At 34.0% G+C, this 119,895-nt stretch overlaps 7 protein-coding genes and 1 pseudogene across 9 annotated transcripts; 6 read left to right on the top strand and 2 right to left on the bottom strand.

Moving 5' to 3' along the window:
• Positions 1-1,878: 1,878 nt before the first annotated feature.
• Positions 1,879-9,011, top strand: LOC128161374 (chitobiase-like). Of its 3 annotated transcripts, XM_052824654.1 has the most exons (9): positions 1,879-2,006; positions 2,158-2,306; positions 2,489-3,200; positions 3,446-3,873; positions 4,217-4,954; positions 5,312-5,552; positions 6,566-6,818; positions 7,245-7,385; positions 8,189-9,010. In XM_052824654.1, exons 3-9 carry the CDS (start codon positions 2,492-2,494, stop codon positions 8,250-8,252), a joined length of 2,574 nt encoding a protein of 857 aa, XP_052680614.1. In that variant the 5' UTR covers positions 1,879-2,006; positions 2,158-2,306; positions 2,489-2,491; the 3' UTR covers positions 8,253-9,010. The 3 variants fall into 3 exon arrangements, with proteins under 3 accessions (XP_052680614.1, XP_052680613.1, XP_052680615.1); XM_052824653.1 differs by lacking the exon at positions 2,158-2,306; XM_052824655.1 differs by lacking the exons at positions 1,879-2,006; positions 2,158-2,306 and adding an exon at positions 2,113-2,157 and having other exon boundaries at positions 8,189-9,011.
• A 3,542-nt stretch (positions 9,012-12,553) lies between these two features.
• LOC128159975 (galactoside alpha-(1,2)-fucosyltransferase 2-like) lies at positions 12,554-15,606 on the top strand. Its single transcript, XM_052823210.1, has 2 exons — positions 12,554-12,711; positions 13,442-15,606. Exons 1-2 carry the CDS (start codon positions 12,690-12,692, stop codon positions 14,605-14,607), a joined length of 1,188 nt encoding a protein of 395 aa, XP_052679170.1. The 5' UTR covers positions 12,554-12,689; the 3' UTR covers positions 14,608-15,606.
• Positions 15,607-19,199: 3,593 nt separating this feature from the next.
• On the top strand, positions 19,200-21,188 carry LOC128160154 (galactoside alpha-(1,2)-fucosyltransferase 2-like). The gene is made up of 2 exons (XM_052823428.1): positions 19,200-19,513; positions 20,023-21,188. The coding sequence occupies exons 1-2, from the start codon at positions 19,480-19,482 to the stop codon at positions 21,039-21,041; spliced, it is 1,053 nt and encodes a 350-aa protein (XP_052679388.1). The 5' UTR covers positions 19,200-19,479; the 3' UTR covers positions 21,042-21,188.
• A 205-nt stretch (positions 21,189-21,393) lies between these two features.
• LOC128160153 (galactoside alpha-(1,2)-fucosyltransferase 2-like) lies at positions 21,394-23,063 on the top strand. Its single transcript, XM_052823427.1, has 2 exons — positions 21,394-21,785; positions 21,916-23,063. Exons 1-2 carry the CDS (start codon positions 21,746-21,748, stop codon positions 22,929-22,931), a joined length of 1,056 nt encoding a protein of 351 aa, XP_052679387.1. The 5' UTR covers positions 21,394-21,745; the 3' UTR covers positions 22,932-23,063.
• Positions 23,064-24,100: 1,037 nt separating this feature from the next.
• Positions 24,101-31,601, bottom strand: LOC128160155 (uncharacterized). Its single transcript, XM_052823429.1, has 5 exons — positions 31,400-31,601; positions 30,113-30,179; positions 26,786-26,934; positions 25,757-25,833; positions 24,101-24,850 (listed from the first exon to the last, which is right to left on the bottom strand). The coding sequence occupies exons 1-5, from the start codon at positions 31,452-31,454 to the stop codon at positions 24,647-24,649; spliced, it is 552 nt and encodes a 183-aa protein (XP_052679389.1). The 5' UTR covers positions 31,455-31,601; the 3' UTR covers positions 24,101-24,646.
• Positions 31,602-42,498: 10,897 nt separating this feature from the next.
• LOC128159910 (DDB1- and CUL4-associated factor 1-like) lies at positions 42,499-62,379 on the bottom strand. The gene is made up of 37 exons (XM_052823132.1): positions 62,184-62,379; positions 60,724-60,832; positions 60,212-60,362; positions 59,934-60,050; positions 58,896-59,033; positions 58,243-58,594; positions 57,688-57,821; positions 57,432-57,533; positions 56,888-57,046; positions 56,501-56,541; positions 56,236-56,374; positions 55,667-55,876; positions 55,113-55,282; positions 54,755-54,874; positions 54,234-54,333; positions 53,026-53,142; positions 52,590-52,661; positions 51,951-52,032; positions 51,564-51,703; positions 51,197-51,278; positions 50,806-50,930; positions 49,785-49,988; positions 49,107-49,303; positions 48,512-48,587; positions 48,181-48,242; positions 47,955-48,018; positions 47,645-47,716; positions 47,459-47,515; positions 47,216-47,292; positions 46,901-46,982; positions 46,253-46,486; positions 45,680-45,770; positions 44,756-44,854; positions 44,501-44,577; positions 44,033-44,116; positions 43,664-43,751; positions 42,499-43,195 (listed from the first exon to the last, which is right to left on the bottom strand). Exons 2-37 carry the CDS (start codon positions 60,822-60,824, stop codon positions 43,041-43,043), a joined length of 4,371 nt encoding a protein of 1,456 aa, XP_052679092.1. The 5' UTR covers positions 60,825-60,832; positions 62,184-62,379; the 3' UTR covers positions 42,499-43,040.
• A 3,995-nt stretch (positions 62,380-66,374) lies between these two features.
• LOC128160231 (uncharacterized) lies at positions 66,375-119,468 on the top strand. The gene is made up of 13 exons (XM_052823528.1): positions 66,375-66,577; positions 70,402-70,500; positions 83,295-83,340; positions 83,661-83,752; positions 102,715-102,894; positions 103,047-103,175; positions 103,625-103,747; positions 111,879-112,007; positions 113,904-114,036; positions 114,999-115,045; positions 115,250-115,367; positions 115,479-115,563; positions 116,943-119,468. The coding sequence occupies exons 2-13, from the start codon at positions 70,470-70,472 to the stop codon at positions 117,204-117,206; spliced, it is 1,377 nt and encodes a 458-aa protein (XP_052679488.1). The 5' UTR covers positions 66,375-66,577; positions 70,402-70,469; the 3' UTR covers positions 117,207-119,468.
• Positions 100,135-100,962, top strand: LOC128160232 (putative nuclease HARBI1; annotated as a pseudogene).
• Positions 119,469-119,895: the final 427 nt, after the last annotated feature.

Raw genomic sequence — 119,895 nt, 5'->3', positions numbered from 1 at the left:
AAGGATTGGAGATTTTTTAAGAGTTTGTTTCATTTTTTTGATTTTTTGCAAAGATACATGTAGAACCATTTTAACAAGACCTTGGCCTTTCAGTAGGACGTAACCATCTATTTCTTGCGTCAAACCAAGTTAAAAATGACGTGAAATATGCATCTATTGCATTGTCTTAGCTCAAAAGTTAGACAAATCTTGTTGATTTTAAAGAGCCATGGCTGAGTGGCTACCAATGAAATAGACATACTTACGTCACATAGCTGTTTTACACAACTAACTAAAGTCCAAGCTCTTCTTAAAATGGTTCTACGTTATACAAGAACTATATAAAATAACAAATTAAACCATAAGCTACAAAGTCATACAAGAACTATAGGAATAAACGAATGAAAGCATAGCTTGAAAGTTAAAGTTATGCAAGAAACATGGGAAATAATAAATTTAACCATGAAGGATCAAGGCGAAATAAGAAATAAAATCCCTGTTATAAATAACTTTGGGGTCTCTAGATCGAGAATTGATCGATGAGCAATCTTATCTGTAGAAATCTAAACCTGCCATATATATTATAATATATATTAATGTGTTTTCGTTTCATTTTATTTTGGTAAATTTATCACAGGATACCATGATTATACACAAATAAAATATAACAAATAGAAAAACAGACATTATCACAGCACTCTACAACATCATGAGAGTCAATTTGTTCAATATTGTTATTATATAAATCACATGACATACAAATGATAATTAATTAATACCTAAGGATAGCCCATAAAAACCTTGATAAAAAGCTTATTTCCAATGGGGTCCTTATACATGTATAACAGTTAAGTTGATAACAACAAAAGTACACTACAAATTTACACAATGGAATTTAGGCTGGATGCTGAAGAGGAATATAGCATAATGCTTTGAAAAATGACATGTTTCCTTATTATTCATTTATAACTTAAAAGCATTAACAAATAATAAGATAAGAATGGATTTGGACAAGCAGTCATATAGTATCTCTTGCATTAGTAGACAGGGAAAAAATTGTTTAGAATTAATTTCCTTGACCTACAAAGGCAATGCATTCCAGTCTTTGATAGCATTGTAGAAAAAACATGAAGTCTCTTTACAGTACCTTTTATCTTAGGTATAATAAAATTGTTTTAAGTTGTACTTCTTGTAATATTGTTATCCAATAAAAAAAACGGTCATAAGGATATGCTGGAGCATTGCTATGGAATATAATAAAAACATGGTTAAGTCTTTATTGAACAACTCTATCTTCAACTCGTCAGATATTCAAATAATTTAGAACGATTAGTTTAGAGATACTGTCTCTGGGACCCAGGTTTAAAAGGTATCTTACTACTTTGTTCTGGGTAACTTGCAATCTCTCTCTCTCTCTCTCTCTCTCTCTCTCTCTCTCTCTCTCTCTCTCTCTCTCTCTCTCTCATTTCACAATACCAAAAAGAACAAGCATAATCAAAATAACATTGTAACAAGGCAGAACATGGGATCTTTCTGGACTGTGTACTAAGACAAGATGCATATATATATATATATATATATATATATATATATATATATATATATAACATATCTTGAGTATTGAACATATTTAAGGGTTACAAATCGATGATATGTTAAATATAATGTTTTGAATTATCTTTTAAAATTTATCAGATTATAGTTGATATTTTTATTTTCCAGTATCTTGTCCGTTCTTGTGTGGGCATTTTACTCGCCTTATCCATCTATCTTCTTTAGTTTTCTGTCCGGAAACTTTCATTTACAACCGTTTAATCTAGTTTCTATGATAAGCTTATTTTTGTGAATTTGGCGTGCCATATGTATCGGTACATTGGTACAACTTACTGCAGACCGACGCCCCTTATCTCCGTCAATTCTCATCGGTTTTCACCGGTTGAATCGGCTTGGAAACAAAATACGCAAGGGAAATGTAAAATTTGTACATTTCGGGCACATTTGTATTAAAAATTATAACTTATCAACAGGTAACTTTGATTTTTCTTATGAACTGAGTGTAAGATCTCGAATTATCTCTGTCAAGATTTCAGTCAATATCATGAAAACTTGTTGTCATATATTGTTTTTAGACGACGGCAAAGAAATTCCTCTAATCAAGACCCAGTTTATTTTTTGCAGGTAAATATAAAAACAATATTTTATCAAAAGCTGTAGCGTAATATTACCACAGTTGTCACAGTTGACATCCCCCGTGCCAAAGGGCCAACCGGCGTACACTCTTTGACAATAACGACAGTACTGTCCTTTGGCTGGGCAAATTAAGATAGGTGAGGTTTTAGATGGGGAATATTTAAATGACACAGTAGATTAACCAATTTCTGCCTCATCATATTTCGCCACAAGCCCCAAAAAAGTCTGATCCTACTATTTCACTTCATTAGATGTAACTCTTTGTCAAATGAGTTAATTTTCATTAAGTAATTAAACTTCATTACATGTGTACTTTCAGACAATGGATCAGTCACAGCTGGATCAGATTGCAGATAAATTGGACATAAGATACTCGGTTCTTGACAATCTTAAAGATGGGAAATCCACATACAGATCTCAAATTGTCATTACTAACAAATCGGATATTCTACTGGATTACAAATCCAACTGGAAAATCTACTTTTGTCACATCCGAATGGTGGAGCCAGGCTCGCTTCCAAAGCACAACCACGCAGAGCTCAAAAAAGAGGGCATTCGATTCTCACATGTCAATGGGTGCTTGTTTACACTGGAACCTTTGAAGAATTTCACCACACTGAAGAAAGATGAGAGCATTACAATTAAGTTCAAGTGTCAGTATTATTGTGTAGCAAGGACAGATTTATTACCTAATTGGTACATTGTGGCCGGAAAACTAGAACCACGTATTATTAAATGCACGAGCGACTCGGGCCTGAGTTTCGTGCAGCCCTTTGATAAGCCGGAGAAATGGAAGAGATTTCACTATAAACAAGAGAATGGGGTAATGAGAGTAGACAAATATAACCCATATACGCCAGAAGAAAGGTTTAAGAGGAATGCAGTGGAGGATTATGGGAAACCTGGTTCGCTAGTTTTACCAACGCCTGCCAAGGCTACCTATCTTTGGGAGAAAGCTGCTGCCCTATCAATAGATCAGTTTACAATTTTTAGTGATAAAGAGTTAGAAAATGAAGCTCTCTATTTAAAAGGTGGGTATTTTAGACTTCCGAAATAATCACTATAACATTTCCATGCATAGACTTCTCTCTGAATATATTGGCAGAATTTTTCCTTTGTGTTGAGAAAACTGAAGTGTCATATTACACCCCATTAAAAGTATAACCTGAAAAGTGAAATTGTTTTTATCAAATTTTTTTTTGGCTTTACAGGAATCATTGGAATGTAGTTGTTAAAAATGAATACATTTCATGTGTTTTTATATTTTTTGCTTCAGACAAGCTAGGATTAGAGACCAAAATTTCCAATGACATTTCCTCAGTACCAACATCAAATGCTATTACTCTGAGACTGAAGGACACTAAAGATGAACACAGTCTCCCCTCTTCCTACAAACTCTCTGTTAGCCCTGAAATCCCCAGCATCAGTGTTGAGGCCAGCGACCCCTCAGGAGCATTTTACGGCATCCAGTCATTGCTCGCTTTACTGGAAAATGAAAAAGTACCCACAACGGAAATAGAGGACTATCCCAGGTTTCCTTACCGAGGCATGCATCTGGACGTGTCCCGGAATTTCCATGGAAAACACCAGATCATGAAGCTGCTGGACATCATGGCTAAATATAAAATGAACAAGTTCCATTTCCACTTAACTGACGACGAGGGATGGAGACTGGAAATTCCAGGTCTGGAGGAACTCACAGAGGTTAGAATCCAATAAAAATTCATAGGGATGATTTTGTTTTAAGATGTATATGCACTGACAATTTCAATTTTAAATGTGATATAATGTGTCATTTAATTTGTTATGAATTACTAGAAAGTAATTTTACTTGATTCAGAAGTTTTTAAAAAAATTAAACATTTTTCTGAGAAAAAATCATCTGCTTTACCATAAATTTCATATTCATTTTTTAAAATGTGAAATCTATTGTTAAGATAGGGGCAAGATATGTGCAGGGGTACATATGTGCAGTGTATTAATAGACTAAGGACTGTACTGTGGGTCTATACTGAGAAAGACTTTTACCGGGTATTTAATTTTTCAGGTTGGGAGCAAAAGAGGTCATGACCTCACAGAGAGAACTTGTATTTTACCTATGCTAGGTTCGGGGCCTCACTTAACTTCCTCAGGGACAGGGTTCTACACGGTGGAAGACTATCAGGAAATTCTCAGGTACGCCAAACAGAGGCACATAGAGGTGATCCCAGAGATTGATATGCCAGGTCATAGTCATGCAGCCATTATGGCCATGAAGGCCAGGTACTTCAAGTACAAAAAGACTGGTGACACCGAAAAAGCCAAAGAGTTTTTGCTGTGTAGTGTGGACGACTCCTTGCATGCCCAATCCGTGCAGATGTATTCGGAGAATTCCATGGATCCTGGATTGGACTCAACCTACAGGTTTGTGAATAAAGTGGTAGCCGAGGTGCAGAAGATACACAAGCCGGTGGCACCCTTGCGGACATTTCATTTCGGTGGTGACGAGGTTCCCTATGAGACCTGGGAAGATTCAGAGGCCTGTATTGCTCTGGTGAAGGATAAGAAAGTTAAAGGCTTCTCCAAGCTGATGGAATACTTTGTGAAACGCGTGGCTAAGATCGTCGCCAAGCACGACCTAGTGATGGGGGCGTGGCAGGACGGAGTGATCCATGATGAGGTGTTCCTGGAGCCAGTGGAGAGGAAGGAGTTCCCAAACAAAGAGGTGCATGTGTACACCTGGCAGAACGTCTGGGAGTCGGGCCTGTCTGGTTGTGCCTACCGACTGGCCAACAATGGCTATAAAGTGAGTGCAGTGCTGCTAACAATAATTATCTTACAGTGCTGTGAGAAATAATTAGATGCTTCATCTACATCTGCTAACACTGAAATCGCATTTAGCTTGTTCAGTCTGGCAAATATGATACAAAAAGTTATTAATTTTGAGATTAAGAACAAGTTCATATTTTGGGATTAAGAACAAGTTCATTTTTTTACTGTCTAATTGGCTCTTTTCTGAATTCAAAATGATGTAAAGCAATATAGTCAGTAACTGTACTTGTGAATTTATTCAAAGTATTACATGTATATTCATTAATATTATGCACAAATTACAGAAATTTTTGTACATGTATATCAAAATTTTTCAAATTTCACATAATAGGTTGTGATGGCCCAGGGCACCCACTTATATTTTGACCACCCTTACGAGCCTGACCCAGAAGAGAGGGGTCTTTACTGGGCATGTAGATTCTGTGACACAAGGAAGACTTTTGGCTTCATGCCAGATAACATTTACGCTAACGCAGATGTGAAACTATCAGGGGACCCAATCAGCATGGAAGATTTGTTATCTAAACATCCCGAGGACCACGATCCCCTGAAAAAGCATGAAAATATTTTAGGTAGTATAATTTCAGTTAGAAGAAAAATTCATTTCAATTTTTTGTCCAAAAAAAATGCATTTTTGTAGTTTTAGTTAAACATTATGACATATCAACGGCTTTTACTTGAACTACGATTTTTGATTGCAAAGAGAATGTATGATTCTCATATTGTGACAAAAGAGAGTAAGAGGAGTCTTAGAGAAACATTTTTTCATCTGTCACTTAAACCAGATATCATTATATATAACTGTTGGATGTTTAGATGGACACCTACGAAAAGAAAATTATTAGGGCCTGGCTGTGCAATCATCAATCTGTCTGTCTGTCCTTCCGTCTGTCTGTCCGAGGTCACTAGTCCAGGGCATACTTTCTCTCCCCTTTGCCCATTCTGACTCATACTTCACCTGCAGAGTGCCTTTGGATGACGTGTGTGAAGTGACCTTGAACCAAGTTGAAGGTCTAATATTAAGGTCATAGCAGAATTACCTGAAAAATCCTTGTCTAGATCATATATTCTCTCTCCTTGGTCCAAAATGGCACATACTTCACCCACAGAGTGCCCTTGGTCAAAGGGTGTGCAGTGACCTTGATAATGAATAAGTTTCTTTGACAAGGGTCAAGGTCATTTCAGACCACAGGAAATTTTCAGAGCATATTTATTCTGAGTCTCCCCTTAGCCCTATCTGACTCGAATTCCAAATAAACAGAGCTTTTGGGTAAAGGGTATGCAGCAACCTTAAACCAACTTTCAAGGTCAAATGTGAAGGTCTCTTTGAAATCCAGTTTTATACCACAAATTATTTCCCATTACCTAAATCTTGCTCATATTAAGCCTTGTAAGCCTGTTGGTAAGGGGTAATGAGCTTGACGTAAAGTTTTATGCCTACCTGAAATTTTTTTTATCTCATAGGTCAAGGTCAAAGCAAAATTCTTTGAAATGCATCCATTTTCCATTTTATAAGCGGGGCCCTTTGAGATGGTCATCATCTTAATGATGTTGAGTTTCAATTATTTCCCTTCACATAATCCAGGAATGCAAGGACACCTGTGGACTGAACTAGTGAGGACCTCAGATGAAATGGATGCCATGATTTTCCCTCGTCTGCTTGCAGTCGCCGAAAGGTCCTGGCACAAAGCGTCATGGGAAGACGTTGAAGATAGCTCCTCCAGAAAGGCCAGGATGAACAAGGACTGGACCATATTTGCCAATACACTAGGCTACAGAGAACTCAAGGTGCTTGACAGAATGGGAGTGGCCTATCACCTGACACCTCCAGGGGCTAGGTAATTTGAATACTTGAAATCAAGTTATTTTGGTCATTTATTTTTTTTGTGAATCTTGTCTGTAATACCTCTTTATTGCATTTGTTGAAAGTTAAAATATTTGATCTGTAGAAAAATGTTATATTTTATCTATAGAACTGTGTTTATTGGATCTATAGATCTGGGCTGCATTTTACAAAACAACTTATAGCAAAGTCATAAATAATTCTAGTCTCATGGAATGCTCTCTTATGAACAAAATTGATATGAAACCATTTATTAATGATTATATTTTACAGCCATGAAAAAGTGATAACTGATTACTTATTTGTGATTGATAAGCGTTCATTAATTTGGTTGTTAAAGTTGTAGGTTCTTTAAATTTGTAGTATAACACAGTCCTGTGTCTTATTTGATCTTTAGAGTTGTATTTTATGTAATCCGTAGAATTGTAAAAGGAGAGCTAGAAATGAATGCAGTGTATCCAGGTCTTCCACTCTTCTACAGTCTGGATGATGGCGAGTCATGGCTGCAGTACAAAACAAAAGTGAAAGTAGATGTAAAGTCAGGAATCAAATTGATGTCAAAGTGAGATATTTTATGTATTCTTATTAAATGAACTTATCTGTCTTTATTACATATGTTTGTCTAATGTGTACTAATTTTACTAAAATAAAGGTGCTTTCCTTTTATATTTGATTCACTTAAATTTTGTATAGATTAAGGTAAACTAGTTTAATTTTTTTTTAATTTCTATCAAAAAGATTTTTATATATAAACCAAAAAACTGTTTGCTCTTATTGGGCGCACTTGATTTTCCAAAAAGACCGATGTACACCATTACACTTTTGTGAATCAAGAGAAGTGGTGTAGCTTTTAAGTATATATTGGGTAAACACTTTTCTACACCGAGTCAGGGGCGTGTTCATGTATTGTTAGGTGAAGCACTAAAACCAATATGCCCGACGAATGTTATGATTGGAAACTTGAAAAATGATTTTAAGTAATGTAGGATTAGAAGTGGCGTATAAGTTGCCTTTTGTAAGATAGCCATTAAATTTGAAATGTGTTTATTTAATTGCATTTTCATCAGAAAAAAGGCCTCGTGGAACATCAGATACCCTGTTAAAACGGCATCCTTTCCCACCATATTTATTTTTAATTAATTCCCTACACTACACCATTTAAGTGCACTTGCATACAATACAAAATGTTTACACTGGTGAACACCAATTTAAGCTAAACCAAGCATGCCCTTTGAAAGTGCCTTTTTTAAACAGAAAATATACGACTTCTTACAATGATTTTATTATCTCAACGATCATATTCTTTCAAATAGATTTTAATTATGAAAGAATTTTTTTTGAGATGTATTTTATTTTCCATCGTAGGTCGGCAGATGGTAAGAGAGAAAGCAGAGTCGTAGTTCTGGACCCGAACTCAAGGGAAGACTGAAACCTGGTACAAACTCATGAACTCTACAAGAGTTAGCAAATATCCTGTGATATCAAAACATTTATGTGAAATATCAAGAACTTCCCATTGGTTACAAGGGATATTGAATTTGCTATTCACACTATTGTTGTTACAGTATAACATTAAATGGTACTTTATTCTGATCAAATATGTTTACTTAATATTCATGAAGATGTTAGTGAATATGCTTTGTTTTATTGGTAGCATTATTAAAGTTTTTTTTCTTCTAAGATATGATATGCAAAAATTGAATGCACGTGGCATACATTAAAAGCATGTATAATGCACTTTAATTTATCATGTACCTTACATGTATGTGTTCAGTGTATGTTGATCACAAGGCAGGTGAATATTTGATTAAATATGCTTTTCTCACATATTTTAGAACATTTATTATCCATTTGCATACTTTTTAGGATCAATCTGAGATATTTGTAATATAAAGAACAAAAAAAAAAACTTGAACAAAATTCTTATGTTACATATTCATACACGTGTAACAATGATTCTGTAATGAAACATTAGAACTATACAATAATTTTTAAAAATTGACCATTTTATTCATCTAGATTGTGAGTATTTATGATTAAGTGAATAAATTACATGTACTTATAAGGAAAATGTAATTTTATTATTTTATAGATAGTGTTAGTTTAACATAAAATGGTCCCTGTCTTATCAACATTATAATACATAGTAACCTTTGATGTTATGTACACGTTTGTGCAATTGAATTTATTTTAAAAGTTTATGAGACAAAAAATAAAACAAATTGAAAAACCTGACTTGATGGCTCTTTTCTTTCAGGTGTACACAAATGAAGTACTCTGACTGTTAAGCTTAATTTAACTTGTGTGAATTTGTTAAATTTTCTACCAATAATTATTTTCTTGAAAATAATAAATAGTTCAAACAAATTCACATAATAAAACATGAAGTTTATGCAAAGTACATGGGCATTCGCCAATTATTTTTCGCTCTTCCGTTTGTAAACATTTTAATTTGTTGTTTTGATTATCTCAAATAGTCTTCAAAATAAGGTATAAAAATTTTGTACAGAATTTAACAGTTTATTATTGGAGGAAGCTACCTATGAATTTTGGCTTTATATCACTGTCAGTTTTTCTGTATTTTTTTTTAATATAATTGGAGCAAGGTTTTAATTGAAATCAGGTTTAGTGTACTTCATCAGGATTGGTTTTACAAATAGCTAGCTTTCATGTTATGCCCATCAAGGGTTGATTCAATATTTTTTTCTTAGATTTAGTATCTAGTATCATCTCTTCCCCCTTTAGAGTTCCCTATAAAAAAAAATCTAAATAGATACAAAATCTTAACTTGAATTTATTGCTCAGGTGAGCGATATGGCTCACGGGTCTATTTTTTTTTTTTTTACCTTTCCCTTAGAACTAAAGAAGGATTTTACAAGTTAGATAAAGTTTAATTTTTGTTTTTCGGATAAAATCTTTTATCAACACTAGATTAAGAATATGCAGTTAAGGGGATACAATGTCACTTTCTATATGATATTCTTTAGTGGGCCCCTCTTTCTATGTCAGGTTTTTGATTATATATCTGCGCATCAAATAATCGTTGAGGAAGTGAAAATTGATATTCGCACACTTATTAAGTGTACATCAGCGAAAACTTTTCATCTCCGGAAAATCGATCATTTAGAAAATACTGAGAACACGTCAAAAATTCAGTAAAATAAGTCAGCGATCATTTAGAAAATACTGAGAACACGTCAAAAATTCAGTAAATTTATAAGTCAGCATCTTCATGCGCAGACCTAAAGGGGGCCGGGGAAATCTTAAAGTTACCAAAATAACTAATAGGCGTGTAACCCCTTGCAAACATAAATATCTCCATACCCCACCCACCCTCCGGGCAATCACTTGGAACCCCCCCCCCCCCCCATCCCCATATGAAACCGCGCATTGTGGCAACGCATTTGAGAAACTTGCGCAATCAATTATTTTCAAAAGTAATTAGAACAAACAGAGAAAATAACAAAAATCCTGTCAAATGTGGCAGCATGGACATGTACAGGTCTGAAGGGCGCCGGGATCGAGGAATCTACATGTAACTGTTACACTTCTCTCGAAGTGCCTTGTAACAGCGCATGCACCTTCGCTAGCCAAGTACCTCACTTTGTCTTTTCTTTATTTTGAAATCCATCTTCTCAAGTCAAAGGCCGGTTTCTGATCAGCACCGCTTGATCAGAAACCCCTTGACTTGGAAAGATGTTTGAAACCGAAGTAGGGGCAGATATATGACAAAAGAAACTCTTATTATAATAAACAAATATTTTTTGTTTTGTTTTTCGACCAGTCAATCAAACTGATTTAATCAGCCAATCAGATTGGTCCGTATAATTACATTAGGTACAGACACGCTTCGATCGGCCACCAGATACAGATCTTACGTTTATACTGTTTAATATTATAAGCCTACAGACAGCTGTGCGATGTGCGCTTACGTGTGATCTGTAGTTTTATCAAGATATGTCTGCTCAAAGATTTTGAACAACAATTGTACTTGAAAGTCAATCGATGATAATTTAAGTCGCTCCAATAACATGAGGATAGGCTCTGGTGTCCACTTCATTTTCATTGTTAAAAATAACGGCACGTTTATCGGTTGTAAAATAATGTAAATGGATTTTGAACAGTTCCCATTGAAAAAAAAATCTTTACAAAAAGATATGATTTGAAAAAAAAATTCCACGTACGAATATGGGGGTAGTTGCCTCCTTTTGTTAGCCAGTTTTAAACTTAAGTCTTGATTCTACATTTAATTTTGATAACATGAATTTGCTTGATAATAGTGAAGGACAAATTTAAATACAAAACTCTCACCACACTTCTTCAACAAGCACTTCTATGTACGATGTATGGACCAGTTATGTTTTGAATCACTTTCTCTGAATTTTAATTAACTTGCTCAAAGTTACTGTTTAACAGCTTTTTTTTTTTTTTTTTTTTTTTTTTTTTTTTTTTTTGGCTTCTTTTGACTATTTCATCATTAGATCTCGCTATAAAAGTTCTCTTTAAAAAAAAAACCGAATGTATTATAGTAGAAAGGAAATCAAACCATATCTTTTCTGGGGATTTTATTTTGTATAGGATTAGTCATATATTTATTGAGGAAATGAAAGCAATGTAGCAACTTTTAATCATACACTGTCTACTAATGATATAATGTTGCATTTAGTGGTCAGGATGATGACCCCTAATAATATAATTTTATCATTAACAAACAACCTAGCCGTCCGCTTTATCTACAAGGAACAATAGACACTCTTTTACTTACTTACTCACTTACTTACTTACTCACTTATTTACTTTCTTACTTACGTACTTACTTACTCACTCACGTACTTAAGTACTTACTCACTTACTTACGTACTTACTTACTCACTCACTTACTTGCTTACTCACTTACTTACTTACTCACTTACTTGCTTACTCACTTACTTACTTACTCACTTACTCACTTACTTACTTACTCACTTATTTACTTTCTTACTCACTTACTTACGTACTTACTTACTTACTCACGTACTTACTCACTTACTTACGTACTTACTCACTCACTTACTCACTTACTTACTCACTTACTTACGTACTTACTCACTTACTTGCGTACTTACTTACTCACTCACTTGCTTACTTACTCACTTAATTACTTGCTTGCTTACTTACTTAGGTACTTACTCACTCACTCACTCACTTACTAATTTACTTATCCTCTCCGTACCCTGGATCACGTACGAGGCCGTGGAACCATAGACAGGAGTAGAGGAACCAAAACTTTAGACTGGACATCTTGTAAATAAGCCCTTTATTCAATTATGATCATTCTGTTATATTGTGTAAATTTTGAAAATACTATTAATATGAGAATATTTTCTTCTTCCAAAAATATTATTACGGGAATAACATTGCATGACAGTTTATGTATTGTCAAAAATTGGAAGTCATTATCAATGAATAAAAATATTCAAGACAAGGTCATTTTTATAATTAATAACGGAAAACAAGTACACGTGGACTTTATACCATCCCCTATATATCTTTGTAAATTATTATTATGATTTATGCGAAATACCTTGGCATGCAAATTATTTTTAAATATTCAATACTAACATCGACAGCAAGCTGCTATGGACATTCTCTCAATTGGAGATCCCCACGGTGTATCAAACGCATCTTCGCTGATCGCATTGATATATATCATTACAAAATAGGTAACGCATACGTATGAATATCAATTATATCTATTTTCCAGAAGCTTGTACAGATGGCCGATAGATGCAGTCAATATGGTCTGCTCGTTTATTTATGCGTGTGTGATTGCGCCTATAGACTCAAAAACAAAGGGTAGCTATATCTTGACACTAGTAGCGGAGATATGTATGGAGTATATATCAAGGGTAAGCTTTTTAAAAAAGAAGGCTCTGTGGTCAGCAAATTAACCATCAGATTTACATAAAATTTTAAGAAACGATTTGTGTAGCTGTATACTATTAGAACCATTTTAACAAGAGCTTGGACTTTGGGTAGTTGTCTATTTCATTGCTGGCCAGGCCACTCAGTCATGGCTCTTTGAAATCAACAAGATTTGTCTGGCTTTTGAGCAAAGATTACTCAATCGGTGTATATTTCGCTTCAATCCAGCGTCATTTTAACTTGTTTTGACACAAGAAATAGATAGTGACATCCTACTGAAAGTCCAAGGCCTTGTTAAAATGGTTCTATTTAGTAAAGAAAAAATACACTGATTTTACCTTTTAAATTTAAGGTACTTTCCTATATGTTTGTGTAGAGCTCTTCTTCTAAAAGAGATCAATACAGTCTAAAATGGTCACGACCATCGAGCCCTCTTAATTGATGTTTTTCACCCCATCTTTTCAGAATTATTTGATTTGAATTACGAGATACACCGTACCTACATTGTATATAAGTACGTGTCTTCTTTCAATATTTTGCTTATTTGACATTTTTGCTATTTATTCAGAATTTCAAAGGAATATGAGTTTTTTGATTTTTGTTTAAAAAGTGTGAGTTAAAAATATTTAAAGAAATGTTTCAAAAAAAAAAAAAAAAAAAAGAAGACAAGGGTTTTTATATTTAACTTTTTGATGAATGTTTTATATGTTTCAGGTGTCCTATTGTTTGTCTACATATTCGTCGTCTGTGGAATACTATACTGTAATCACGTTGCCCAGAGGTTCTCATTTTTGAACAAAATGTTTTCCCGAGGCTTTAGCCCGAGTGCTATCAACACTGACATGATTAGTAAAATCTTTGTAATCAATTCAACGTCAGCGAAAAAAATAGAGTCCATGTCTTACCACCGCTTCATTGTCGAAGAAAATAATAATCTAAATCAGACATCGATGGGAAGAAATTCAACTTACGAACAATCAACATCAAATGCATTGGAAAGCGTTACCATGAAAACCATGGAACTTCCAACTTCTTCGACGACAACGAAATCCAAATTTTTATTGTGCACTGGTACCATGGGTAGATTGGGCAATCATTTATTCGAGTTTGCCTCAGGATACGGCATCGCGGCTAAAAAGGATATGCTGTCCGTCATTCGACAGAAGGGTCTTGTTGATTCTATTTTTGAGCTGAAAAATGACAGCCGGCTTTTGTTACTGCCAGATTTGAAGGAATGTAAAACAGTCTCCAAGCGGTTTGAGAGATGGTGTAGTCGATATGATCCTCGATTGGAAAACTTCACGGTAAATTCCAACCTTTGGATTGGATGGGGTTTGCAATCTTGGAAATATTTCAACGACTCATATCGGGAATTGCGTGAACAATTAACGTTCAGAAAACACATTCGAGATAAAGTAGTTTCAATTCAAGAGGGCATTTTGAAAAAATTCAACTTTACGTCACGAAGTGACGTCACTTTTATAGGTGTGCACATACGTCGAGGGGATATGTTAACGGACCCTCTTGGCTATGACGTAGCTACGCCTGAATATCTTTCACGTGCAGTCACGTTTTTCCAAAACTACTCGAATACAGTTTTTACTGTTTGTACATTGGATTTAGAATGGTCAAAACAATACATGCCCAAAAACATCAAAGTAGAATTCATTGTCGGGAATTCACCGGAAGTAGACATGGCTCTTCTTGCGTTTTCTGATCACGTTATTCAAACAGTGGGCACGTTCAGTTGGTGGTCTAGCTGGCTAAACAATGGAACCGTCATATATTACAAATGGCCCGCCAAGGAAGGCGGGAAACTTCGAAAGACATTTAGTGCTGATTATTCTGACTATTTTTTGCCTCACTGGATTGGAATGTGATACTTAAAGATTCTAGTACCATAATGCATTCATCATTCAATGATATTTTTCATATTTACAAAATGTTACACTTTGTAAAAAATAATCGCATAAATTTCTTTTGAAGGGCGTATAACTCTTTTAAAAATAGCATTAACAGTTTATTTAATTGACTACATACTTTCGCCTAAACTTGGTTTAAGTCATTCTCATAATAAATTCAAAAGACGTATGAAATGTAGCTATGATTTGTAAGAATCGATTAATTCACCTCAGTTATGTCAGTTAACTGCCTTTATCTAATCAAGCCTCTTGGTGTTAGCCACACAATGTTCTCTACAGCTTTTTCTTGGTTGCTACACTCGTTTTTTTAAAAATAATTTTTCATTGAGAGTTCGTAATTTATGCTTGTCTTACAAACTTAAATTGTTTCTTTTTTACCTACTTGCGTAGGATAGTATGAATGGGTTGTCTTTTTTTTCAACGGCCATAACCTTAGTCCCTTTTGGTCTTTGGGCCTATGGAGAAAAAACTGTTTTGTACTCATTACGGGACTCATTCGACATGCGTTGATTTGGGAGGGGGGCGGGGGGTCTGCAATATTCTTTAAATTACATTATAGAATTACGAAACTGAAACTTATCTTAAAAGATCACCCTTCTATTATACTTATACTAGTATGTAATACAGTTAATTGTTTTCTTTTAAATTAGAGAAAGACCTTAACTTCACATAATTATATTTACCAAAGTCATAAAACTACATTACCTCTGCCCCTTCCATATTACTTTCATCTTTCAAAGAGGGATTATCATAGTAATTTTTATAATATGCCGTCTAAAATCAAAAAGTACTTATTTCTAAGCCTGTTAATAATTTACAAAGTGTGATGAATTCCTATAATCTCCCGGACCCTCTCTTAATCTTAAATCTTTGCATTTCTGGCTAATTTTGGCATTATTTATCCTAGAGTCCATTTTGATAGTTTTGGGTTGTGATTGTATTTTGTTTTTGTTTATGTATTTTTTTTTGGGGGGGGGGGGGGTGGGGGGGGGGGTTTGGGAGTTGATTTTAATCAACTCTCCTATGCAGTCACTCTGGAAAACCGAAAGTGAAACGATGTTTGGACCTGAGCACAAATCATCACCGCTGACAAGATTTAGTTCTTGAAAATAAACGATAAATTCGATGTTATGTATCTTGAAGCATTGGTTTTTAAGAAAATTATTTATGAATACCTTGAAAATAGTCAGATGTTAAATAGTACGAACAATTTAGATATTTTTTGCAGTCGTATGTATTCATTCGCCGGAGTTCAATAAAATCTCGTTCAACCATCGGCTGTCTCCGTAAATGTCCCGACAAGCAGAGAGTCATTCTATAATTAGAGGTCGCGTCATTAAGCTATCACGTGACCTGGTGTACACATTCTCTTGCTTGTTGGAGACTAGAGTTCATTATTGCTTGGATCCATACACTTTTCTGAATATTTCGATTACTTATACATAGTTTGATGGAATCAATTGTATCTTAATCATTACACAACACGATTCATACGGGGTTTTTCTCAAAAAGTCCGAGAATTCATATTATAAAAATGTGAATAATTCAAAGACAGATTATAAACTACTTGCCAAGCAAAGTAACATGTCGTTGATTTTAAAATGAATAATTATCATCAATAAAATCAACTCCCGTCAGTACTTCAGTACTTTGATTTTGTTTTGTTTTTTGTTTTTTTTGTGTTTTTTTTTTTTGGGGGGGGGGGGGGTCTGCAAGGGTTTCTTAGCATTTAAAGATAACATAAGCTTTATGATGAAAATGAGAAAGGTTATTGAAATGTTCGAATATGTTTTCAGATATATTTTCACATTAAAAGAACATCATTTGAAGCAATACCTTTAATCCAATGGTTTCTTTTAGTAGTTTTTTTTTTTGTTTAATCGTCCTTTTGTTTGTTAGTAATCGATTATATTTGCCTTTGAAATGTCAATAACTTTGATGATTTTTTTTGGGAAATATATTTATCAGAATTCTGTGTATATGATATATTTTGAGGGTTGAAATCCAGGATAAAACATTAAAGACCATGATTTGAAAAAACTTGAATCTACACTATCTGAGGATGGTTACCCGCCAGTTTGAGCTTTCTTGGTCAAATAGTTTTTGAGAAGAAGATTTTTAAAGATTTTCTCTATATATTCCTATGTAAAACTTGATCCCCCAATTGTGGCCCCATCCTACACCCAGGGACCATGATTTGAACGAACTTGAATCTACACTATCTGAGGATGCTTCCACTCAAATTTGAGCTTTTCTGGCCCAATAGTTTTTGAGAAGAAGATTTTTAAAGATTTTCTCTATATATTCCTATGTAAAACTTGATCCCCCAGTTGTGGCCCCACCCTACCCCTGGGGACCATGATTTGAAGAAATTTGAAACTACACTACCTGTGGATGCTCCTATTTTAATTTGAGCTTTTCTGGCCAAATAGTTTTTGAGAAGAAGATTTTTGAAAAATACCAACAAATTTTCAATAATTCTCAATTATCTCCTCTTTAAAGAGGGCGTGGCCCTTCATTTGAACAAACTTAAATCCCCTTCACCTAGTGGTGCTTTGTGCCAAATTTGGTTGAAATCTGACCAGTGGTTCTTAAGAAGAAGATGAAAATATGAAAAGTTTACAACGACGACGACAACGACAACGACAACGGACAAATTGTGATCAGAAAAGCTCATTTGAGCCTTTGGCTCAGGTTCCATGCTCACATTGAAAAATACTGTTGTTTTACTTGATCAATTGTTGCTTCAAAAATGATCTGTATCAAACGTCACTGACAAACATTTGCAAACAAGTACAAACAGATTTTGATAAGTAAACCTGCACAATTGTGTATTGGTAGCTTTATTATTGTGCACTAGAAATGAATACAGGTAACTGTACATTTTTAACATACGTGAATAGTCACGGTAGTAGAATGCACAAATATACAAACGCAGAAGTTCAAACTATGCAGCATATAGTATTTTGTCTGTTAAGCATTCTGATGAATGTCCCTGAAGAAAATTTCAACGCGCATTCTATTGATCTTGTCCCAAATATGGGGTATCACGTGAAAAAACGATACTCACTGCTTCTAATTCAATAGGACGTACCTCTCTTTTGAACATTGACAATGGGGTATTTATATAGGTTAATATAAGTCCTAATATGCAATATCTTTTAAATGTGAGCATAGAAATTTAGGTTCAGACATAATTGCCCATATTCATTTCATAAATTCTGAAAAATCATTCAAAATGAGTTTCCAAAGGACTATTCAATTTGATATATAGTTTCAATACGCTTTGTATACACTGAAACTTGTAGTAGCCCACAATGCCTTGCAACTCATTCACCTGATTGGTTTGTCGATAAAAGTAAACAGATGGTTAATTTAGTATGCAAATTTATGCCGACGTCACAAAATATAGTGGTCTCAACCTGTGTAAAGAAGAAATATTTTCTTCATTTTTTATTGAAAGAAATATTTCAATTTTTCCTATTCGCAACACACTGCGTTTCTTATTGTAACTCCTTTAAACCTTTCTCAGAAAGGAATAGAAAATCAGAAAGTTAGTATATACGCACGGCCAAGCAATAAGAGGTTTTATCCCCAACTGTGTGCAGAATAAAAGGTAAAACAATTTTGTTACATATAATGAATATCATGATACAAACTTTATGAATTAACGTCTGATTATAATAAAGAAAAACTAAATCTAATCTAAAATAAGTCGTAAGCTAATAAATAGCCAAGATGTATGTGAATGCGCAGATCTTGAAAGGGGGGGGGGGGGGTCAAGACCTCATTACTGAGAAAAATTTCTGGATCCGCGCATGAGCTGCGTCAATGAATGGAGGTGACCTAACAAAATCTCATTTAATGAAAAACAGAGGTTTGGTCCAATTTGTCTGAATCCATTACAGCTTAGATCGTTCAGAAGAAAAATATTGTGAAAGGTTACGATATATACAACTTTTTCCAATAGGTTAAAGTTGTATTGTTACAGTTCTGTGTATTGTACGATCGTTTAACTGGGTAAACACATGATCTTTTTAAATAGTAACTAATGAGGTAAATTTTTGTTACCGTTAATTTTACTCACACAAAATTCACAATGTGGCAATTGCTTTAAATCAAAATGAGTTGTATTTTTAAGAACCTTGATTGATCTTGATCATTATAATGAATTTTACAAAAAAAAAAAATAAAAAAAAAAAAAAAAAAAAAATGACGGATGTTGTTATTCGTTGTCGAACAATGTATCAACTCGAACAATTGATCTATAATTATCTTCTTTTATTTCATAAGTCAATGAAACATATTGGTGTTTTTTTATATGAAGTAACATTCGCTTTATTATTTTTTTTCTTAGAATACTCATTCAAGCCGTTGCATAATTATGTTCTTTGTTATTAAATCTTTATTTCAATCGACCTTCTTCTTCTCTTTTAATTCTTTTCTTGTTATTAACATACAAAGATGTATGTACGCTTCGTTTCTTATGTATAATTATATATCGAGCGCTCATTGTGCTGACTATGTCAACGTCAGACTCTCGCACGACTTAAATTTCCGTCTGACAGAAGGACCAGAATTTTTCTACTCGAGCTACTTAACATACCCTACTTTCAATGATGGAACAAACGTACTGAACCCGGATCATAAACACCTGATTTACCCTGACCTTTGCTGATACTGAGTTCTATTTGATTACCTGAAAAACCGCATTACGTTTTGCCTGTCAAGATAATACACGATCGCCAACAGAGTGCATGTGTGAATATACCTTGATCCGCCAATGAATTGAAGCCAAGAGGCTCCTTTTAGTTCTTCCATTTTTTACTCATGTCTGCCATTTTCCGGACCCGAAAACTTCAAGGTATTTCAACTTTATACGTTTACTTAAGTTTTTAAATTATGTTTTTGTTATATTTGTTTGTACCCTTTGTCAATCTTTGGTACATAGTTTCTGTGCCAGACAAAATTATCGATTATCTTTTTCCGAGGTATGACTGTGTTCAGAAAGATAAAGTAAAATAAATGACGTTGTCGGATTTTCTTATTGTCAAGATGTTGATCGAAAACAAGGATAGATATAATCTGATTGAAATACATGTACGTAAACCAAAGTAATCCTTCACAGATGTTTTCAGATTTTACATTATTGTTTTCCAAAATGATTCTTTCATCATCTGTGACATATTGCAACGTTGACAATTTGGCTTTGTTGGGATCTATGAACAATACAACATACAAATACAGCGGGTCAAATCATCAAATTCTGATTCAAACTAAGACCTGTTCTTTCTGTATTTACAAACATTTTATTCTCTGCAATATATTTTCGATATATTCTTTATATATTTATGAACAATCTCTCTGTTTCAGGTTTATTTGTCCTTCTGTCTCTTTTGATTGGTCTAGCGGTTTTGTTTCGTCATCATCGATCAAATGACGTCAGTGAGGAATTCCCGTCACGTATATTGGTTTCCATCGACGACTCAATTAATGAGAATAACAGAAATGCAGAAAGGAATACAAAATCTCAAGCTTTAAGAAAACCAATATACTTATGCGGCTACAATATTGGTAGGATAGGAAATCGACTTTTTCAGTTTGCATCTTTATACGGCATCGCGTATCTTAAAGGAATGAAATACGTCATCCATACTGAAGACGTGATCAACCAAATATTTCTTACGCACAACGACTCAAATCTACTCATTACAGACGAAGTGGAAGCCATTTGTAATGTCACAATTTATAGAAGAGAAAGTTTGTGTTGTGGCTTTGACAGCCGGATATTGAACTTTAACCCCCGGCCTGGGGAGACTTATCGAGTCATTACCTACCTGCAGTCATGGAAATACTTTGAAAATGCAAAAGAACAACTTAAGAAACAATTGGTTTTCAAGCCAAAGAGCATTGCCTCTGCAGAAAATGTAATAGCAGAAGTTCTCAAAAATTTCAACGTCACATCCCGTCGTGACGTAGTCTTGGTTGCCATGCATATACGACGAGGTGACATGACAATGAAGAACACATATGGTCACGAGGTGGCGACCCCTGAATACCTCTACAAGGCAGTGGACCATTTCAACAATTTTCTAACTGTTATCTATGTGGTTTGTTCCACAGATTTGACTTGGATTAAGGCCAATATGCCCAAAATTGCTGAGCGAGTTTATTTCAACACCCCCAATGCTTACCCAGAAAACGACCTTGCGCTCATAGCGTCCTGTGATCACGTGATAACCACGGTGGGTACGTTCGGTTGGTGGGGAGCGTGGTTTTCTGGGGGTCTCGTTACTTACTATAAGTGGCCTGCAAGAGACGGAACGGTACTAAGGAAAGGCTTTAGCGAAGATTTTATGGATTTCTTTTATCCGAAATGGGTTGGATACTGATAAATGTATCCGAATTAATATATTAAATATATTTTAAAAAAATGAAATTTCAATTTAATAAAATCATGAAATTCAAAAATAGAGAAAATTAATGACGCTGCATGATTACTTGCAGGATGATCGACCGTGTGATGCATTAATGATATACATGCATATAGTATGAATGAATGTATAACTGGTGCTGACTACGTAAATTTATACATATACACGTTACACTGTAACGTTTACTTAATCTGCATTCGACGCTGCAATTATTTTTAGCTTTATGTTTAAGTATTTCTAGCACATGTAGTAACGTATTTTTTTTTCCAAAAAAAAACCAAATAATTTTGTTTCACTCTTATGAAAATGGGGAAATATGATAGAAATGATGTGTACTACTTTATCATTAGAAATTGTATACTGTTTACTAATAACATGTATCGTCGTTCAATCTCTTTATTGAGTCTATGAATCATAGAGGTTTACAAAATATTCAATGTTTATGCACTCAAAAGAAGAAAATGCCCTAGTACCACCAATTTTATCTTCCCAACAACGATAAAATCCAGGTTATATCCCTGTGAAATTCTATGTATATTTTATCAACGTGATTTGAAATTTGACACTGAAAGAGAGAAGAAAAGGGTGGTCTAAAAATAAACAGTTTCGGGGTCACACTTTAGAGTTCAAAGAACTGAGAGAGATCTACATTTGTGTATTTAATGGAACGAACAGACAAAAATGGAAGAAGATTTCAGATAGGTAAAACGATTTTTTTAATATCTTAATTTAGAAATAGTAAATAGTATAGTAAAAATGATCGTTTTGATTTAAGATTCTACAAAGTTTAACCCTTTTTTTCTATATTGTTATTCATAACTTTTCATTTCAGTTGCAATCATAGCCGGATTTTTCTTTTTTCTTGGATACCTCCTTGTACAAACTCCCGAGTTCCATGACCAGCTACCCGTATTGAAAACGCCACACATAAAATTCGATCCACCATCACCTAAATATAAGCCTACCAATAATACACGTGTAAACAATGCATCTCGGACGCCTTCCACTTATTCCGGGTTCCTCTGTGGCCCCGTGAAGGGTAATATGGGTAACAGGCTATTCGTCTTTGCATCTATATATGGAATTGCCAAAATGAAAAATATACCCTACATCATCCCGAAAAACGATACATTGTTGAGTGTATTTAATCTTTTCAATGACACTACTTTACAAATATTGTCGGATGTTCGAAAATGTGATGCCACTTTTTACCGTAAAGAGAAACAATGCTGTGGTTATGACCCTAGTCTGCTGAACTTAGACCTCACCAAAGGATACACATTAATTACGTATTTGCAGTCTTGGAAATATTTCGAAAACGTGCAGGCAAACTTGCGGAAGCAATTGACTTTTAGGACAAGCATACGAGAATGGGCCAATCGGACACTAGAAAAAATATCACGTGAACATAATTATACTCGCCGTGATGACGTCACATTTGTTGGAGTTCACGTTAGACGAGGGGACATGATGAGGAGTGTTGCGTCATATGGTTATCAGGTAGCTACACCGGAGTATTTGCACAGAGCAATTGCAAAGTTCCAGAACATTTCAAATATCATTTACATCGTCTGTTCTCTAGAGATACGTTGGGTCCAAGAACATCTACGAAACCTTACTAATGTTTTTTACAGTGATCCAAAGCATGGTGCACATAAGGACATGGCGTTGTTAGCTGCTTGTGATCACGTGATCACAACAGTGGGGACTTTTGGTTGGTGGGGTGGGTGGTTATCTGGGGGCAATGTGACCTACTTTAAGTGGCCCGCAAAACAAGGATCTGGCCTGAGAAAGCAATTCAGTAAGGACTTCAAAGACTTCTTTTTACCCGATTGGATTGGACTGTAGTGACGTAATAATTGCGTCATTATTCACTTAATTTTGAATTGATTGAAATTGCAACAATTTGTTAACTAATGTTGAAACAACAATGTTTTCTCGAATATTAGAAAATACAATTATTATACATGTTAATTTTTATTCATTTGTTTGTATTATTTGTATCTCAATGAACTGACGTGTTATTTCTTGTAAATGATACCGTATTTGCAGCACACTCAAACACGTGCGAAGAATAAGGTATAAGATTCTTGAAAAAAAAAAAACCCACATACAAAATGAAATCGTTTCAATTTCACATATTTTATTACTTCATTTTCAAAATGAAATAAATATCAAATAATGTGAAGTGTATGTAAAAATATAACAGATACATCTATGCATGGCGATATACATTGTATATCATATCCTCATGCAATGCATAACAAATGAAACCATTTATCAATAATAGGGTTGAAGTCATCTGTTTTCAAATCAAGTTCATGTAATGAAGAGACAAACCGTTGTCCTGTTAACTTAGTTAGGAAAGTAAAGTAATGCAATGGAAATACATGTAGTTGCATCAAATTGAATATATTCGTTGAACACTAATATTTCGTTGATTTCGCTGTTGTGCTGATCCATGAAAATAGACTATACAGTTGATTTCATTTCAATATCTATTAACATATTAAATTGATAGTACTTTGGTGCCACGAATTTTAAATTTTATCCCTAAAACTGTGATTTTCGCTAATAAAATTCACAAAAATTTATCCCCACATATATCGGTGAAACCAAAGTACTATACATGTACTGATAACACTTAACTGAATACCTATCACATCAGGTAAATCAGTGAAGTTCCCTAAAAAGTACTATCAATGCTATTCGATCAAAAAATGAAACTTGACTTTACAGTCTACTCCTTAAAAAATGATTTCCGCTTAATGATGCCCTGTCTGAGAATATCACAGAATAAGACGAGCCACACAGGCACGTAGCATCGTTTTTGAAAGTGGGGGGGGGGGGGGGGGGGCAGACTCATCCAAACAATCTTGACGAGCAAAAAGAAAAAAAAAAACTTCCCCCAAAAATCTTAAAGTGTACCTATAACTTTAATTTCACTCTTTATTTCCTTACTCCCCCAAAAAGTGACGGGAAGGGCAACTCCATGATAATTAAATTTTTTATATGTAAATTTAAAAAGAAATGTTCGCTGTGAGAATAAGTTGAGGGCCAGCCCCCCCCCCCCCCCCGCTCCTGCCACACCCTGATGCTATGTGCCTGCTTGTCATATAATTATTACTCGTAGAAGCACAGGACATGTACATATCATGAGACACTCACCCGATAGTAAATAATAAATATAATTTCAAGCCATGTCTGATGGTATCAGAAGCATAAAAAATAAAAATAGTACAAAAGTTCAAACAACACTTCATGCAGTATATAAATAATAACAAATATACAAATAAAGTGTAACAATTAAAAGCTTTTAGCTTCTATTGGTTTTAAAAATGAATTTGGGAAGAGAGTAATATAAAAAAATACAAAAATTAAATAACAATTCTGCATAATTATACATGTATATTTATAATAAAAAATATACATGTAATACATTGTATTCAAATACAAGCTTAAAGCCTTAATTTGTGAATTTTGGAAGGAGGGACGCAGTTGTCATGTAAATAAATAATGAAAATCAGCACCATGATAAAATGTAAAGATTTTGGCACACGGTTTCAAAGTTCCGTTAACACATCTTGATTGTTGGTACGTGACTCGATGTAGGGTGGGGGCGGTGACATGACGCGACCCTCCATGATGTCCGACACCACATTAATCTGGGGTCGATACCCCGGAATGGTAGGGGGTGGTTCGTATGGGGGACACGGGGTGTCCACCGGGGCGTTTCCCCTGGGTGAGTAATTGCTCCTCAGATCCCCCTGAAATGATAAAGTTAACGTAATGGTGGAGTTATCAATATTCGTAGGGGCTAAATTTTCGTGGATTTGGTGAGTATCATCAGTATCATTCCCAACGAATTATGAAATAAACTTCATTACTTAAGGAATAAAGAGTCATTCTTTTAGTATTTTGAAGTGATCAAAAACGTTCTGGGTGATCATTACAATAAAGCTCGATAAATTCGATCACTCCCGACCGTACATGTATTTGATCACCTCATAATATTCAAAGAATGATTCTTTATTACTTTGTTCATATAATTTTCAGCAATTGTACCTGTCCATTCAATATTGGAATTGGCAATATTGAGCTGTATTGGACTAAACGTTATAAAATCGAGTCATAGTCTTATCCCGAACAAAGACATGAAAAATTTAAACATACAGTCATACGTCAAGCAAATCTCTAAACATTGCCAATACGCGAAAACTGACACCCGCGAATTTTAGACCCATTTTAACAGGAGGTTGGACTTTCGGTAGTTGGTAGAACTGCAATGTGACGCAGGCCTGTCTATTTTACTGCAGGCCATTCAGCCATGGTTCTTAGAAATCAACAAGAATTTTCTGGCTTTTGAGCTAAGACTACGCAATCTGTGTATATTTCACTTGAAACCAGGGTCAACTTTAACTTGTTTTGACGTACGAAAAGATAGTTTTACATTCTACTGAAAGTCCAAGGTCTTCTTAAAATGATTCTAAAGGATTCCACAGTATATTACTGTATAATAGTATATACTTGCAAAACTCTGCAACTTTATTGGTACTGTATATACATGTACACGTTTATTTGTAAATCATTAATAATATTGTCCTGCATACACCATTTTTTCAGCTTTTTAGGATTAATTGCCGAATACTGATGTATAGAGAATGATAACTCACTGTTTGAATTTGTATCCCTGTCCTGGATATCTCGCTCACAGGTCTTGACTGAACATTCCCGGCGGTATAAATATGGGCTGATTGAAAATAGAATATATTCATTTTCTGGAATTTAGCAGCCACTAAATCAAAAGCAAACATTAAATAACAACATAAAACTGGCTGCAAATCTGTAGCTCTCGATCTGAAAATATTCTGATGGCCCGTGCAACAAGGCCAACTGTTCAACTTCTGGGTAATTATAAGTTACTGATAAATAACAGATGTTATATTTATAATATATCTAATCATAACATATATATCTTTATTATCAAGAATCCTTCACCTTTGACCCTCAAAACGTTAGGAATCTTATACAATTCAGACCAGACACAACCTAACAGAAATCGGACCCAAGCCAACAATGGGTCCGCTTTCTGTGTCTGCTCGGGTCTGCTCTGGGTCTGTAGGGCGGACTTTGGGCAGATCCGGGGCAAACCTAAGGGTAGCACGGTTTTTAAATTTCTGTTAGCCATGTTTTTGTGGAAAAGGCCGTTAAGAAGCATTAATTGGAGCAAAATTGAATTATTGTCGTCCTGTACAATAATTGGTTTGCTTCATATTACTTAGAAGAGAAACATTTCTTTTGACAAAAATTAATGATTTTTTCAAACCTTATTTATCATAAAAGTTTAAGTTAGACTTATATCATACTAGCAGGTTTTTGCAGCAAAATAAAATTCTAAAAAATACAGCTGATTTTGCTTTAACTGTTCTCAAGATATAGATATTAATTGGACAGCACTTTTAGTCTGCTAGCCATATCAGACTTTAGATGATCCCTGTTACCTGACTTTGTGATCTCAAAGGTCATCTACTCCTCGTTAGGTACACCAGTGTATCAATGGATGGGATCTTAAGATACTTATCATGCAAAGCGACAATTAAACCGACCAACAGACAACATTTGGTCCTCTTTTTTTATCAAAGGGGAGGAGATTAAAACACAATACATGCATACATTGATTGCTGACTGCCTGATATACTTACAAATAGGATTGATGGCTCTGTGGCGGTGATAAGGCTTGGGACTTTTACAGCAGCAATTTCCGGCTTGGCAACATATGTAGATTATTGTGATTAAGACAATGAAGCCGAACACCCCACCCACAATCGCACCGGCAACCCAGCTGTCGGAACTGAAAGGACAATAATTCATCATTTATCATAATGTCAATGTGATCAAATATATAGTGACCTTTGAGTAGCTGCAGAACGGTAACTTCTGCAGCTACCCAGGAGAAGCTATTAAATTTGTGATAAGGAATTCTTGGGGATGGTGGTGGTGAGGGTGGGGACCCTTTACAATCTATTTAGCTATTTATATAAGAACTCTCTTCTTATATATGCTATATATATTTTTTTTACATTCTACTGTGTTTTTCCATTAAATTCCGTGATGTTTAAATGCCTCTAAATGCAACACCTATTCACTGCGTATGAATTTACGAGTAATTTACATAGGTAGTTTTCAAACAGTGATTTTTATGTTATCGGTTAAAAAATGTATTTCATGAATGTTGTCAAAACACCATGTTTTATAATTATTCAACAAAAAAGTTGACTTTATTGTTAAAAGCAACATTGCAAGAGTTATTTATCATGGATTATATTTTCATGCTCGTCGATCTCATCTCAACAGTCTATATGAAAACCAGTTTAAACCGGTTTTACAAAGCAGCTGTTCTTGCTGTTACTTATTCACTCCCTCCATGATCTGCACTTTATATCGATTTATTTAAGTAAACAATTGATTTCTCCAGTAAGGGAATTTAAATATAAGTATTAAATGATTTATTTTTGACGTCGTCGTGTCAATAACTGCCGTCAGGTGAGCAGACAAATTATCATAACGCGCTAACGCGCGTTATTCAATTTGTCTGCTCACCTGACGGCAGTTATTGACACGACGACGTCAAAAATAAATCATCGAATGCTATAAGTAAAGACGTGGAATAAAATACATGTACACTGAATATTAACAAAAATTCTGAATTTTGGTGACTACTCCGTATATACAAATGTACTCACAAATTCATATTCCACTAATTTTGGTAAATTTTATTTCTTGATTTATTTCATTTCGAATATTTTTTTAAACACTCGCTTCACCAGGAAATGAAGAATTGTAGAGCTGTAATTTATTCTTTCTGCGCACTGCCTTAATACATGCATATTAGACTATATATACATTACACAGCTCTCTTTTAATTTGTAGCATCTGTTATGACTGATTTATCATCAGCTTTACAAGCAGTTGCACAATGTTCTTTTACCTATTGATTGTATATTCTGTAGATATAGTGTCGATCCTGATATACTATATTATTGTTAGTGTAAAAGTTCTTATTTAAGCAATTCAAAGTTCTTAGTTACGCAATTCACACTAATAGATATAATTACGCGGTAAGTTTCAAACCGCGTAAGATACCTCGGCATATGGTAAAAAAAATCAAAACTTTGGTGTGATAAAAAAAAATTTGGTTTGGTAAATCACACATTCACACACATGTATTTAATACCCATGCGTATTGTTTGGCCATAGAAAACACGTAGTTAACTATCCACGTAAATAATTTCGTTTACAGTTTATCAAATAAAACGTACAATAGTCATGTAGTCATGTTGCATACTTTAAATAAAGGGGGCTGGTCAACGAATCAGTTCTACCTAAGATTAAAAGATATAATTTGGTAAAGATATAAAGTAATATTTAGTCGATAAGAAATCTATGAAATAGTCTTTTAATTTGGGTATTTTTCTATATTTTTATATAGAGCTCTCTTTATAAAGGAGATCAATACAGTCTACAAATTGCCATGATCATCTGGTCCTCTTAATTTAACAATGCAGAGGTATCACACTTAATGTCATGGGTTACCTAGAATACATAACCGGTAACTATGTTATTGTCAATGGAACTTGAGTATGTATTGAGAAATTCTAGTTTCGTCTTTAAAACTATCTGGTTTATTATAGCATTGAATGACTTATTTTTGACGTCGTCGTGTCAATAACTGCCGTCAGGTGAGCAGACAAATTGAATAACGCGCGTTAGCGCGTTATGATAATTTGTCTGCTCACCTGACGGAAGTTATTGACACGACGACGTCAAAAATAAATCATTTAATGCTTATATTTACATTCCCTTACTGAAGAAATCAATTGTTTACTAAATAAATCGATCTAAAGTGCTGATCATGGAGGGAGTGTATAAGTAACAGCAAGAACAGCTGTTTTGTAAAACCAGTTTAAACTGGTTTTCACATAGACTGTTGAGATAAGATCGACGAGCATGAAAATATAATCCATGATAAATAACTCTTGAAATGTTGCTGTTAACAATAAAGTCAACTTTTTGTTGAATAATTATAAAACAACGTGTTTTGACAACATTCATGAAATACATTTTTTAACTGATAACATAGAAATCACTGTTTGAGAACTACTTATGTAAATTACTCGTAAATTCATACGCAGTGAATAGGTGTTGCATTTAGAGGCATTTAAATATCACGGAATTTAATGGAAAAACACAGTAGAATGTAAATATATACGTATAACCACACCGACCAGATATGTCGAAATAATGAACGAACTACCTTTACTACTTGCGTCAACGTTCAAGACAACAAGAATTCGAATTAATTTTTAATAACAAACAAAAAACAAATCACCCCCCTAAAAAAAAAGCAATAAAACAAAATACCACCCAACCCCTTTCTTTTTTGAGTAAAAAAATTCAAAGCCGCGTTCTTTCGATAAAAGTTATATTTTTTAACCTCTACAAGAATACTAAAAGATTTATTCTTTTTAAAACAATGAATATACTTATTAAACTTTGATTTAAAAATGTACAAAATTAATATTAAAATTGATTGAAAAGGAAGGATAAAAAAATCATTCAAAAAGTACATAAGCTTGATATATTGCTTTAAATATCCACATGGACTTATAATTTGGTTTCGTTAAATACAATGCACTATTAACGAAATTTAAATTGCTTTCTTAATCTGAGACTTAAGGCGATATCAATCCCGATTATTAACTAACTTTAATTATAAACATGTGAATGCATGTGCTGGCATCATAATTATAAACAACCGCATAGATAATAATTTTAATTATTGTATTTCAAATATTAGAAGTTATTTAACACCACACTAGCTTTTATGGCATGCGTATTCAGCCCGCGTGTTTTTCGGTATCTATATTAATTTAGTTCACTAAATCGTACAAAAAGGGAGAAAAAATACATTCCCTGGATATGAGACAATTTCATATTTATTATAATATATTTTCTGAAAATTCCACTACCTCTCGTCCGTGTATCTATTGGAAGAGTAAAAGCCGCCATTGTTTCTCCTGGCCAAACAGTCCTCAACTGTAAAAACAATTAAAGCGGTTCAGTGTCAAAGATAAAATATTGGAAGAGAGAGAGAGAGAGAGAGAGAGAGAGAGAGAGAGAGAGAGAGAGAGAGAGAGAGAGAGAGAGAGAGAGAGAGAGAGAGAGAGAGACAGACAGACAGACAGACAGACAGACAGACAGAGACAGACAGACAGACGTAAAGATGGCCTAAACTCTAAAATAAACTGTCATTACCATCGTAAACTGAGAGAGAGAGAGAGAGACAGAGAGAGAGAAGAGAGACAGATTGCCAGAAAGTGTCTGTTTCCTCATCTTGTTATATAATCTGGAAAAAATTGTGTCTGAGGTATCGGGGTGGGGACAGGGTAGGGTTTGAAATAAAAAATTAGACATCTCAAGACATCTTACACATCTTTAATTGTTACAAATTTTTCTATATGTCTAATATAATGCTTAAATATACATGAATACATAATTATTAACAAACGTTGATCGTTTATAACCATATAAGACTTTGAGCTGTTTGAATAGTTCCCTAATCCAAACACAGTACACATTACAGTGCTGAATTTAAAGTAAGACACCAGGCGATATAAATTTTAAGTTCCCTTTAAAGTAGTATGTGTACAAAGGGTGGAGGGAGGGTAGATCCGTGCAAAATGTTAAGTTACTACTGTTCTGCACCTATTTACTGGGCTAGGTAACATATATATAGAAACTTTTTAATTCACAGGCACCAAAAAATATCTTTCAAACTTTTAACGGAAAAAAATTTATTAAGGCACTCAAGGAAGGGGATTTCAAATTAAAGCCATGACTCAAAATAAATATATATTTTTTTTCTCTTAAGATGCAAGTGATCATTAATATATTTTGTAACAAAGCAACATGCACACACGTGTATGCAAGATTTCATTTACCACTCGCGTAAAAAAAAAGTAAGAGCATTAAATTTCAAGCAAGTTTGTCGATACCTTTGAAAGGAAAGATAAATTAAGATAGTGGGGGCCTAATACCTTAAGGTGAAACGTCGAGAACGACAGAAGGTTTCAGGTTTATAAAAGAAAAATGCCAATCGATCGATATCCATACACTATATCACAATGTGTTACTACGCAGTTGAAATACTTGTGAATATTTATAAACGTAACGACTTCACAATATAAAATTAAATTCACAAATCATCATAAATGAATATAGTTTCTAACGATATATTTTTATACAGATATACTTACATAATATTAGCGGTAATATCCAAAGTATAAAATTCCATTCGAGAAGTGTACCCATATTTTAAAGTTCTAAAAACACACTTGACGGGGTATATCATAGAGAAACTCAAGGGACACCCCACGGCATTGCGTCACTTTTAAAAACCTGGGCCGATATAATGACACTAGGATCTACATGGGTATGTTCAGATTAAATAAAATGTGTGCAGTACTTTAAAAGGTCTGACTGAACTTGAATTATTTCAGAAGAGTGAGACTTTAAAGATTTTTAATGCGATTGAACAAAATTCAATGTCCCAATTAATTCGTAGTGGCAATTTAAGTTTTGTTGCAGTCACTTAAATTTCTAATGTAAATGAGCCATTTTTATGTGTCATATAAATGTATCCCTCATTCATGTATGGTAAAATAAATTGAGAGCATTGTCCGAAATTTATATTGTTAATTCAATATATATCAATCGGACTATAATTAAATGTAATCCAAAATGAGGATTATTAGATTTATGAGGTCATGAGTTAACTGGGTTACATCCGTGAATCCTGGGTTATAAACATGTAACAGACAGTTGATAAAGCCTGAAAAATTTCAGTCGCTTCTTATACATTTTTTTATCACTTTGATCATAGAACCCAGAAAAGGACTTTAAATTCAAATTTCATTTCTTTATTAATGAAACGTGTATCCGGGGTCTTTAAAAATTGCCGTTTAAACCCAGACATTAGGACCATGAAATACTATTAGACTTAATGTGGTATGGGACATCCGTCGATATTAAGGTTGAATAACGTACATTATAAAAGAAATACTTTCACCGGCTGAGAATTTTAAATCTTTCAATATTCAAAAGTTTTGAAAATTTGTGGAAAGGTAAAAATTTCAAAATCCTCAGCAGGATTCAAACTCATGACTTATAGATTAGTAGGCAACCATCCAACCCATTGCGCTACGATGTTAGGTGAACAATTCATGGAAGAAACTATTCACGAATTTATTATTTATTTCGATAAATAGTACCTAACAACATGAAGGTGTCCCATACCGCGCTAAAATGTCACGAACTGGATTTACGCAATTTTAAATAATCTGGAAAACAATAGATCTTTATAAAGATAACCCATGTGAGGTTATAATTATTTTTTTTTTTATAGTTTTCTTCTAGTTTATGGATAGAAAACCATATTTAAGATTCTCTGCTTGGCCTGATGTACTATTTGTTGGCTCCTTGCTCATCAAGTTTAAAATCTTGTTCACTCTGACATTGCATTCAAAAACACTCGGTACTCCTCGACAGATTCGTAAGAAGTGCCGAATAACAAAAATTCGTATTATAGCGTGATTTTTAAAGAAGAGCGTTAAGAAAATATAATTTATTTCGGTTGAACTCGGTGAATTACTAATTTAGAATAAAATTATTTTCTTTTACGGAAACGCCAACAAGAGTAAGGGGCGGGGCTTAAGGTTTCGTCGGTAAGTCGTGTTCGATATGTATTCATTCTGGCGTTCAAACTTTGCACGGGGAAGTTTTAAGTGTAATCAGTTCTTGATAATTAAGGTTCTTAATTACTGAGTATATGGTTATAATGTATGCTCTTGAGCATATATGACAAGCTGCTTGTCAAATGAAAACCTCAGAAGTTTTCAGATATGGTTGATATTGAATAATGCAGAACACTGATGTTGACTATTGCAGATTCTGTGTGAGTGACTTTCTGTAGTGCAAGAACGCAAATGCAAAATATATTGTTTTTTGTTTTTGTTTTTGGTGTTTATTTTTTTGTGAAGTGCAAGTACAAAAGAACACGTGCTTTACTATGTAACGGAAGTGTCACAGACTGAAGTGACGTGTACCGCCCATCCATTTGGTACATGTCAATCGATTGCATTTGTTTTGCTATCAAATAGATTAGAGGAGTCGTAAATAAATGCTCTAACTGGTCAATACGGTAGCTACACTGTGACCTTCCGTGCACCGATCGACACACGTACACACATAAATAATCTTGTCAAAATATCTATTCTATTGATCATTTGTTGTCAAGACATGGATACTCTGTAGGACCTACTTAGGAAGAAAATTCAGGCACGTAGTTTAGTGGGGGGTGGGGGAGGGGGCTTGCCCGTACCCCTACCCTCCCCTAACTTTTTCTCGCAGCAAACATTTTTCGTAAATTTACAAATAGAAAATTGAATTTTGAAGAAGTTGGTCCCCCGCCCCTAATTTTTAGGGAGCATATAAAAATATGAAGTGAAACTAACAAAATTAACATTAAATTACAATTTTCTATTAGTACGTATTCCCCCCCCCCCCCCCACCCGGATTAGGATTTTGAAGGCAAAACTGGAAAATTGGTTTATTGTTGTTTTGTTTTGCTGTCAAGATTTTGGATATGTCTGCATCCCCTTCCCCCTGTTTAAAAAAACGACGAATTTACAATTCTAAAATAAAGTTTAATTCTTCTGTAGAAAAATTCGGTCGTATGTGCTTGTCTGTTTAGGTTTTTTTCCAAATAAGAGGCAAAACTAGAGACGAGCTCGTTGCAAGCAACGATTAGGTTTTCCGTCGAAGCTGCGTCATACTTGTGACGTATTACAAAAATTGATAGCTGACCATAATACAATATTAGATGTGCAAACACTGAGAAACAAAGTATTATATTTCTGTGACCTCGTAGATTTTACGGTGATAGAGAATTCGTCTGGATCTGCATCGGTCGTGTGCAGTACGAACCGGGTGAGGGAATGTTTGCGTAAAGTGTATAAGGTAAAAGGTTGGGGTGCGCTGTGGGCCGTAAGCTAAAACGAAGGGTAGGTTTGCCGTATTCCCGAAGGTCCACCAGTATACAGTTCCAGAGAAATAAACAGGCAATTGATGCAGGATTCCACATTATTGGACGAGACTCAACGATGGCAACATTATAACAATTTTACAGACAGACATGTTACAAACAAGTCGGATATGGCCAGAAGTGGCCTCCGGACTCAAGACTCTGGGAGAGTCGGACGTGGCCGGGGCTGGCCGCCGTATTCCAGACTGCGCATTGACAATTGTACATAACTATTTATAAGAATCTTAACAATGAGTATAAATTGACAGGTAATGATATAAGTAAGCTGAGTGAAAGGTTCACAGATATAAAATAATTAAATAAACTCAATGAGTCTTTGATGTCTAAGAAATTAAAATCTGATAATTACACAATGTTGTTTTAAGAGATTAACAGTCCTTGAGACATGACACTCTGTCTCTTTGAAATCACATATAAAGTCTGAAAAGTGTCAATCACTAAATAAAAAAGTAACTATGTAAGAAATAAACTGTGAGAAAAAATTACGAAACAGATGTTGAATTTTACAAGTAAAGTAAAAAAAAAATTATAATTAAACAGTGCACTTTGCACGATGATACTACATGTTTATAAGCAAATACAAATCTTAACACGTTGTCTCTAGTTTGATTCGCAGCATTTTATTCGCAGAGTGGGACTGTGGTTATGACCGTTACAAAGGTAAAAAGACCATTGGCAAACGTTTTACACGCATTGTTATCGAACGCAAGCGCCAATGAATCTTTTAGTATATATGCAGAGATCCTGGAAATTTTACAATGGGTTTTGAAGAATAATTTTGTATTTCGAGGAGGGGGAACATGCGCGGATCAGAAAATTTTTCCGGGGTGGGGGTTGAAAAGTCAGACGGGTATTTGAGTTTGCCAAGGGATGTCCGAGGCATATTTGGTAGGTTTATAATGTACATGTAATTGAAAGAAATTTCGCTGGGGGCGGGGGGTCTGGAACCCTTCCCCTTCTAGATCCGCGCACGGAGAAGACCGATGCCGGTAATTTTACTGTAATTTTAACCATTTTTATTTAATTATTCATGTTCATAATTATCAGAAAACCAATATTACCTTTCAAAGCAGTTAAAACTTAAAACTTAAGATACGAACCATTTAGTCTCGGTTAGTATTGCGTCCGCGTACGAAAATAATGGCAATTTTCAAGAAATTCGGATGGACGATCTGTGTCCTAGGTCGTCCATCCGATTCTTTTTCTGACTAAAAGCTATATACCTGCAGATAGAGATTGTCAAACTCTTATTGATTATGTCAATTTGTTTGTCTCAAAGAATCATTTTTTAAATCAATAAAGTTTTACCTTAAAAAAAAGAAAGAAATCGGGCTCAATTTTCAATGTTAGCATTTTACAATTTTATGGTCTAATAAAATTTCAAAAAACAACTCTTCATAGCTTTATCCGAAATATTGCATGAAAAAAATTTACATCGCATTTTTTAAATTACAAAAGGATATTCAAAATGAACTTGGATTAACCGCTAAAGACAGGCATAAAGAGAGACTGAGAACCAATTTCTTCTCTTTTTTTTTTTTTTTTTTTTTTTTTTACATCAAAAGAAATTCAATCAAAATATATTTTTCGTTTGTATGCGTTAATGAAAATGTAGATCAGCAAGGGGTTCTTTTTCGTGCAAGCACCTACTTAACAGATTGTTTCACGGTTCTACAACGATGACAATTATCGAAAAGGCAATATTGTGAGTGAAGGATGAATGTGTAGTTTGTTTTTTTAAGTTTATTTTTGATACATGTAATTATATTTATCTGGATCGGTTATGTTTGTTAGTTTGTTTTGTTTATTAAAGAGGGGAATAAAGAAATGAGTAATTTCCAAGCACGTATCATCGTTTTTAAAAGTGGGGGGGGGGGGGGGGAACTCATCCAACAAATCTTGACAAGCAAAAAAAGAAGAAAAAAATTTGAATTTTCCAAAATTTCACTCATAATTTCATGATGTTGATACCATTTTTTTTACATGCTACCAAAATTGGGGGGGGGGGGGGCAACTCCATGATAATTCAAATTTTTTATGTAAATTTTATAAAAATAGTTGCTTCCAGAAAAAGTGGGGAGAGGACATCTTAATGTCATATAACATGTGAAACTGATTTCATTCCACCCACAAACTTGAAAACTCTGTAGACCTTGTATGAACAATTTCGGATGGTAGTCAATTTTTCCGGGATACAGACCGAGCGATACATATATGCAGCTAAGGTAACTAAGAATGATTCCAATAAAATACTTTGTTGAGTAATGCAAGTTTTTAAGAAAGCCATACTTATATTTGTTTAAAATATAACACCCAAACACTTCGTCTTACATTCGCTATTTGAAGAACAAGCAGAACCAGTATCAGTCTGACCGGCCTCACCATATACATTGTTGGAATTTTATTGTCCTAGCATTGCATTGCTCTGCATGTACACAATTTCTTTTAAAAATTAAACACTTAAAGTGTCCATCTATATGGCAACACATAACGTACACACGTGATTCAAAATAACCCAGACGGAAAACGGTAAAGAATTCAGTCATTGAGTCTACATTTTATAGAACTTGTAAAAAAACACATTGCGGGTCTGAATGTTTGTTGATATGTCAATCTATCAATATACAGTTTGTTAATTATTTTCGATTGCTAAGGCTACAGCGTATTTGATGAACATTGAACAACATTTTTTCCATGCCACTTTTTTCCATGGAAGATAGCGAATACAATTTTAAGTATAAAGCATTTATAAAATTTATTTAATTACCTCTTTAGAATTGTGTATGGAATAAATAATTTATAAGTTGCTGCTGAAGGTTGTTTGGTATTTTCGTTTGTAGATGTTTTGCAAGTAAAAAACCTGAAACGCGGGGCAAGTCATAATTAATATCCCTAATAACCGTAACTTAAAACTAGCGGCTTTGGATTCAAATATTATCGTATACGAATATTAAGTTCACTTTTTAAAATCATCTCCACGATGATAATTATATTATATCCATCGCAAATCAGTATTTTTTTTTTTTTGTTTTAAAAGAATTGTTCTATCGGGAGCAATCCCGCGTTCGTTTAAATTGCCAGCGTACATTTGTCATGTCAGTAATACACATTGTGCTTTATATGACGGCCGTGTATACGTATTGTAGAAAAGTTGAGTTTAATTACCATGAATTGGAACCATTTTATTAACACATCTCCCAGTACTGAAACAATTCAAAATGTCTCTGTTATAGTAACACAGTGAGGCGTTAAACATGTGTACGTCCAGCTCTACAAGCACATGCACTGTCGTCTAGGCGACGGCCTGAATACAGCTAGCGACTCTCCTATCGATCGGTTACCTGAGTCTCGTAATGCATCTAAATATAGACAGGGGCACAGTTATGAAACAAACAACAAAAATAAGGTCGAAGAGGTTTATCTATATGAAATGAAAATGTACAAATGTATAAAAACATTTGGAAATTTTATGTGGAATTATTTTTGCGCGCTACATGTATCAGTTAGTGCATTACAAGAAGCCCTTTCATAACCTCATAAACGTGCGCACCCCCACAAAAATGGACCGAACTGACAACAATTGTTTCTGCAAATACTGACTATAAATTACGAAAACATTAAATTGAATACTATAGAAGGATTCAAAATTAATTTTTTTACAACTTTGCTTCAATAATGCATTAGAAATGTTTATTCCTTTTTAAGTTATTGACAAGAAACTTTGGACGCCTCTAACTCCCTAATTATAAGGGCCAGCCCCTTTTTCGGTATACCAAATGAAAGGTCTGGGTAAGACCAAGAACTTTTAAAATACATGTTATAACAAATTTTTATCAGGTAGAAAACGAACACGGAAAATACGCGAATTTTTTTGATTTTTTTTCTTACCTTTGTTTCAACATCTATACCACCCATTTTAATTGCATTTAAATAATGAATAAAATATATCTCGCACAAATTCAATGTATTAGCTTCCAAACCAGCCCACCTTTGAGACTCTGCCAGTCATCGTTAAAGCTAAACCCCCAGGACAAAAGAAGTCGTTGAATTTTACTAAAAGGGGAATAACTCAAAACCAGATAGGGATTTTCCTCAACTCAAATATGCAACGACAACATCACGCGGCATGTTATCAGTCCTGAAAATTTCAAAACAATCGGTGAACAAACGAGCGAGATATTAAGGATCAAAGTTGGCGTCTAGAAGAAAAAAAAAAATAATAAGAAACTAGAGCAAAGCTCGTTGCAAAGCAACGAGTGGGTCTTCCGTTAATGTCGGATGTAAAGCTTGAAGTTCCTGTAAGAAGCAGAGCTCTTAAACCAATAACAAGAGTAACTAAAATAAAAAGATGAAAAAAATCGAATTATTCCTGGTACGACTTAACAAAATACGAATGATTTTACGTACGACTTAACAAAAACCTTTCTGATTTCAAGAACGACTTAACAAAAAAATCCGAATGTGTTCAAGTACGACTTAGCGATTATTTTTGGTACGAGTTAATTTTACTTTGAACATTACGCTATTTTTTAAACCCAGGACGCGGAATCAAAATTTCCGGAAAAATCAATTTTTAACCCCCGATATCTCTGTAATGCATCGTCCGATTTTCAAACGGATTTCAGATTCGTGTTCAGCATAACAAACTCTACAAACCTCGTAAACATTTTAAATTAAAACGAAAAATTCGAAAATTCGAAAATTTTAAAACACTTCCGGTTTCGACCGGAAGTGACGGAAACTAATTTCCAGTCTTATGTTTAAATAAAAACGATCATTGCTTCAACACAGAAAATTCCAAGTCTTTATCTTGAACCGTTTTTGAAAAACGCCCTGGACAAAATTACATTTTTAAAATTTAAAAATTGACGTAACGTAAAAACGGAAGTGACGTTGTAGTTTAAAATTTAAAAACTTTGAGGCACAATAATGCTTCATAATCCCTGAAAGTTTCATGTAAATCTGTTGAAAACTTTTTGAGATATTAAGCTTTGAAAAAGTCAGAAAAATAAAGAAAAAGAAAAATAATAATAATGAAAAAGAAACAATAGAATAACAAGAGGGTCTTCCGTTGAAAACGGAAGACCCTAATTTGAAAATTTTTCAGAATAATAGTAAGGTTTTCCGCTGAGAGCGGAAAACCTTAATAATAAAAAAAAAATTTAACAAACTGTTTTAATTTTGGCATCATGAAGGAAGGGAAATAATAAATTCCAATTTCAAGAACTTTTTATCTTTACTTTATAATTAAATCGACCGAGTATTTTCTCGAAAACCTATTATGTCGTGATTCATAGCTCCATAGCAACTGACAGGGCTAAAATCTACATAGTTCTAAATAGTTTATCGATCGGTCGAAACCTCCATCAACCTAAGAAATATTATGGAATGCACGAAATAATCAAGATGGTGGCAGACTCGAATTCCCATATAAGACGACTTCAAAGGCTGTTTATTTTATCGAATGTACATCAACAATAAATTATTTACTTTTCACGATCAATTATATAATTTGTTGAGAAAAATGTAAAATTAAGATACTCGTAAACAACAAAATGCTTTCATTGATGAACCCTGCGGGCTACGAAATCGAAGGTAGCGATCTTTTCCGGAAAATTTCACGTAGCGGGTTGTCTTTTTTCTGCGATTTGCTACCTTCATACCCGCATTAATCACCAAAGAAATCATTTATTGATAAGTGTTTCAGTGGTTTTTTTTCTTCAAATTTTGAAATAAAAGTTAATTCCAAGGAATTTAGTTTAGTTTATTCTTATATCAATATCTTTACTATACAATTCGGTGTTAAATGTTAACTATTAGAAAGCAGAATGCGAGTTTTTTTTCTGTCGGTTGAAAATATGACAAGAGGTCCATGGGCCACATCGCTCACCTGAGCAAATGGCCATAATAAAATCAGCTTTCAAACAAACTTAAATCCACACTACCTGAAGATAATTCTACGTCAGTTTCAGATTTTCCGACAAAATGGGTTTTGAGAATTTTTTTTAAAAATTCAACCCCCGATTGGGGCCCAACGCTATCCCCGGGGATCATGTCGATTCAAACTAACTTGAATCTACACCACTTATTGAGAATGCTTCGAAACCAGTTTGAAATTTTCTGGCCAAATGGTTTTTGAGAAGATTTTTCAAAAAATAATGTTCTCAATATCTCTATCAAAAATTCCACCCCCGATTGTGGCCCACCTCTGCCTCCAGGGAATCATAAATTAAACAAATTTGAATCTACACTACTTGAGAATGCTTCCATACAAGTTTAAGCTTTTCTGAAAAATTGATTTTTGAAAAGATTTTTCCAAAATACCAACACATTTTTCAATAATGCGAAAATTATCTTCCCTTGAAAGAGGGAATGACCCTTCAATTTAGGAGACTTGAATCTCCTTCACTTTTGTGCCAAGTTTGGCTGAAATTGGCTTAGTGGTTCTGAGGAAGAAGTCGAATATGTAAAACGTTTACAGACGGACGGACGGACAAACAGTAAACGGAAAATCCCAGCAAACTCAGGTGAGCTGAAAAATTCGATTTATATGTCAATTCATAAATCAGTTACTTTTGTGTTGCTATCAAATGTCCGATCAACAATATTTGGCAAGTTGTAAATAAAAGCTCTATCCAAAATGCATGGGAGATAGTGACGGTTACCATGCAGTGAACAATGTAAACATAGATTAGCACGTCTGCATATCTATTTTATTGAACATCTGTTGTCAAGTCAAGCATACGACTTTAATTTTCATGAAATAGATCTTTGTCTCTTTCCGTGCTAAGGACAAAGGCTTTCATTAGTTACGCAATGAGTACACAATCTGTACACTTCAGTTTATCTCTTGCACCCGATAAACAGTGTATTAGTTACATATATGTATGAATACCTTCCCTTTGTCAACTTTATGCATCAATTTAGGTTCACAGCTGGTCCCTTCAACAACTTAATTTTCGATTATGTTCAAGCACTTGACGCCATTCTATTACGAGCAACAAGATTACAGTCCAATTTTCGATGACATTGAGATTCTCAAAATCAATTCATTTGAATGGATAGATGGTATCATTGTCTGACGTGTATATAAAATCAACTCAACAGCATGTTGTTTAAAGTCGTTCGACCTTGGATATTTAAATAATGTCTATATTTGCAGTTGTGAGCAATTTCAAAGTAATTCCATATTCATACACTTACTAGTAATTCGAAGAAAAATTAAAAGAAGTTTGCAGCCTCCTAGTACCTTTATCTGCTCTGCACTTTTATCCTGTAGGTTGTAAAAATAATTAAATATAAATTTCTTCATTTTCAAAAAACATTTTTCAACGTAAAAATTGCGACACTCCTTCCACCTTCCATATTGTGATGACCTCCGTCTCTCCAATTCCGACGATATTTATAGAATAAATTTTTTTTTTTTAATTCTAGACTACTTCTAGAAGCATAGCCTACAGTCCTTCAGCCGAACTACTTTTTGTTTGTTGTTGTTGTGAACTTCGGAAAATTCATGAAAATTATGAACCGTTTGCATCTCCGATGCCATAGGGGTCAAGATAAAAGCAAATTAAACTTGGAGACTTGGATCACAAGATCTAAAGTATCTAAGATTTACTTATTATAATGTTTGCTTTTCTTGACTTCCTGATGTCACAGTTATTGAACTATTACCTATCATAATTATATAAAAAAATTTATGAAGACGTTTTGATATTTATCACGCGCGGATACAGAATTTTTTTTACGGGGGGGGGGGGGGGGGGGGGTAGGTTCCGACGGTTTTTTGAGTTTGCCCGGGTGTGGGGAGGGGGTCTTAGGCATATATTTTGCAATTTTAAAATATTAAAAAGTTGAATTTTGCAGGGGGAAGGGGGTTCTAGATTCTAGATCCACATGTTTTTTACTGGCTATCAAGGTCTTTTAAACAGAATTTTGAAACACCTCTTCAATATTTTCTCTTTAAATTTAACCCCTGCCTTTGACTATCACAGTTTGAAAGACCTTGAAAAAACCTTCACGCAAAGATAATGTGATTTTAACCAAGTCTGGCAGAAACTGAACAAGTGATTCTGATGAAGACTTCTAAAATGTAAAAAGGCTAAAGACACACAGAAAAGCTACTATGGTCTGATTAATTAATATGTTCACTTGAGCATTTGGTTCAGATGAGCTAAAAATACTCCCCAGATCACAGTAGCAATAGAGGGAGGGGAGAAGACAGTGTTAATTTCAAAAGATAAATGACCAAAATTAAATAGCATCAACATTTATTGATATCTGTGAAATATTTAATGACTTGAGAAATGTACAATATATCATAACCATTCATAAATTATAAAATCAACATTCTGAGGACACCCATGACAAATAAAACAAGAAAACACAAAGTATTGTCAGCATAATCTCCTTACAGTAAGTCAATGTATGCCCAGTAGCACCTGTAGGTACATTTTGTACAATATCAAAAGAAATGTCCATCATATCAGACTTTTGAGGGAGAACAGATTCAACACAAGTTACTTTCAGAAAATGTGCAAAATGTACACAATTATACAAACTTAACTTTCTAACACAGCTGGTCTTAGTAACCAATACCACATTTTCATCAATGGCATATATAGCAAATTAATAAGTTATTAATTATTGTAAATTTTTTTTAGTCCTTCCCATGTATTTTATTCTTAGAAGACAGTTAATTTTAGTTCATGATATCCAGTATTCATAATGAAAATTCGGATAAACTAGGATATTTGCAATGAAAGTGGTTGAGTTTTCCCTCACATATAACTCGATCATAAGAGTTCAAATAAAGCGTCATCGTCAATATCATCTCCGTCATCATCATCATCATCATCGCTGCCCATGTCACTGAATGAGAAGTCTCCATTATCTTCTTCATTGTCCTCATCATCTTCATCATCGTCATCATCACCGTCTGTAAAGAAGTCTGATGCCACATCAGAATAGAGGATAGCAGTGAAAGCTACATGAATCACATTTCACATATCTTATATTGTTTATTTGATTTCTTTATAGAGGTCCCGTCAACTTCCCTTTTGTTGTTCTCCCATTTCTAAACACACTGCCATGTCTATTTGGCACAGTGCAAAACACATGTAAAATACTGTTTGCTGAACTTAAATTGACATTCATTTTTTATGAATCTCAACAAATTTTAAGTCTTACATGTTTATAAATGTTCGCCAAAAGTCATCAAATGAGTTTGATTTTTCTAATTAACATCAATTATTCACTACTACCGGTATACAGTCCATGAATAAAATACAGGTACCTCATCTATTATGAAAAACATACCCAAGAATACAGTAACTCATTGAACAAGCCCTCTTTTGCACAGCAATTGAGAAAAAACCCTACATCCATTGAAGTCTTTCAATGTAAAAATCTATCATACCATCATCATTCGAGTCATTGAAATCATTTAAAAGATCTTCGTCATCATCATCTTCATCATCCACTTCATCAAGTTCATCATCTTCTGGCTATAAAAATAGGTTAAAAGTAAAACATATAATAAATTATGTATTTATAAAAACACTTTTTAGTCCAAATTAATCAAATAATTATCAAAATTTTTTTTCGTCCAAATCAATCAAATAATCAATTATCAAAAAATTCTTTGGTCCAAATTACTCAAATAAACAATCAATTAACAGTTCAATTTTATTTTTTATCAAGGACAAAAATGATTTCAGGTCAAGACCTAACAACATTACAATGGACAGTTGAGGAGACATACTCCATGAGTTGTAAATTCACATACCTGATCATCTTCCTCGTCTCGGAGTTTTCCAACCTCGTAAAGCTTACAAACAAACTCCTCAGTGCCCAGTTCTGTGTTCAGATTCTAAAAGTGAAATTTACAAAGCAGATATTACATTTAGCTAAAGGCAACCTGGCAAGTAAACGATTAAGTACGTACAGGTACTGTAGATTCCTATTCAAACATGAGGAATTAATATCCTAAAATCCCAAGAAGCACATCTCACCAATTTTAACATGTCACTTTTACTTTTCGGACAGATATAAACTTCATGAAACTATAATAAATTTGACATTCGCGATTTTTTATTCTTGCAATTTGTTACAAAACAGTTGAATTACGTAATGAAGTACTCCCATATATATTTGTAGAATTACAAATGACAAATTAAGGCACTGGCATCATTTCCATCAACAGTTAGGAGTTAACTCCCTTGAAAATTAATCACCACAGATAATAACCACTCACCTCCACCACAGCTAGGTAACAGTCCGACCGATCTGTACACAGGTCCGATATACTCTTGGACCTCACATCCATGGTGGCTGAAAATTAATGTCCCATAAATCAATACAATGTGAGTTTGAATCATTTTATGCTGTTAAACCCCCCCCCCCCCCCAAAAAAAAACAAAAAAAAAAACCCATTCATATCCTGGTCATCAATACTGTAATATTTATAAGAGACAAGGCTTGAATTCTAGGATCCTGGAAGTGTTTGTACCTATTGAACTGTAGTCTGTGGAGTCAAACGTTCTGAAGGTGGAGCTGTACGGACTTCTTCCTTTAAAGTCATCCATCTCCTCATCCATCACATAGATAGCTACAAACATGGAAAAGAGAATTAAAGGGACTTGGACACGATTTGACTTAAAATTCTCAAATTTTATTTTTCCATTTTCAGTGTTTATACTGATAAATATAAAAATTTATAATGCTTTGTCAAAATTTGAAAGTCAAATATTAAGTTATAAGCAAGATACAGAGTTCATAATTCTTTGTTTTGTAAACAAAGCCTGAATGTTGTCATTTTTACATATGTGTTGTATTGGTGTAAGTTTCAAACAAATGTAATTTTCTTTTGTGATACTAGTATTTATGAAGATTTTGAGTTAGTTTTAATTGTTTTTTACATGTCATTTTGTCTAAGAAATGGTTAATCTCTACTTTACATATTTTGTAAACAACTATAAGACTCGAGCTTTGTTTACATAACAACCAATTCTTACCTCTGTATCTCACTTGTAACTTGACTTTAACATTCAATATTTTGGTCAATCATTTAAAATGCACCAGTAAACCATTTTATACATAAAAAATAAAAATAAATTTTTTGATCTCAAATCGTGTCCAAGTCCCTTTAAACATGTATAAAGACATCAGGCAGCAATAAAAATGACTGCTAAGAACATAGCAAAAACATCATGTACACATACACACAGCTGTAAAGAAAGCTAAAGAAATAGAAATATAGTCATGAAAAGACCCAGCATAAATACACAGCATGTACCTCATATATTGATCAATTAACAAAGGAAATACAATGCACCTTAATTTCACTCAAGGCTTTTCTTGCCAATTTACGAATATCATAAATATTATCTTTTTGCTAGCAATTATATAGGAATCTACATTACATACTACTAACCGTAGATGATGTCGCCCCGGTTGTTGAAGCGAATTTGGCACTGGTTTAAGGCAGGGACTGTGTGCAGGAGATGATAGGACCGGATGTCCCACTAGCACCCAGTTAAAGATCAACTCGACAAAATGGTGGCGAAACATGCAGCAGCATATTATTCAAAGGCATTTATCATTGTACAAGTGCCAATACTCAGCATGTACATTGTATTATACACTTTCTCAGACACAAACTTATCAAAATATATTACCTGGAAGGCATTACTATGACCTTCATAACAATCTGAATGTCCAATCTCACATAATTCTTCAATTCATGAAGAATAAAGGTTGCATGCAATGAATGGCCATGGTTTCTTTTGGCTACGATATATTTTTTATCATACATGACAGACTAAGTTCTGAAGGTGAAAAAAATCACTTAATTTTGAAGGCACTACAGGAAAAGAGACACCATATTTACTTGGACCCATCTTAAATCTTAATTAACAGTTTCCACTAAATGTTAATATATGTCTACATCTGTATACTGCTTATTTTGTATCAAAGTCTGTTGAAACTTTATTCACTGAAAGGATACAACTTCAGAGTTAATTATGATTTCCAGTCCCATCGGATGAAAGACTCCGCTGATATTGTCATTGAATTTGTCAAACTTGTGGATGGATTTGCCACTGCGTATATCCCACAATACCCCATCGTTTAGGACCAGTTCGTCTGTGGGGTTGAAGGTTGCACGATTTTCCCGGTAATTATTGGCTTTGTTAGCTTCAAAGAGTTTGAGAATTCTTTGACCCGTTGAGACATCATAGATCTGCAATACGCAAAAATCATATAAAAAGATTGGTATTAACTTATACATGTCCCAGAACTGACTACACATTGTCAGGATTTAAATGTCGTTAGTTTCTTTAAAAAAAAATTAATTGAAAACATGCCTATGGTATCAAAAATAGCCTAAAACATCCTAAAATCTAAAATTAAAAAAAAATAACTTGTCAAAGATGGAAAAATATCTATGTCCATAAGTAAATACCATTTCAGCAATAACATTTTCAAATAACTTTACATCTAGCATTGCACAAATTAAGAAAATCTGGCCTGTCAAAGTACATATAGTTCTTTCTCCATTTAATCTTTCTTCCAATTCATTACATTATTTGACAGTGAGGTAAAAGCGAATGTTAAAAAGTCCATAATGAAAGTAACACAAGGACCAATGACCTACATTAGCAGTTTCCTCTTTGGTCCCGATGATCCGGTCCTGGATCAGTTTACTGAACTCTATATGGCTGTCTTCAAAACTGTACCTATTCAAAAATTGAAGCCAATCATGGTCATTTCAGGTATAAAAAAAAAAAGATTTCTTTCTTGTCAAGGCAGTCATTTTACTTAATTTCTACCTTGTCAATAAAGACAAAATTCAATGTAAACCTTGCTATCTTAATTAAATCAGAAGAATAAACAATAACTATAATATCTGAAGGTTCGAGATATATGTGATGGGGTAAAAAGATGAGGATGTACATTTAGGAATACATACTTGTTTTCCACAACATCCCCATAGGTCCAGACCCCTGATCCATTGTCTGCATAGCTGACCAATAGAACATCATGATCCTGATGGATAATGGATAATGCAATATCAATACATAATATTATTTTCCATGATGAAAAAATTCAAATAAAGCAGTAAACAGAGAGCAGTGAATATCAAACTCAGAAAATTCCTCAAATCTTCATCAATGATAGAGCTTACTGCAGATAATACTAAAAAATCACTTACTTTGGCTTGCTGGAAGTCTTCAATGGGAACCTGATGGAAATTATAGCTGGCAGTTTCCTGGAAACCAAACAATTACATGTATTTGAATAAATCATAAACAAACTGTATTCTAAAATATTTAGAGAAGATCTTTAATGCAAATAATGATTTAAGACAGTACAAATCCCTGACAAGTAGATGAATTACCTCCCCTGACTGCAGACTGACTAGTTTGATGTCTCCCCAGAATGTCCCATACATCAGATATTGCTCATCTCTCTGTCAACACAAAAATACCACCAATAAGTACATTGCATGTATATCACTATAGATAGAGGTAAACCTTTTTGAATTTGAAAGTCTAACTTTTTAACAGCAAGAGTTGTCACAAATGCTCATATCTCTGTTAGCATTATTACATGTAACCATTAATGAATAAACCTCTTCAGAAAGTGAAAGCAAGAATTTTAAACTATGTGCAATACTAACAAGATTGTGCAGAAGAAATACCACTTACTGAAAAGGAACAACAGAGCATCCCTCCATCGTCTGAGTTTCTGTAAGATTGGCAGGGCCTAAACCTGCAAACAAGGAAGGCAAAAGTATTATGGTGGACACACATACTGGAGCATTCTTTGGAATACTCTTCATAAATACACTATGGATACGTGGTTTCAAAACTTTACATTTCAGCAAAGAATTTTGCAAGATTTGTATAAATTATTTCTGTGCTGCTGCCTTACCGACTGTAGATAAACTTCCTGTCCACACTAGCACCTCCTATCCCCCCCACCTTGGGTCCCAACTGCAAAATAAAATCCGGTTTATTTGAAACAATAATGTGTACACATATACATGTGTTCCATCTGTAACAATACCATACATTTCCTTATTACGTTTGATTTGCAAGAAATAAAGCATTAAAAATACTGCATCGTCAATACACAGCAACACAAAGATTCCAAAATCTTCTACCTGGTACTTCCAGTACATTATGGGCTCATTTTCTAAAATATTTATTTGTAGTGTTCAAAACTCAAATGTCTCCTATTTTTTATTGCACACAGTTCTCACCATTCTGTTGTATATCCTGGATGTGGCATTGAGTGGTGCCATTCTTCTTCCTCGAGGCTCGGGACAGCGGTGGGGTCTGTAACGTAACAAGAGAAACAGTACAGTTCAGCACACAATACAACTACATGTACCTCCAATAAATCCTACCTATACATGAAACTACATAAGAACTTTTGTGTATCAAAACCAACTTCTAAACTGCTTGCAGGGAAATAACTTCTGTGAATCTTTAGTTCTTTTAAAAATTTGCAAAAACGTTCTCCATCTTTAAAACAAGGTAATGAACTGATATGCATTCAGTCATATTTATTCTGCTTTACTTAACTTGAGATCTTGAATGCAGAAATATTTTGTGCAAGATGAAGTACATTTCTGAAATTTCTATCATGAATCAATGATAAGATATTTCAGTTTTAAAGTGCATGAAAGTCTACGAGCAGCAAATCAATAATGCCGGGACATGAATCTCGCAAAATTACACGCAATTTATTCATCACACAGAAACAGTTACTTTCAGTACAATTACTTGTACCATTCAAATTTTATCAAATGAATACAACTCCATACATGTAGTATGTTAAACGTGGCCACTCACTTAAACAGAGACATGGGGGGACAGGTGGTGACCGGGTTCCGACACAGAGCATGCTGTTTACGGAGGTACTCTGTCACTATCTTATCCAAGGTCATGTCATAGTCTCCTTGACCCTTTAAATGCCCTTTTGACCTCCAAACAGGACTGTTAAGACTGCAGTCCTTTTCTGTGCTGAACCTACTTTTGCTGGCGGAGCCCTGCAAAATCATGAACATAACATATAAGAATGGTTACAAGCAGAAACCATTTACCGATCCATATGCATATGCTTTTATTAACATGTACATATGTTTCAAGGTTCTCTGCTTGATATATGCAGGACTAAAAAAATCAAAAAATTTGCAGTTACCTTACATATGGTTATGATCTAAAAAATATTTTGCAATCACTTTTACAGCGCAGAATATTCTATTAGAATTAGACTGAAGCAAATAAAAACAGTTACAAAATTTCCCTGTTATTGCAAATTTTGTGGCACATGAAAAAAATCCCTCCCTGATTTCAGGTAATTCATTTACCAATATGTATGATAAACAAATTTTTTTTACACCTTCTCCTGCATCAAAACCATCATCATAATTTGGTATATCAAAATTGTATTGCTTTTACATGGAAAACAAATCTGCATCAGTTTGTTTGAGTTAACTCTTGCAGTCTGATAATAGATGAAACACTAACCCTAACTGGAACAAGGCCAGGTGAGAATTGCTGGTTGTGCCGACCAATGTGAAATCTGATTGGTCCAGGAGTGCCGGGGGTGGAGCCAGGGTTAGTGGGACTCTCCCTCTGACTGCTGGAGTTGCTATAGTAACCAGAACTAGTGGACGGGATGTCAGGGGTGCCGGAGAGGTGGGCAGCGGCAGAGTGACTGATTTGTCTGGACTATAGGGATAAAAGAATAGCAAATTAACAACATTCTTTTCAATGCATGTTTACAAATCAAAAACCTTTTTTTCAAACCTTTTTTGGGAGTTGATTTTAATCAACTCTCCTATGCAGTTACTCAGACAAACCGAAAGTGAAACAGTGTTTGGACCTCAGCACAAATCATTGCTGCTGACAAGACTTAGTTCTTGAAAATAATTGATAAATTTGATGTAATGTATGCTTCAGCATTGTTTTTCAAGGAAACTTATCTATAAATACATTGAAAATAGTCAGATTTTAAATGGTACGAACAATTTAAATATTTTTTGTAGTCGTATGTATTCCTAAGCCAGAGTTCAATATAGTCTTCTTCAACTCGAAGCTCGGCTGTCTCCGTAAATCCTTGTCGGAGATTTACGGTGTCAGCCGAGCGTTTGGTTGAACGAGACTAGAGTTAAATATTGCTTGGATCCATACAATTTTCGAGAAATATTTCTATTACCGATACAAAGTTTGATTGAATTAATGTTATCTTTAAATATTATTTAACATGATTCATATGAGGGTTTCTCAACATTCTTGTCGAAAAAAGTCCAAAAATTCATGTTATAAAAATGTGCGGAATTCAAATTAGAAACTACATGTACTTTTTATGCAAAATAACATATCATTGATTTTAAAATAAATAAACATCGACAAAATCAACTCCCGTCAGTTCTTCAGTACTTTGTTTCTATTCACATTTCTTGACATTTATAAATGTACATACACATATATTACATTAATTTTCATGGAATTTTAAATTCAAAAATTAATGCAATGTGAAACTTACAATTCTGGGGGAGGCTAAATGTGGGGAGGAGAAGACACAGGGTTGAGCGGGTAGGACGTTGGGGGGAGTGATACTGCGGGGCAGGTTGGCCTCCCTCTGCAGAGCTGCTGCTGCCTCCGCTAATCCTGCAACATTTACAATATTTCTCATCGTTAATTTACCAATTTTTAGTCTATAAAAAGAAATCAGGTTATAGGTTCCAATAATAATATTCAATTTGAGAACCTTGGGCAATGAATGTACCACATAGTCTGTTAAATCTACTAGACAATAAATACTACTATCACATTCATGGCCAATGGCAGACAAACTCATTTTTAGATCTCATAATCATCCTATGAACACACAGATTCCAATTTCTCGATAAAATAAATAGAGAAATGCAGACTACCTTTGGACTGTAGGTGACTGTGTATGAGCTGTAGTAACTCCTTCTCTTGGAATGTGATCCTCGATTGAGCAACAATGTCAGCCTGAAACACACAATAGAAACTAAAAATATAATCCGAATTAATGCTTATTTCAAAGACCTGTGCATATATGTATATGCAGCTTTTGTATAGAATTCCTATTTCAAATATTATTGAGTTTTTTTTTATTAATTGAGCAAAACTGTCAGCCTAAAACATACAATGGAAAACCAATAAAAATTCAATTGATTGGCCAAAAATTTAAAGGTTTGTGAATACTTCTAATTCTCTTACACAATTTTCATTTTCAAATCTACTTGAAAATTGACATGAGAGGGCGTTTCTTACCCTTCTGATATCCTCCAGGGAGGCGTCTAGATTGGCGCTGGATTTCTTTCCGAGCACTCTCTCCAGGAGCTCGTTGGCATATTTACAAAACTTGACGTGTTCTTGCTGCTTGTCTTGTAACACTGGCTCTTTCATAAGCACTGTTTAAAAAAATCATGTACATATTAATTGATACTTAGTTCAAGTACTTTTAAAACATCTATAAATGTTTAAGCATAATACATCAGAAGTGGAAAAGAATGAAAATCTTTGTTTTCAATATCAATCATTTGGAGATTGTGCACATGCAACATTCTGATAATGATCCCTCTCTATACATACATGTACATGTATCTAGCAGATTATCTCTTAATTAGATGTATTCTTGTGCCTGACATATAAACTTACACTGAATCTGTCCGTTGTTGAACAAAGGAAGTTTACTCATGATCTGTCTCACTGTCTCTGACCTAGACAAACCAACCAATGCCTGAAAACCAAGAAACAGTTATAGGAAATAATGAAATTGGTCAACATCATAATATGTTTTACGGTGCTACCGTTGTGGCGAGCGCAGCAAGAAATTACATACCTTGCATAATTGTCAACTTAGTGTTTTAGTGCTATTAAGGTATCAACGAACGTCAATGAATTTTAGAGAGAGAGATATTCCTGTTTGTAGGTGTGTAATTTCCCACTTTTAAATTTAATGGTTAGACTATATGCAATATCTGCCTAAATTTTTTGTTTATTTTTTTTTATTTAGTTCAAAATGTCCTATTGTTTATTTCCTCCCTACTCGTATAACGTTACGTAATGCTTACTGTACACGTCTCGCCAAAGCTTGTGTGGTACTCAAAATGTGTCTTCAACCCTCAAGACACCGTAAATTACCAGTTAAATGTCAGCCATTTTTGGCATAGCACCACGAGTGAAAACATTAGAGCATTATGGGACGTAGACAAAAAATTTTGTTTAATGAACTGTAGGTTTACCTCGTTCTTTTTCCCGCGCACACTGGTTCTTAAAGCTCGCTTTGTTTCTTACCTTACACGCCAGCGCCCTGATACAGTCTGCATCTGTAATTGGGGTCTTGATGGACAATAACTTCAACAGAGCCTTAATTCAATCAAAAATAAAAATACATTTACTTTCACAGTACATATACAGTAAAACACACTTATAACAAAGTCCCAAGGACGGTCAATTTTACTTCGTTATAAGCGTAATTCGTTATATCCATCAAGTTTACAACATGAAATAAAGTCACAGGTAATGAAAATCACCTCGCTGTAAGCGTCAATTCAATATAAGCGTGTTCGCTATAACCGTGTTTTACTGTAGATATATCTTACATGTAAAAGTACCAGGTAATTGAAAGAAATTCAAGAAAATAGATTTATTTTTATAACAAATATATTTTTCTTTTAATAATTCAACATATCCTCCAGTACATTCTTGTTAACCTTGACCCACTTCTTACCATGATCCCATTGTTGACCCTGACCCCATTCCACATCTTACTGAGGACGTCTTCTCCCACTTTCAGGTTGATTCTTTTTTTAGATCCAGCAACAAATCTCCCTAGTCCTCCTCCCAGCTAAAAGATGAGGTCAGATGTAATGAATAACATATTACATAATATCATAGTAATGGCAAAGTAAAACAAGCATTAATCCAAAAAGGTCTAAAGATAACTAGAGGTACTGTGAGCAAGCTCACAATTGATACCCCCCGCTAAGAAAAAAATCATAACGCGTGTATTTTTGCTATTATAGAAAATATTGGATGAATCTATTTCACTGTCCATTTTCTATAAATAACAACTGCTTTATTTTTGAAAACTGTTAATTTTAAGCTTCTAATATTTCCATTAATACAACATATGACACAGACAGAATTTAGCTTTTTTGAAACAATGACCTTGAACTTTCTCAATTGACCTTGGGTCAAGGTCATGACACACCCTTTAATCATAAGCAATCTTTGTGTGAAGTAAGAACTTCCAATGTTTCCCCATAAGAAAGATATGGACCGGACACGAATTTTGCACTTTTTCTGCCAGTGACCTTGACCTTGCCCGAATGACCTTGGGTCAAGGTCATGACACACCCTTAGGTCATAAGCAATCTTTGTGTGAAGTAAGAACTTCCAATGTTTCCCCATAAGAAAGATATGGACCGGGCACGAATTTTGCACTTTTTCTGCCAGTGACCTTGACCTTGCCCGAATGACCTTGGGTCAAGGTCATGACACACCCTTAGGTCATAAGCAATCTTTGTGTGAAGTAAGAACTTCCAATGTTTCTCCATAAGAAAGATATGGACCGGACACGATTGCACAGACAGACAGACGGACAGACGGACGGACGGACAAGATGATTCCTATATACCCTTCCAAACTTTGTTTGCAGGGGGTATAATAAAATGTTAAAGTACATACAACATAATACATATACGAGCAATAACTAAGGCAGTAACTTCGTTGTTTACACTGAGGACTAAAATCTGCCCTCTCTACAAAGTCCATACCATATAACTACAGTGAAGGTTGTAACTGAAGTATTAATACTTTGGGACTACAAGCTAAAAGTTGTTGCCTACCCTCTCCAATGGACTGATACAATAAAAGTAACAATGAAAGCAGTAACTGAGTCATATAAGTATACAATAAGTACTGCATTAAGCCTACCCTCTCCACGGGGCCACACACACAGTTGATGATGATGTTGAGGGCAGACTTTTGGACCTCTGGATCTTGTAGCTCTCCCTCTGCTAGACCAATCAGCACACTGTAAAATATATATAAAACCCTGATTGTCTAAGGAGTTCTCATTACAAAGCTATCATAAGGCTACAGCTTAAAGTACATGTACCTCATGACAAAATCACATTAACTAATGAACTATTCCCAAAATCATTTACGTATCAATCCCCCTCCTCCTTCCTTGAAAAAAAAACCCAACTTGTAGAATGTAGATTCCATTGCATACTTGGAAATATTTGATTTGATCTGATGTTGTTTATTATATGGATAGTGATATAAACCAAAGGCAATTTCATAGTGATTGATTATATCCTGATCATGCCTGGCACAAAATCTCAGCATTTACAGATCTCAACTGAACCATCTGTCATCACTCTTATATGTAACAATTGCTACTAATCTTCTGTCTCTCCAAGCTTCACTGGTGGACCCTGTTGAAGGTTTACCTGATGGCTGGTGTTGAGATGTTGTTGTACATGGGGACAGACTCCAGGAGGGCCAGCTGAGACTTGGGTGTGGCCACCAACACGTTGATCACATCAAGAACGTTCTTTATCATTTCTGTTCTGTAGGGACAAAACATCACAGACACAAATCATTCGGCCAACTAACATTGTCTTTCAATATAATTCAATAACATGTATACAATTTTCTCTAAAAAATCATAAACAAAATTCTAATGTAATTAAAATTTTTCTAAAAACCCTAACTGTCCTAAATTTTATTTTATGAAGCCTTCAATCTTCAAAACTGTTTCTCTAATATGACCACATTAACAATAAACTGTTTGATGTTATTTCTTACTTTCCAGTGAAGTGGTTCCACGTAGGGGCCAGTGCAATCAGCTGACACATTAGTTTGATCCCGCCCAGTTTATGACATGTGATTTCGGGTGCCCAATGAACTCGAATCGGCATCAGCTCCATCATGATCTCAATGTTCTCCTGAACTAATTCTGGTGTTAATTTCAAAGCCTAATGAAAGCAGAGGCAATAAATTACATGTACATACAAGACATTATAATTATATTGAAACAACATCTTCCTGAAAAAGCAACAATAAAGATGAAAATCAAAATTCATATTCAGTGACATAAGATAAAGGGAAATAATTCAATTTACTATCTGGTATTAAAATTTCACAAAGATTGCTGACAAAAAAGGATAGATCTTGCAATAAAATTGCAAATAGAAACACTGCTTGATGCATTTTACATAGAATTATTATAAAATTTAATTTAAAAAAAATTGAACCACCTTGACTTTGCCATTTTGAATTTCAGCATTGTTTCCCACAGATAATTATGGCAGGATCCTAATCATCAAACTTGCCTTAAAACAGAAATCAAGATTTTATACCTTATACGGAGGGATTTCGTGAATGGGCGAGTTGTTGTCGTCGCTGCGAGCATGAGACCTCTTAATCTCGTCCACTTTGTGACAGATGTGGGCCTCAAAGTATTTCTTGAGCGCGAGCGAGACGTGGCGTATGAGCTGCTTCATGGTGAAGATCTGGTCGTCTCCCACCTCTCTCTGGTCGTCCACATCAAGGATCTGTAGGGTGCTGATCTGTGGACACCAAAGCAAAATTTTAAAAAGTCATCCTTTGAATTATGATATATTCAATTGATTTTTTATTGCTCGTGATCTCTGAAAAAAAATCATTTGATAGACAGTTAAAAATGGCTGACATTCATTAACATTCAGTTATACTTGAAAGATGCTAAAATCACTTATTCATTTCTACTATATGTTTATCAGATTAAAAATTGTGTGTCATTTCACCATAGGGAGTTGAGAATAACCACTTTTACAGTATATATACAACTGATATCTCGGAGATAACACTACTGTATATCAATGACTGATAGCACCTTTTTTGCCAACAAAATGAATTACTCTTTGGACAAAATATTTTATCAACCTACCACATTAAAAAGTCTTCTGAGCCCATCTTTCTGATCAAACAAATTTAGGATCACCCTGTAGGGAAAGGCTTGTCCAAAAAACATGGCAGCATGACAGCGACTTGAATCATGGGAGCACTCAAGCAACCAGAGAGTGTAGCTATCATTGGAGAGGAAAGTTTAAGCAAATATAAATAACAATCACAAATAATGCTGCATTTACTTAGAACTAATTGCAACGTTGGACCTTTGAGAGAGAGGATATAAAACAACAATAAAAAGTTACCTGACTAAATCTTGCAGAGTCCTGTCTGGTAACAAACAGACCTGAAAATATATGAATCATGGAATTTTTTTTATTAATTTTGAAATCTTCATCCATCCTCCACAATAATCAGCATTTAAATTGACATGTATTATGGAATCATTTTTAATCACAATGACCATGGTTTAAATATTCTTTTATTTCTTTAAGGTTTGTGCAGAAGTAAGTTTATGGATTATGTTTGTAGGTCTAATGGAGAATGAATTTGATTAATATTCATTGAGGATGTTCATTTTTTGGGCGAGAGGTACAATGTACCAACAAAATCTATAAAAATCATTATGAACCATTCTAATGAAACGGAGAGAGAGGATATGATTATGTATATGCCATTCTATAAGATCTCACCCTTTCCATGGCGTCCTCAAAGTAGGAGAGGTAGTAGATACAGAGTGAGACCCCACAGGCAGCCACAGAGGGGCGGGGCACCTGCAGGGCTTTCTGGACCCCCTGCATGGACAGGAACTCTATGGCAAACTTCTTGTGACACAGTAAGTTAGCAGTGTACTGAAAGATGACGACATAAAATATTTACTGTGGTTTCATTAATATTCAAGGGTATCAATTTTCGTGGATAAAGTGAAAATCAGAGTTTCAAGGATACGTAAATTCAGGGCCAATGACCCTATCAATACAAAATGATAACAGAAATTGCATTTCAGTGAACATTAAATTTTGTGGATCAACTTAACAACGAAATCCATGAAAATTGGTATTCAATGAATATTGATGAAACCACAGCACATTTTCTTTCATTCAACAATATTTGAAAATCTTCTAAATGGAGGGTTTAAAGATGTGTATTCAAAACTCTATTGTTAAACTAACATTGGCTATAACAAACTGAAGATACTCAAAACATAATATTTAAAGCACAGATTTCTAACTCTACCTTGATTGCTTCAAAAGCCAGTCTGACATCTGCGTTCTTCTTCAGGTCCATGTAGAAAAACACCAGGTCCAGTGCATTGTGTTCAAAAGCTGCACCAATCAACTGTAAGTCACAAGGAAACTTATTTATAAAATACAACCACGCATATACGGTTTTTTAAAAATCAAAATAAAATTTTTGTGTTGGAAGCCAACTGTTAAAGAGTGTGGCAATTACAATTAACTGAATATTTCTACAAGATTATGAACATGAGAACCTCTTGGTACTCTGCCATAGGTGTGAGGTACTGCAGAATGACCCTCTGTTTCATGGCTATACTGAGCGGCATCAGACTGTAGGTTCCTATCACATAACACTTCATCTCGGCCCAGCTACTGTTACTGCACTCATCTGAAATATCATCACAGAGTTAACTATACCTTTAATTTTACATTAAAAATGATTTCTAAAATACTGTTCACTACTGGTGATCTCAACAGGTATCTATTGTACAAACATGTATCCTTTAAAAATTTCTTTAAGAATTCAAACAAAAAATGGCTAATTGTATTCAACAATATTTACTTAATTCCAAGTAATTAAATGTTAACAATGAAATTAGATTCCTTTACTTTTCAGACTAAAAAGATATTAAGCAAGTATATAGTATAGCAGATTAAGGGTAGAGGTTGTGGATTAACTACATTTACATGTAAGATACAAAATAAATCAATAAATTTTTATAACAAATAAATGAAATATATGAACAGGAAAAGAATCAAAAAGCCTATTATCGAAATTGATTCAGCAGCAAAGGACAAAGAACACTTACTGATGGAATCCTCTCTGATTCGACCTCGCTTGAATCTGTAGAGGTCATCGCTATAGTAACTAGGCGACAGGGCCCGTTTCATGGACTCGCGCCTGCTGTTGCTCTCCGATTTGACGCTCTTTTCGTCCCGTGTGGGACAGCTCTGACTCGAGTCCTGGGGGTTATCTCCTCCGCTGTGACTCCCTGTCGGGCTTTCGGAGGAGACTTTTTTCTCGGGCGACTGTTTGGGCTCCTGACCAAATATACCGAAGTGTCTCTGGTTATCCTCATGACTGTGAGAGGATGTGTTCTCCTGGTTTTCTTTCTCGTAGTCACATTTCAGTTTGTGGAGGCGGGTCAACATCAGTGGAACCTAAAACGTTACATCTGGTCATAAATGTGTTACTTCGAATTTTCTCTGTAAATATTTTCAAATAAATCTGCCGAAATGGTTTAACCATTGACAATAATAAACTTGTTGTACGATTGTATAAAAATGCAAGGGATTATAGAGCAATATCAGTACAAAATTTATCATCTTACTTGATAATACAGACACATTTTAGCAACAAGTTAATGCATCTGTATTATGCAAATATGATCTGCTTGATCATACATTACCAATCATTTCTAAATTTGCATGTTTACAGAACTGGAAGGTATCAATCACTTACCAATGTCCCATTGGCCTCCTTAAATTTGTCTGCGACATCCTGGAGTTCCATGGCCCCAGCAAGAAGCCCTGTGGCATAAGATCTGAGGGGGTCCTCACAAAACTCAGCCCAATGCAGCAGTCTTCTCACCAACCCGTCCTGTGTACACCAAAGGTAAATCGGTCATACATGTTAAAAAATTCATTCATAAGGTACTGATGTTATTTGTTTCCTGTAACATCACAGTTTGATTTCAGATGATACCTCGTGGCAAATTTACATAATACATAATTCTTTAAATCTACTGTCCATCACTAAAAATACTTCTAAAATAATCATCATACAAGTTCATTAAAGCAAGTTACAATTTCATGATGAAGTATGCATGCTAGTTTAAAGGGGCATGGTCACGATTTTGTTCAAAAATTATTTTTCCCGTTTTAATTTTTACAATGCTTCAGAAAGGCATTTTTAATAGGCAACAAAAATTTGAGTGTCATTTGTTGAGTTATAAGCGAGTTACAGAGCTTGAAATTCTTCACTATTTTGAACGTTGAAGTAAAAATTCCAGTTTGAAACCTCAAACGAATGTGTTAAACGTTAGGAACTGCTTATCTATGCTTAAAATAAATTAAATGATACACAAATAAGCTGGGAAAAGGTTTTTAATTGGTATATTGAACCTATGTAAACAAAAACAGGGAATGAGCCTTGTTTACATGACAGAGAATCGTGAGCCCCGTATCTTGCTTGTGACTCTACGAATGACTCTCAAATTTTATTTGTTAATTAGAAATGCATTTCTAAAGCATTGTAAATAATTAAAAAATAAAAATAGAATTTGACCAAAATCATGACCATGCCCCTTTAAAATCATTTTTATCAACAGATACTACCAATTGATAATTTTTGTACTTATAAAAGAGAAACATGACCCTGCCAGCCACAATATTATATGAGTAGTACATTACTCTAGCTAGTCAAAAACATAAAGCATCTTATTACACATCTCTTGACGAGACATACAGATTTTCAGTACGTAACATATAAAGGACGTACAGTTTCTTGAAACACAATGGTGGTCTCTAGTCCCGGCATGACGTCCAACAACAGACGCGATGCGGCGATGTGCAGCTCCGTGTTGTCACGGTTACTCATTAGGTAGGTACTCACTAACTGCAATTAATGAAAGATTAAAAGTGATATTCCTGCATTCACAGTTAAACTGCTGTGTTTTTACCTGCATTTTCATCATTACAAGTAAACTCTATACCTTTTTCACAAACTTGCCAATAATAACAATATTGAAGTGTTAAATAGAGACCACCATGTGTTACCTTATTCATAAACTCTTCACTCTTGAACAAAGTCTTCATGAGGTGACCCAGAGCACATGTGGGTACTGCCCGCCCGGGATGTCTGTCATCAAAGGGGTCAGGGTCCATCTTATAGTATTCTTCTGTCTCTCTCTCTAGTAACTCGGCCATCCTGCAGAATTAAAACAATGTGACGATCAGTAAGCAAATTGTCTAATTATACATTTATCATGACTTCACCTGCAAGCACATAACATATATTAAAACTTTTAAAGTTCGAAGGTTTTCTGACTCAATTAGAATTGATCGCATGCTACATTACTTAAAAATTTGCAAACAAGCAAAAAAATTAAAATAGGTATGCTAAAAAGTGCATTTGTAAAAATAACTGACTGCCTGAAACTTAAAAATTAATTTTCTGTTTAAATTTCTTTCTAACTGGTCACTGCTCATACTTATTTTGAAATCTTAAGGAAGAGAATCAGCCCCTTCCTTCCACACACCAACAAACACACACAGACCACAGTGTATACCTGTGTAGAGTGTTCATCACGTTGAAGGATCCATTGTTGTGTTCCCTCACCCATTCTTCTAACAGACTGTTCAGCTGGGCCAGAGAATCCAGAGCAGCCATGATACAGGCTGAAAAATAAAATCAAGTTGTGTGAAAGTGAAAATGTTTACCCAGCATTAATGTCTCCTAAAAGCAAATTCGACCATATGCCTACATATAAAAAAGATCTTTCACAAGACAAGCATGATAAATATATATGCTAAATTAATCACTTGGAGATTTCGGATAACTACTAAACTAGTTTATGTGAATATGGTATATTCACAATTAATGTTAAAAGACTTTTCAGGTTTTTTTAGGTTACATGTATGTGGTTATTTAAATGTTGTCTTTCCACAGCATAACATCAACAACTGACGCCACTGGTATCAATCCATTATATTGTATATCAAAACAATTTGTTCCTCAGTGGTTTAAATTTCAAGCTTGTGAACGGCAGATCTTGAGTTAAAATCTGCCTGCAGCTTTTATCCATATTCACTAATTAAATAAAAAAAAAAATGTTTGCCCAAAATTTTTAGCCTATTTCACTTCTATCACCATCATCACGTCTGTATACTTATAATCTTTTACACCAAGACCATGCTGTCTTTAAAAATAAAGCCTCTACTGCTCATTTGAGAAACTATTTCAAACTTATAACACAGTGAGCCACCTTTATTGCCAAATACAACTTAAGTTGAAACTGAATTTTAAGATATAAACTAAGAGGAACTGGACATAGATTCAGTGAAGGAGTCAGACAAATAATCAAGCTATGTTTAATTTCTACCACAGTAGTCAGCAATTCAATTAGTTGCTTTGCTTTGTAATAGAAGAGGAGGAATGACCACAAATAGGCTCGAACTCGAAACCTTTCCGTTTAACCAAAGCACCACCTATTGAGCTAACTGGTTAACCCACTCATAGCTAGTGCTAGGAGGGGCTTGGCAGTACTGAGCCTATAAAAATACACACTATTACAGCTCTATAAGTTTTGTGACATTAGCTTAGATGCTAATTAAGTTTTAATTAATCTAATCTAAGAACATAACATTTGAAAAACTGTAAAATGTATTTTATCCGTATATTTCGAATTTGCTCCATTAATGAGATAATGAAAAATTAATTTAATAACCCTGATAGTTTTTTAACATTTATCAGTAAAATATAGTGGGAACTAGCACCATTTGTGGTAATTATAAATGCGGATTGACTTTATTTTCCTTCATTTCTTGAGAACATAAATAATATCTGATTGTTTTGAAATGATGTCACTAGACAGCTAGAGTTCAGATTCTCAATAGCGAGTGCCATTTTTCATCAACCAGTCAAAATCATCAATATTTTCATCTACGACACATGGTATGTATCTCATATCTCTTTCTCTATTTTGAAAAAAAAAATTGATGTTAATTGCAACAACAAACCAAAACTAACCTGTCAGTTTCGATTTAAGTGAATTTCAAATAGTCTGTCAACGAACCAAACAGAATTACATAAAAACTATACTTTTCAGTTGAGAAAACGCAGAAGCTCTAATACGTTTTCAATCATACATTCGCTGATTAAATGAGAAAACGTGAAGTGATTAGATATTTCTCCATTTCCCGCAATCCACCATGCTGTTTTTAAACGAAATTATGTAAAGCTAGTACAAGCGATATTTTCGTAATATTGGTTTTAGTTAGTTCGAACTACAACTTATTCGATAAAAGCCTTTTCAATATTTATATACAACACATGCATCATGCAGGATACTTCTGTCAACGTGCAAAATAATTTTATATTGATATGCTAGGATAGCTGCAGATCTGTAGCTCTCTGGTTGAAAAAATTCAGATAGACAAACCAGAGAGCTACAGTTCCAAGCGTTGTAAAAACCTCCGATTTACGCCGCCGTTTTTGTGTCGCTCGCTTCGGGAATTATATCCGACTTTAAAAGCATTCAACCGCCTAAAAAATTGGATTTATTAATTAAACATATAGTTTACCCTAACTCTGCTAACTTTGTTTTCCTTTCAATGGTTCACAACGGCCATCCTTCGCCTTGGAATGTCATCGTTTTAAAAAACTCGCCTTATGACAGCCATGTTTACCTAGTAGCGAGATCTCGGGTGTGTCGATTTACCCAAATGGACCCAAATTCAAGCGAAAAACAATTATAATAAAATCCTCATAATTTAGGGAAATCTGGAAAAATAAAAGCCGAAGGTCCATAACAATAATTAAAATTATTTTTAAGAAGTTGTTTTATTATTATATAATATATATATTTATATTATTTGAATATAATTACATACAGTATATACTTTAACAAATCGAAATAAAATGCTCATCTTTATTTTTCAAAAACAATTTTTAAAGATATACTGAAATAATTTTAATTATTGTTTTGGACCTTCGGCGTTTATTTTTCCAAATTTCCCTAAATTATGAGGATTTTATTATAATTGTTTTCCGCTTGAATCGCCATTTGGGTCGCCATTTGGTTCTTTATCTTTCTTAATAACGGCTAACAACCCCATGAAATGACTAAAACAAGTGATGATATTAGTAATAAGGATTTTATTATAATTGTTTTCCACTTTAATCGCCATTTGGGACCATTTGGGTAAATCGACGCACCCGAGATCTCGCTACTAGGTAAACATGGCTGTCATAAGGCGAGTTTTTTAAAACGATGACATTCCAAGGCGAAGGATGGCCGTTGTGAACCATTGAAAGGAAAACAAAGTTAGCAGAGTTAGGGTAAACTATATGTTTAATTAATAAATCCAATTTTTTAGGCGATTGAATGCTTTTAAAGTCGGATATAATTCCCGAAGCGAGCGACACAAAAACGGCGGCGTAAATCGGAGGTTTTTACAACGCTTGGAACTGTAGCTCTCTGGTTTGTCTATCCGAATTTTTTCAACCAGAGAGCTACAGATCTGCAGCTAATGCTAGGAAAGAAGACAGGAGGATAAGTTAGCGCAAATGCCCATTTGGTTTAAAGTCACAAAATACCATTTCAAATTAATTTTTTTCCCAATTAGGCCTAAATATATTTGATAATGTTGTAATACAAATATGCAAAATCATAACTTCTATCTACATTCATTTTTTAATGTTTTTACAGACGATAAAAAAACATGGGCTTATGGTTTGGTGGTATTGATCCCAAAGCCTAAAAAAGCCTAGTTTTATAAGGTTATCTAATGTCTGGTGCTAATGTCTGGTGCTATATTACCCCTGAGCAATTCTGTCATAACAATCTGGTTGTTTAAATGTTTAAATGCTATATCCGATTTTGGCTGTGAAATTACGGACTTGCATTATATTTTTCTAAAACGTTCAATTGTTGGGATACAATGTGATATCTATTTTAATATATAGTGACCCATCTCTCCACGTTCTATAGTTGATTAAACTCGGTTTTTTTTTTCCATCTCCATTAGACCTTATTTAGACTATGAACTACTCTATAAAAGAAAAAAAGCATTCAAGTTCTAAGAAATGACACTATATGCAGGTTTTGATACTTAAACGCCAGTTTAAAGCAACATAATTCCAAGTATTGAACATATAAATTAAGGGTAACAAATCGATGTTATGTTAAATATACATATTTTTGAATGAGATTTGAAAAGAATTATTAGATTTGTCGATATTTTAATTTTTCAATATCTTGTTTGTCCTTATTTAGGCATTTAACACGCCTTATCCACCATATATCTTCTTTAATATACATGTACGATAAGAAATCATAAAAAAGCATCGCAAACATATGTCTTGCAATATGTATTGTAACTAAAATGCAATTTATTTTTGACATGAATATAATATGTGTTGACATAAGATATATCAATGACTGCCACATATTAAATATTTATTGTGGATATGCAACTGTTTTATGTTAACAGTGAAGATCAAAATATTTTAAAGTATGCATTATAAAGTATTGTTTTTGTCGGCATGTAAAAATAATATGTTGACATGCAAAATATTTATGATAACATGCAGAATAAGTTGCATTTAAAGATATTTATCTTGCATTATACAAAATAATACTATATAGTAAGCTTCATGTCGACACAAATGCATGTGCATATAAGTTGTTTTAAAAGTCTCATATGGACAGTTATTTAAAATTTCTGAAGTTTTTAAAATTCGTAACGAATAATATTTACTTTCATCTCAACAGAAACTAACAGGACTAAAATCTACATGATCCAGCACTAACCAGTTTATCAATCGTTCGAAACCTTCAGCAGATTAAGAAAAATCACGAACTGCGAGAAAAAACTATGATGATGTTAATCTCGAATTTGCATAGGAGACGATCTAGCTGTTTCTTTAACTTACATACTAAAGTACATTTATTTAACAACAATTTAGTCTACAATTTCCTTCATTTTTACGATCAATTTATAAATTTGATAACAGAAAGGTGTATATTAATAATTAAATGCTTTCTTTGGTGATTAATGCGGGTCAATTATATGAAAGTGACGATTGTTGCAAAAAAATAAATAAAAATACACAACCCGCGTAAACGGGTTATGTCATTTTTTTTTCTGCAAAAAGCAGGTTATGTGAATTTTTTCTTCAATATAATCGCTTCCTTCATAACCCGCATGAATCATTTAAAAAAACGTGTTGTTGCTTAGATATGTTAAGTAGATAGATGTAAACATGGTGAAAAAAAAATAAATTGGATTTTGCTTGTTAAAAGTCAAATGTTGGTATTATGATGGCATATTTCTGCCTCCCCCCTTTACAAGATGAGTTAAATTAATACAAACATGAAAGAAAAGTATGATTATTAACATGCAATCTGTTTAATTTGTGTTAATGTGGGGAAAATCAAGATGCATATCATTTCTTTTTTGCTTGAGAAATTATCCTACTAACAGAAATAGTCTGTTGGATTGCCTTTTTTGCTTGATTTGAACATTATTGATGCAATTGCAAATCTATTGTTATCGGGTGAAGTGAATTAATTTTGCTTTTACTGACTAATACTTGTACTTCTATTTTTGCCGCTGTTTATAAATTTATGGACGAACCATGCAAACTAAATCAGTTAATGTTGTATGAAACATTGTTCCATAGGTACTAATTCATGTAAATACTAGTATCTAAATTATCAATCATGCTGAATGCCAGTTTGTAATAATTAAGGCAAAGGAAGTTATAAGAACTCTTTTTTAAAATCTTAATGAAATACGTTTGGAGACTATGAAAAATCATAAAATGAAGAATAAAAATAATTACTGATATACCGTCATTGAAATCATGATCGATCTGTTTTTAAATATATCACGCATTCGTGAAAATAACAGGAAGAAATCTTAGCAAAAAATATCACAACAAATATGCCTAGCTGTCGACAAAACACACGAATCATGTGCCTCATGGATTTGAGTTGAAAAAATAGGGGACAAAGTAAAATTCAATCCGATCCTATACACTTGATGACAAAATACTTACAGCTGCTACAGTGTTGACTTGTAATCCGTTTGAAACTTTTTTCATTAATACCCAATGGTATGCATTATGTTTTTTCATTGGATATATCTATACATAACTTACGATATAGCATTACTTCTAGGCAAAACTTTTGCTAAATAGTGACACCGTTGAGAGTATATTATTAAAAACAAGGACGTTAAAAACAAAGTGCTGAGGCCATTAAAAACTTCTGAAGCGTAACGTACACTATCACGACATTCTCTTGTTTTAGTTGAATTTAAAACCAGGAAGTAAAAGATTTTATACAGTTTACAGAAGTCATAACACTACAAGGATTTTTCAAGTTATGGCGATTGTGTATAAACACACCATAATATGTAAGTATTCTTTGTTTCCTACACTGCTTATCTATATCTTTATCTGACTAATAAACTCAGAATAAATATTTCTACATTTTATATGGTTTCAACCTTTCAATCGTTCATATATCACCGTGCATAATTCACTGTTTAATTATAACTTTTTTTGGACTTTACTTTTAAAATTCAACATCTGTTTTGTAATATTTTCTCACAGTTTATTTCTTACAAAGTTACTTATTTATTAGTGATTGACACTTTTTGGACTCTATATGTGATTTCAAAGAGACAGTGTCATGTCTCAAGGACTTCTAATCTCTTAAAACAAGATTGTGCCATTATCAGTTTTTCTTTCTTGGACATCAAAGACTCATTGAGTTTATTTAATTATTTTATATCTGTGAACCTTTCACCCAGCTTACTTATGTCATCACCTGTCAATTTATACTCATTGTTCAGATTCTTATATTGTCAATCCGCAGTTTGGAATACGGCGGCCAGACTCGGCCACGTCCGACTCACCCAGAGTCTTGAGTCCGGAGACCACTACTGGTCATATCCGACTTGTTTGAAACATGTCTGTCTGTTAAATTGTTATAAAGTTGCCATCGCGCGTTCATTCGCGTCCAATAAATTCAGAATGATCCTGCATCAATTACTTGTTTATTTCTCTGGAACTGTATACTGGTGAACCTTCGGGAATACGGCACTCCTACCCTTTGTTTTACCTTACGTCATACAGCGCGCCTACACCTCATACTTTGTACCCTTTACGCCAACATTCCCCACCCCGTCCGTACAGAAGAATTACATAGCCCCGTAAAATCTACGCGGTCACACATGTAACGCATGCATAAAAAAATTGTTCGATCATGATCGGCTTTTAATATTTTAAGGCAATTTCAACATGTATACGTATTTTAAAATAATTTTTTAAACTTACAGAGGTCCAATACATTATATGAATTAAGGATAATTGTAAATATAACTGCAATATTTAAACGCGCAAATGTGTGTGAAACATTGTGCCGGATAATTATGCCAGTGCCAAGGTGGCATTTTTGCACCCGCTTAAGAGGCAGTGTCGGAAAAATTCATAAATACAATATGATAGACCATTGTTTAGAAAGTATATAGCCAATTTTATTTTAAGTGTGAACTGACAGGTGAGATATTTACCTTTAAAAATTAGTATCCCATAGGAAAACGATAATTCCCATAGGAGAAATGATTCTCCTACAGGAAATATTGACATTCCTATAGGACTTTCTAAAAATTCTAGAGGAATTATATTTCCTGTAGGAGAATGGTATTTCCTGTGGGAATTTGATTCAGATAGGCAGTTTTCCAATTCAAAACTAATATCTCCTATCGGATTTTATCAAATCCTGTCGGAATTGAAATTCCTGTAGGAAGTTCTTGTATTCCGATAGAAAATTTCAAATTTCCTGTAGGAATTTGGTCTTTCCTATGGGAAAAACTATTTTCCTATAGGAATTTATTTTTGAAAGGTAAAGTTGACAGGTGAGTTACGTTGATAACAAAGGTGGTTGTAAACTCTTTAAGCAATGGTCTATCATGTGGTACATTTGAATTTTTTTATATAATATTATGCAGCTTAGACGGGTGCAAAAATGCCACCTTGGCACTGGCATAATTATCCGGCACAGTGTTGTGAACGGATATTAAACATTTGTTTTCATTATTATGCTTAACTTGATGACCCCTTTGTTCAATAACAACAAAGGCATCTCTTTGCAGTTTTACAAGCTGCTTTCAATGTCGACCAAAGTAGTGAATCTTCATAAGGGAGAATACTTTTTGTGAGATTATCATTTTTCCTTTTTTTTGAAATTGCTGATTCAGTATCTAGCGTCAGATATTTTTATTTATCTGAAGTGGTACTGGCACTGGACCAGTTATCGGCTAAAATTAACGTTTTTCCCACCTATTTCCTCACTTCTTGATATTTTTGGACAACACTTTATCCATCTGTTAGATTATATCATTATTTAGAACTCAAAAACATCTTGTTTTGTGCTTTTTAGCACGTCCCGAATTTGCCGAGTTTTCACGATTTACTGTACCAGTTATTGGCGTCATGTTTGTTCAAAACATGGTCCCCAGGGGTAAGGTGGGGTCATAATTGGAGGGGGGAGGGGTTCGATTTTTACGGAGGAATATATGTATAGTGAAAATATCTAAAAACCTTCTTCTCAAAACTATTTAACCAGAAAAGCTCAAATTTGTGTGCAAGTATCCTCAGATAGTGTAAACTCAAGATTGTTCAAATCATGACCTCCTAGGGTAGGATGGGACCACAAAGTGAGGTTCAATTTTACACAGGAACATATAAAAGAAGTCTTTTATAATCTTCTTCTCAAAAACTATTAGGGAAAAAACCCTTAAATTTGTGTGCAAGCATCCTCAGATAGTGTAAATTCAAGTTGATCCCGGGGGGTATGATAGGGCCACAATGGTGGATGTTAAGTTTATACATGGGAAGATATACCAAAAAAATCATTAAAAATTTGAAAGGAAAAAGCATTCATCCTAAAAAAAAAATCTAAAACCTATGTGAAAGCACAGATTGTGCAGATCGAAATTTGATCATAATTTCCTGGAGATAAATAAGGCCACAAAAGGGGGGGGGGGGATTAAATAGGAATAAAGAAAAAAAAAATAAAACAACAAAAAGGGCTTGGTGATATGTGGATAAAAATTGACAGATTTTTTAAAAAGCTTTTTGTTTAAAATCTACAGCTATACCTTATTGTCAGGATGTTTCGAATTTGATACTTTTATGCGCATTAAGCGAGTTATGGCTATTATTGCTCAGGTGAGCGATATGACCCCTGGGCCTCTAATTAATGTTTACAATGCTTTAGTAAGACATTTCTAATAGTCAACCAAAATCTGAGTGTCAGTCGTGGAGTTATAAGCGAGTTACAGAGCCCACAATTCTTGTTATTTAAACAAGGCTTAGGTCATATTTCAGTTTACATCTGAAAGTTAAAAAGAAAATTCTAGGGTGTGACGTAAAATGAAAGTGTTTATTTCTGCTCCATGCAACACATACAAATGTTGGCTATGGTTGAGGGCAAAGCTGTTTTTTTAACCCCTCCCCCATCTCACGTATGAAATATTGTTGGGTACAAAACAGAAGGAAATTTATTCGTCCCGAGGGACTAACATAGCATACTCTAGTTTCCTTAATATTCAAGGGCAACAATTTTTGTGGATAAAGTGAAAATCACAGTTTCAAAGATACGTAAATTTGTATCCAATGATCCTATCAATGCAAAATGTTAATAGAAATTGCACTTCAATTAGCATTTAATTTCGTAAACATAATTATCAACGAAATCTTGTATTTGTATATTGGTATTCAACGACTTTCGATGAAACCACAGTAATCAAAGTTGCACCACGATACAAGAACTTGTGTTTTGTAATATGAAAAAAAAAACCCACCAAAAAGCCTTGAAAAACGAATTGCCATTTTTTGTCATCTTCGCTAGCCTAGGGTTTTTGATCCCCGGAGTGGACTGAAAACCCTTGGCTAGCTAAAATGTTATTTTGTAAGATCAACGTAGAATTAGTGAGCTCGTTTTTGCGCTCAGTCCATTTCCTAAACTTCTTCATCATCAAGCGGTCTTTGGTGACATCCTTATCTTTTTACCTTTTTGTGTATAACTTGCATAATTTATGATATATCATTACTTGAAGGTGAAACGTTACTAGTTATATAAAGACACCGTTGAAAGGATTGTGAACAATAAGGAAGTAAACCCAGGATAATGACTATTAAAGCTTACTGTATCACAATTCTCTTTCCTTAGTTGATTGTATACCAGGAAGTAAATGAACGTATACAGAGACCCAAACACTTACAAGAATTTTTCAAATTATGGCCATTGTGAATCAATACACCATCATATGTAAGTATTTATTGCTTTTTTCCTACTAATTGTAATTATAATTTCTAACATCAACTATAGATGAACTCAATATTTCTACATTTCATAACGATACAACTTTCCTTTGTTCATACAACGAATGCACCAAAATTATGTTCATGATCGGCTTTACAATAATTGGGCAAAAAAAAATTGTTCATGTAGTTAAATCCAATCTTTAAACTTTGAAAAGTTATTACATTATAGGATACAAGGATAATTGAATATCAATGCAATTTGTAAACGCGCAAATGTGTGTGTGTGTGTGTGTGTGTGTGTGTGTGGGGGGGGGGGGGGGTTAATAAACTTTCTTTTCATTCTTATGCTTAAAGTAATGTCACCCATGTTCAATAACAACAAAGATTCCTTTATTAGACAACTAACTTTATTTACACGTTCATCTCAATATAAATCAAAGAGTGAATCTTCATACGTGGAAAATATTTATGAATTATCCCTTTTCCAATGTTTGAAAATGCTGACTCAGTATCTAATGTCGGTTGTTTTGTTTATCTTCAGTGAAATACTCAAGTGGAAAATTCTCATAAAATTTAAATCTGCATTTTTATCCAATGTGTTGCTCTTGAAATAAAAGATATTAAATGTTAAAAATATTCATTGATCTGATGAGATCATAAAATTAATACATATTGTTTCTTCGATAAGAAACCATTACAATAATTTTAGAATTTTTAATGTGTATCATATTTTATGTTGTGGTCTCTTAAAACTAATAAGTACTAAAGAGGCATGATCACGATTTGGATTAAAATTTGTCATTCCGTTTTTAATGTTTACAATGCTACAGTAAGATATTTCCGATATTCAACCAAAACCTGAGTGTCAGCTGTAGAGTTGTAAGAGAGTTATAGAGCTCACTTTTACCAGTGTGTTGAACCGATGTTAAAAAACATGACACGGGCCTTGTTAATATAGCAAAGAATTGTATGTTCTATATCTTGCTTATACATTGTAACTCTACGAGTGACACTAAAAATCTATGACAATGTCCCTTTATTGCTTCACTGATCATACCTCCATGCATCTGAATATAAAAGTTGATTAAAAATCCAGCTCAAAAACATTACTTTGTTTCGGTTTCATTTTAATTGTTTAGTATGAAATGATTATTTTTTTTTTTACTTTGTCTTAAAAAATAAACGTACTTAGAGAATAGGTTTATGAAAAGAAAGATTTTTTTTCCTTATGGTGATTAGAAGACAAAACAGTATAGTCACTATATAACACAAAACATTAAAAATGTATGAAAACCGGATGTCACATATAATGCATTACATCATAGGTCATTCAGTGTTAAATTAAGAGGGCAAAATGTCCATCAAATATATATCCATGTAGGAATCAGACATTAAGACCAGCAGTTGATATTGCTTTTATTGTTGGGTCATCTAGAGCGTGTTCCATTTAAGAAAAGAAATTAATTTATCGTGTTAATATTTAGGAGGACAAAAATTTCAAGTCAATGAAGTGGTTAAAGAGGTTTTGCAGGTCTAACACAAAATGTTATTATCAGGTCAATTTATGTTTTACTATTGTCTTGCATAAATTCATTTGCATTGTAGTTAATACTATCAGAAAGAGTACACAATGTATCAAGTGTAATTTTTCTACATATATGTAATCAAGACTGTAAAGAGGTCACAGTATTTGTCACATATCGATAGGTGATGTATGTTACTTTTTTGTCAATATGGTGACAAAATGTTATTTGTGTAATACCAAGATTAGTTTATTTTCCCCTCGACTACAACTATTTCTATAGGAAAGGTATCCATGCAGCACATACAAATGTCGACTGTGGTTAAATGGCAACACTGATTTTATCTAGCTCCACTCCGACCCGGATGAAAATATTGCCCAAATCAAAAGAGAAAACAATCTATTGGTCCCAAGCAAGTAACGGAATCAATGTTGCACAAAAACATAGAGAGTTTGTGTTTGCTTTTCAAAATCAGAGTACTGAAGTACCGACGGGAGTTGATTTTATCGATTATCATTTATTTTAAAATCAACTTATCTTGCGTGGCAATTAGTTTTTAGTCTGTATTCAAATTACACACTTTTTTTTATACTTTTTTATAATACAGTATGAATTTTAATTAGACTTTTCAGACTAGAATTTAGAGAAATTCCATATAAATCATGTTGTGTAATACTCAAAGATAGATTCTAAACTAGGTATAATTATCGAAACAATTCTAAAAATTGTATGGATCCAAGCACTATTAATATTGAACTCCACTCTCGTTCAACCAGACGCTCAGCTGTCTCCGTTAATCACCGACAAGCAAGAGATCCTCTCTGTTTGTCGGAGATTTACGGAGAGAGCCAAGCGTTTGGTAAAACGAGACTATTGTATTAAACTCTGGCGTAGGAATACATGAGACTACAAAACTATCTGAATTGCTCGTAATATATTAATTCTGACTATTTTCAAAGTGTTTATAGATAAGTTTCCTTGAAAAAACAATGATTCAGCATACATTACATCGAATTTTTCTATTAAATTCAAGAACTAAGACTTGTCAGCGGTGATGATTTGTGCTAAGGTCCAAACACTGTTTCACTTTCGGTTTGCCAGATTAACTGCATAGGAGAGTTGATTAAAATAAACTCCCAAAAAGCGTTTAAAAATTAATTGCCGTAATTTTTTAATCTCAGCGTAGAATTAATGAGCTGCTCATAATTTGAAATTGCATTTAATATTGCTTGATTAGAACATTATTAATACAAATCCATTGTTATCGCGATCGGGTGAATTAAAATGAAGAATGGATAAATTTTTTCAAATATATACGCATTCCTAAAAATAATTGGAAGAAATCTTACCTTAAAATCGTATGCATTCATGCTTGTCATTTACAAAACACACAAATCATGTTATTCAAAACATGCTAAGATATATCTTACTAAACGCAAATGAAAAGAAAAATTGATTTGAGTTGAAAATATAGTGGACAAAGTGAAATTCAATCTAATCTTATACGCTTGATGACAAAATGATGACAGCTGACATGGTGTTACCTCATTAACAAATCCGTTTAATACTATCTTATTTTAAATTATACCTAATGGCACGCATTGTGTTTTTTCCAAAAGATATCAACTACATAATTTACGATATAGGATTACTTCAAGGTAAAACTTTTGTTAAATAGCAATATCGTTGGTTGCATATCTGGTACCATAAAAAAGACCTTTAAAAACTTTCTGAAGCATAACTATCACAATGTTCTTATTTTGGTTGAATTTAAAACTAAGAAGTTAATGAACGAATAGAGAAATCAAAACACTCTAAGAATTTTTAAGTTATGGCAATTGTGTTTGAATACACCATAATATGTGAGTATTAATTATTGTTCCTTTCCTATAACTTGTCGATTTAATCTGTCTAACCAACTACAAATACACATGTAAAAACTCATTTCTACGGTTCATACTAATAAAACTCTTTATCGTTCACATAAATAATGCATGCCTCAAAAATATACTTATGATCGGTTTTTACCATTTTTAGGATAAAACAAATTGTATACATAATAGAAGTTAAACCAATTTTGTAAACTTTCAAATGCACAGTACATTTTAGGATTTAAAGATACATGAAGTTGTTAATCAATGATTAATGCAATATTTAGGCATGTAATTGTTTGTGTACCGATATTAAACAATTGTTTTTATGTAATATAATGTCCATTTTGTTCAGAATAATATAGGACGTGAATCTTCAGAAGGGGAAAGCAGACACGTACATGTAACATCGTTTTTGAAAGTTGGAGGGGGATGCAGCCATATAAAAAAACCTTAAAAAGTAATTCCCTGATTAGGAAAACCCTAATCTATGGCGATGGTGAGAGGATGGGGGTGGGAGGGATCTCTTTTACTTTAATTCAATTCCAGTGTTTTACTTCCGTATATAGTTATTTCGATTTTTTCCCGATATTTTTTTACATGCATATATGCAGATATACCCGCCCCCTTCCTTCAATGCTTGGGAAGAATATTTGTGAGATTATCTGATGGTTAAAATTGCTGATTCAGTGACTAGTGTCAGTTGTTTTTTTTTTATCTGAAGTAGAAGATTTTAAGTAAGATATTTTCATAAAAATTTCAATGTGCTTTTCCCCCGATAACGTCAAAGAACACACGGTGGGCGTGACCGGAAAGTGGGGATGCTTACTCCTCCATGACACCTGACTCTACCGCTAAATTTTTTGTAGAGGTCCGTATTTGCTTTGTTCCTGTTTTGTACTTTTCTTTTAAACTTTTGATTTAGAACACTGTTCCTTATCACCGCATTTCATCCAATGTATTGCTCCTTAATTAGTTAAGAGACATTGAGTGTTAAAGCTATTCATTAATGAAATGAGATCATAAATAAATATTGTTCTTTCAATTAGTAAACTTTACTATAATTTTCAAATTTTGTAGTGATTGTTATATTTTATATGCTTCGGATTCACAAATCTGAATAATATCAATGCTACACTAAGCATGCATCTGAAAAATACTTCATTTAGTTTCATTTTAGCTGTTTAGTGTCGTGACATATTTAATTGAAACCCTAAAAAAACCGCAATCCAAATTGTAAATTTCATAAAGATTCTTGGAAAAGTTTAAACGTTTCTGGAACGCGGGCCTTTTTGTACGGATATTTTCAATTTGTCCAATTTTGTTGATGAAAAAACACAGTAATATCTGGTATTTGCTTTCATATGGAATAAAAACAATATTCATTTTTTGGCTATGCTTCGGTAACAATATAAAACAATATAAATGACAGCTACCTATATTAATACGTCGTCTAACCATTATGGATAATCTAGCTTTGCTGGTCACCCCCCCCCCCCCCAAAAAAAAAAAAAAAACAACAACAATTCTTATATCATCTAGGAAGTCACTTTAGTTTTAGGTACATATTCATATTTAAACATATACACGAGATCACATATTTTGTTTGGGAATATCAATAAGAAATATATTGTTTGTGTATTGATTATATATTTTAAATAAATAAAGAGACAATAAGTCACCTTTATTCATAATTCTATTACTTAGTATTACGGATGCTTGAGATGACTTTTTATGTTATATCAATATTTAGACTAAAGGTGAATGAAAAGAAGTATTTCTTTTAAAGGAATGATCGTCATGTAATACCATGGTCAGCTCTGTTAATGTAATGCAAATGCATTTTAGTATCTGAAAACAGCACGATAGATGAGATCGTCGCACCGTTTTGTTGATTTCCGAAATAGCATTGCATAAAAAAGCTTCACTTTTAGTATGCTAATTTTACTTCCGATTAATATTCTTTCGCATGTGAAGAAAAAACGTGATTTAAACATTATGCTTGTAATTGTATAAATGTATTACCTTCAAGGCAAACACAGTAGAAAACAGTTTAAGAAATTAACATGTAATTAAACATTTACATTAAGTTGTCATTACATAGTAAATAAAGTAGTGCAGGATGCAATGCATACGAAAATAGTAAAATTGGCTGGATGCCTCAGATCGACACAACTGTGATGACACAATGAAAGTTTTTTTTTATCTTTACTGTGATCAGTAATAGACATAGCATGGGTACCATAAAACATATATTAATGATAAAAACAGTATGAAGACCGAAAGTCATATTGACGATTACATTAAAGGCCATTATATGACGTAGGAGAACAAAAGATCAATCAATGACATTTGCATACAGAAAACAGGACACTAAGATCATCAGTTAATACTGTTTTCACAATATTGAGTCACAGTCTTATATTGATTTTGAGCTTTTGCATGGAAAAAAGTCTGAACTTTAAAAAGTTTGAAAGGAAAATCTACAAGGTCATATTATAAGATCCCGGGCTAAGTGGGTAAAAGAAGGAGAGAAACCAAGCAAATATTTCTGCTCATTAGAATCTCGCAACTCTCTTAACAAAACTATTAAAAAACAGACAACAGTTATACTATATACGATCAATGCAGTATCCTTCATCAGGTCAAAATTTTTTAATGAATATCTTTTTTCTTGTAAAGATTCAGATCTTCTAGATATTAATCTTGAAGATATAATAAAAAAAAACTGACATTCCAAGGTTAGATGCATCTACTTCATGAAGGCAACATATCAGAATGTGAGATGTGCAATGTGTTGAAAAATATGAAAAAATAACAAATTTCCAGGCAATGATAGTTTTACTGTTGATTTTTTAAAGTTGTTTCGGATGGATTTCAAACATTACATAGTTTCTGCTGTAAACCATATTTTTGCTTTTAAAAAAGAGATCCCTATATCACAAAGACTAGTAATTATAACATATTTACTAAAAGGGGACAAACCCAGACAATTTCTGGAAAAAAAAAATCCTGGTTTACTTGTGCTTATAGATATTGAGAAAGCTTTTGATTTCATATCTTGGAAATCTATTTAATATATAAAGTTTTGGAATATTCGGGTTTTGGGGAAAATATGATTACATTGATAAAATTTTTAAATACACAGATGAAAGCATCAATCTTGCATTGTGATTTCCTTACAGAACAGTTTGATATATGTAGAGGATGCAGACAGGGGGATCATATTGCTCCATATTTATTTATTCTATGTGCAGAAGTTTTAGCTATTATAGTAAAACAAAATACAAGTATAAAAGTTATTGTGGTTAATGGTAAAGAACTTTAGATATCCCAATATGCGGATGACATAACTTAAGTACATGTACTTGATGGTTCACAAAAATCACTTTTTGCTGCACTTGACACTGTAGTTTTTTCTACTTTCTCAGGACTAAAGATCAACAGGTCGAAAACAAAAAAATGTTTGGATTGGTTCCAAAAAGTTTCTCAGCAAGTATATCACCATACAAGATAGAAACTAGTGTGGGGATGACAACATTTAAAGAGGGATTTAGAATGCTAGAAATTAACAATTTTTTAACGTCATTAAAATGCTCCTGGATTAGGAGACTTTTTAAAGATAATAAACCATGGTTGGATATCTTTTTTGAAATCCATGGCAATGACGTTACAAAAAAAAATGCTTGATTTTGGTGACAAATATATGCATAATACTATAAAACATAGAAATGTTTTCTGGAAAGATATATTTCAGTCATATTTACCAATATTTCAGGCTTCGGATAACAGAATATATAAGCAAAAAATCTTTTCTATGCCAGATTGGTACAATTGTATACAAATACATGTGATGGTAATAAAACAATTTAAGTCAAATTGTGGTATGAACATTGTGTAAAAATAGTGACTTATTGAATAATGATGGATTTTGTTTTATCACAACATGATTTTGAAAAACAATTTAGCTTGACAAATGTTTGTACAATGCAATTTAATAGTGTTATAAGTGCAATATCTTAGTTTTTTAAGACCATACAGAATTCTTCCAACAAATTTGAAAATGAAGTTATCAAAAGACTAAAAGTGCTAAATATAAACAAAAAATACAATATAATCTGATGGCTATTAATTAAGAAATGAACTCAATGTCTACCCAAGTTATACTCGTATAACCTGGGTTGGGGCAATTTACGCTTTATAATCCGCGAAGTATAACTTGGATAGATATTGAGTTCATTCCTTATAATTTAATTTTCTAGAATTTGCGGTACAAATTGAGTCCGTTTTACTTTTAAAAATGATATAAATCTGTTCAAAATTCAAACGTAACGTCAAGTGAATTAGTACGTTGGTGCATTGTGACGTGTCTTGTGACGTGCAAACCAGGTTATACAAATTTAACTAAATTTTTCTATCCAATCAAATGCCGCGTTTCAACCAGAATTAAATTATATTGTTATATTATATTAACTTCATGTTTGAATAAATTGATATTTTTTCAAGAATTGAGAGTTTTTGTTATATCAAACCAACTATAACTTTTTTAACACAACAACATTCAACGTCAACAAGCATAGTCCAAAATTTGGAATTGAAGGTGAGGATTTCGCCACTTGGGCCTCCTGAATGAATGTTTAAATATTAGTATGATTACACAATAATCAGGCAGCCCACCGCCACATGGTGGGGTAGGAGCCTTCAATTCTATACCACTGTAGCCATAACTCCTAAACATAGATATTCATATTCTCCCCTTCAGGTCTTGACACAATTTAACTTCCAGAGTTTATGACACTAGAAAGTATCTGCTACTCCCGTCCCTAACAAAATATTTTGATGCTCCCTGAATATTAAACAGAAAGGGGTAGTTTCCTAGTGTTCTAGCATTTTCCATCCACAAGCTGAAACCTCTTTCGCAGCTAACCTATTGACCCTATTTTTAGCTTGCTCCATCGACCTAGGCTTCTGCGAGTACCTCCATGTAATTCTGGCTAAATGAAGGTCCAGACAAGCTGACAATCAGAAAAAAATGATGCTTTAAGTCTGATGTCCCACTTGATTCTCTACAACAATTTAGACAATTGAACTTGGCCTAAATCGTTGTCAACACAATGCATCATGTTAAATTAAGGAGCGTCTTGCAATGTAGCCAGGTACCTTAACGTCTTAGTCATGTCGACAAATTTTAAACCCATATATTTATGCCACCATAACTCATTTTCCATGCTTTTCAGTCTAAGACTTGTTCCCCCAGGTCGTACTCTTGCTTATAGGGCTGTACGCTTTATGATTGAAGAACCAACCAGCCAAACACTTGTAAGAGTAAGCTCTGAAATGTTAAGGAAAATTAACAGAGAGGTGAAAATTGTGTGAGTAGTGACCTTATGTATGTTTTAAAAGCACTAGATTTCCACCAGCAAACTGATATCTTGTCAAAGGTTTCCCCCAAACTGACAGAACAAAGGACCTGACAACTTTGGTCGTATCTGCAAAAAAACTTAACATACACTTCTCGGGGCAAATAAAGAAGCTATAAGAGTTAAGCGCTATTGTTGTCTATTTCCCTAATTGGTCCGTTTTGGAAGACTTAATTGTAATGGTTAGCTGGTTGTTCTCCAATCTTACATCATTAATAACAAGTATTGAATTATGATAATTACCCTTAGTCAATACTATTTTCCCTACTCTAAGGAAGGCAAAGAAGCCGGAGTATATGCTGCAGTGAATAATGTAGATTCATAAGTATTAGAACAAATATTGCACAATGCCCCAACAGTTATACCAAAAAATTTGCTCTGTAATTGGAAGCCTACTATCTGCTTTTCCCTTCAATCTCCTAAGCCCATCTATCAATTTTGAAACTATGAAACTATTGGCTCTGTCGAGATAACCATTGATTTTGCATTGGTAACCAATGGCTGCAATGTAATGACAGATGAGCTATAAAATTGACGATATGTTCTAGCGGAGGTAGCCAATGATTCGAAATTTTAGCCTTAATTAAAAAAAAATGTTCAAATGCATTCAACCCTGTGCTATATGCAGATGTTGTATTCGGCGATTGTATTAACAATCTCGATGCCTCACCTGCAAGCTTAGCCTCCGAAACTCTAATGGGATTGTCTCCGGATCGTTCTTCGCCAATGGTGCCAATCGACGAAACATTTCCCATTGTTTGCGAGAAATAGCATCTGATACAGAATTATCTACGCCAGGAATATGTTTAGCTTTAAATGTAATATTAAATTGCATTAATATTAAGACCAACTCCCTGAGTAGGGACACGATTCTCTTGGACCTTGAAGACTGTGTATTAATAATGCTTATTAAAGTATTGTTATCAGTATAAAACTGGATTTTCTTACAACTGAAGTACCTAGTCAATGTCATTACTGATACATGTAATACAATGGGAACCAACTCAAGGAAAGTAATATCTCTCATCACTGCTTCACTCTCCCAATCAAATGGCCATTCAAAATACATCCAACTATTCTGAGAAAAAAAAACCCAACCACAGCCAAGACCAATAGATCCTGCACTATCAGTTTACAGCTGTAACACACCAATAGATTCTGCACTATCAGTTTACAGCTGTAACACACCAATAGATCCCGCACTATCAGTTTACATCTGTAACACTCTCGAAATGACCCATTCCTGCTGTGGAAAGAAAGTTATCCCATTAAAGTTATCCAAAAAACCAAGCATAAATATGTCCTCCCCAACTGCCTTAGATATCCTATTCTTAAAATTTGGATTAGCCACTCCAATTTAAGCAACATAAAATAATTAAATGCTCTGCTGCCCCTAACAGCTTTACTAAAGAAGTTTAATTTACCAACTAATGATTCTAGTTCCTTCCTTTTGACTTTTTTATATCAATCAACATTTTTGATAAACCTTTTAATTCTAGAATCTTTGATGTAGGAATTCTAATACACCTTTGGATAATATCAATTTCCAAACTAAGAAAAACAAGACAAGTCACTGGACCCTGTGTTTTAATATCTGCCAATGGAATACTTAATTCATCGCATGTTTGCTTAAAATTGTCCATCAAATTCCTACAATCTACAGTTTGTTTTAAATCATGTTCTAACGTGGATAAACCTGCCTTTTCTTTAACAATCCACCACAAAAATGTTAAACACTTATCAAATATAGCACATGATATTGAGCAGCCGGTTGGTAAACACTTGTCAATGTAGAATTGATTCTTAAAACTTAAACCCAGCAAATCAAAGTCCCCTGGATGTGTTGGTAACAAACGAAAAGCATTTTTGACATCCACCTTATCTAACTCAGCTAAAGGCCCTAACATGGCTATCATATCAACAATTGTATCAAAAGCAGTATATTTGGTGTGCATGAATATAGATTTATAAAAAAGATTAATTCCCTGTGATGGAGGGTATGACAAATAAGTTATTATTCTCAAGCCACCACTAGATTTGGGTAATAATCCTACAGGGGAAATATGAATATTTGGCATTGGGGGACGTGAAAAAGGACCCATTACTCTTCCTTCTCTAATTTATTTGCATTCCATATTTTGTCATCTAACTGGGCTTGGAGTTGGTCAGCTGATAATGAATTATTTGAAAGAACACTAATTGAAGGGCCTTGATAATTATGCATGAAACCATATTCAAAACCTTGAAAATTTTCTTTAGCAACCTGTCTTATAGGATACTTATAGGATACTTGTCAAGATATATAGAAATATGCGAAACATTAATTGGGGTGTGACCTAGGTCCCATAAACCTAGGCCTGGGGGTTGAAAATCTTGGGGGTCTTGTAAAATTGGCTCCCTGTGGTCTAAATCCTTGTTCATGTCCTAGCCTTGCTGCTTGTCTTGGGCTAAAAAGGGACTGCCTATTTGACACATGTATGGACATAGGACAGTTAATCATGCAGTGGCCTTGCCCACATTTAATACAACTGTGGTCATACACACATTGGTTTTTAAAGAAGAATCCCTGGAAATTAAAAGTGTAGGACTTATTCCCATTGTAAGCCCTGATGCTGAGGAATTTTGCTGCCCACCTACCATGTACATAACCCATAACTCTGAGTAAACTGAAGCCCAAGATTTTGCAGGATTCATTGCAATTTTTACTGTATTGTTCATCATACAACTTCCAACCTGCCGACCTATCAGCCCCTGTCCTAACATCATGCATATATTTCAGCATGTCTTGAAATTTGCTTACATGGACAGATGTAAATATACTTACAAAGATCAAGAATGCATCCGTCCATTTTTCAGTGGAGATAATTTTAATTCAGACCTTGATTAACTGACCATTTGACCATCATTTCCAACAACAAGGACAGCTTTCAATAACTGTATCATCAATGTTAGAATTTTTCAATAACAAGGCCATATCTACATATTTTCCTTCAATAATTTTTATTCGTAATGATTCGCTCAGACTGTACCACAAAGAAAATTAGTGTGGTGTAACACCTACCGTTTCTATGCAAAGAGTATTTGACACATTAGTACCTTCAGCCTGCTCCATTGGAACACGATTCAAGGTCTCTGGCGCATCCCTGCTGGCCCTATCCTTATTCCGTTTTCCGTGGTTTTTGCACAGCTCGTCTTTTGCGTGCACGTCGGCCTGCGGCTGACTGGGTTTTTGTTTAGGCATTCATAATTTTTTACAAAAGGGCTGAACAACTGAAATAAAACAGTTTAATTGCCATTTTTAATTGAGCATTCTCACTAATTATAAACTTTAACGTGAATTTAACAATTCAAACGATGGCCGCATTGCATATCCTACCATGTATCAATCAAGAGCGAATAAATCTGTAAATATCTATAAATCAAATAGTCATCGGCGAAATATGATAATATAATGATGACTGTAAAGTTAAAATCAACAATTTGTTTGTGTATAATTATATTGTTAAAGAAACTGACAAATGATAATTAAAAAAAAATCTTTATCCACTGGAGCTGGTCAAAATAGAAAAAGAAAGGACAATTGACGGATTGATTATCAACCGTCAACAAAATATATTTCCGGAATGTCAACATTTTCAGAATATTACAATGATAGATTTTGAGAGATTAATTATGTATGTACAATGTACATTTTAGCATTGTTAATAAAAATTGCTTTGATAACGCCACATATTTACAGACAAGCTGAAATATGTGCAATTGAAGAAACCAAAAAAAAAAAAAGAAAAAAAAAAGAAAGAAACAACAAACAAACAAACAAACAAACAAAACAAAACAAAAAACAAACTTAAAAAGATACAAAAGAGAATGTTTTCCAATTTTCAAAATAATGATTTTTTTTAAATATTTGATCAAACGTTGAAAAATGTCTGTTTACATTAACTGGTTTTTTAAAACTGTAATTATAATTTTTTTTTTTTGTAGATTTCTATTTAGTTATACATGCTACAACGTCCTTGTATATCAATAGGTAAATTAGTTAAAGATATAAATCTGACTTGACAACACAATATGTTAAAATAATGTATATTGAATGATTTTGATTTATTAATGTAACTTTGGTCGTTAATTGATAGTATGCAATTAATTAAAACTAAAAATTGCTTTTTACCCACAAGCCTTTGTTAGATTTTGTTATTCTTTATGTAATACTCGCCATTATTATTTTTTTTAATAATGATTTTGTAAATATTCTTCTTAGATTAACGAATTGGTTTATAGAAACGTAAATCATAAACATGAAGATATATTTCTATGGCAGATAATCATTAACATTGTTTCTCTTTTTAGAAACCTTTGTTTAGAGAGAGTTGTACGATTTATAGATCACCAAGACAAATGTAGGTTTGAATCAAGTACCGCCGAGGATATTTTACAAGATGGTAGGTTGTTAAATACATTGGTATTAATTGTCGCATAATATTTTGAATGTTTATTTGGTCGTTACACGTATATAATTATTCTCTGATTACTAACCTAATAGATGTGTTGGCTCAAAATACTGATGATATAACTTTCGAATCATTACCAAATTAATTTTGAAAATTCAGTTAATTTCATATTGAAATAATTTCTTACGCGTATAGTAGAGTGACAAAAAGTCGCCTATATTTCGAGTTTAATGGACCGGCATACCTCACGGATGAGAGTTATATTTCTTAAAATTATCACCCTCTCCAAACATTTTTGCATGGTAGAGGTTTTTCAAGTCGAATGTTATTTTTAATGAGATAAAAATGAAGATTTGAGTGTTTTTCAATGTATGTTTTTTTCACGTTGTTGTCACTATTATTCTTTATTATAAAGAATTTTAATTAAGATATTTTTTTCATAAAATAGTACATGTAATTGTTGTCTAAATGTCCGATGCAAGTATATTTTTTTAAATATTCGTCATGTAAGGAAAACAAACATTGATCGACTCAAAAGTCTGATATTCATTAACTATTTAACACCAGAAGGATTATTCATGCGATAGTGGTACATGCCTTGTTAAAACTATGATTAATTATAGGGATAAAAACATCGTATATAAAGACACTAATGATTCATAGACAATATACACAGTGAACTGATGACAAACCTTTAAAAAGAATATGTTTTCTTACGTAAATCGACATAATGATAGGACGTACATGTATTTTCCTTAAAGGGTACTTGCAGCCCAGCCGATGTGGAATTTTTGTCAAAAAGTTATTTACCAGAATTTAATGCAAAAAATTGCATCGAAATCGATGCAAAAATAACGGAGTTACACCACTTTAAAGTGGCTATTTTTACCTGCTTTGGGAAATCTAATCAAGAGCTAAAAAACAGAATTAGGCGATAACGAGGCTTCAGCGGAAGTGACGTCACGAGGTCAACAGGAGGGGAATTTCTTTACAAAGCTATACAAATTAAATTCAATTTTTCAGCCAGAATGATTGATATAGGTCAGATGTTTTGACGTATCTAGTTATTTTAAGTATTGAAGATTCAGAAATTTGTATCCGTAATTATTTATTACAGTCATATTTCTTTTTAAAGGATTTTATAATTTGCTATTCTCGTTGCCTTTTTACCGATGAATACGATATCTTAAAACGCTTGCATGGGCAGATTTGTGTTCATTTTCCATTTTTTGCTTACATAATATCCTTTCACACACGAGTGATCCGAGACAATGACACAGGTAAACAGGCAAACTAACGTAGCCACTGCTCCAGACACACGCCGTGCATCTGGGGTATGCATACACATGGTTCACGAGTCTGGTGAACAAAGAGAGGGTTTCACACCTCTAGACTGGTAAATTGCTTTGTGTATAATAAGCTACTCAACTGTTAAAAAATAAAACAGAAAAATAAATTAGAATGTGTAAAATCAAGCATTCGTAAGCTAAAATATGTGTATAGTCCGTCAATCAGTGATGAAAGAATCGTGAATGCGACTATCAAAAAGTAGACTTACGTTCGAAATAAATGCCTCCCCCCCCCCCCCTCCCCACTTTTTCTCGCACCAAATAATTTTCTTAAATTTACATAGTAAAAATTGAATTAACATGGAGTTGCCCCCCCCCCCCACTTTTTTGGTAGTACGTAAAAAGGATTAGGATTTTGAAGATTTTTGGAAACTGCCATTTCCTTTCTTTTGTTTTTCTATTTGCTTGTCAAGATTTTTTGGATGAGTCTGCCCCCCCCCCCCCCCCCCCACTTTCAAAATCGATGCTACGTGCCTGATATGTATTATCAATATCATTAATCAGTTGATAATGTCTCGGAAAAATCATTCGAAAGAATGACAATATTTACAAAATGTTTTGCTTATAACAATAGTGCTTTGATTAATTGTCATTTTGCTACATATGCTGTGCATTTATATGCAAAATGTGTTACAAATTTGACTAAATTCTTGAAGCAAATAATTTTCCGAATTCGGCATTTTTGTTCGATAAAATACAGGTTTAAACTCAAACAACAGTATATTTAGTCATCCAGAGTTGATAAGGAAATAAAACAACAGAAAAAAATGTTCACAATGCAAGAAAACGAACAGTTACAGCGGTGTTGACCCCGTGACGTCACAGTTCATCTCGCGCCAAATCGGCTTGATTCAAAACTCGTTCAGGTGTGAAATCGGGTTTTCCCCAAACATCTTGAAAACTACTTATGCAATCGCTGTAAAATTTTCAGGATGATGTTTTTACACATTGATCTCCATTATATAAAAAATTGACCGGCACTACAGGCACCCTTTAAGGTGTTAATGGGCACTTCCATGTTGTGACGTATTGCTGAACAAAATAAACAATAAAACCAAGGCATTCAGAAGTTGGAGTTCTATTCGCTTTTCGCTATTCACTATTTGAATTGCGAAAAGAATTCTGTGCATGGTCGGTTCGCTATTCAAATACCCGTAAACATGCTAATAAACGTAAATTCAAAATTTCATATAAACTTCCCTTTTTAAGTGAAAAAAAAGTTTTATAGTAAAAATTACTTGCTGACCTAACCTGAACATTGACATAATGAACACGAACAGTAAGAGGCTTCGGTAGCCTGGCGAAAAATGCGACATTTCGTATTATACCGTTATAACGGGATTTCTTTCAAGGGGTGTTAGCCAGCCCCTTGAAAGAAATCCCGTTATAACAGTATAATACGAAATCTCGCATTTTTCGCCAGGCTACCTAAGCCTCTTACTGTTCGTGATCATTATGTCAATGTTCAGGTGGGATATCTTTCAAGGGACTGGCTTACACCCTGTAACCCATATTTGGGCCTTTATATTTGGTGGGGATAGGGCCCTGGGACTGCCCAGACGACTCTCAAAAGGAATTGGGTTTACACGACCGGTAAAAGGCTTAGTTAGCCCGGCAAAATTAGAAAAATTCGTACAATACAATTACGATTGGATATCTTTCGAGGGGCTGGCTAACACCCTGTATCCCATTTTTGGGCCTCCATCTTTAGTGGGGATGGGGCCCGGGACAGCCCAGTCGACCCTAAATAGAAATTTGGTTTAAACGGCCATTAACAGGCTAAGATAGCCTGGCGAAAATAGGAAATTTCGTATAATGCAATTATAATAGGATTTCTTTCAAGGGGCTGGCTTACACCCTGTATCCCATATTTGTGCCTTCATATTTGGTGGGGATATGGCCCCGGAGAAGTCCAGTCGACTCTCAAAAGGAATTAGGTTTCCACATCATTAACAGGCTTAGCTACTTAGCTACACCCTGTATCCCATATTTTGGCCTCATATCTGGTGGGGATATGGCCCTGGAGAAGTCCAGTCGACCCTTGGGAATTGGGATTACACAGCCATTAACAAGACTGGAAATATAAAGAAATTTCGTATAATACAATTATGATGGATTATCTCTGAAGGTGCTGGCTAACACCCTGAATCTCATTTTTCGGCCTTCATATTTGGTGAGGATTGGGCCCTGAGACAGCCCAGTCGACCCTCAAAAGGAAATGGGTTTACACGGCCATAAAAAGGCTAAAATAGCCTGGCCAAAATTGGATATTGCGTAAAATACAATTAAGACAGGATTTCTTTCAAGGGCTGGATAACACCCTGTATCCCATATTTGGGCCTTCATATTTAGTGAGGATGGGGCCCTGGGGAAGTCCAGTCGACCCTCAAAAGGAAATGGGTTTACTCTGCCATTAACATGCTTTGCTAGCTATAGGCATGCAAAAATAGGAAATTTCGTATAACACTATTAAGATGGGATATCTTTGAAGGGGCTGGCTAACACCCTGTACATGTATCTCATATTTGGGCCTTAATATTTGTTGGGGATGGTGCCCCTGGACATCCCAGTCGATCCTCAAATGGAATTGGGTTTACACGGCCATTAACATACTTAGCTAGCGTGGCAAAAAATGTGACATTTCGTATAATACAATTATAATGGGATTTCTTTCAAGGGGCTGGTTTACACCCTGTATCACATATGGGCCTTCATGTTTGAAGAAGATGGGGCCCCGGGACAGCCCAGTCGACCCTAAAAAAGAATTGGTTTTACACGACCAGTAAGAGGCTTAGCTAGCCTTGCGAAAAATGCGACATTTCGTATAATACAGTTATAATGGGATTTCTTTCGAGGGGCTGGCTAACACCCTGTATCCCGTATTTGGGCCTTCATATTTGGAGAGGATATGGTCCCCGGGACAGCCCAGTCGACCCTCAAAAGGAATTGGGTTTACACGACCAGTAAGAGGCTTAGCTAGCCTGGCGAAAAATGCGACATTTCTTATAATACAGCTATAATGGGATTTCTTTCGAGGGGCTGGCTAACATCCTGTATCCCATATTTGAGCCTTCATATTTGGTGAGAATAGGGGCCCTTGGACAGCCCAGTCGACCCTCAAAAGCAATTGGGTTTACACGACCAGTAACACCCTGTATCCCATATTTGGGTCTTCATATTTGGTGAGAATTGGGCCTCAGGAGTTTATAGGACCGGGAATCATTCTTATCCGTTTAGTACCACGGAATCCAGGAATAAATAAAGATCACTTTGATTGGAGAAAGAATTTAATTATTATTTAAATGCAATTACATGTACTTCCACCAAGCTTGCTGATATCTTAACAGAATATAAAATGCTTTGATTGTGCTTTCATATCGCTGAATTGGGAGACATTTTCTTTTGTTTTAGATATCACAAATTTAATATATTTCTTTCCTACTAGCAGTTGAAAATTACTATTTACTCAACAGCTATAAAAAGAATGAGGCTTAAAAACAGAATTTATGATAAGTTATAACTTTGAAGACTTTTATAATTTATAAAATAAGTATTTGCTTATCAAGATATCGGATAATTCTGGCACTCAGTTTCAAAACAGATCATAAGTGCCTGATACATGTATATACAATTTACGACAGATTCAGACTAGGAATACTGTAAACGTATTATATTTGGCCTGTACGATATTATGCAAAATTAGTTTTTGAACAAGTTGGCGTGGATTTGAATTAGTGTATTCTTGAATGTGACTATTCTTATACATATATGCATGATATTTGGCAATGTACTTGATTTAACGGTTGCACCATTCCGCCAAAAGCGCTAAAACAGAATACACAGCCAAAGGTAGTACGTTTACAGTAGGGCGAGGACAGCACACCAGTGTTGACTGAAATGCACGCAAATGCTTTGCAAGCGAGTTTGTTGTGGTTGTAGAAGAGACATAGATTTATAACATCAATATTGATTTAAACAAATAGTGCAACATTGATTAAAATCACGAAATAAATATTTGCAAGCCAATTTTTTTCTTTAAAATATGTTTTGGTATGTACAGCGGGGGGGGGGGGGGTGGGGTGGGGGTGGGGGGTTACAGGTTATGTTACTATAGAAAAAACCATGTCCGTGCATGGATTTAGAGTAGAGAGTTGCCCACCCCCTGCCAAACAAAATTATCTCTCAGAGCCTCCTCCCTCACTGAAAATTTTCTGAATCCGGGCATCGTCCCGTCACTAAGTGGGCATTTCACAGATGTGTATCTATGATTAATGTGTTTGTATAATATACATATAGAGACGATGTCTTCAAGATCTAGAAAAAATCACCCTAAAGGAGGGGACTGAAATATAATTTTGTTGGGGGGGGGGGGTATCTGACCCCCCTCTAGATCTACACATATAATTGCCAACTCTTTGTACAGTGGGATTTTCTTTGGTATCTATAAAAAATATATATAATGCCAATTGACACTTTAGATGCGAAACTGTGCCCTCAATGTTCACTTTCGAATTTATAATGGAAAAGGAAGGGGTTGTCAGAACATGAAATCTCACTCGATTGGAACGTGAATGATTTCAAAACAATTCTTGAATATTTGAATTAATAAACATTAAGGCTGCAAACCCTATCGTAGTTTTTGGGAGTCGCCCGGGATAAAAGAGTATAATTGGACCTACGTATATGAAAAAAGCGAATAAGTGATAAATCTTCAAAAACTTTTGAGATCGATCCTGGCTATTCTAATAAATGTTTTATGTAAGTTGTACATTTTTTATTCCGCAATGTCTGAAATGAGCTCTGATCATGTCTCCCCTACATGTAAACAAGTTGAAATTTCTTTTTAAAATCCACTGAAAAAAAGAGAAAAAAAAAGAGATACAAACAGTGTCTAACTTTACCTTTCCTCCACATAGAGAAACATTTTCATTTTCATCTTGAAGTAAAATATGAATGAATATCTCGCATTTCAGCAAAGAGAGAAGAAATAATTAGACATAACTATGAAATAAACTAATTCAAATTACAAAGCGACATGTAAAATAAGGTGTAAATTACAAAATTTCGATTCCTTATTAAGCGCTACAACAACAAAAGACCAGGTTGTCCCGGGGCCCCATCCTCACCAAATATGAAGGCCCAAATATTGGATACAGGGTGTTAGCCAGCCCTTCGAAAGAAATCCCATTAAAACTGTATGACTAGTATACGAAATTTCGCATTTTTCACCAGGCTAGCTAAGCCTCTTACTGGTCGTGTAAACCTAATTCCTTTTAATGGTCGACTGGGCTGTCCCGGGGCCCCTATCCTCAGCAAATATGAAGGCCCGAATATGCGATACAGGGTGTTAGCCAGCCCCTCGAAAGAAATCCCTTTATAACTGTATTTTACAAAATTTCGCATTTTTCGCCAGGCTAGCTAAGCCTCTTACTGGTCGTGTAGACCCAATTCCTTTTGAGGATCGACTGGGCTACCCCTAAGCCCCTATCCTCAACAAATATGAAGGCCCAAATATGGGATACAGGGTGTTAGCCAGCCCCTCGAAAGAAATCCCATTAAAACTGTATTACTAGTATACGAAATGTCGCATTTTTCGCCAGGCTAGCTAAGCCTCTTACTGGTCGTGTAAACCCAATTCCTTTTGAGGGTCGACTGGTTTGTCCCGGGGCCCCATCCTCACTAAATATGAAGGCCCAAATATTGGATACAGGGTGTTAGCCAGCCCCTCGAATGAAATCCCATTATAGCTGTATTATACGAAATGTTGCATTTTTCGCAAGGCTAGCTAAGCCTCTTACTGGTCGTGTAAACCCATTTCCTTTTGAGGATCGACTGGGCTGTCCCGGGCCCCATCCTCACTAAATATGAAGGCCCAAATATGGGATACAGGGTGTTAGCCAGCCCCTCGAAAGAAAAGAAATCCCATTATAACTGTATTATACGAAATTCGCATTTTTCACAAGGCTAGCTAAGCCTCTTACTTGTCGGTTAAACCCAATTTCTTTTGAGGGTCGACTGGGCTGTCCCGCGGTCCCATCCTCACTAAATATGAATGCCCAAATACGGGACACAGGGTGTTAGCCAAGCCCTCGAAAGAAAAGAAATCCCATTATAACTGTATTATACGAAATTCGCATTTTTCACAAGGCTAGCTAAGCCTCTTACTTGTCGGTTAAACCCAATTCCTTTTGAGGGTCGACTGGGCTGTCCCGCGGTCCCATCCTCACTAAATATGAATGCCCAAATACGGGACACAGGGTGTTAGCCAGCCCCTCGAAAGAAAAGAAATCCCATTATAACTGAATTATACGAAATGTTGCATTTTTCGCCAGGCTAGCTAAGCCTCTTACTGGTCGTGTTCATTATGTCAATGTTCAGGTTAGGTCAGCAAGTAATTTTTTTACTATAAAACTGGGTTTATTCAATTAAATAGGGAAGTTTATATGAAATTTTGAATTTAAGTCTTTTAGCATGTTTACGGTATTTTGAATAGTGAATAGCGAAAAGCGAATAGAACTCCAACTTCTGAATGCCAGAGAGTTTACTAAAAATGTATAAGTCATGAGTTCGAATCCCGCTCTTTTTTTTTTTTTTTATTAATTTCTACCTCTCCAAATATTTTTTAAAGATTTTTTTTGGTAAGATATTTTAAGATTTAAAAATTCTAAACCGGTGAAAGTATTTCAATTATAATGTACTTTAATTCACATTAATACCGACAGATGTCCCATACCACCTTAAATGCATACTCCTTTTTGAATATTTTGTCTGATTTTATAGATGGCTCATCAAATAAGTTTTTAAAGACGATTAAAGTGAAGAAATAAGCATACGTGTATATCGTATTTCAGATTGTTTGTAAAGAATTTCTTTAAGTTAATTATATGTACTTGTATCAATAATTGTTTCACGACAGAGTTGAAAATTTCTAATATTACAGTTTAATGAAATATATAATTCCTGAACTCGGTGTATCTGATATATATCTTACAACACACGAAGAAAAAAAGCAAGCAAACAATAGTGTAATCTTGGGTTTATTAATAAAATATGATAAAATCATTATTAGTTTGATGCATTGATTTTAAATTGCAACATTATTATGAAGTTCTTCTTAAACATTCAGAATATTTGAGTCTTTGCTAGTATTGATATGTTGTTATGGATACTGCACTAAGCTTATTTTCAAAAATGTGATCAACCAATATGAGGGAGAAAATCTCAGTTTCGCAAGTTTTCCTAATAGGTCGTGTTTGTATATATACCAGTGGACAAAACTTAGTTTTTGTTAGAATTAAACGAAGCATATAACAGTCGTGCAGTTAAATTACAGTTGAGACCTATTACGTAGGACACTATGCCACTAGGATAATGTTTTAAAATAACATACTTAATTGGAAATTTTAACTTTACTTAAATATTTTTATTTTATTTCTGTTATTTTGAACAGATTTACATGTGCATACAAATGTCATTCCTGATTTTCAATTTTATGATGATAAAAAATAATAAATTAGAAAATTAGCTTCTACATGTCAATGTTGATAAAATTACTAAAAATCTGACATATTTAAAAATCACTGAACACAGGCTTTGAATAAAACATTGCATATGAAAAAAGTATACAGTACCTGCTGGTTTAAAGTTGAACCGCGTTTTATCGGTAAACGTCAAGAAAACTTAAAATTCGTATTATTTCAATAGAATACATTATCACCACCGTATTGGCATGGCTTTATTTTAATATATCAGTACATCATAAACTATTCAATTGTATGCAAAATATTGCAAATATAGCAATAGAGTAAGTTAAATGATCAACATCGACTTTTGGGTTGTTATGATTTTAGATCTTCAATGAACCAAACAGTCAATCAAGATGAATCAATCAATCATTCATTCAATCAATATTTCAATCAATCAATCGCTATGCAAATCAATAAAGTATAATTAATGTTTTGCTTTAGTGAATGTCTCAATATGACAATCAATGTATCAATTTAATTGATTACTCAATGTATTCAATTATGACAATCAACCCACTGCAATGTATCAATAGAATTATTCAATCATTCAGTGTATTCAATGACTCCCTGTCAATCAATGTCTGAATCAAACAAAGTGTCAATTAAAGTAAGTCCGATTATTGGCCACGGACCTGGAAGTAAACAGAATCCGGGGGAGGCTTAAGCAAAATTCGGCTATATGTCTTCATGTATGGAAAATCTATGATATGATGCATGAAGACATCCGCCACAAGCGGTCAAAATTTTGTACAAATGCCATGACAATAAGACTGCGGAACTACTCGGCGTGGGATTTAGCATAGACTTTAACACTATTATGTAGTATGTTTAGGAGGCCAGCACGTATGGTTTTCAAATATGTATTCTGAGCAGTATCAGACAAATGTACACCATCACGGTAATATTTTGTTGTAGATCAGGGTACTTTAAGCAGGCGCCCTTACGCTTGACTATACATGTAAATGGGGCTAATGATTTGTTAATTCTTTTTCAAGCGGTCTCGCCGGCAATAATTGATAACGTTTGTCTGTAGTAATTTCGTGGGAGTATCTGGGACCATATGAATCTAGTATTCGCCAGAATTGTTTGTAGGTTAATAACGGTTAATTTCATGAATTTTTGCAGCCTCCCAGACCATACCACTCTTTCCGTGCCAAAATACTGAGATAATATGTTTCTGAAGGTCTAGGTGGGGGTTTTCAAATTGTTGGACAGCGTGAAGGGATGCATATTTGATATAATTGACGAACCATGATCCAGACCGTGGTGTTGGGACCTGAAAACTTAGTATTGAATTATAATACGAGGCTGTTATGAACACACATAAAATTGTGCTTTACAATCTGATACATGTATATGAACAAAACACGTTAGATTTCCATCTGCCTTTTGACTTAAAGTCCTCCTCCGAATGCCATTGTAAGTACAAATGTGTAGCTCCACCTATTCTAAATGAGTGGGATTTGAAAGTTGTTGTGTCAAGGCCAATAAATTTGACAGACTTATGTAGTACGGATGTGAATTGATATTTAGTGAGAGGTTTGTGGTTGAGATGGCAGAAAAATAGGCCTTGTATTTGTGGTCTAACTGTCAAAAATTCACGCATGTGCTTGAATAAAGACTGGGTTTGAGAATTTATTTCAATCTGTAGCTTAGTAACCCTATTGTATTGGTCTGTTTTTGAACCTTTACTATACAGACTAATGTGTGTTTGATTAATGGTCACGTCTTGAAATAATAAGGCTGGTGCGTCGTTACTAGTGAAAGTAAATTCGCTAATGCGCAAAAATGCAAAAAATGCCAAATGAAAAACTGCTGAAAACATAACAGCTTCGTACAAGCTTGTACACACCGTAGGTAGTATATAAACTTATTTATTGAGACAAGATAGGGAAATTGGGGACCGTACATCCTTCGCTGGATTTAACCGATGGAAACCTTCTAACTTTTTTTTAACTATGAAAGTTTAAGTGTTGTCAATTTGACCCTTTAACTGAAGCTTGTAACTAATACCGCTCAAATAACATCTCGTTGTTGAATAGCACACTTTATTTGCATGCAGGTATGCGATGTAGTTGATTATGTGGTCCACTGGTGGAGGCCAACAAAAGATAAAATTGTGTTTGGTACAAAAAGTTTCAAAGGAATTTATGCCTTTTTGGTACGTTGAAGCAGTATTTTTGGATATTGCTGCTTCAAGTAAACATTCTACATGGGGTCAAAGAGGGACAACAATTCCGGAGGTAAACGGGCTGGAGTCTTGTCTGCCTGCGTAGCCAGGGATCTGAATCTTTCCCACTGAAATCGAGAAATTGAATCAGCAATGGAATTTTGGTAACCTGGGATATGCTTAGTTTTAATCTAAATGTTATTTTTCATGCATAATAATACCAATGGTCTTACAAGAGACATGACACGTTGAGACTTACTAGACTTGGCATTCAATTTGTCGACCAGAGCTATGTTGTCAGTGTTTATTAGCAAGTTCTTAGCTGTAAATTGATCTGCCGAAATCCAGATGGCCACAAGAATAGGCACTAATTCCAAAAATGTAATATCTCTTCTAATATCTGGACCCAAAGACCCTGGCCAGGATATGACAACCCAGTGATTCTGGAAAATCGCACCTCCCCCATAGGAACCACAACTATCGATAAAGAGGTTTAGGGTTTCTTTATCAGACCAGTATAGTTCTGGAAATGGTGAACGCCCATTGTATTGGTTAAAAAATGTGAGCCAGATTCTAGCATCCTCTTTAACTGCTTGTGTGACCTTGATCAGGTGGTAATGTTTCTTAATACCAATTGTTGTGTTATAAAACCTGCGGTTAAAAGCCCTGCTACCAGGGATGGCTTTGGCGAAAAAGTTAAGCGAGCCACAAAGAGATTCCATTTCTTTCAGGGTGCCTTTTTTAGAAGAAGTAATAGAAAAAGCTTGGACTGAAGTGCCGCAATCTTTATGTCAGGACTAAAAATGACCTTACCTATAGTATCAATACCTTGTCCTAAGAAAGATAGACGAGTACATGGGCCCTCAGTTTTTTTGTCGTTTATTGGGACGCCCAACTCTGCAAGTTAACTTGAACATTTCAGCAATCTTTGAACATTGTAATGTATTTTGCTTGCCAACAAACAAAAAATCATCAAGATAATGTATATTTTGAGACTTTTGAGCTACTAGCCAATGCAAAAATGATGAGAATTTTTCAAAAGATGAACAAGCTATGGAACAATCAAAGGGCATGCATCTATCAAAATAGTATTTTTCTTGAAAACATATTCCTAACAGTGAAAAATCTGAAGGGTGAATAGGTAAAATCTGACTGCGCTAGACAAATCCATTTTACAAAGCAATGCCCCTTTACCATTCTCTTGGATCATAGAAATAGCCTGATCAAAAGAAGATTAAGACACTGAGCACAGAATTGGATCAATATGCTCGTTGACGCTATTGCCAATGGGCGCTGACAAATTTGAAATTAACCTGTAGCCTCCATCTTTCTTGGGCAGGACCCCAACAGGGTTACACCTAATGTTGGAAAAAGTGGGTTGGGAAAAGGGGCCTAACATCCTTCCTAACGTAATTTTTCTTTCTCAATGGTAGCCAAAAGTTGATCAGCATGTTCACTCGCGGACGTCATGTTTTTGGATTTTAAGTAGACTCTTGGGCATTGTGTTATTTAAGTAAAAGCCAGATTTGAAACCATTTAATAAAAATTGAGCATTCTGAATATCTGGATATGTAGCGAGGTATTGGTCTAAAACGGAGGTCTTAATTGGAGTTGAACCTAGGTGCATGAAATCTTGGTCTTGGTGGCTGATAATGCCTTGGGCGTAAGGGACAAAAATTGATGTTATTTTGCGGGGCGAAATTTTGGTGTGTTGGATTTGGATGGGGGATCTGATGACTTGGGTCTGTGTCGACTAATAGGACCAACAATGCATGCCTGGGTGTGACTTGTTGCAATGCTTGCATATATGCTGGATTGAACACTGGGGTTTTGGGCAGGGACCTTTAAAGTTATAATCAAAACATTTGAGTAAAGATTTTGACTGTTGTGGAGCTTGTTGAACTAGAGCCTACATATACAATAACCATAACTCCGCATCGATAGAGCCCAATGAAATTGATGTGTTTTTTGACATTTTGAGACGGAACTGCCTGTCGTATTCAATCCAATTGCCATTTATATTACGGCTATATCCTAAACGTATTGTGTGGATATATTTCAAGATACCCTGTATGTCTGATGGGTGTCTAGCCAGGTATATACTTGAGAAAATCAAAACTGCATCAAGCCAGGTGTTTATTGATGCAATTTTGTTTGTTTTAGTTTTGGTTCAATAACTAACTGACCCTCAACTATGGAAAATGTGTGCGAATCCTGAGCGGATGTATCAACTGTTTTTGAATTGATGATTTTTGACAGATCAATGTATTGTTTTGACCATATTTTTTCTTTGACGGTTTGAGGGACATGAACCCCAAGCTCATCAGAAATGCTTATCAAAGGGTTTTCACCTGAGGTTGTCAGAGGGATTGATGGCGCTATGGTAGGTGGTGGTACTGCAGTCTGCTCACTGGTTGTGGAATTATCGACGGGTTGCTGATGCTCTTGACTTTGAGGTTGAGTGGACACAAACTGGACCGCTGCGTGGGCCTGCTTGGACCTGCTTTGGTTTGGGTGGCTGTGGCTGCCAGATTGAGGGCTCTGAGAGCCGGATGAGCATTTGGCCTGGCGTAGGGTGACTTGCGCTTTCTTTTAGTCCTCAACATTTTTCTAAGAAGTTAACAAAACTGAGTAACTTACAAAGTAAATACAAACAAAGTTATAAAGGAAAATGAATGAACATGAATGTATCATAAACGTTATAATATGGCTATAAGGTTATACCGTAAGTAAACAATAAAGTTATTGTTACGGTATCTGTTAACTTTGCGCTTTCATGCTATACTGATACTAGTATCTACTATATGCAACCGTAGTCCTAGGTCAGCTCTAGCTATGTAGGCCCTAAAATTTACTGTAAATTAAAAATCTAACAATAGAATATTATATTTTAATGATGATGGCTTTATTATTTATTAACCAAGTTAAAGCCGTTGATGGCCCGCAATTTGACTTGAAATAAATCTACATTGTAATGACTATCTAATGTAACAATCATGCCCGCCTTAAAGAGAGAAGCAGACGAAATAAGAAAATTATCTTGTATTGCAAAGTTTGAAAACCCTGTAAAAAAATAAATGGAAGTGAATACGTACCGCAACTTGGACAATTGATTACTCGATTACTATCCACCGATGATTAATCAAGCAATTAAGTCAGTCGTGATAAACAATGAATTGAATTTTTTCCAGGTTGAAGCTGAGAAAGGGCGATACACTACTGCGCATGCGTAATATAAGGACCTCAAAAGGGGCCGTGCGAAAAGTTACGAAAACCTCATATTGAGGAGTTATCTTTCTTTTTGTGTATATATTAGTTAAATGGTTAATCTATTCATGTCCATAACATGACTTAACTCATATCGAGTTAAGTCGGATTATAGTTTTTACATTTGAAGTCATATCATTCCCAGCGAGGTCATGCAAAAGACGAACATATGAAAATCAAAGTACTGAATTACTGACGGGAGTTAATTTTATCGATTATTATGTATTTTAAAATCAACGATATATCATTTTGCTTGGCAAGTAGTTTATAATCTGTATTTAAATTACGTACACTTTTTTATATAATATGAATTATCGGACTTTTCCGACAAGAATTTCGAGAAAACCCTTTATGAATCATTCTGTGCAATATTTAAAAATAGAATTGATTCCATCAAAATATGTATCAGTAATCGAAATATTTAAAAAGTTGTATGGATCTATGCAATAATAAACTCTAGTCTCGTTCAATCTCCGACTAGCAAGAGATATTCTCTACCAACACCAGATCGCGTGATAGCTTGATGACGCGACCTCTAAATATAGGCTGACTCTCTGCTTGTCGGGAATTTACGGAGACAGCCGATGGTTGCACGGGACTATATTGAACTCCGGCGTAAGAATACTTACAACTGCAAAAAATATCTAAATTGTTCGTAATATTTAAAATCTGACTATTTTAAGGTATGCATAAATAAGTTTCATTAAAAAAATGCTTCAGCATACAGTACATCGAATTTATCGATTATCTTCAAGAACTAATTCTTGTAAGCGGTGGTGATTTGTGCTTAGGTCAAACACTGTTTCAGTTTTGGTTTGCCAGAGTTACTGCATAGGAGAGTTGATTAAAATCAACTCCCAAAAATATAATTCAAGCCATTTTTTTAAACAGATATAAACTATTCTTATGTATCAGGGTCCGCCGCCATAAAACATTCGTAAGTCTGACAATGTTCTCAAGTCTGAGGATATTATCAACTCCCAAATTCTAAGACTCAGCCGCCGCCATAAAAAAGTTGAGCAAAATAAAAATTCTCAAAATATGTTTTATTCTCAAATATTTAAGTCTACAAAAAAGTAGACTTAAGAAATTTCTCAAACAAACAAAATTGCTGCTGCTCACAGAATATTACAACGAAATCGCAGACGACGTAATGTTTTTGTTCGTTTGAGGGTTTTCAGAGATCGAAGTAATCCCTTGGAGTCGCTTCATGAGTTTGAAGTCTATCAGCGCTATAGATTTCGCCCGACATTCTTGTGAATGGTGTTTACGACCAGCTTGTAACAGTGACCAAGAGGAACAGTCCGGTGCCTCCACTTTTGCAAGTGCTGCTGTTTCTACGGTTTGTAGCAACCAGGACTCACATTTGCCTGATTGGAGACAGTATCGGGATTTCCGAATCATCAGTAGAAAGATCCGTCAGGGCTGTCGCTGCCGCCATCATTGCTGTTTTAGCGCGAGCTCAAATTTTCTTCCCTGTCGGTAAAATCGCAACAAAAGTGAAGGAGGGCTTCAGACGAGTTGCAGGTGAAAGAACACACATTGCAAACACCAATATCTTACTTTTTCAAATTAATTTCCTTGTCTGTTACACTGTATTGCCACATGTTACATGCAATTTTTCCGGAGCCCAGGCTTATGATACTGACTCGGTGAAAAAGCCATGTGCGAAAAAAAGCATTTTAGTGTTTTCCCTTGTAATGAGAGTTCAGATTGCAAGGGGGAGTACTTGATAAGAAAAAAATACGGTTTTAAGAAGTTTCTATATTTTTTACATGTGGAATTAAAATTGAAATTAATTACCCCTTAACCACATTTCAAATAACATCAATTTGTTGAACATAACTGATATACTGCACCTACATAGTTAATTGTCTTCTATTATCACTAATTTCCATTAATACTATTTCATTTAAATTGTCTATACTTGTTTATATCAACATTAGAATTTGCACACAATTATCAGTCTCTAGATTAAACTTATAGATTTCTATGACAATAATAAATAATACAATGATCTCAGCTTTTTTTTTTTTTTTTTTTTTTTTTTAGAAATTTTGGATGGTGTGTGATCCAAATTACCGAATCACATCATTGTGTGCCCGATGGCCTGGTTCCTGTTACGATGCAAGGATTTGAAGAGCCTCTGGTCTTCATCAAAAATTTGAAAACGGTAACTATCTCTTCGATCATACTAATAACTTGTAAATACCTATGCTGACAATTCTTTTGTAAAACTAAATACATGTATAACTATAACTGTATAATAAGCAATGGATTATGATGCATACTTATGTACATGTACCATCATGGGCATTTGTTTTAATGCAGGTGACTACGATAGCATTCTATTGGGAGACTCTGGCTATCCCCTCTCCAGATATCTTATGACTCCCTATTTAACGCCTTGGAACCAGTCTGAAGAGAGGTTCAACTCAAGTTTGCACAGAACCAGCGTGCTCATTGAGCAGACATTTGGGATTCTGAAGAGAAAATTTCAGACTCTTTATTTTGACCTTCGCACCTCTCCAGACCAGGCAGTGTCATACATTACCACATGCTGTATCCTACATAACATAGGCATTGAGAGGGGGATACATTTCAGTGGTGACAGCAGGGAACTGAATGTAGATGATTGCCAACAAGCAGTTATAAACGCACATCCAAGAGCTGATGGGGTGGCAAAGAGAGCCTCCATTACACAATTATTTTTTTCTAAAATCCTGGCTACTCAGGGTGACATCATTGTGGACTTGTCATCAACTGCTTGTCATTAATGAATCAATTGTTGATTACGAAACAATTTTGATTGTTTTATGTGTATTTAAACATGACATTGTGTATGATTATTATGAATCCCATGCATCTCTCTCTCTCTCTCTCTCTCTCTCTCTCTCTCTCTCTCTCCATACAAATAAGCTAAGCTAGAAAACTGGGATATAGAGTTTCACTTAAGATCTTTCCTAAAAGTTTCTGTTTCTTAAACAAGACCTCGTTTTTCAATGCCTGAACTCCTCTTGAACTCTGTGTAACTCCTCCTCCAATCTTTTGTTGTCTAATAAAAGTTCTTCTCCTTTAGGTCCTCATATCTTCTTCTTTTGCCTTCTCCTATAATTAAATTCAGTTACAATGTTTTGACAGCTTTCAAAAAAAAAGACACCAATTAGTAATAAATACATGTAAGTTTATTACATGTACAAACCTGCACTTGTGTTTCCTTTTCGTTTCACTCCATGATTCACTTGAACTGTTGGAACTTTAAATAAAAAAAATTTAAAATGATCAAAATCTATTTAAGGAACAGATTCAATATTTATTAGTTTTATTCGATATAAAATGGTTTGGGGCAGTTTCCGCTTAATAAACCACGAAGCGGTTTATTAAAACCTTAAAGTTTTCCAAACAATTTTATATCATATAAAAGTAATAAATATTCATTTTATTGCTTATGATTTAATTTTTTGCTTTAGTTGTAGATAAAAACGGTCATTTGACGTTTAAAATGAAATCAACATTTACAAAATTCAAACGTAACGTCAGGCAGATTATTTATGAATTTATTGAACTACATGTACATGTAGCTCTGATATTTGATTTGAATTTTATTAAAAATTGAATTAACATCATGTACCTTTCTCAACTGAGGTAACCATACTGATGGTAGGCATACCTGTCAGACTCTGTTCTTCTGAACCTGAAATAACAAAATCCATCAGTTTTTCATTCTCTAACTACAGACAAAGATATTTTCATTAAACCGGTAGATGGTAGCTAGAAGACAAGTAATACTTTATTTAATAAGAGGCCCATGGGCCACATCGCTTACCTGGGCAACAACAGGCATGATAAAATCACCTTTATGTAGCCACATACAAACAAGATGTAATTATAATCGGGGCAATTATAAAGTCTCCCAAACGAACGAGGCCATCATTGGCGGTAGAGATGACCCACATGGGTCAAACTTTAAAGACAAAAAGATATATTTACATTCCACATATATTTTGCTTGTAAAGTGTGTCGAAAGCTACGGCAATATAACACTGTATCACACACAGGGTAGTCAAAGGTAAAAGTGACAAGTTTTATTATGACGTCACAAACGTTGAACGGTGTAAACTGCAACGTCACAAGCAAAAATCAAACTTCTTGTTTACATAGCATTGAATCATGATTTTTTGAAGTATACACTCTCATAACTGCAGCGGTGTGTGCATACATATTTTCATAACGCGCGCTATATATATATATATATATATATATATATATATATATATATATATATATATATATATATATATATATATATATATATATATTTAATATATATAAGCGTCATGAAAAAGCTCAAATGTAATACCTTCGGTAAAAGAAGCTATTGTCAATCAAAACCTAGACAGGTACTACATCAGTAAAAATGTCATGAATTAATTTATGCTTTGATATTTTAAACTTCCCAGAAATGAAAAGTAAATAGAATATATGTTCCGACGTCAATTTTAAGCATTTGAAATCAAATATTAATGCAAAAGATATCGTTTTTTAATACCTGAATGTAATTCAAACGCAAAATTATTTTATTTGTTTGCCCAGCCTGGCTTTAAAATACTTATGAAGATCATATTTTCTATTTCATTACAGTCACCACCTGTCCCAACAAATGCAATTTCCAGATGTTTAACTTAGAATATCTTAGCTACTCTCTTAGAAGCATTCAACTAACGATAAGTGATGAAATAAAATGGTTCTCCCTATGTTCAGATCCAGAATCATCACAATATAAGAGAAGGTTATATATTAATTGTGCATCGTGGAATACAAGTAAGTCACATTTTTTTTTATATGTAATAAATATTTAGGCTTGGAAAGGAATAAGATTTATGTTTTTCCGGATGATGTCACTGTTAAAATTATATCCAAAAAATAATAATAAATACAATATGAATAGTGTAGAAACACAATTCATTTTACAGGTAAATACATAATGTGGGATGATGCTAGTGTTTGCTCCATAACCAATGCACAGTGTTTCCAAATATACAAATACTGCGTCTGTCATTGTTTGCCTGGATATATTCTGGAGGACGACAATTGTCTAAAAGGTATCATAGAATTTTTACTTCATAACAATTACATGTAGTGTTAAGCACAGAATGGTTTATTGTATCTTATCGTACCTTTTGCTTAGATATTGCTAGAAAACAAGCACATTTCATGTGTGGAGATACAATGTTACATCATACAAATAGCAGTAGTTTTAATTTTCTTATATAATAAAATGTGTATTATAACAGTATATAGATTTACAATACATATATTATACAAACAACAATAATATGGATAACACTTCAGGCCTTTTGAGCCTATAAACTGTTAATAACAATTATAAAAAAAGAAAGAAAAACACATCTTTAAGATGTTTAAAAATGTATAATTATACAGGCTGCTAGGGGTTCAAAATGACTATTAATGCAGAGGATATATATAAATATTATTTTAAGATTATAATTTTTTTTTATGTATTAGTTTGAAATCATTTCTCGTCAATCAGGAGTGGTAAAAATTGGTGGTATTTGCGAGTACAGTTGGCAGTGTGTAGGAGCGGGAATTTGTAATCATACTTTATGTTCATGCAGTTCAGGATACACACAAATTGACGGAAACTGTTACCCTGGTAAAATATTTTGAGCTTATGATGATAGTTATCATTTTTAAAGTACATTTTCAGCATACAAGTTAACATAATTATCTTAGATATTGATCATAATTTCTTTAGTTTTTATTTATCTAAAAGTATGATAGGTAATTATTACGAAAGTCTGTTTAAATATGATTTGCTTACATTGCTTATATAGCAATATGATTTAGATTCATTTAAAATAAAAGACTATATATGATAAGGGCCTAAAATGGCCCCCTAAAATGAACATCATCATTACTACCATTCTTTGTTTTCTTAGTACAGATATGTATGGGATGTGTTTACATAATATTCATTTTGGTTCAAGTGCCCACAATTTAGAAATATGACATTGTAAATACAGCCTTTTCCCGCCATTTTTGCATTTTTAGCATAAAACAGCTTGTTTTCAAGCAGTTTTTCCTTCCGAAACCATAGAGCACATTCTTGAACAAATAAAATATTTTAATTAGAGATGTATCAAGCCAAGACTAATAATTGACAAAAAATTTTTTCTTGTTCAAGCATGCGCTCTATATTTCCCATTCGTAAATAGATAAGAAAAATGTCAATTTTTGGCTGATTTTGATTGAATTATAGAAATGGCGTCACTTCTGACGTCATATACTGCCAATGAGTGCAAATAAATCAAATGAATAGATGAAAAATATATTTTATATCAACTCTTCTAAAAAATTAGTTAACATTTTATTGTACCCGAAACACTTAAAAAATGGCGATTTATGGGGGCCAAATTTAAATCTTATCATATATAGTTCCTTGGTTAAACAATTGATGAATAAGATTTTCATCGTTTTTCATTATTTATTTTTTTAAACAGAGATGGGGTATCTACATGTAAGCTTACAATAAATCGCATATATTCTTGAGGGCCATAAGAGTTTTGAATATTAAATTAGACTCGATCTCGTTGCGAGCAACGAGTGGGTTTTCCGTTTGATTATGGATAAATGACAGGGTTAAATTAAAATGTTGATATTTGGTACGAGCTTTTATATTAACTTCCGTTTAAACGAATTTTTTGTCCTTCACTGCAAATTTCAGATTTTTGGAAAAGGTCATCTTCAAACTTCAATATCTCAGCAATCCGTTGTCTGATTTTAAAACGGTTTTTAGTTTTATTTTCAGTACAAAAGTGTCTAAAAAACGCTTATGCTTTAAAAGTCCTAAAAATCCAAATTTTTGAATCACTTTCGATGACGACTGGAAGTAAAGGACGTCCTGATCATATTTAAATTTGATAAGTTTAAAATATATTCTGATAAAAAGAAATGTAAATTTCTTAATTTGAAAAAAAATTAAACATAATTTTACAAAAATTATGATTGAGCGGACCGGAAGTGACGGACGACCATTGTTTTACCTGACAGCACCGAACATTTCGAAAATCTTTCAATCCAACAAATTTCAATTTTCTATGTTTGATCGTTTTTAGCTTTTAGCTGAAAGCTCAAGTGAGTTTTTCTGTCTGGCATCCGTCTGTATGTCAGTCCGTCCGTCCGTCCGTCCGTCCGTCTGTCTGTCTGTAAACTTTTTACATTTTCGACTTCTTCTCCTGAACCACTTGGCCAATTGCAACTAAACTTGGCACAAAACATCATGGGGTAACGGGGATTTAAGTTTGTTCAAATAAAGGTACGCCCTTCTTTAAGAGGTAACAATTAGGATTTATTGAAAATTTGGTGATATTTTTCAACAATCTTCTTCTCAAAAACCATTTGACTAAAAAAGCTGATACTTGTGTGGAAGCAACTTCATATAGTGTAGATTCAAATTTGTTGAAATCATTGTCCCTGGGGGTAAGGAAGGGACACAATGGGGGGGGGGGGTCGAAGTTTTACATAGGAGTATATAGAGTTAATCTTTAAAAATCTTCTCAAAAACCAATTGGCAAGAAAAGCTGAAACTGATGTGGAAGCATCTTCAGACAGTATAGATTCAGGTCTGTTCAAATCATGGTCCCCGGGGGTAAGGTAGAGCCACAATGGGGATCGAAGTTTTACATAGGAGTATTTAGAGTTAATTTTTAAAAATCCTCTTCTCAAAAACATGGCTAGAAAAGCTGAAACTTGTGTTGAAGCATTTTCAGTAAGTGTAGATTCAAGTTCGTTCAAAATATGGTCCTGGGGGGTAAGGTGAGGCCACAATGGGGGGTCAAAGTTTTACATAGGAGAATTTGGAGTTATCTTTAAAAATCGTCTTCTCAAAAACCATTAGGCCAGAAAAGCTGAAACTTGTGTTGAAGCAGCCTCAGTTAGTGTAGATTTAGGTTTGTTCAAATCATGTTCCCCAGGGGTAAGGTGGAACTACAATGGGGGTCGAATTTTTACATAGGAGTATTTAGAGTTAAACTTTCAAAATATATATCTCAAACACCATTTGGCCAGAAAAGCTGATTCTTGTCTGGAAGCATCCTCAGATAGTGTAGATTCAAGTTTTTTCAAATCATGGTCCCCTGGGTAAGGTTGAGCCACAATTGGGGGTCGAGTTTTTTTATAGGAGTATATAAAGTTAATCTTTAATCTTTAAGAAGCTGAAACTTGTGTGAAAGCATACTCAGATAGTGTAGTTTGAATTTTGTTCAAATCATGGTCCCTGGGGTAAGGTTAGACCACAATAGTGGGGCCGAGTTTTTACATAGGAGTATATAGAGTTAATATTTAAAAACCTTCTTCTCAAAAACCATTTGGCAAGAAAAGCTGAAACTTGTATTAAAGCATCCTCAGATATTGTATACTGAAGTTTGTTCAAATGATGGTCCTCGGGGAAAGGTTGGGCCACAATGGGGGGGGGGGGGGGGGGGTCGAGTTTTTTCATAGGAGTATATAGAGTCAATCTTTACAAATCTTCTTCCCAAAAACCAATTGGCAAGAAAAGCTGAAACTTGTGTGGAAGCATCCTCAGATAGAGTAGACTGAAGTTTGTTAAAATCATGGTCCCCTGGTGTAAGGTGGGGGCACAATAGGGGGTCGAAGTTTAACATAGGAGTAAATAGAGTTAATCTTTAAAAATCTTCTCAAAAAAAAAACACTTTTGCCAGAAAAGCTGAAACTTGTATGGAAGCATCCCCAGACAGTGTAGATTCAAGTTTGTTCAAATCTTGGTCCTCGGAGGTTAGGTGAGGCCACAATGGGGGTCAAAGTTTTACATAGGAGTATACAGAGTTAAACCTTCAAAATTTATATCTCAAAAACCATTTGCCAAAAAAGCTGCTACTGGTGTTAAAGAATCCTAGGTCAGTGTAGATTCAAGTTTGTTCAAATCTTGGTCCCTGGGGGTAAGGTGGGGCCACAATGGGGTCCACATTTTTACATTGGAATCTTTAGAGAAATTTTATTTTTAAATCTTCTATTCAGAATACGATTGGCCAGAAAAGCTGTAACTTGTGTGAAGTATCATCAGGTAGGGTAGATTCAATTGCAAAAATGCAAGTTTGGTCAAGTTATGATCCCCGGGTGTAGAGTAGGGGCACAATGGGGACCGGTTAAATCTTTACAAAGTAATATATTGAGAAAAATCTTTTGCCTAACAAAAAATTCTTAGAAAAGGTGCAACATTAGTGAAAGCAACCTTAGATAGTGTAGATTCAAATTTGTCAAAATGATATTTTTCAGGAGTAGGATGGAGCCACATGGGGTGGGGGGTCCAATTTTACCGAAGAAAACAGTCTAAATTCATCAAAATTCATATGTTATTATATATGGTTTAACTTAAATGCAAGCATTTTGATATATTTTTGATTCTTTAAAGTTGTTTAGACTTTGGCCTCTAGATAATTCTTAAGCTGACACAAGTTTTATGTAGGTTTATGTCCCATTTGGTCTTGATCTTCTTAAGTACTGTTATGCTCAACATGTGAAATGACTATACTGTGACAAAAAAGGATCAATGATAAACAGAATATCCTGGGAAAAAATTGAATTTTTGATATACAGGATCTGTTAGACAACATTGTCCATATTTTTTTGGGTAAATCACTCCGTAAAGCTGATTTCATAATGAATATTGTTGCTGAGGTGACCAATATTGCCCATGGGACTCTTGTTTAGAAAAAGGTTGGACAACTTTTAAAAAAGAAATTAAACCTAATGTAACGGCCAACCGGAAGTACCATCAACAAAAATATATGTGATAAAAGATCTTAATATTTTGTATTTTCTGTGAAAATTTCATAAAATCCATTGTACCAAGTCCGATATATTTGAGATTGAAGAAATATGGGAAATAAATAAAAAAATCTTTTAAAATCTTCGTCTCAAAAATTATTAGGCCAGAAAAACTTAAACTTGTGTGGAAGCATCCTCAGACAGTGTAGATTAAAATTTGTTCAAATCATGGTCCCCAGGGAATGGGCAGGGCTACAAAGGGGGGATGAATTTTTTAATAGGAATATACAGAGAAAATCTTTTAAAATTGTTTGTCTCTAAAACATTTGGCCAGAAAAGCTTAAATAAGAGTGGAGACATCCTTATATAGTGCAGATTCATGTTTGTTCTAATCATGGTCCCCCGGGGTTAGGTGGGGCCACAATGGGGGGGGGGGGCAAGTTTTACATAGGAATATCCAATGGAAATCAATAAACATCTTCTCAAATACTATTGTCCAGAAAAGCTTAAACTTGTGTGGAAGCATCCTTAGACAGTTAAGATTCAAATTTGTTAAAATCATAGTCCCCAAGGGTAGGGGGCCACAATGGGGGGTTCAACTCTAACACAGGAATATATAAAGAAAATCTTCTAAAAAAACTATTGGAAGGAAAGCTTTAATTTGAGTGGGGCGTCCTCAGATGGTGTATATTCAAGTTTGTTTAAATCATGGTCCCTGGGGATAGGACGGGCCACAAAGGGGGATGAATTTTAAGATATTAAGAATATATAAAAAAAATCTTTAAAAATATTTTTCTCAAAAACTAAAAGGCCAGTAAAAACTCAAATTGGAGTGGAAGCATCCTCATATTGTGTAGATTCAAGTTTGTTTAAGTCATGGTCCCTGGGGGTAGGACGGGCCACAATGGGGGATGAATTTTAACATATAAAAGATGCAAGACATATAAAGTACAATTTGCGAGTTATTAAGCATTTATTTTGTTTTTGAAAATAAATACCCGGAAACAATATTTACAGAGGCATTTCAACAAGGCATGGTTTCCCCACTTTCGAATCATTTTATCCATTTCCGGTCATGTGACTTCAAAGTGTCAGTAATGTCGGGTAATCGTTTCAGAACACAATTTTCATAAATGTGCAGCATATAAAAAATAATGCCGATTCAGAAAATATATTTACATCTACTGATACTCAAGAAACATGGACCAATTTCTAAATGTAAATGACAGTCGTGATTCAGAATGAAATAATCGTAATTGTCATTATTGTGACAAAAAGAAAACTAAACCGTAGAAAAATAACAAATACTATAAATAGAACGACACCTGTGCTGGATGGATCAGTTTATTTAATTGAATCTCTTTTTCCCTCTTTTACGTTATCGTAAATCCGCAGAAAAAATTGTTTCAGGTGTAGTGACCCGCAATTGGGGAAATTCCTTCAGATTGGATGCATGTGCAATATTTTTCATCTATTAACGCCCTACCATGACTTGGACATAAACCACGCTGCAGCGTAAATAATGAAAATAAAATGTCAGAGATGTGTGAAAATCTCCATCTCGAAAGCGTTTGATCTCTAAATTCGTTACTCGGAGGGTCTGTAATTGATAGGTTTCGAATATCGTTTAATGATCAAAGACAATAAGCCTATAATTTGTGATCAATGTATTCATTAAGTTTTTTAGGCTTCAATTTAAACAAGGTGACAGAAATATACACGAGTGACCGGAAATTGGAGACAACCCGGAATTGGCGACTTCATCGTACTTGGAAAGTTTTCAGTCCAAAAAGCAGAAAAATGTGTGAAGGCACGAGTTGTTCAGAATAAAATTTAATCAAGCCATGATTCCCTAAAGAAAAAAAATTGGGCCATAAAGTGGGGGGGGGGGGGTGTTTATATAGGAATAAAGAAAAATCTTTTGAAAGGTACAACAACAAAAGGGGGTTGGTATTTACGAAAATATTATACTTTTGAGCAAGATTTACTATACTTATTTGTTAAGATGTTTTATACTATAATGCGAATTTGATCAGAGCTAAGGCAATTGTTGTTCATGTGAGCGATGTGGCCCATGGGCTTCTTTTCTAGATATCAAATAAATGGTCATTTATTTTTGATACAAAATTTGTTCTTAAGTATTTCGAAATTCGTTAGCGTTTTTGAGATATCTGAGAAAGAAAGTTTTAGGGGCCGATCCCTCATCTCCTTATAAGGACCGTTTAACAAAATTTTGAAGGTTGCATATTGTTCAGTACAACATTTTGAGCATCTTTTCGTATATACTGCATTTTAAAATATTTTTTCTATTTTGAGATATGGACTTTGACCCCTAAAAACCCCTAATTACGTAACATACAAAAAATCATTTTAATGTTTGGGTACGTAACTATAAAATAGACATTTTTGTTTCTAAAAATTTATGACGAAATATCCGTCAGTAACAAGGCTATGACTTTGGACCCATCTGGGTCCTTAATTTGAGAGACCATCCCATTTTTCTTGATATCTATCGATAGCCTTATTGTCGACCATTCCTGAAAATTTAAACTCAATATCTTTTATAGTTAAGGGGAGTTCCGTGGGCAAACTAAAACTAACCCTTGAAGAATCGCTAAAACGGTAATATATCAAAAATCAGTAATGACGTCATCAATATAACAAATTTCCAATAAGGTTCAGATCAATATCCATCAGATCGTTTTTAGCAAATCAACTGAACCATTTACGAGAACTTGCGCAAACAAAATTTGTAAGAAAAAAAAGGAAAAATGACCAGATCGTTCTCGTTGCGAGTAAATGAGATAAGATCCATCACTTTTGATACAAAATTGTTAATCAAAGCGAACAATTAGGAAAAAATATTCGGCACCCGGGGCTTGAACCCGTGTTGCCTAGGCACGTGTCCACGACTCTAACGACTATGGTACTCGGACTCTCGGTTCAGGAATTTGACTCTTGATATCTCGATTATGCGTTGATTGATTTTATAACAAATAACATATTATGAATCAGTAAAAAGTCACTATCAGCTGTAGAAATTTCAAAATTTAATATTAAAAAAAAACTTGAAAAATTCTAATTTTTAAATTTCTTTTCGGTGACGACTGGAAGTGACGGCGGACATTCTCTTGAACGAGATGCAACAGAAAACGGTAGAGCTATTATATCTGAAAATTTCAGTCCTATATCCTTATTCGCTTTTGAGAAACGTCGCAGGCAAAATTGACTTTTAAAAATAGTTTAACGGCGAAAACTTCCGACCGGAAGTGACTTAAAAAAAACTGTCACGGGGGTACAAACTTCAAATGACTAGGCATTAGCCCTGGAAATTTGAAGGAAATCGCTTGCACAAAATGTGCAAGGAAAAAAGAATAATAATAGAATTAAAAAAGAAACAATAGAATTATAGAAGGGTCTTCCGCTGAAGACGTAATACTCTAATAAGAAAAGTGAAAAAGAAATATTAGAAAAATGGTAGGGTCTTCCGCTGAAGACGGAAGACCCTAATATTAAGAAAAAAATAAAACAAAGCAAAAACAAAAAGGTCTTCCGTTGGAAACGGAAGACCTTAATAACAATAGTGATAAAATAGAGAAAAAGAAACCTAACAAAAACAATAGTGTCTTACGTTAAGACCCTTTCTCTCACTGTGAATGAAGATGATTAGGCTGGTTGAGAGGGTAATCATTTTTGCAACAGTTTCTGTAAACAGTGGGATAAAAAATAATAGGTTTCAATCCATTAACATTTTAGCTACATGTGTGTTCGCATATTATTAAATGTCTCTAAATATAGTCTTAACAAAATCTTTCAAATAAATAAAAATTGCACTTTGTCTTTATTTCTTTTTTTTTTAAATTTCATGTTAAGAGATTAAAGAGAAATCTGCTTGCGGTTTTTTTTTTACTAAAGTTGATTATAGAATAAATTAAAGCTTTATAAAATAAATAAAAATTGCATTTTATCACCATTTCTTACTTTTTATTTGATTTTAGGAAATCTAGAATTAAATGATTCGTGTGAGCTAACAGAACAGTGTTTACAACCATTCTCAGTTTGTTTCAAAGGAAAATGCAAATGTATAAGTGGGTATTCTGCATTTGATACAGATAGCTGCATTAAAGGTTTGTAAACTTATTAAACTTAAAAATATTTGCTCATATGGTATCTTCACTAAGCATATGATGAAAGCTTAGGACGGGTTATGAACTGGATAGACTCTCATATATATGTTTAAATGACTCGTGATTGCATGATCAAACACCATTTAATGATATTAATGTACAGTTAAGGTAACATGTCACAAAAATACACACACAAAAATCAACTTTAAAGAAAAATACTGCCATCAAAACAGTGACTGTGACCATAAATGACCTAAAGCTATAATTTTGATAATGTGGATTAGCATAATCTAATGGAAACTGTAGATATGTAGTTTTAAGTTTGACAAAAAGGTACATGGATTTCAAACTTTCTTGTTTAAAATTTTGGTTCATGTGTAAATTACACATTTTTTACTAAAATGATGAAAAACTGTTTATTAATGAATGCGTAATATACATTGCTGGCATACATATTGTATTAAGGTCAGACTACACGTTCCTCGAGCATCTTTTTGTATCTCCTCGTAATAAAGAGTTCCAAGAAAAAATATAATTTTTATAATGATATTTAAAATGATTAAAATTTACTTGTATATGAATATATGACTAGATGGCCGAGTGGTTAGAGCCGTGCGGCTTTCTCCGTATTTTTATATTAGCAATTCAAGTGAATTTTCAAGAATATTAGATAGGAAATTGCATTCTCTAGCAGTTTGCACAGAAATTCCTGGAAAAAGTTATATAAAATTGAGGAACGTGTCGTCTGACCTTAATACTATTAATACGTTCGTTTAAGTAAACTTTTAAGATATTTGGTTCTAAACATCAATAAATGTTTATTATGCTTAACAGTATCATTTACATTTTTGGACCGATTTTTTTTTCTTTTCGTGTTTTTATAACGCGGGTATGATAAGGCAACTCTCAGCGATCAAATTCCTCTGATCGATATGACGTCACAGTAAGCAGCATGATGTCATTTTATACTCAGAAACATGTCGATTTTAACTTTATCTCAGTTTTAAATTATAAAAACTACTGGCATGAAATATCACTAGAAACTCTTCTAACTGAATATAGCTTCGATTTCTCTCTATTACGTATAATTATCATTGATGACGTCACAAGCATGTTAAATAGAGAAGAGCATGTCGGGAGACAAATCATCGGAATGCAGTGTAAACAATGCCGAAATAAGACTTATTTAATACAGATACCTAAGATTTAGATGAGTGTCAGTTAGGATGTAATCAGGATAACACAGGTATGGATATTTTGTTTTATCAGCGAGTGTTTTAAGGTAAGCAGATCCACATTTATATGGCTTGACCATCCTTTCCTCTGTCAATGTGTTCAAAGAAAGGCAAATGTGTAACACTCCCCCAGATATAATGAAAGATGACTTTGGTAAATCTCAACGGTATATGGCCTAAACTACTTCAAAAGTGCTGCTAGAATCCTGTGCTTCGTCGTTTAAATGAAACATAGTTTTTACGTAGTATTTTAAATGAAATTATAGAAGTTGAGAGGGTTTTCGATTAATGTTTACATTATCTTTTTAATGCGATTAACAATAGGATTCTAGCATTAATACCAATAAACATGAACTAATTGCCGATCGAATTATAGTAGCAAACATACAAATAAACTTCGGGGTAGTGTTACACTTTTTCATTTTTTGTTAAGGTAAAACGTGATCTATTTTTAACTGTCACGTGATACCATGGCTCGGCAAGTTCAAAGATCGAGTCGATTCCGAAGTAGAAAAATGATATCTTTGGGAACACATCACTTGGTTTTCATATTCAGCACTGTTTTCATAAAAATGAACAGTTTTTAAATTGATCATAATTTTGACGGTCATTAAACTCGCAGTTGCCTTAACCTACCCGTGAAGTCATTTTATCATTTCAGACACTGTTCCAGTTGGTGGGTTTTGCAACTTAAGCCAACAATGTACAGGAAGTAATAACTCTGGAATATGTGAAAACGGAATATGCACTTGTGGAAAAGAGTTCACAGCTATAGATTTTGCATGTGAAAAAAAGTAATGTTAGATTAAAAAAAAGCTCTTTCATTATAGTTTATGATAAATATGCTGATGGTTTACATTATAAATAAAAAAAACCCATTATGAGTAAGAGACAACTGTACTTTAGACGGAGGACTGTTACCAACAGCATTGTTATACTGTCTTCTAGATTGTACGTATAAACATTACGAATGATTTAGGTATTTAATTACATGTACACAACGGGTTTTTATTTAGAATTTTTTTAGAATACAGAGTAATGTTAATTATCCAGGTTTGATCAAACATTTTATATGAATTTTTAAACATATTTTATTGAATAAATTCAATAGAATTGGACAACATGTATTACCGATGTAAATCTGTTCCTTAAATATTTCTCCTTTATATGAATTATATAATATAGAAAACATTTTATTGGAAATTTTGAACGTTGATATACATGTATGCAGGTATCAAAATGAATTTTCTACTTTAAGAAAACATCTTAATCTTTAATAATATTTGTAGAATCGTGTCTAAAATACCAAAGCATGATCTTTTGTTAATTTTGATAAATTCCAGTTTCCTAGAAATTTTAGATGATATAGTAGTACTCAGCTTATATCAACATTTGAACAAAACGTATGGTTTAACACGTCAGCTTGATAAGTTTTCTCTGTTGTAGTTTTGTTACTTAAAACCCCCGTATTCGGCTTTCTGAATAAAAAAAAATCGTCTCTTTGAACTTGCATTAATTCAAATAACAGTGTTCATTAGTCCTTTCTTAGCATAATGTACTTGTCCAAAATGGAATAGTTGGGGTAAATTATTGGATTGTGTATAATGATTGTGCATATCTATATAACTGAAACGATTCCTTAGAAAATACACTGACTTAAGAAAAACTAAACTGTTTATCGACTGGGATTTGTAACATTGTATGACTAAGTGTGTATGCACGTCTTTGAATATCATTATCAATTTATTTTATCCAGATCAGCCAACAGTCTTGGAATTGGAAGTTCAAATAGTCAGCAACATGGTAACCGAATAAATATGAAAGCAAATCTCTATTTTTGATATTTAGATCTTGATTTTTCGTAAGAGATAAAGACTGCAAATAATAAATAAATCTGTTTCCTCTATAATAAATTGTTATCTAATAATCTAAGCATTTTTACATCGAACATTTTCGACAATTTTTTTAATCAATACTCACATACAAATTTACTTAAATTTCCTAAAGACACCAATATTGGAGTAACGGTTGGGTCGCTGTTTGGAGGATTTACTCTTGGTGTAATTGTAACTGCTGTCGTAACGACCCTGATGTACAGAAGATTAAAGTTTCGAACCAGAAAAAGGTAAGTTTGCTGATAAAGTTTTTCTATTTTTTTCAAATATTCTTCATACATGTATCCACAACAAACAAAATGAATAACAACTGTTAAGTAGGGATATTTTTGTTTTAAAAGAGAGGAACCTGACGTTAAGTTTGCAGACAACAGAACGTACGGTGGTGCCAGCGATGCTCAAATTTCTTTTACTAACAGTAAGAAGGTAAACCAAATTTCAAAAGTGTATTTAAGATTGTTAAAAGATACTGAGAAAGCCGAAACAGTAGTTTATGCAGACGTAAATAAAGGCAGAAAGTTAAAATATTTGTTTTATACTTCTGTACTATAATGATTTTGTAATATACATGAAATATACATATACTATTAACGAAACCTAAATACAGTAGCTGTCAAAGAAAAAAATATATTAGCGCACCAGTATGATAAATAATGTGCCACATAAATTAAGTATAAAGTATAATTTTGTATCGAAAGGGCCATGCTTGTATATATGAGAACAGTATTTGAAGCATATACTGCTTACCGGTAAAATGGCAATGAAATGTAGTAATGCATTTTGCAGAAATAAAAAAAAAACCGCATTGAAATGTTTTTCAAATACTTTCAATTCAGAGTCAAATCAACGCTCTAAGATTGTTTCATGTTAAAAATTTAAGATTTTAAAAGGTGCAATAAATCACATCAGGTATATACATATTTCTGCACGACTTTAACAAAACATGCACGCATAAAATCTATTTGATAGAGATCATCGGTATATATATATATATATATATATATATATATATATATATATAGCACAGAGAAATTCGCCTTATTGGAGCGCCACCTCCGCCCCGGCCGCGGCTTGAACTCACGACCTCTGGAACTCATTCTCCTAGCAGTGAGAGGCCAACGCGCTAACCACTTGGCCATCTAGGCAAGACGAAAATCTTGCTTTCGATGACGAAGGGAAACTAGCGCACTGGTCGCTCACTACACGGTCGTTTGAGATACAGGTGGAATGCAGTTAAACGACAATTTTTGAGGATCGGAACAATACACATTGCATAGATATACATGTATACATATAATAAGAACAAACATTGCAATAACTCTCAAATTGACATATACCTGCCCATAGTGAATGATATAGATAAACATAAAGCACAGAGAAATTCACCTTATTGGAGCTCCACCTCCGCCCCGCCCGGGACTTAAACTCACGACCTCTGGAACCCATTCTCCTAGCAGTGGGCGGCCACCGCGCTAACCACTGGGCCATCCAGGCAGGACAAAAAATCTTGCTTTCGATGACGAAAGGAAACTAGCGCGCTAGTCGCTCACTACACGGTCGTTTGAGATACAGGTTAAATGCAGTTAAACGACAATTTGAGAGGAAAAACACATATAAAAGAGAGACAGTTTATTTCTTTGTCAAATATATTTCTAATATTTTCATATTAATTTGTAATCACCTTGTCACTAAGAGGGTGCTAAACCCCATAAATGCCAACCTTCCTCAGGATATTTGCTTTCCATTTCAGAATACAGTGAAATGCATAGGTAACTTACATGTACTTATATATCTTAAATTTTCAGCAAAATGTTGCAACATTATCTCCATACTCTTTTGCAAAAGAAACACAAGGATACAATTTGTCTAGCAAACAAGATGAAAGGACTGAAGACGTCTACAATCATTTGCGCGAACAAACAGAACAAGATGGAGACACTTACGATCATGCATGTGCTGCACAAAATCACAGTACGGATCTGTCTGATTACAGTAATCTACATGATGCAGCCACTTTTCGAACATCACCGTCAGAAGATGGAGACGACTATTCTACATTAAGACATTGAACAAGCAAAAATTTAGACTTGGTTTCCAAGGGTAAGAACTGTGCACAATAGAACTTCCGGTTTAGGGACACAATGTTAACCGATGCTCGCATTTGTGAGTTTATTATTTGTTTATGGGTTGGGGAAAATTTCAGAGCCCTATCGATTTGATTCGGCCGTTTTTGGGGGTTTAAATCATGCTCAGTGTTATTTTTTCATTGTATATATGTTATTTCAGTGTGTGTGTTAGTATGAGAGAAAAAATGAACAGAGTGGAACTACATGTTTGTGTCAATATACGTGTCTCTTCTCTTCTCATGAGCCATTTTCAGTCATACATAATGCATATTCTCATTTAAGAAAATCTGTAATATATTCTTAACATTTTCTATTATAACGGTTAATGAGTTTGTCTTTACTATCTTTTAACTGTAGAGGTCTGCATGGTATAGAAAAGAGAAGGGACGTTATAAACTTTTTGAAACAGAAACAAAAGTCAATTTATTTTTTACAAGATACACATTTCACAGAAGATGATGTTAATATGGTACAATCAATGTGGGAATATGAAATCTTTATTAGCCCAGGTAAAACAGGGGTGGCAATCTTATTTAATAATAATTTTGAATATGAAATCATTCAAGTAACAACTGATGAAATTGGTAAGTATTCAGCAATTGATCTAAGAATAGAAAAATACAGTATCATTCTTATCAATATATATGGCCCCAATCGTGACTCACCTGATTTTTATGAAAATATTCAAAGTAAGGTTGAAAGCTTTTATGGAGACTTCGTTGTTATAGCTGGAGATTTTAATTTAGTTCAGGAAACATCTCTAGATTATTATAACTACAAACTCATAGGAAATCCAAAAAGCAAGGAAAACAGTTATAGTTTCTCAAAAACATCAGTATGCAGAAAAATCAGACTCACTTGAAGCTATAAAACAAATACCAGATGCCCTGTTATCTCTAACTATTGATTACCAGTTCTTCTTTGAGCAGATCTTACTCCATATTAGAGGATATACAATTGAGTACAGCTCGAGAAAAAAAAGAGATAGAGTAAACTAGCAAAAAGAAATACAAGAAAAGATGAATACTATAAGAAATAATGAATATGAAACTAATAATGATGAACTTATTCTTTTGCAAAATGAGTTAGAATTAATCAGAAAAGAACACATGAAAGGTTAAATGGTAAGAGCTCGTGCTAAATGGATTGAAGAGGGCAAAAAGCCTACTAAATATTTTCTTGCACTTGAAAAACGAAATTATATAAACAAAACAATATCCAAAATTGCCAATGACAGTGGAGTTTTAATCACAAATCAACAAGAAATACTTAGTGAAATTAAATACTTTTATCAAACCTTATATAGCAATAAAGATAATGACTTGAATGATGTTGTTATAGAAGAAATTATAGATAAAAGCTCGGTTAACATACTTGATAGGAATATGTGTGAAAAACTAGAAGGAAAAACAACCTATTCAGAAGCCTTAGAAACTCTAAAAAATATGAAAAACGATCAATCACCAGGTTCAGATGGCTTTACCGCCGAATTTTAAATTTTTTTCTGGAAAGATATATGCCACTTCTGGTTAATGTTAGCTACATGTAATGAAGGCTTTGAAAAGGGACTACTATCAACAACTCAAAAACTAGGAATAATATATATCTTGCCAAAAGAAGATAAATGTAGAGAATATTTAAAAAATTGGAGACCAATATCACTCTTAAATGTATCCTATAAACTAATATCAGCATGTATCGCAAACAGACTAAAACAAGTACTAGACTACATTATCAATGAAAATCAAAAGGGTTTTTTAAAGGGTAGGTTTATCGGAGAAAACACCCGTTTTGTTTATGATATTATTAATGAAACAAAATTAAGGCAAATTCCTGGAATGATATTACTTATTGATTTTGAAAAAGCTTTCGACTCGATATCATGGTCTTTTATGTTCAAAGCACTTAAATTTTTCAATTTTGGTCCAAATATTATTAGATGGGTGAAAACATGTTATACAGTTGCAAATTTATTGTGTGATTCAAAATGGAATTTTTTCAGATTTTTTCAATATTGGGCGCGGATGTCGACAAGGAGATCTAATTTCACCATATCTTTTTAATATATGTGTAGAAATCATGGGTATTATGATAAGACAAAATAGACATATCAAAGGAATAAACACACAAAGATATATCTGTTTGTTTCAATATGCGGATGATACAATTATGTTTTAGATGGAACAGAAAAAAGTTCAAAATCAGCTTTAGATCTTCTCTTTCAATTTTCAAAATATTCAGGGTTAAAACCAAACTTCGGAAAAACCAAGGCCATTTGGATAGGGTCAAAGTTAGGAAACAAGGATATTTTATGCTCTAGTTTTAAAATACAATGGACAAACGAGGATTTCAATGTATTAGGAATTAAATTCAACTCAAGTCTAAACAATATTACAAAAATAAATTTTGATTATAAACTTTCCTTGATAATCAAGGAAGTTAATAACATGATTAAAAGGCAGTTAACTCCCTTTGGAAAGATAACTGTTATAAAGTCAATATTACTACCTAAAATGACACATCTTTTCATAACATTGCTCACACCAAGTAAAGAGTGGTTAAAACAACTGGAAAAACTTTTTTCCAATTCATTTGGAATGGAAAAAATGATAAAATATCAAGAGCATTATTA

Source organism: Crassostrea angulata, chromosome 8 (genome assembly GCF_025612915.1).
Source record: "Crassostrea angulata isolate pt1a10 chromosome 8, ASM2561291v2, whole genome shotgun sequence".
In the NCBI taxonomy this organism is placed as follows: domain Eukaryota; kingdom Metazoa; phylum Mollusca; class Bivalvia; order Ostreida; family Ostreidae; genus Magallana; species Magallana angulata.
This window is presented reverse-complemented; position numbering and strand designations above follow the sequence as displayed.

Bases quoted from the DNA above. Each gene is read 5' to 3' on its own strand.
- LOC128160231 (XM_052823528.1), top strand. From the start codon at position 70,470: ATGGCCATTGTGAATCAATACACCATCATAT. The intron at 83,753-102,714 runs GTAGGTTGTTAA...ATTTCATTACAG, and splicing joins CGAGGATATTTTACAAGATG to TCACCACCTGTCCCAACAAA. The intron at 112,008-113,903 runs GTTTGTAAACTT...TTATCATTTCAG, and splicing joins TACAGATAGCTGCATTAAAG to ACACTGTTCCAGTTGGTGGG.
- LOC128160153 (XM_052823427.1), top strand. From the start codon at position 21,746: ATGGAACGAACAGACAAAAATGGAAGAAGATTTCAGATAG. The intron at 21,786-21,915 runs GTAAAACGATTT...TTTTCATTTCAG, and splicing joins TGGAAGAAGATTTCAGATAG to TTGCAATCATAGCCGGATTT.
- LOC128159910 (XM_052823132.1), bottom strand. From the start codon at position 60,824: ATGGCTGCTCTGGATTCTCTGGCCCAGCTGAACAGTCTGTTAGAAGAA. The intron at 47,293-47,458 runs GTAAGTGATTTT...ATTATCCATCAG, and splicing joins AAGACTTCCAGCAAGCCAAA to GATCATGATGTTCTATTGGT. The intron at 44,117-44,500 runs GTGAGTGGTTAT...TTTCACTTTTAG, and splicing joins GTTACCTAGCTGTGGTGGAG to AATCTGAACACAGAACTGGG.
- LOC128161374 (XM_052824655.1), top strand. From the start codon at position 2,492: ATGGATCAGTCACAGCTGGATCAGATTGCAGATAAATTGGACATAAGA. The intron at 3,201-3,445 runs GTGGGTATTTTA...TTTTTGCTTCAG, and splicing joins TGAAGCTCTCTATTTAAAAG to ACAAGCTAGGATTAGAGACC. The intron at 5,553-6,565 runs GTAGTATAATTT...CACATAATCCAG, and splicing joins AAAGCATGAAAATATTTTAG to GAATGCAAGGACACCTGTGG.
- LOC128160154 (XM_052823428.1), top strand. From the start codon at position 19,480: ATGTCTGCCATTTTCCGGACCCGAAAACTTCAAG. The intron at 19,514-20,022 runs GTATTTCAACTT...TCTCTGTTTCAG, and splicing joins CCGGACCCGAAAACTTCAAG to GTTTATTTGTCCTTCTGTCT.
- LOC128160155 (XM_052823429.1), bottom strand. From the start codon at position 31,454: ATGGGTACACTTCTCGAATGGAATTTTATACTTTGGATATTACCGCTA. The intron at 25,834-26,785 runs GTAAGTATATCA...ATTTTCAATCAG, and splicing joins CAGAGCCATCAATCCTATTT to CCCATATTTATACCGCCGGG. The intron at 24,851-25,756 runs GTGAGTTATCAT...TTATCATTTCAG, and splicing joins CAGGGATACAAATTCAAACA to GGGGATCTGAGGAGCAATTA.
- LOC128159975 (XM_052823210.1), top strand. From the start codon at position 12,690: ATGTATGGAGTATATATCAAGG. The intron at 12,712-13,441 runs GTAAGCTTTTTA...TATATGTTTCAG, and splicing joins GTATGGAGTATATATCAAGG to GTGTCCTATTGTTTGTCTAC.